Below are 142,215 nucleotides of genomic sequence, written 5' to 3'. Positions count from 1 at the left end.
TGGATTAGAACATTGTAAAAAATTATTTCATTATTTGATTTCTTCCTCTGAACTTCAAATGGGGCATAATCTTGAACTTTGTTGATGACTGTACTATAACGGTTGCTGTTTTGTTACCATATGGGGATGCTGATGGAGCTTATGTAGAAGTTTTTTTCTTCTAGATTTGCTTTTTACTCACTGTAAAGCTTTTATGTCTTATATCTGCCTGCCACCCACAAGTGGATCCTTACCCTTTGCTCTGAATGTGTGGTTTATGACCCTCTCTGAGCAAAGGAATGAGATTACTAGGCTTTTCAGAATTAATGTTTAAAGAGTAAGAGGTTTAGAGGGAGGCCCTGCAGGGTGAGTGAAGAACAGCCACTATTTGTGTGTAAGAAAGTAAGACATCCAGCTTGACTATTTAGAGGCCTTCTAGGTGGATCCTTGTCTGTTCAGTTAGCCAAGATCATTGACTGAAGAAAAGGCTTGGGATAAATGTGGTGCTGCTGTATCAGCCCATATCATGTACTGTTGCATAAGTGAAATTATACAAGTGGACAATGGCTATGCTCAAGTTTTCAAACTTTTCATCTCATTCTGAGTTTAATGCTCTGATAGTATTCAGGTAGAAAGTCAACTCCAATTCCTTGTGGACATTCACCTTTACACTTTAACATCCTGAACCCTGGCTTTCTGCCAAAATATTTTCTTTCCCAGTGCCTGGAAACTGATTAGCTAGATGGGAGAACAAAGGTGGCTTTGTACTGGGGCATATTGCTTTTGAGAATTTAGCAGAGAGCATTCAAATGGAGTCTGGATGTGATGCCAAATTATGCAGATTCGGGGTTTTTTTGGTTAGGTTTCCCATGAGTAGGTATGTAGGCAACTTAATATTGTTCTCAGTTTGTACAGTCTGGAATTTCCCTTATAAATGTTATGTAGACTTTCCTTATTGGTTGTTTTAAAACAGAAATGTGTATGATTTTGAGAAAACACATTACCAGAAGACTATTCTTGATAGGTTTTTTTGCCAAAAAGATTGTTGTACCAATGAATTTATATCCAAAGCCATATTATAAATACATTTCTGTCTCTGTAAGAGCCCAGTGCAAATACTTTATAAATGATGACAAGTGTCCACAAGGGGGAAAAAATGCCAAAAAAATAGGGTACCCCTAACCTTATATATTTATCTGAAACTAGGTTTTGAAAAGTGTCCACGCAGCATCAGAAAAGAATACTAAAGCTCCCTGTGCTCTGACATAATTGATACTTGGCATTCATTATTGTGACTTGGAAGATACTAATCTAGTAAGAAAACCTGGACTCTAGTTCTTTCTCTATAACTTAACATTGTATCCTTAATTTCTTGGTTATAAAGTGAAGATGATAATAGTTTAGCAATGAGGGGGTTCAGGATTAAGCAAGAGAATATGAATTGAAGCACTATACAAATGCAAGATGGTGAGATTGGTGTTTTCTGTGGCAGCTGTTGAGACTAGGATTTTCAACTATTTCTTTTGTGGAGGAGGGAAGCCATTTATTTTTTGTTTGTTTGTTTGTTTTCTTTTCTTTCTTTTTTTCTTTTCTTTTTTTTTGTCTAGCCCCTAGAAAACCAGGGAGAGGCATTATTGAAGTTTTTTTTTTTTTTAAATTCATGTAAATTTCACTTTTTAGTTTATCCTCGTTGTAGTTATTTTTGAAAATACTATTTTAACTTTTGTTTCTGCTGTTAGTTTCATTTTCCCTTTTACCTCTCATTCTCTGATGAAATGTTTTATTTATAGACTATCTTCCTTCAGCCATATAAATTTAACCATATCTGGTGTTAGGTGTTCTGTTTTCCCTTTTAGTTTATTGTTTAATTCGGTGGCAGTATTTAAAGATGGGAAGATTTTGCCTAAAACCAAGACTTTCTGGCATGAAGAAAATCTGCCAGGAACTGAGAAGCAGCTATGCCATCTAAATGAGGCAGGAGCTCTCCAGTTTGCCAGAGTCCTACTACTTCCTATTGTCTGTGTCACCACCACTGAGGACAAAATATCATTGCACTTTATGAATAGTTTTTCACACAGTAAAGAAAAAAGTTAAAACTCTACCTTTGCTTCTTTCAAAATGAACATGAGAGATCAAGAATTCCTGCTGGGCAAGTGCTCACGCCTGTAATTCCAGCACTTTGGGAAGCTGAGGCAGGTGGATCACCTGAGGTCAGGAGTTCAATCAAGACCAACCTGGCCAACATAGTGAAACCCCATGTCTACTGAAAATACAAAAATTAGCTGGGCATGGTGGCACATGCCTGTAATCCCAGCCACTTGGGAGGCTAAGGCAGGAGAATCGCTTGAACCTGGGAGGCGGAGGTTGCAGTGAGCTGAGATCATGCCTCTGTACTCCAGCCAGGATGACAGAGCGAGACTCTGTCTCAAACAATAGCAACAAAAAAGAACTCTCTCAGAAAACTGAGGGAGAGTGTTTATCAGCAGAAGACCAAAATTCCTAAGTGTGTGTTTGATATGCACCAGCATCAATTACATTATCTGCCCACTCAGCCTCTGATATTGGTTTATGATTTTACTCTCTTGATTTACTTTGAGAATCAGATATCCCATTTCAAGTCTTTGAGTTGCATATGATAAACATGTAAATTGCAGGCGTGTTTTTGTTTTGTCACCCAGGCTGGAGTGCGGTGATCATAGTGCACTGCAGACCTGAATCCTGGAGTGAAGCCATCCTCCCATCTCAGTCTCCCAAGTAGCTGGGACTACAGGCAGACGCTACCACACCTGGCTAATTTTTTTTACTTTTTGTAAAGACAGGGTCTCACGCTGTTGCCCAGGCTGGGCTCAAGTGATCCACCCACCATGGCCTCCCAGAGAAGTACTGGGATTGTAGGCGTGAGGCACCGCGCCCAACCACATTACAAGTTTTTTAAACAAATGACGGAAAAATGTATTTTAAGAAGCTGGTTTGGCCAGGTGTGGTGGCTCAAGCCTGTAATCCCAGCACTTTGGGAGGCCAAGATGGGCGGATCATGAGGTCAGGAGATCGAGACCATCCTGGCTAACACCCGTCTCTACTAAAAAATACAAAAAACTAGCTGGGCGAGGTGGCGGGCACCTGTAGTCCCAGCTACACGGGAGGCTGAGGCAGGAGAATGGCGTGAACCTGGGAGGTGGAGCTTGCAGTGAGCTGAGGAGCTGAGATCCGGCCACTGCACTCCAGCCCGGGCGACAGAGCAAGACTCCGTCTCAAAAAAAAAAAAAAAAAAACTGGTTTAAAATCATGTTTTAAGGCCGGACACAGTAGCTCTCACCTGTACTCCTAGCACATTGCGAGGCTGAGGCAAGAGGATCTCCTGAGGCCAGGAGTTCAAAACCAGCCTGGGCAACATAACAAGACCCTATTCAAAAAAAAGGAAAAATACATATATATTTAATGATGTTTAAGAATATGTAAGATCTGGCTAGGTGCTGTGGCTCACGCCTGTAATTCCAGCACTTCGGGAGGCCGAGGTGGGCGGATCACGAGGTCAGGAGATCGAGACCATCCTGGCTAACACAGTGGAACCCCGTCTGTACTAAAAATACAAAAAAAATTAGCCAGGCCTGGTGGCACACACCTGTAGTTCCAGCTACTCGGTAGGGTGAGGCAGGAGAATTGCTTGTGAACCCAGGAGGCAGAGGTTGCTGTGAGCCAAGGTCACGCCACTGCACTCAGCCTGGGCGACAGAGTGAGACCATCTCAAAGAAAAAAAAAAAGAATATGTAAGATCTATCATAATTTCATTTGCCATATTTAATGTTTAATAGTGATTGAGCTCTATCAAATTTAACTTCAACATTGGTTTATTTTGTGATGTGTATTTGAGATGGCCACCTAGTGGTTTTTTCTGGTATGGCATTTTACTACTGTACTAGATTATGATCTGATTAGCAAATAAGCTTATTACCTAGTTTGTTTATATACCAAATATATTTTGAGTTATCCTTTCTGTACAGATTCTGCCGCAAGTGAATAGATATTTTTACAGCATTTCTATAATTATTTTGTTTTATTTTTAAACAGAAGAAGCAGACTACAGTGCCTTTGGTACAGACACGCTAATAAAGAAGAAGAATGTTTTAACCAACGTATTGCGTCCTGACAACCATAGAAAAAAGCCACATATAGTCATTAGTATGCCCCAAGACTTTAGACCTGTGTCTTCTATTATAGACGTGGATATTCTTCCAGAAACACATCGTAGGGTACGTCTTTACAAATATGGCACTGAGAAACCCCTAGGATTCTACATCCGGGATGGCTCCAGTGTCAGGGTAACACCACATGGCTTAGAAAAGGTTCCAGGGATCTTTATATCCAGGCTTGTCCCAGGAGGTCTGGCTCAAAGTACAGGACTATTAGCTGTTAATGATGAAGTTTTAGAAGTTAATGGCATAGAAGTTTCAGGGAAGAGCCTTGATCAAGTAACAGACATGATGATTGCAAATAGCCGTAACCTCATCATAACAGTGAGACCGGCAAACCAGAGGAATAATGTTGTGAGGAACAGTCGGACTTCTGGCAGTTCTGGCCAGTCTACCGATAACAGCCTTCTTGGCTCCCCACAGCACATTGAACCAAGCTGTGAGCCAGAGGATGAAGACAGCGATGAAGATGACATTATCATTGAAGACAATGGAGTGCCACAGCAGATTCCAAAAGCTGTTCCTAATACCGAGAGCCTGGAGTCATTAACACAGATAGAGCTAAGCTTTGAGTCTGGACAGAATGGCTTTATTCCCTCTAATGAAGTGAGCTTAGCACCCATAGCAAGTGGCTCAAACACGGAATTTGAAACACATGCTCCAGATCAAAAACTCTTAGAAGAAGATGGAACAATCATAACATTATGAAACCATTGTTTGAATGTTTTCAGAGTGAGGATGCCATGAGAACTTGTACATTTGGCTAGTTTAAAAGCATATATACCTCTGACCAGTGACGTGGAATAGGCATGAGACGAGTAACGTTGCAAGCTTACAATATTATTAAAGTAGTAGTCTGATAATTGTTAATACAAACTTTGGTGGATCAGAGGTGAATTTAAGTCCAAAACAAAGGGGCCTTTGCTGATGAAGTTACGTGCTTTTACTTTTTTGTCTGGAGAATCAGATGTTAAAGCACATTCTTGGAACTATGCGAGAAGACTAGATCATTTCTGTTGGAAGTGGTTGCATATTTAACCTGCTATGCAGAGCCCAGTTAATTTTTCCTTTAACTGTATTTTTAAAATTCTAATGTGAAGTCTGATTCTCTCTTTTGGTACACTGGGGACCTCAGCTCTTAAAGGTCTTATGTTCCCAACATTTTATTTTATTTTTTATTTTTTATTTTTTTAGTGACTGGGTCTCACTCTGTTGCCCAAGCTGGAGTGCAGTGACATGATCACAGCTCACTGCAGCCTCAACCTCCTGGGCTCAAGCAGTCCTCCCACCTCAGCCTCCTGAGTAGCTGGGACCACAGGCACATACCACGACACCTGGCTACTTTTTGTATTTTTTGTAGAGACAGAGTTTTGCCATGTTGCCCAAGCTGGTCTTGAACTCCTGGGCTCAAGCAGTCCTGCCTCGGCTTCCCAAAGTGCTAGGATTACAGCCACCATGCCCAGCCTATTTTGATTTTTTTGATTTTTGTTTTTTTAATATTCCTCTCTAATAAATTGTAACAAATGATGTTCTCAAGTGCATTTCCAGTTTCTAAGAATCAAACCACTTGGCTGTTTTTAGGGGTTGCTTCCCATATTATAAAGCTCAGGAAGCTCGCTCTCTCTTTTTTTTTTTTTTTTTTTTTTTTTTTTTTTGTCTCTGTCGCCCAGGCTGGAGTGCAGTGGTGCAATCTCAGCTCCCAGATTCAAGCAGTTCTTCTGCCTCAGCCTCCTGAGTAACTGAGGTTACAGGTGTGTGCCAACACGTCCGGCTTATTTTTTTGTATTTTTAGTAGAGACGGGGTTTCACCATGTTAGTCAGGCGGATCTCGAATTCCTGACCTCAAATGATCTGCCCATCTCGGCCGCCCAAAGTGCTGGATTGCAGGCATGAGCCACCGTACTCGGCCAGGAAGCTGTCTTTTCTTGAGTTATGAAACTCTGCAACAGTTGTTCAAGTTGGTGTTTGTCCTTCCTGTAGCTTTCATATTTGCAAATTAATTCTGTATGGCTATAATTTATGTTTTAAAAGGCAGTTCTCTTGACTTTGGAAACATGGAAGTCTCTCCTTTAACCTGTTCTTGTTCCCATTCCCAGTCTCGTTTGAAATCATTCGTTTTGTTGTTAGTGTATTTTTGTTGGTGTGCTTTTAATGCATTCAAGTATGCATCATTTTGGATAAAAAATGCATCCAAATTAAGAGGTTTTAACACATAGGACAAACTTGTGCACTTTTTATACCAAAAAAAAAAAAAAAAAAAAAATTGGGTTTTCCTTCATGGGATTTCTAGAAACACTGCCTACACTTTATGAAAACTACATAGTATTCACCTGTGACAGGTAGAGTTTATCACTGTTAATTTTATGAGGCTATTTATTACTTTCCAGTGCATCCACTTAGAACAAGCTAAGAGTAAGGCTGCTAACTTTAATTCCTTGCCTGATTTTATTGTACAATGTGCACAAGCACAATGGTATGCTTGTATATAGAAACTAAAAATATTATGAAGTACATAAGTTCCCTATGGCTTATGGAGAGTTATTTATTAATTAACTTTATAGTAGGGCTAGTATGAATATCTTTTTAACAATTGTGTGCTATTAAAACAATGAAGATTCAAATGACTCCGTTTTGAAGGATGTTTTCTCTATATGGTAAAATATATGAAGAAGTCTTGATTACATGAATATCACTTGACTCAGAATACTTCAATGTATTTTGTTCACATTACCACTAAGCATATTATCAGTAAACTATTAACTGACTACACAACACTATGTAATATGATGTACTTTTTGTTGAATTCACCGAAGTTCTTCCATTTATATACTATTTTTAATGGCATTCCGGCTTTAACATTCTGTGAGTCTTATAAATTTGACTCTTGAATGGCAAAATAATGTTAGTATGTAGAAGGTTAACTTTCATTTATAATATAAGTGGTGCAGGGGTTCAACATTTTAAGTAAAAATATTTTTACACACTACCTCTCTCTTTTTTTTTTTTAAGTTTTAACATCAGAACTTTTGGGGGAAAAACTACTTCAGGGCTTGACTTTTTGTACAAATTTTAACTAAAATACAGATTTATCTTGTACACGTTCATGGAAATGGAAATCAAAGCTGCTAGTGCTTTTTATTTTAATTATCGTGTTAAGGGTATCTGTCAATGGCATTTTCAACTAGATCTCTGTCTCTTAAATTATTGGTGAAATAATTGATTACTAGACATACTGTAAAACCAATAGATCCTGGTTATACGATAAAATATCAGCTCATTGGTTGTCTCAATTATTTCAAGTGCACCTTATTAACAAAAGTATCAGTGGATCCAGCATAAAATTTTATAGTACTAAATGTCAAGCCTCACTGTGAATTTTGTTCTGTATCTTAAGTAAATTTATGATAATGTTCTCGAGCTATCAACAAAATATATGTACTTTTGTGAGCTATGAATTTTCTAATTAAATTTTACATGCTATAACATGATTTTTACATGAATGATACTTTGTTTATAACTATCAAATGTCAGTATTTTACTACAGTTTTATAAAGTGTACATTATCACTAAATGAACTTTGATTTTAAAAATCAAATTAGCTTTAGTTGTATGTTATTTTTTACAAATAAAGATAGACTTGTATAAAGGCTACTTTCTTGTTTGAAGTTATATGAAAAGCTGCCCACACATACCAGGTGCCCATTATATCATTATATAAAATAGGTAGGGAGAAACACCCCTGAATTTTTTTTTTTTTTTTTTTTTTTTTTTGAGACGGAGTCTCGCTCTGTTGCCCAGGCTGGAGTGCAGTGGCCCCATCTCAGCTCACTGCAAACTCCGCCTCCCGGGTTCACGCCATTCTTCTGCCTCAGCTTCCCAAGTAGCTGGGACTACAGGTGCCCGCCACCTCGCCCAGCTAGTTTTTTGTATTTTTTAGTACAGACGGGGTTTCACCGTGTTAGCCAGGATGGTCTCGATCTCCTGACCTCGTGATCCGCCTGTCTCAGCCTCCCAAAAACCCCTGAATTTTAACAAGATCCTTGCTTCCTTAACTTTTAATTGGTAAAAGATGAACCCCAAATTGTATGTGCACTTATTGCAACTGTGTATGACCATATGGCTATGGGTTGGAAGGTAACTTGTAAAATGTAGTTAATTCTGATAGTGTGAAAGGTTATGCAAGCTATTGACCCAAAATTTAAGACTATTTGAAACTAGTTTGTAATGTGACAGCTTATCTTCTGAAATTCAAATTCACTTAGTTATTAATACCATCTATATAGTATGGCCTATGTGGATTGAATTCAATTTATACTGAAAAACTTAAAAGGTCTGAGAACAAGGCCAGGCACGGTGGCTCGTGCTTGTAATCCCAGCACTTCGGGAATCTGAGGCAGGCAGATCACAAGGTCAGGAGTTCGAGACCAGCCTGGCCAACATAGTGAAACACTGTCTCTACTAAAAATTAAAAAAAAAATTAGCTGGGCGTGGTGGTGCACACCTGTAATCCCAGCTACCTGGGAGGCTGAGGCAGGAGAATCGCTTGAACCTGGGAGGCAAGGGTTTCTGTGAGCTGAGATCCCGTCACTGCACTCCAGCCGGGGCAACAGGGTGAGACTCCGTCTCAAAAAAAAAAAAAAAAAAGAAGGTCTGAGGAAAACAACAACCCTTCCTGAGCCATTTCTAATCCCAAATTAGCCACCCTTTCACTGGCTTAGTTGATCATTGCACTAACTCTTCTGCCAACAAGTTTAGAGGACAATAGGACAATCCTAATTCCTTCCCTCCAAGTTAAAAACTGGAAATCCCCTGAGTATAAAGGGAACATCATGCACATAGAACTCTTCACACCTTTGGTTGGGTTGCGTTTGGTACCCGATATTCATCTCTGGGTTTTAGGTCCGTGAAACGATGCAGAATTAAAACATCCCTTTCATTCCCAAAAAATGACCCCAATGCAATTTGCATCTTAAATCACTGTGGCTTCCTAGTTCCCAGTGCTGAATAAGAGCTTGACAAATTTGATTTTGAGGGAAAACTAAAGTTACAAAAATTTATCAAAAACCAAACCTCTCTGTCCTGCCTTTAGGTGCTCAAGTGTTTAACAGCAACTGATAGAACCACTTCTGATTGTGTTTCCCTTCTTTTAGTTTGATGCAGGATTTAACTTGGAAGTATGTACACCAGCGACTTGGCAGCTGAGTTCTTCTAAGCACAATTTTGGGAGTGTTTTGCTTTTAAACTTGGAAAGCCTTTGTTTTTATCTTGTGATGATGTATCGTGGTGATGGTGGCTGTTATCTTGTAGGGTAAAGCAAAACCCAGTGCCTCCTAGCTATGATCACATAACATGCTACTTAAGTACTGTCAGAAAAGATATTTTGGAAACCAAAATAAGTCTTCATTGCCCAAAGGAAGTATATATGCAGTCAAATGATTGTCATTGGGTAGATGTCTGGGCATTAGAAGGTAAATATAAAGGAAATTAATCGGTTAAAAGATCCTTAATATGTAGTAATCTACCAAATTCTCTCCTAAAAACAAGACTTAGATAATATTTTAAAAGCTAATGTGTGTATCCAGTTACTTTACAGCACAATTGTATTTTATAAGTTAATATTAAAATTCAATGGAGTTTGTATTTTATTTACAAGCTATATTTAGGTGTTTTTCCATTTATAAAAGCTCTCTTTTGGGAATGAAGTTCACTCTAAAAGTAGTATTCTCTGTGTTATAGAAAATAAAGAAAATTTAATACCCTTATTATCTAGTTCATTATAATCCCAAGGGATGGATAACAAGATAATACAGTATGAGTATGTAAAGATAACTTTTTAAAAATAATTTTCAATCATATAAAGTGCAAATTCATTCTCCATATTAAAAAAAAGTACAGAAAAAGCTGAAGTCTTTTGGCAGTACCATGCACATTTATCCATACCGTATTCTGTTACAAAAAGGAATTGTGGCTTAAAATAAGAGTGACTATAATTTATAATCCAAATTGGGACACTTCTGAGAATGAATGGGTTTGCCATGAACTATGCCAGTAGAACAGGCTCGGACTGGATCTGTCTTGGTAGATTGCAATATGTGTCACCCTATTATAGGGGCTCTCAAAATTGTTCTTAAAAAACTGCAATACACAGTGAAAAATGCATTGAACACTATAATCCAGGACGCGTACATCTATGTTTTCATATAATAATGAAAAATGCTCTGATTTTCTATTTCACTTGTGTAGGATGTGTATTGGAACATTCCAAAAACAATGTCAGGATGCACTGTTTGAAAAACACTGTGAAGCACTTTACTTTTCACTTGCGATATCTGCCATGGGAAAGACTAGCATATTTTTCCCTAAAGGAGAATAAAGGTACTGTATTATCTGCTTGCTAGCTTTTTTGTTTGTTTGTTTTGAAATAATTTCCAATGTAGAAAAGAGCTCCATGAAAAGCATAACCTTTGTCCAGGTTATATCCACATTTGCTATCTGTGTATTTTTTCCTGAACTGCTTCAGAATTAGTTAAAAGATTCTCCCCTTTTATCCCCTTTAGACTTAGGCATATATTTTCTAAAAACAAGGACATTCTCTTACATTTTTTATATTTTTTCTTATACAACCCCAATTATCAAATTCAAAAAATTTAACATTGCTACAATATTATCTAATATATAAGCAATACTAGAATCTCATCAATTGACCCAATGATATCCTTTACAGAAATGTTTTCCTTTTATCCAGGATCCAACCCAGAATAAGGCATCACATTGAGTTGTCTCATCTCTTTTGGTCCCTTTAATCTGGAGCAGTTCTTCAGCTTTTCTTTGCCTTTCATACTATTGACATTTCTGAACAGTAAAGACAAACTGTTTCATAGACTGTCCCTCAGTTGGGGTTTATCTGTTTCCTCATAATTAGATTCAAGTGGCCGGGCACGGTGGCTCACACCTGTAATCCCAGCACTTTGGGAGGCCAAGGCGGGTGGATCACTTGAGGTCGGGAGTTCAAAACCCTGCCCAACATGGTGAAACCCCGTCTCTACTAAAAATACAAAAAATGTAGTTGGATGTGGTGGCAGACATCTGTAATCCCAGCTACTTGGGAGGCTGGGGCAGGAGAATCACTTGAACCCAAGAGGCAGAGGTTGCAGTGAGCCAGGATGGCACCACTGCACTCCATCCTGGATGACAGAGTGAGACTGTCTCAAAAAAAAAAAAAAAAGATTCAAGTTTGCATTTTTATCAGGAATATTACATAGGTGATGTTATATCTTCATTTCATCATGTCAACAGGTACATCATATCAGTTTGATTCAATATTGGTTTATCAGGTGAGAAGTGATTTGGCAAAAATAAAATAAAATATATTGCCAGAGGTGGTGGTTTATGCCAGTAACCCCAGCACTTGGAAGGCTGAGGTGGAGGGATCACCTGAGCCTAGGAGTTTGAGAGCAGCCTGGGCAACATAGGGAGACCCTGTCTCTACAGAAAATATAAAAACTAGCTGGGCATGGTGGCATGCACCTGTGGTCCCAGCTACTGAGGAGACTGAGGTGGGAGGATCGCTTGGGCCTAGGAAGTCAAGGCGACAGTGAGCTGTGAACTATGAGTGCCACTGCACTCTAGCCTGGGTGACAGAGCAAGACTTATCTCAAAACATAAATAAGATGTTATAATTATTCTTGTCCTGATTAAAAACATGAATGGGGCCAGGTGCGGTGACTCATACCTATAATCCTAGCACTTTGAGAGGCTGAGGGGGGCGGATCACTTGAGGTCAGGAGTTCCAGACCAGCCTGGCCAACATGGTAAAACCCTGTCTCTACTTAAAATACAAAAATTAGCTGGGTGTGGTGGCAGCCATCTGTAATCCCAGCTACTCAGGAGGCTGAGGCAAGAGAATTGCTTGAATTCAGGATGTGGAGGTTGCAGTGAGCCGAGATTGTGCCACTGCACTCCAGCCTGGATGACAGAGCTAGACTCTGTCTCAAAAAAAAAAAAAAAAAGAGAGAGAGAAAGAAAAAGAAAACCTGAATGGATCCAGATGAAAGACATGTGTTTTCTATATCCACATGTTCCACATCTTTGATTGCATTCCTATTGAAGAAACAATAGAAAATGGTGACCTGGCACCAGTATTCTCAAATGTTGTTTGCTTAGCTACATTTCTGAACTCAGTAATGACTTTCTCTGGCATTGGTCTGAATAAAAGGAAGGCACCCAAATGATACCTAAATCTGTGACTAATGGGGCTGGTCAGTAGTCAGAGTGTTCAGAGTGGGAGGCTGTTGCCTTGGGATTCTTTGGGTTGTGAATACACCTAACTCCAATTGACTTCCAACTTAGATACAAAGGAATGGATTAGCTCGTGTAACTGAAAAATCAGGGCTAAGATTTCAGCACAGATCAGACACAGTGCTATCTGATAGAACTTTCTGCTCGTGGCCAGGCGCGGTGGCTCAAGCCTGTAATCCCAGCACTTTGGGAGGCCGAGATGGGTGGATCACGAGGTCAGGAGATCGAGACCATCCTGGCTAACACGGTGAAACCCCGTCTCTACTAAAAGATACAAAAAACTAGCCGGGCGTGGTGGCGGGCACCTGTAGTCCCAGCTACTTGGGAGGCTGAGGCAGGAGAATGGCGTGAACCCGGGAGGCGGAGCTTGCAGTGAGCTGAGATGGGGCCACTGCACTCCAGCCTGGGGGACAGAGCGAGACTCCTTCTCAAAAAAAAAAAAAAAAAAGAACTTTCTGCTCTGTCCAGAGGGGAGTTACTAGCCCCCATGTGGCTACTGCATACTTGAGGTGTAGCTAGTGCAACTGAAAAACTGGATTTCAAATTACATGTCATTTTAATTAATTTAAATGTTAACAGCCACATGTAGACAGTGACTACTGTATTATTTTACAGCACAAACTGGAATCCCTCTCCATTTCTTGCTTTTGTTTTCCCCCGTTACCTTTTTTCCCTTAGGCCAAGTGCCTTCTTATGGTGGCAAAGATGGCCTCCAGCAACCCTGGCAACTTTCTGTCACATTACCAACCACCTGACAGGGAGCCTGTCTTCCCCAGGATGGCAGCCAAAGCCCAGAGACCACCCTCACTGGCCCTGTCTCAGTCATGTGCCCATCCCTAACCCAATCCCTGTAACTCCTAATTGTCCTAGCCTGAGTCATGGGCCCAATTCTGGACCTATTGAGGGAGGGATGGTCCCCTAAAGAAAAATCAGGGATCAGCCAGGCACGGTGGCTCACGCTTGTAATCCCAGCACTTTGGGAGGCCGAGGCAGGTAGATCACCTGGGATCAGGAGTTTGAGACCATCCTGGCCAACATGGTGAAATCCTGTCTCTACTAAAAATACAAAAATTAGTCGGGTGTGGTGGCAGACACCTGTAATCCCAACTACTTGGGAGGCTGAGGGAGGAGAATCGTTTGAACCTGGGAGGCAGAAGTTGCAGTGAGCCAAGACTGCACCATTGCACTGCAGCCTGGGCAACAAGAGCAAAACTCCGTCTCAAAAAAAAAAAAAAAAAAATAGGGATCAGGGTTCTGTTACCACAAGAAAGAGGAAGAACTACAGGGGAGGGAACACAGTGGGTATCACTTGCAGCTTTTTTTCTTTTTTTCTTTTGCTCTGTCACTGGGCTGAAGTACAGTGGCGCGATCATAACTCACTGCAGCCTCAAACTCCTGGGCTCAAGCAATCCTCCCACCTCAGCCTTCCGAGTAGCTGGGACTATGGGTGCATGCCACCACACTCAGCTAATATTTTTTGGAGAGACAGGGTCTCACTATGTTGCCTGGGCTAGTCTCGAACTCCTGGCCTCAAGCAATGCTCCCACTGCATTGTAGATTTAAAGAGTATTTGGGAATACATTTTTTATAAAGTGTCCTGCACAAGGTAAACTGGGGACAGAGAGCAGTGCTCTATCAAAGTAAAGTGGTAAGGGTGGAAATTAAATATAGAGACCAGTGGCAGTGTTCCACATTTAAAGGAAAAACTTAAAACTCCTAATAGTGACTATACTAGGACTTCTGTTTTCAAGTGTTATTGCTTATTTTGATTCTATTTTAAATACATCTGCTGAGGTAGGCAGATCACTTGAGCTCAGGAGTTTGAGCAACATAGCAAGACCTCACCTCTCCAAAAAAAAATTAAAATTAGCCAGTCATGGTGGTGCACACCTGTAGTCCCAGCTACTCAGGAGGCTGACTGAGGCAGGAGGATTGCTTGAGCCTAGGAGTTTGAGGCTGCAGTGAGCTATGATCATGCCACTGCACTCCAGCCTGGGCCAGAGCAAGACTTATCTCTAAAAAACAGAAAAGAAAAGAAAAAATATATATAAATATATATATATATGAAATAAATCTGACACAAATTGAATATATAAAGAATATATAAATGCAATATAAACTTCGACCTGAAATGGCAGTTTCAAATTTTCAAATTCTATTACTTTCAAAGTATAGAAATCATAGGACCATGGGTCTCAGATAGGAGGTTGAAAATTCAAATGCCCAAAGGGCCAGAGTGGGCAGGGTAGGTGGGGCTGGTAAGTAGGAGATGCCTGTCCCCAACGAGGCAGGGGCCACCACATTCGATGGTTGTCAGGTTGTCATTTTCGTATGTGTGGTCCCAGTGTTGTCAGCTCTTATAACTTCTTTTCTTTTTTCTTTTTTTTTTTTTTGAGACTGAGTTTCGCTCTCGTTGCCCAGGCTGGAGTGCAATGGCACAATCTCGGCTCACTGCAACCTCTGCCTCCCAGCTTCAAGCGATTCTCCTGCCTCAGCCTCCTGAGTAGCTGGGATTACAGGCATCTGCAACCATGCCCGGCTAATTTTTTGTATTTTTAGTAGAGATGGGGTTTCACCATGTTGGCCAGGCTGGTCTTGAAATCCTGACCTCAGGTGATCCACCTGCCTTGGCCTACCAAAGTGCTGGGATTACAGGCGTGAGCCACCATGCCCGGCCCTGCTCGTCTAACTTTTCAGAAGATGGCAGAAATCCATATTTTCATATGAAATGTCCTTTTTGTTTTTTGGAGACGGAGTCTCGTTCTGCTGCCTTGGCTGGAGGGCAGTGGCACAATCTTGGCTCACCGCAACCTCTGCCTCCTGGGTTCAAGCACTTCTCCTGCCTCAGCCTCCCGAGTAGCTGGGACTACAGGCACGTGCCACCACACCCAGCTAATTTTTATATTTTTAGTAGAGACAGGGTTTCACCATGTTGGCCAGGATGGTCTCAATCTCTTGACCTCGTGATCGGTCCGCCTCAGCCTCCCAAAGTGCTGGGATTACAGGCACAAGCCACCGCGCCTGATCGAGAATCCCACTTCCTAAATTGGTAAACTCTGATTCATCAGAATTGCAGTTTTGATCGAAGTCAGTAACTCCTCACACAAATCCTTTTATGTGTGCAGAAAATGAGCCTCTGAAAATTTCAGGCAGAGTTTTTGTGCTATAGGTTATCTACCAGAAGAAAGGACAAGAAAGGCTAGAATTTGACGAATGGTTCCACCCCACAGATTGTATCAGCACAGCACTCCTCTTTCACTCAGTCTCTTAGCAATGCTTGCAACTACAAGGAAACAGCATTCATACCATTGTTTCTAAGACCTGGAGCAGGTTACACTCAAACCCAGCACTGTTCTTATAGAACATAAGAATTTTGTTCCCAGGCTGCTTCTCTGCCAGCATGTGATACCCTTCAATAAATGGTAGGTAAGTTGCATATCAGGTTTTCTCCTGCATTCCCAGAGGCCTTCAGCTGCTGTCTCAGGTATGAACCCAAATTGACTCAGGCAAAAATGTGTATGCTTAGTGACTCAGAAACTAAATCATTAACTTGGTAAATATGTGCACGGGTAAGGAGGAATTCAAGGAGAGACTTAGAACATAGGCCTTCCAGTAATGCCAGTGATGACGACTGCCTGAGTACAGCAACGCTGAACGGTGTTGCTTCTCCGGTGGACCAGTGACGGACCCTAGAATCACCAAGAATCTCAAATCAGTCATTCTCAGGAGCAACAATCCACGTAGGGTAGCTTACAAAGAATGTTGATTTCGATTGTTTGACTCCTTATCTGGTAAAACAAGAAAATGTGGAAAAAGCTCCTTGACTTTCAAAATACACACCCACACACTTTTTTTTTTTTTTTAAGGGACAAGGTCTTGCTCTCTCGCACACACGCTGGAGTGCGGTGGTGCGATCATGGCTCACTGCAACCTCGAACTCAAGGATTCTGGCAATCCTCCCACCTCAGCTTCCCAAGGAGCTGGGACTACAGGCACAAACCATCACACCCAGCTAATTTTCTTTTTTACTTTTCTTCCCCTCACTCCACTTTTTTTTTTTTTTTTTTTTTTTTTTTTTTTTTTTTTTTTGAGATAGGGTCTTGCTCTGTCGCCCAGGCTGGAGTGCAGTGGTGTGATTATGGCTCACTGCAACCTCAAACTCCTGAGTCCAAGTGGCCTCACACCTTAGCCTCCTGAGTAGCTGGGACTACAGGTGTGTGTCACCATGCCTGGCTAATTTTTGTATTTTGTGTAAAGATGAAGTTTCACTATGTTGCCCAGGCTGGTCTCAAACTCCTGGGCTCAAACAATCTGCCTGGCTCGGCCTCCCAAAAGTGCTGGGTTTACAGGCATGAATCACTGTGCCTGGCCTCCACATGACTTTTGACTAGTTCATTTTAAAGTGGATATATGCAATTACACACACACACACAAATCTGATCTAGCTAGATGTGAAATTAAACTTCTAGAGCACACACATATACACAATGCCAGACAATATGGGAAAAGTGATTACACACAAATCCCACTAGAAACTGACAAACTGTAATAATTTTTCAGTCCCCTTTGGAGGGTGAGAGGTTTATAAACCTCTGCAATTAAATTGGAACACATCAGGGTTCTTCTGGTGAGCTGGCCTCAGTGTCCTTCCTCCACCCCCAGGGTGCCTTGGCTCATGTTCACAGGGCCCATGCCCAGTGGGGCTGGCATGTGTTTCCAACAGCTGAGCAGACAGGGCCAGCAGAGAGGGAGAAAATAAACGGTAAAGGGAGACGCGCCAGGAGAGCAGGCAGAGTGGCTGGGAAGCTGGCCAAATGGGAGAGGCTGAATGGGCGACATCAGCCCTTGCCCAGGCCTCAGCTATCCCAGCTGTCCTTCACCACTCGCTGTGTGGATACCGGGGGGGATACAAGCTCCCTCTGCCTGGGCATCACCAAGAATCCATACACCACACAGTTTATTTTTATTTTTATTTAATTTGATTTTTTTTAGATAGTCTCACTCTGTCACCCAGGCTGGAGTGCACTGGCGCGACCTTGGCTCACTGCAGTGTCCACCTCCTGGGCTCAAGCCATTCTTGCGCCTCAGTCTCCTGAGTAACTGGGATTACAGTCACCTGCCACCATACCCAGCTAATTTTTGTATTTTTAGTAGACATGGGGTTTCACCATGTTGGCCAGGCTGGTCTCAAACTCTTGTGCTCAAGTAATCCACCCACCTCAGCCTCCCAAAGTGCTGGGATTAGAGGCATGAGCCACCATGTCTGGCCTATTTTTATTTTTTGAAACAGTCTTGCTTTGTCACCCAAGCTGGGTGCAGCACAAATAACACGGCTCATTGCAGCCTCGACCGCCTGGGCTCAAGCAATCTTTCCTCCTCAGCCTACTGAGTAGCTGTGTGCCACAGGCATGTGCCACCACGCCTGGCTAAGTTTTTTTTTTTTTTTTTTTTTGAGATGGAGTCTTACTCTGTTGCCTAGGCTGGAATGCAGTGGCATGATCTCGAATCACTGCAACCTCCACCTCTTGAGTTCAAGCGATTCTCTGTCTCAACCTCCCGAGTAACTGGAATTACAGGCGCACGCCATCATGCCCGACTCATTTTTGTATTTTTAGTAGAGACGGGATTTCGCCATGTTGGTCAGGCTGGTTTTGAACTCCTGACCTCAGGTGATCCACCAGCCTTGGCCTCTGAAAGTGCCGGGATTACAGGTATGAGTCACTGTGCCCGGCCGCCTGGCTAATTTTTAAATTTTTTGTAGAGACAAGGTCTCACCTTGTTGCCTATGCTGGTCTTGAACTCCTGGGCTCAAGACTCCCAAAATGCTAGGATTACAGGCTTGAGCCACCGGGCCTGGCCATGTGGTTTTTAGACCAGCATGTTCTGTAGAGCAAAACGTTCATGATTTTGAAGGATGACAAACCTGACGGACGAGGCAATGCCACCTTGACATTCCTCAGTAGTAATGCCACATTGGTCTTGTATTTCAAACCTGGTTAAAGTTTGTCCTCTTCAGGAGAGTTTGTGTGGCTATTTTGCAGTGGAGGAGAGATGACAAAGCTGATAATGCTTATGATGTGGGTATTTTCTTTTTCTTTCCTCTTTTTGCTTTGTGAAGACAAATAATGGTTAAGGATAGATAAAATTAGTCGTGTGTGGTGGTCCATGCCTCTAATTCCAGCGACTCGAGAGGCTGAGGCAGGAGAATCGCTAGAACCTGGGAGGCAGAGGTTGCAGTGAGCTGAGATCGCTCCACTGCACTCCAGCCTGGGCAACAGAAAGAGACTCAGTCGCAAAAAAAAAAAAAAAGAAAAAAAAAAAAAAGGATGGATAAAATATTTAACAGCGGCCATACATAATTTATTCCTCAGTCGATGCTCATTTCCAGGCCAGCAGTTGTCTCTCAATTAGGGGTTCTCAGAACGTGGAACCACTGTGTCTCCTTGGCAGACTGACATTGTGCTTATTTTTACTCTTTTCTTCCTAAGGCTAATTGTTTTTACCTTTTCCTTGTTGAGTACTCATTCCTAGATGTTTTTATCAATAGGCAACAAAAATAAAAATTGTACGCTGGGCACGGTGGCCCACGCCTGTAATCCCAGCACTTTGGGAGGCCGAGGTGGGCGGATCATGAGGTCAGGAGATCGAGACCATCCTGGCTAACATGATGAAACCCTGTCTCTACTAAAACTACAAAAAAAATTAGCCAGGCATGGTGGCGGGCGCCTGTAGTCCCAGCTACTTGGGACGCTGAGGCAGAGAATTGCTTGAATCTGGGAGGTGGAGGTTGCAGTGAGCCAAGATGGCGCCACTGTACTCCAGCCTGGGCAACAGAGCGAGACTCCGTCTCAAAAAAAAAAAAAGTTGTAGGCAGGGCTTTTTTGTCTGTGTGTTTTTTGAGACAGAGTCTCTGTCTGTTGCCCAGGCTGGAGTGCAGTGGCGCCATCTTGGCTCACTGCAACCTCCACCTCCCGGATTCAAGCAATTGTCTGCCTCAGCCTCCCAAATAGCTGGGACTACAGGTGCCCACCACCATGCCCGGCTAAGTTTTTGTTTTTGTTTTTGTTTTTGTTTTTTGAGACAGAGCTTCACTCTTATTGCCCAGGCTGGAGTGCAATGGCACAATCTCGGCTCATTGCAACCTCCGCCTCCCGGGTTCAAGTGATTCTCCTGCCTCAGCCTCCCGAGTAGCTGGGACTACAGGCGCCCGCCACCTTGCCCGGCTAGTTTTTTGTATTTTTTAGTAGAGACGAGGTTTCACCGTGTTAGCCAGGATGGTCTCGATCTCCTGACCTCGTGATCCGCCCGTCTCGGCCTTCCAAAGTGCTGGGATTACAGGTTTGAGCCACCGCGCCCGGCCCATTTTTGTATTTTTTAATAGAGACGGGATTTCACAATGTTGGTCAGGCTGGTCTCGAACTCCTGACCTCGTTATCCGCCCGCCGTGGCCTCCCAAAGTGCTAGGATTACAGGCGTGAGCCACCGCACCCAGCCAATTTTTTGTATTTTTAGTAGAGACCATGTTTCACCATCTTGATCAGGCTGGTCTTGAACTCCTGACCTCGTGATCCACCTGTCTTGGCCCTCCAAAGTGCTAAGATTACAGCCGTGAGCCACCACACCTGGCCAGGGCTTTTTGTATTCATGTCTGGGCCTGAAGGTTTAACTCGGAGCTTCGGAGACATACCTGGAAAGGAAAAATGTATATTTGTATATATAAATATTGTATATGAAAAGTAAACAAGTTAAGGAAGCTGTGTGCCCACAGAAGTAATATGTGATTTTAGGAGAAATTTTAGAAAAAAAAATTCCTATTCAGAGATAACCACTCAAGTTTTTCAGCACATGTGCACATCAAATGTATATTCATATTAGACCTATAAAATTATTCTGTAGTTTGCTTTCTTTAGAGGACAATATATTGCACATATCCTTCTCTGTCAATATGGCTCTGCATCATTTATAATGGCGTCATCATATTTCACTGTATAGATGCACCATCATTTTGTAAAACCAATTCCTTATTCTGAACTGCTTTCATTCATTCACTATCATGAACAGTGCTGTGGTGAACAACTTTGTAAATACATCCTTGTGTTCCTCGTCCAATTATTTCCTTAGAATAAAAGGAATCTTTAGGTCAAGGCGTACACATTTTTTTGGAAAGCGAGGGAGTGGCTTATGAATAGATCCAATTTCCTTCCAGAAAGGTTGCTCTAATGTACACACTTGCAGGGATATGTGTGTCTTTTTCTCCTTCAAAACGCCAGATTTTATTATTATTATTATTATTATTATTATTTTGAGACAGGGTATCGTGCCATCACCCAGGCTGGAGTGCAGTGGTACAATCACAGTTCACTGTAGCCTTGACCTCTCTGGCTCAAGTGATCCTCCCACCTCAGCCTCCCAAGTAGCTGAGACTACAGGCCTGCACCACCACACCCAGCTAATTTTTTTTTTGTAGAGACAGGGTTTCGCCATTTTGCCCAGAGTAGTCTCTAATTCCGGGGCTCAGGTGGTCCTCCCCTTCTGCCTCCCAAAATGCTGGGATCACAGGCGTGAGCCACTGTGCCCAGCTCACTATTGATTACATTTTAGACTTTATTTAGATAGCACCAGTTTTCCACTAATGTCTTTCTTTTGGCCCAAGACCTAATCCAGAATACCGCATCCCATTTCATCCCCATTCTTTGCTGTAGCTTCATAATATGTAACCAGTTTAATTTATTTAACAATCCCCTATTGTTGGACCTTTGGGTTACATCAGGTTTTTTCTGTTTTGTTTTTTGTTTTGAAATAGAGGTTCACTCTTGTCGCCCAGGCTGGAGTGCAATGGCACCATCTCGGCTCACCGCAACCTCCACCTCCAGGGTTCAAGCGATTCTGCCGCCTCAGCCTCCCGAGTAGCTGGGATTACAGGCATGTGCCACCACACCAGGCTAATTTTTTATTTTTAGTAGAGATGGGGTTTGTCTATGTTGGTCAGTCTAGTCTCCAACTCCTGACTTCAGGTGATCCACCCACCTTGGCCTCCCAAAGTGCTGGGATTACAGGCCTGAGCTACAGGGCCTGGCCTCTGATGGATATACTTTTTTAAAAAGTCACTGTAGTATTCATGTGGGGCACAGGGTAAGGGGGAGGCAGGGATTGGTCCTGGTGAGTAGGGGTGGAGGTGGGAAGGAGGGGACAAATTCAGGGTATTTCTGAGGAGCAGTGGAATATCTTGACTAAGGCCTTCCTCAGCGGGGGAGATGGAACCATGCCCTGGGGGACTTTGCAGCCTGGCTGGGAAGACAAGCTTCTCCCCCAGGGAATTAGATACCAGTGGTTAACAGATTAGCAACTTAATCTTAGAGACTGAGAAAGCAGTTTCCAAACTCTAAAACACAGAAGGAAAACCCGTGACAGATTTGGCCACATAAGCATTTAAAGCTTGTATCTCTCTCTCTCACTCACTCTCTCTCACTCTCTCTCTTTCTCCTCTCTCTCTCCCCCCCTCTTTCTCTCTCTCTCTCACTCACACACACACAGAACAATATAAGATTAAAAGGTGAGGGGCTGGGAGAAAACTGAGAAAGGATGGTCATCTAGGATTTATCAGCCGCTCCCAGGAATCAAGAAGAAGAAGGCAGATAACTGGACAAAGGAATAGGAACTGGTAATTCCCAGAAGAGGAGATTGGGAAGCCGGTAAACCTAAGGAAATATACTTAGTCTCATTAGGAATCAGGAAAATGCAAAGTAAACAAAGGCCCACCCCTAAGAATAGTAACTGAATGTAAAGGAGGGATGTGGGAGCAGGAGGAGCTTCTCCCTGGAATGGGGAGGAGCCGGCCAGGCTCTGTGGAAGCAGAAGGAGGTGGGTGTACTACTGCGATGGCACAAACACACGTCCACGGGCTCTCCAGGGGGCCCCACCCTCACCCCTCAGACCGTTTCTAGGAGTAGTGGCTGAACAGGACCCAGTGGAGGCCACTGCCCTGCATTGCGAGGGTTAAGTAAGATGCTGAAGGTCAAGCATGAGGTCCAGCCGGGCACTTCCAGCGGCTCTGTCTCAGCCAGGCCAGTGGCCATGCTGAACTGCGAGCAAGGAGAGTGGGAGATAAAACCCTCAGTTTCAGTTGTCTAGCGTGGGAAACGCTAAGCTGATCTGTGTAACACAGCTCCTGGGTGGGGAAGAGATGGGGAGGGAGCCTGTGGCCTGGAGGTGGCTGGAGACAGATTCCCAGGAGGGCTGGGAGGGGTCAAGAGCAGGGTCATGCTATCATACTTCCCTGGGCACCGAGCATCTTGGCCTGCAGGGGCCCTTCCAATAAGAAATAGGGCCGGGTGTGGTGGCTCACACCTGTAGTCCCTGCTACTCATGAGGCTGAGGTGGGAGGACTGCTTCAGCCCAGAGCTGGAGGCTGCAGTGAGCTATGATCACACCACTGCACCCTGGCCTGGGCCACACAGAGAGACCCTGTCTCTAAACAAATTAAAACAAAATTAGCCGGGTGTAGTGGCACGAACCTGTAGTCCCAGCTACTCAGGAGGCTGAGATGGGAGGATCGCTTGAACCCAGGATGTCAAAGCTGCAGTGAGCTGTGATCCCACCACTGCACTCCTGGATGATAGAGCAAGACCCTCTCTCTCTCTCTCAAAAAAAAAAAAAAAAGGAGAAGGGGATATTACAACTTGGTATAACAATGAATACATTACTATTATATAATAACACATTTTCTTTGACCTAAAGAATCATTTTTTGTCTTCTGATCCTAGAAGTAATTCATATGTTCGTGGGCCCATGCATGACCTGTGCGTCTTATGGAGAGGTCACTCGAAAAAGGAACCTCGGGGGTTCTCCCAGGCAGTGGCAGGCCTGGAAGTCTTTCTTTGTTTTTTTGACTGTTTTGTAGAGGGAAGCTGCTCTGCTGTCCAGGCCCTGTGGAGCGGGGCAGGGTTTTGTCCCTGAGATGACAGAGGGTTGGGGGCAGTTCACTCCAGTGACCAGTGGTTGGCCGAGGTGCGCTTCGGAGTTCAGCCCACCTGGGTTTGAATCACTGGTAACAGTGCCCTCCCCGCGGGGTGCTGTGGGGGTGAGTGACAGGCTGTGTGTCCAGCCCAGTGTCCGGGATTTAGAAAGAGGGGGTCTGCTTAGTGGGGGCAGAGCACAGGCTCAAGGCCAGACTTCCTGGGTACCAGGAATTCAATGAGTGAATTCTTTGAGCAATGCCTGGCACTGCACAAGTCCTGTAGCCATGTTTTTTTTGTTTGTTTGTTGTTTTTTTTTTTTTTGAGTCGGAGCCTTGCTCTGTCACCCAGGCTGGAATGCAGTGGTGCGATCTTGGCTCACTGCAACCTCCACCTCCTGGGATCAAGCAATTCTCCTCCCTCAGCTTCCCAAGTAGCTGGGATTACAGGCATGTGCTACCACACCTGGCTAATTTCTGTGTTTTTAGTAGAGATGGGGTTTCAACATATTGACCAGGCTGATCTCAAACTCCTGACCTCAAGTTATCCACCCACCTCAGCCTCCCAAAGTGCTGGGATTACAGGCATGAGCCACCGTGCCCGGCCTATTTCCAGTTTTTGACAGTTGAACAAAGGTGCTTGGCTTGGAACAGCAACCACCAGGTTCCTCACTCCCTCAGTGTCAGGGGTCTGTCTGCAGTCCCCAACTGCTCTCACCTCATCTCAGCCCTTCCTGCCTGTCCCCATCCTTATCACTGCTCCTAAAGCTGGAGACCAGGATGGGGCACGTTTGAGATGGGATTCCCAAGTCAGCCTATGCTTCTTGGAGGCCCAGCTTCCCCAGCTCTCTCCCGCTACCCCATCACCCCCCACTTCCCCACGCTCTCTTCCCCAGCTTGGGCAGGCCCCAGCTGCCTTCCCACCTGGCACCCTGATACACAGCCACCCCCATAGTGGCCTCAAGAGGCTTTTTTCCCGGCCAGGCGTGGTGGCTCACACCTGTAATCCCAGCACTTTAGGAGGCCGAAGCGGGCGGATCACCTAGATCACCTGAGGTCAGGAGTTCGAGACCAGCCTGACCAACATGGAGAAACCCCATCTCTCCTAAAAATACAAAATTAGCTGGGCGTGGTGGTGCATGCCTGTAATCCCAGCTACTTGGGAGGCTGAGGCAGGAAAATCGCTTGAACCTGGAAGGTGGAGGTTTTGGTGCGCCAAGGTTGTGGTGAGCCGAGATTGTGCCATTGCACCCCAGCCTGGGCAACAAGAGCAAAACTCTGTCTCAAAAAAAAAAAAAAACGCTTCTTTCCCAAAGAGAGACTTTGTCTTCAAGGTGACCCCTGCCTGACCCCTAACATGGCTGGTGGGAGTGGTGACGGGGTAGTGATGGGGCCATTTGAATTAAAACGCCCTCTAGATAATTCACAGAAATTCATGAGTCATCTTTATCTGGGAAAACGCCAGTGGAGTGGGCTGGGACCCAGGGCTGCAGACTGATAGACAGAGGGAAGCGGCCTCCCTGGACCCCGGTCCTCACTCCCGTGCCTGCTGTTGACTGGTCTGCGGGCAGGAGGAGTCCCTTTGCCTGCAGTCCTGGGACAGTGGACCGCAGCAGACACTGGAGCTTCCCGAGGAGTTACTTGTTCTCTTAAATCAGAAATCAGGGCACTCATCGTCTGTCTGTCCATCAGGCCGCTGTCCTCTGCACAGAGACACCTTGGGTGTCCCCTCCTGGCTCCAGGTGGTTTTGGAGGATGGCAGAGCCAGGACCATGGGCTGCCGTGAGGGTGGTTCCAACCTGCTCTATTTAAACGAAGGGTCCTTTAAATTTGTCTCTTTTCATTTAAATACATTCTTTAAAAACAAGCAGGCTGGGCATGGTGGCTCACACCATGTGGATCGCTTGAGGCCAGGAGTTTGAGACCAGCCTGGGTGACATTTTTTTGAGATGAAGTCTTGCTTTGTCCCCCAGGCTGGAGTGCAATGGTGTGATCTCAGCTCACTGCAACTTCCGCCTGCTGGGTTCAAGCAATTCTGCTTCAGACTCCTGAGTAGCTGGGATTACAGGAGCCCGCCACCGCACCCAGCTAATTTTTATATTTTTAGTAGAGACGAGGTTTCACCATGTTGGCCAGGCTAATCTCGAACTCCTGACCTCAGGTGTTCCACCCGCCTCAGCCTCCCAAAGTGCTGAGATTACAGGTGTAACCCCTAATTATAGGCATGTGCCCAGCCCCCCAAATGTTTTTGTTTTAAAGACAGAAAAACTCCCTGCCCTCTGGAGCTAATATTCTTGAGAAGGATACTTGATTAACTGATGAATGAGACAGTTAGAACCGTGATGAGTTCTTTGAAGGATACGGGTGAGGGGCAAATCCACGTTAGCCAAGGGGATCAGGGAGGACCTCTCTGAGGAGGTAGCCTTGGTTGTAAGGCCTGCAGGCTGGGAGAGAGTGATACGGAAAACCTGGGGGAAGGGAGGGGCTATATGGCAATCAGTGGTTGTATTGAGAAGTCATTTTGCACATGTGGAAATACATTTCTGAAGTAAATTCCTAGAAGAGGGATTACTCAGTCCAAAAGCATATGACTTTCTAATTCTGATAGATACTGCCAACTTGTCCTCTTTGGGGTGCACCAGTTTCTACTCCCATCCACCAAAGACAAGAGTGCCTGTTTCCCCACAGCTTTGCCAATCCTGTGGATTTTCACTAATCTGATGGTTGAAGAATGTATCTTATGACCGTCTGTGGTGGCTCACGCCTGTAGTCCCAGCACTTTGGGAGGGCAAGGCAGGCAGATTGCTTGAGGTCACAAGTTCGAGACCAGCCTCACCAACATGGTGAAACTTCGTCTCTACTAAAAATACAAAAATTAGCCAGGCATGATGGTACACACCTATAGTCTCAGCTGCTCGGGAGGCTGAGGCAGAAGGATCGCTTGAACCTAGGAGGCAGAGGTTGCACTGAGCTGAGATCGTGCCACTGCACTCCAGCCTGGGCAACAGAACAAGACTTCATCTAAAAATAAAATGTATCTTATTAGGAATGAGATTGAACATCTCTTTATATGATTATGAGCTACTTGAATTATCTTTTCTTTCCTTCTCTTTTTGAGACAGAGTTTTGCTCTGTTGTCCCCACTGGACTGCAATGGCGCGATCTTGGCTCACTGCAACCTCCGCCTCCCGGGTTCAAGTGACTCTCCTTCCTCAGCCTCCCAAGTACATGGGATTACAGGCGCCCGCCACCACTCCCAGCTAATTTTTATATTTTTAGTAGAGATGGTGTTTCACCATGTTGACCAGGCTGGTCTCAAACTCCTGACCTCATGATTCGCCCACGTCGCCCTCCCAAAGTGCTGGGATTACAAGCATGAGCCACCGTGCCCGGCCTTTAGAAGCCTTTTAAATATGAAAGAGATAAAGGTGTTTTTTTGTTTTGTTTTTTTTTTTGAGTTAGAGTCTCGCTCTGTCACCCAGGCTGGAGTGCAGTGGCACAATCTCGGCTCATTGCAACCTCTGCCTCCTGGGTTCAAGCGATTCTCCTGCCTCAGCCTCTGAGTACCTGGGACTACAGGTGCATACCACCACACCCAGCTAATTTTTGTGTTTTTAGTAGAGATGAGGTTTCACCATGTTGGCCAGGATGATCTTGATCTCTTGACCTAGTGATCCACTCGCCTTGCCTCCCAAAGTGCTGGGATTACAGGCGTGAGCCACTGCACCCGGCCCAAAAGAGATTAACTTTTAACTATGATATGTGTTGGGAAATATTTTTTTCCCAGCTTGTCATGTTACTTTGACTATGATACGTGTTTGCAAATATTTTTCCCATCTTATCATATTACTTTTCTTTTGTCTTTTTCCCCATCTTATCATATTACTTTCCTAACAATCAGCTTTATTGAGGTATGATTTATGTTAATAATAAAATATGCTTTGAAAGTACAGTTTGATGGGCCGGACGCGGTGGCTCAAGCCTGTAATCCCAGCACTTTGGGAGGCCGAGACGGGCGGATCACGAAGTCAGGAGATCGAGACCATCCTGGTTAACACGGTGAAACCCCGTCTCTACTAAAAAATACAAAAAACTAGCCGGGCGAGGTGGCGGGCGCCTGTAGTCTCAGCTACTCGGGAGGCTGAGGCAGGAGAATGGCGTGAACCCGGGAGGCGGAGCTTGCAGTGAGCCGAGATCGTGCCACTGCACTCCAGCCTGGGCAACAGAGCGAGACTCCGTCTCAAAAAAAAAAAAGAAAGTACAGTTTGATGAATGTTGACAAATGTAATACACCCATGTAACCACCAACACAAGACACAGAACATTTCTGTGACTCTAATATTATTTTAGAATATGAGTATAGTTGTTTTGACCATGGAAAATCTTCTTTTCTTTTTTCTTTTCTTTTCGTTTCGTTTCTTTTCTTTCTTGATGGAATCTTGCCCTGTCGCCAGGCTGGAGTGCAATGGTGCGATCTCAACTCACTGCAACCTCCACCTCCTGGGTTCAAGTGATTCTCCTGCCTCACCCTCCCGAGTAGCTGGGACTACAGGTGCATGCCACCATGCCCAGCTAATTTTTGTATTTTTTTTTTTTAGCAGAGATGGGGTTTCACCAAGTTGGCCAGGATGGTCTCCATCTTTTGACCTCGTGATCCACTCGCCTCAGCCTCCCAAAGTACTGGGATTACAGGTGTGTACCACTACCACCCAGCTAATTTTTGTATTTTTTTTTAGTAGAGAGGGGGTTTCACCATGTTGGCTAGGATGGTCTCCATCTCTTGACCCCGTGATCCACTTGCCCCGGCCTCCCAAAGTGCTGGGATTACAGGCGTTGAGTCACTGTGCATGGCCACTATTTTCTATTTTAATACTGTCTGGCTTTATCTTTGTTAATTCCTCCATTCTCCTTTGATTCATTTTATTCTTTTCTTATTTCTTTATATTTTATACTTTCTGTTCTTCTTTATTTACTCATGTAGGTTTTTAAGGATATAAATTTTCATCTGAGGACATTTTTATTTGAACCCCACAGGTTCTATATATTGTGTTTTTATTATTTTTATTTAATGTGCTGCAACTTTGCTTTGTGCTTCCTCTTTAAGAAAGTCTTGGTCAGGAGGGGTGGCTCACACCTGTAATCCCAGCACTTTGGGAGGCCGAGGCGGGAGGATTGCTTGAGGCCAGGAGTTCGAAACCAGCCTGGTCAACATAGCAAAACCCTGTCTCTGCAAAAGAAAAACTTTAAAATTAGCTGGGCATGGTGACGCATGCCTGTAGTCCCAGCTACCTGGGAGGCTGAGGTGGGAGGATCACTTAAGTCCGGGAGGATGAAGCTGCACTGAGCCGTGATCGCAACACTGCACTCAGCCTAGGGGACAGAAGGAGACCCTGTCTTAAAAAGCAAGAAAAGAAGAAAGTCCCATTATTATGGTATTTTAAGAACTGCCCTGTATCATTGCTTTGTGATCACAGAGTGCTATCTGTGCTATTTTCATTCTGTGGAATTTTCCTCCAAATAGCTCACTGTGGGGTCAGTATTTGGGACTGTTCCATTGGTACTTGAGAGGCAGAGTATGTTGTATATTTTCCGGGTTCTCAGCTTAAAATATTTGTAGGATTCTGATCTTTTACATTCTTACTTATTTCTGTCCACTTCATCTGTCATGATGTAAGAGGGGTAATTATTATAATTTTGTGATTTCAATTACTCTTATTCAAAATTTTGCTGGCTAATCTTGACAGCTAAGTTCACTAAACCTAAGATGCAAGTTGAGCTCAAAAATGTTAAAATGTAGGGGAAGGAAAGGGTCTTAGAACCAATAGGATAATGCATGCTTGTTTCAGCAGATCAACTATGGGATGTCTTTACATTATACAAGAAAAATCCCACTGCAGGTCTAGTTTGTGATCTTGTTAAATTTGTAGATTTTTTTTTTCCTTTTTTTTTTTTGAGACATAGTCTCACTCTATCGCCCATGGTGGCTCACACCTGTAATCCCAGCATTTTGGGAGGCCAAGGCAGGAGAAGGCTGGAGTGCAGTGGTAGGATCTCAGCTCACTGCAACCTTCATCTCCTAAGTTCAAGCAATTCTCGTGCCTCAACCTCCCGAGTAACTGGAATTACAGGCGCCCACCACCACGCCTGACTAATTTTTGTATTTTTAGTAGAGATGGGGTTTTACTATGTTGACCAGGCTGGTCTCGAACTCTCGACCTCAAGTAATCCTTCCACCTCAGCCTCCCAAAGTGCTGGGATTACAGGCGTGAACCACTGCCCCGGGCTAAATTTGTAGATTCTTTTCAGGAAGAGCTGGTAGCTTTATGAAGTGGAGCCTTCTCTTCAGCAAATATGATGTTTCCCCATTTCTTTCCTTCTTCTTTTATGTTTCTTCATAGTTTTCTTCTTCAGGCTCCTATACATTTCCTGTTAGGAATATTTCTAGGGATTGGTCTTTGTTCTCATATGAAGGAGGTATTTTTACCACTGTGTCCCCTAACTGGTTATTGTTGGTTTATAACTTCCCCTCCTGCTTCTTTTTTGTGTAAAGTTATTTGTAAACAGCTTCCTCACTATTTCCAATTGGTTAATACTTCCAGAAGGATAAGACAATAGAGGATGCTTCCTTTTTACAAAAATACCACCTGTATTTCATAATGAAGAATAACTTTTTAAATAACAGATTAATGTTTGTCCTTGCAAAAGTAATATATATTCACTGCACAGATTTATAAAATATAGAAGGATGCCAAGTGCAGTGGCTCATGTCTGTAATGCGCTTTGGGAGGCCAAGGCAGGTGGATCACTTGAGGTCAGGAGTTTGAGACCAGCCTGGCCAACATGGCGAAACCCTGTCTCTACTAAAAATACAAAAGTTAGCCGGGCATGGTGGCCTGTGCCTGTAGTCCCAGCTACTCAGGAGGCTAAGGCTGGAGAATCGCTTGAACCCAGGAGGCGGAGGTTACAGTGAGCTGAGATCGTGCCATTGCACTCCAGCCTGGGGGACAAGAGTGAAACTCTGTCTGAAAACAAAACAAAACAAAATTAGCCAGGCGTGGTGGCACGCACCTGCAATCACAGCTACTCAGGAGGCTGAGGCAGGAAAATCGCTTGAACCCAGGAGGCAGAGGTTGCAGTGAACCAAGATGGTGACACTGCACTCCAGCCTGGGTGACAGAGTGAGACTGTCTCAAAAAAAAAAAAAAAAAGGAATGAAGTACTGATACGGGCCACAACATGGATAAATCTTGAGAACATTATAGTAAGTGAAAGCAAACACAAAGGGCATATAGTATATGATTTCATTTACATGAAAGTATCCAGAAGAGCCAAATCCTTAGAGACATAAAGTAGATTAGTGGTTGCCTTGGAGGTGTAGGGGAATGGGAGGGTGGCAGAGTGATGATAAGGTGTGTGGGGTTTCTTTTTGGGGGCGTGAAAATGATGGCTGCACAGCTCCACAAGTGTACTAAATATACCATTGAAATGTACACTCTAAATAGGTGAATTGTATAGTATGTGAATTATATCTCAATGAAGCTGTTAAGAATGATTCACAAACTCTACTCATTCAAAATATGTCAACTCTACTCTGCCAGATGGTGAGAACACGGCCCTGAACAAGACCAATGCCGTTCTTGTCTTCACGGGATTGCTATTCTGGCGAACTTCCTCTGGAACTCTATTCTACATCCTTGCAAAGAAAATACTTGTCTTGAACTTCTGAGCTCAAGTAATCTGCCTGCCTCGGTCTCCCTAAGTGCTGGGATTACAGGCATGAGCCAACATGCCCAGCCATTACTTATTCGTTTATTTACTTAGAGACAGAGTTTCACTCTGTTGCCCAGGCTGGAGTGCAGTGGCACAATCTCGGCTCACTGCAACCTCTGCCTCCTGGGTTCGAGTGATTCTTATGCCCCAGCCTGCCGATGTAGCTAGAATTACAGGCACAGGCTACCATGCCCAGCTAATTTTTGTAATTTTTAGTAGAGATAGGTTTTCGCCATGTTGGCCAGGCTGGTCTAGAATGACTGAACTCAAGTAATCCGTCCGCCTCAGCCTCTCAAAGTGTCGGGATTACAGGTGTGAGCCACCGCACCAAGACTATTTTATTTTTATGTTTGAAACAGGGCCTCGCTGTGTCTCCCAGGCTGAAGTGCAGTGCCATGAACATAGCCCACTGCAACCTCCATCTCCCTGACTGAAACGATTCTCTCATTTCAGCCTCCCAAGTAGCTGGAACTACAGGTGCACACCACCATGCCTGGCTTTTTTTTTTTTTTTTTTTTTTAATTTTTAGTAGAGATAGGGGCTTTCTATGTTGCCCAGGCTGGTCTCGATCTCTTGGGCTCAAGGAATTCTCCCGCCTCAGCGTGATTGCAAGCGTGAGCCACTGTGCCTGGCCATTTCACCTTTAGACACCCTTTTCCTTATTTCCAGGTAAAGTTGGCTTCCTTTTGGCAGTGCCTCTGTATTTGTTTTCTGCTGCTGCCTGACAAATCACCACAAACTTAGCAGCTTAAAATGACACACATCAGCCAGGTGCGGTGGCTCATGCCTGTAATCCCAGTGCTTTAGGAGGCCGAGGCAGGTGGATCACCTGAGGTCAGGAGTTCGAGACCAGCCTGGCCAACATGGTGAAGCCCCCGTCTCTACTAAAAATACAAAAAAAAAATTAGCCAGGCGTGGTGGTGGGCACCTGTAATCCCAGCTACTTGGGAGGCTGAGGTAGGAGAATCTCTTGAACCCAGGAGGCAGAGGTTACAGTGAGCCAAGATCACGTCGTTGCACTCCAACCTGGGCAACACGAGCGAAACTCCATCTCAAAAGAAACAAACAAAGAAACGACACACACGTTATCTCAGTTTCCCTGGGTCAGGGGTGTTGAAACGGGTTACCTGGGTCCTTGGCTCAGGGTCTCACAAGGCTGCCATCAGGGTGTTGGCTGGGGCTGTCTGAGGTTCCAGGCCTCTTCCAAGTGCATTCAGGTAGTTGACAGAACTTAGTTCCTGCAGTTGCAGGTCTCAGGACCTCAGCTCCTGGAGGCACCTGCAACTCCCTGCCATGTGGCCCCCAAGGGCAGGCCATAGCATGGATGCTCCCTTTCTTCCAGGCCAGCAAAGGCCTGTTTCTCTGCCTTCCTCCACCTCTAAACCCTCTTTTAAGGGCTTGCCTGATTAGGTCAGACCCACCCCGGATAATCTTTGGTTTGTTTGTTTGTTTGTTTGTTTGAGACGGAGTCTCGCTCTGTCGCCCAGGCTGGAGTGCAGTGGCGCGATCTCGGCTCACTGCAAGCTCCGCCTCCCGGGTTCACGTCATTCTCCTGCCTCAGCCTCCTGAGTAGCTGGGACTACAGGCACCCGCCACCACGCCCAGCTAATTTGGTTTTGTATTTTTTAGTAGAGACGCGGTTTCACAGTGTTAGCCAGGAAGGCCTCGATCTCCTGACCTTGTGATCCACCCGCCTCGGCCAACCAAAGTGCTGGGATTACAGGCGTGAGCCACCACGCCCGGCCTGTTTTGTTTTGTTTTGAGACAGAGTCTCACCATGTCACCCAGGCTGGAGTGCAGTGGTGCAATTATGGTTCACTGCAGCCTCAACTTCCTGGGCTCAAGCAGTCCTCCCACCTCAGCCTCCCAAGTAGCTGGGACTACAGGCATGCACCACCACACCCAGCTAATTTTTGTATTTTTTGTAGAGACACGGTTTCACCATGTTTCCCAGGCTGGTCTTGAACTCCTGAACTCAAGCGATCCTCCTGTCTGCCTCTCAAAGTGCTGGGATTACAGGCATGAGCCACCGCACCCAGTCATAATCTCCCTTTTGAGTAACTCAAAATAAGCTTGTCAGGAATCTAAACTCAGGAGTGATATCCCATGTATCCACTGATCCAGCCCACCCCAGGGGGAGGGTGTTATACAGGGCATGTCCACCAAGGGGCAGGAATCTCGGGGGCCATTTTGGAATCCCACTTCCCTCAGCCCCCGTGTAGCACAGCACCAAGGGATGCCACTCAGATGGTCATCTATGCGAGTGGTGCGGCGACCAGCCTGCACACCCACGACAATGGTGCTTCTACGGCTTTTGTCTCTCTGGATCAGTTGGACTTCTTTCCTTAGAAGCCTCATAGAATTCACTGAATTGCTTTTCCTCATGATCTTCCTTCAGATCATTCAAGCTTTCTCCAGGCAAAACAGCTCCAGCTTCTTCAAACTGGCACCACGTGACATGACTTTAGTTTTAATTTTTCTCTTTTTAAAGTTTTTAAAAATAATAGAGACAAGGTCTCACTATATTGAGCAGGCTGGTCTTGAACTCCTGAGCTCAAGTGATCCTCCTGCCTTAGCTACCTAAACGCTAGGAGTACAGGTGTGAGCCACCGTGCCCAGCCAACATGAGATGACTTCATATTCAGTTTCTCAACAGACCCAGATGCACAGTTGGTGATGATAAAATAAAAACTTCAACTGAATTAAATTTAAGCTAGTTCAGTTGAGCAATGAACAATTTGTGAATCAGGAGCCTCTCAAGCCTGAGTAGGCTCAGAGACTCCAGCACAACCACATGGTGGAAGATTTATGGACGGAAGAAGGAAAGTGACTTATAGAAAACGGAAGTGGCGGCCAGGAGTGGTGGTTCACTCTTGTAATCCCAGCACTTTGGGAGGCGGATGGATAACTTGAGGCCAGAAGTTTGGGACCAGCCTGGCCAACACGGTGAAACCCCTGTCTTTACTAAAAATTAGCCGGGTGTGGTGCTGCACGGAGGCTGAGGCATGACAATCACTTGAATCCAGGAGGCGGAGGTTGCAGTGGGCCGAGATTGCGCCACTGCACTCCAGCTTCTGTGACAGAGCAAGACCCTGTCTCAAAAAAAAAAAAAAAAAAAAGAAAAGAAAAAAGAAAATGGAAGTGAGGTACAGAAACAACCAGATTGGTTACAGCTCAGCGTTTGCTTTATTTGAACACGGTTCAAACAGTTGGTGACATTTGATTGGCCAGAGACGGAGTCTCTCTGTGTCACCCAGGCTGGAGTGCAGTGGCACGATCGTGGCTCACTACAAGCTCCGCCTTGTGGGTTCAAGCAATTCTCCTGCCTCAGCCTTCCAGGTAGCTGGGACTACAGGCGCGTGCTACCACACCCGGCTTTTTTTTTTTTTTTTTTTTTTGTATTTTTAGTAGAGACGGGGTTTCACTGTGTTAGGCAGGACGGTCTCGATCTCCTGACCTTGTGATCCACCCGCCTTGGCCTCCCAAAGTGCTGGGATTACAGGCGTGAGCCACCGCGCCCGGTCTTGTTTTGCTTTGTTTTGTTTTGTTTCTTTTTTTTTTTTTTTTTTTTTTTTTTTTTGAGACGGAGTCTCGCTCTGTCCCCCAGGCTGGAGTGCAGTGGCCGGATCTCAGCTCACTGCAAGTTCCGCCTCCCGGGTTCACGCCATTCTCCTGCCTCAGCCTCCCGAGTAGCTGGGACTACAGGCGCCCACCACCTCGCCCGGCTAGTTTTTTGTATTTTTTAGTAGAGACGGGGTTTCGCCGTGTTAGCCAGGATAGTCTCGATCTCCTGACCCAGTGATCCGCCCGTCTCGGCCTCCCAAAGTGCTGGGATTACAGGCTTGAGCCACCGCGCCCGGCCTTGTTTGAGATGAAGTCTCACTCTATCACCAGGCCTTGATCTTGGCTCACGGCAACCTCCTCCTCCTCCTGGATTCAAGTGATTCTCGTGCCTTGGCCTCCCGAGTAGCTGGGACTACAGGCGGCCGCCACCACGCCCAGCTGATTTTTGTATTTTTAGTAGAGATGGGGTTTCACCATGTTGGCCAGGCTGGTCTCAAACTTCTGACCTCAAGTGATCCTCCCGCCTCGGCCTCCTAAAGTGCTGGGATTACAGGCGTGAGCCACCATGCCCAGGCAACACCTCCATTTATTCACCATGTATAGAGAAACCTTTAAGCGGAACTTAAAATATGTCAGGAGGCAGCTTTAGGCTAATCTTGATTTAACAATGGCAAATACTTTGCCTGGCAGTGTCACCTGCTCTCTTGTTTATCTGGCCATCCTCTTTGCCCTTCCTTGAAAACATCCTAGTTTGTCAAAATTTCACTTAAAATATAGTATTTATTGAGTGTTCACTCTTTGCCAGACACTGTTTGAAGCAGCGTACATAATGAGATTGTTCTTATTGAATTTTTTTTTTTTTTTTTTTTTTTTTTTTTTTTTTTTTTTTGAGACAGGGTCTTGCTCTGTCACCTGGGCTGGAGTGCAGTGGCATGATCTCCGCTCACTTCAACCTCTGCCTCCCAGGTTCAAGCAGTTCTCAGGCCTCAGTCTCCTGAGTAGCTGAGATTACAGGTGCCTGCCACCATGCTAGGCTAATTTTTGTATTTTTAGTAGAGACAGGGTTTCTCCATGTTGGCCAGGCTGGTCTCAAACTCCTGGCCTCAAGTGATCCACCTGCCTCAGTCTCCCAAAGTGCTAGGATTACAGGTGTGAGCCACCATGCCTAGCCTCGTTGAATCTTTTTAGCAATCTTTTGAGTTGTATCATACCATTTTACTGGAGAGGAAAGTCAGGCACAAAGAAGTTAAGTAACTCCACTAAGATCACACAGTCATTCTGTGTGGGGAGCCAGAATTCGAACCCAGGCAGTTTGAGTCTAGGACCTGTATAGTTAGTCCTATGCAATGCTCCCTCCCAAAGCCACTCTCTGTACCCAGAAGGGGCTGTCCCAGAGCCGGGGTCATTCTTTCTTGGCCCTCTGTTTTGTATTCGGTGTTCTTCTAAGTAAACATCCTCATTCCCATTTGCTTTATATCAGCTATATTATTTCATTGCCTTAAATTGAACTCAGAGTCCCTTTAAAAGATCTGTGTTTGTCACATGAACTGCTGAAAACAAGATTTCCCACATCCTCATGCAGGTAAATGCATTAACAAATTTTTTTTTTGCTAAATTTTTTAATGTGGTTGCTTTTGGCCACTGTTACAACCAGAGGCCTGGCTCAGCTTTTTATGTTATTGATATGACTGCAGATTTCATATAGAGCAGCATCTCATTTACAAAGAACACAGCCATGCCATGGACTCCAAAGATGGAAAAGTCCTTTGAGGCTGGGCATGGTGGGTCATGCCTGTAATCCCAACATTTTGGGAGGCTGCAGTGGGAGAATGGCTTGAGCTCAGGAGTTCAAGACCAGCCTGGGCAACATGGTGAAACCCCGTTTCTACAAAATTTAGCTGGGCATGGTGGTGTGTGCCTGTAGTCCCAGCTACCTGGGAGGCTGAGGTGGAAGGATTGGTTGAGTCCGGGAGGTCAAGGCTGCAGTGAGCCGAAATCAGTGCCACTGCACTCCAGTCTGGGCCAAAGAGACTGAGACCCTGTCAAGGCATGAAGAGAAAAGTCCGGGTGTGGTGGCTCACACCTGTAATCCCAGCAGTTTGGGAGGCCGAGGTGGGTGGACTGCCTGAGCTCAGGAGTTCTAGACCAGCCTGGGCAACACGGTGAAACCCTGTCTCTACTAAAATACAAAAAAAGTTAGCCGGACTTGGTGGTGTGCGCCTGTAGTCCTAGCTATTTGGGAGGCTGAGGCAGGAGAATCACTTGAATGTAGGAGGCAGAGGTTGTGGTGAGCCAAGATTGTGCCATTGCACTCCAGCCTGGGTGAAAGAGTGACTCCATCTTACAAAAAAAAAATAAAGGAGAGGGAGAGAGGAAAGAGGGGCAGAGAGAGAGAGAAGAGGAAAAAGAGGAGAAAGAAAGAGAAAGAAGGAAAGAGAGAGAAGGAAAGACAGAGAAAGGAAGAAAAGAGAGAAAGAAAGAAGTCTTTAGAATTTTAATGAAAGGCCGGGTGTCGTGGCTCATGCCTGTAATCCCAGCACTTTGGGTGGCTGTGGTGGGAGGATGGCTTGAGCTTAGGAGTTCAAGACCAGCCTGGGCAACATGGCGAAACCCTGTTTCTACAAAAATTACCTGGGCATGGTGGTACGTGCCTGTAGTCCCAGCTACCTGGGATGCTGAGATGGGAAGATGGGTTGAGCCCAGGAGGTCCAGGCGGCAGTGAGCCGAGATCAGTGCCACTGTACTCCAGCCTGGGCCACACAGTGAGACCCTGTCAAGGCAAGAAAGGCAAGGCAGAGAGGAAGGAAAGAAGGGAGGGAGGGAGGGAGGGAGAGAGGGAGAAAAGGAAGGGGAGAGAAAGGGAGAAAGAAAAGAGAGAAAGAAATAAGTCCTTAGAATCTTAATGAAAGGCTGGTTGCGGTGGCTCATGCCTGTAATCCCAGCACTTTGGGAGGCCTAGGCGGGTGGATCACATGAAGTCAGGAGTTTGAAACCAGCCTGGCCAACATGGTGAAACCTCGTCTTATTTAAAAAAAAAAAAAAAAGAATCTTAATGAAAGAAGAGAGAAAGAAGTTCTTAGAATCTTAATGAATAAAAACACAAGTTTCTGAAACAAGAAAACAAATGTCTCATATAGTCTAAAGAATACGGTTTTTACTAGGGTATTTAGCAATTTTCTGGCAGATTCTGATCTATCTCTATGTGATATAATAGGTGCAAAGCTCAACCGCTCCACTTCACAGTTATGTGTGAGGGCCTCATTTTCTCCAGCTGTGGGACTGGAAAACAAGTCAATTCTTTTTTTATAATTTTGAAATCCAGGAAACGCCAAAACCATTAGCTCTCTTTCCCATCAGTTTGGCAGAAATTCACTGAGGTGAAGAGACGGGGGGTTATTTAAGGCTTCTATTTAGCTCAATTAAGGTGAATATCCACACATTTTTCTGAGAAATATGATTAGATAAGAGGATGCTGCCCCAGCTCCCCTGGGACTTGTATGTACTTTGTATTGGCCTTCTACACTCCAAAGAGTTCGGATTCTGAAACACATCTGGCCCCAGCGGTCTTGGATGAGGAGTAACACCTGTAACACCCAGAGGTGGCCGAGAGCAGTGAATGAGAATCCATGGACAGCACTGAAACTCACACCTCGGGGGACCTCTAATGTCCCTGCATCGGGCCAGTAGTTTTCGCTACTTACTGTTTAGATAGAGGCAGAGAAAACAAGTAGGGACACAATTTCAGTAACTGGAAGGGAGAACATTCCTTCGCCCTCCAAGTAAGTCACTCTCCTCTCGCTTCTCAAGGCCGGGGAAGCTCTGCCGTAAGGCTAAACACGACACTCGGGGAGCATTTGGAAACTTGCCCTGTGGCCTTTTGCCTCTAAAGCTGCAAGACCCTTTATGTGGCTCTGTTGTGAAAGGGAAAGGAGTAGAGAGAAACTGCTCAAATGACTGCAGAGACGTAGAAGCTTTCCTTATCAGGGAGAGAATAGGAAGCTGTGATTGCTGTGTCCTGTCACTGTAGTGAACATTTCAAAATTATGACATAAAAATGGTCTTTGTTTGTTCTTTTGAGATGGCGGTCTCGCTCTTTCACCCAGGATGGAGTGCAGTGGTATGATCACAGCTCTCTGCAGCCTCAATGTCCCAGGCTCAAGTGATCCTCCTGCCTCAGCCTCCTGAGTAGCTGGAACTACAGGTGCATAACACCATACCTGGCTAATTTTTGTAATTTTTGCAGAGATGGGGTTTCACCATGTTGCCCAGGCTGGTCTCGAACTCTTGAGCTCAAGCGACCCACCCGCTTTGGGTGTCCAAAAATGTTTATTTATTCATGTATTTATTTTTGAGACGAAGTCTCGCTCTTGTCCCCCAGGCTGGAGTGCAATGGCGCGATCTCAGCTCACTGCAACCTCCACCTCCCTGGTTCAAGCGATTCTCCTGCCTCAGCCTCCTGAGTAGCTGGGATTACAGGCGCCTGCCACCACGTCCGGCTAATTTTTGCATTTTGATTTTTAGTAGAGACAGGGTTTCACCCTGTTGGCCAGGCTGGTCTCGAACTCCTGACCTCAGGCGATCCGCCCACCTCAGCCTCCCAAAGTGTTAGGATTACAGGTGTGAGCCACCGCGCCTGGCCCCAAAATGTTTTTTAATATCTGGGTTTTTATTGTTGGTGGTGGTGTTGGGTGTTTGTTTGTTTGAGACAGCATCTTACTCTCTTGACCAGACTAGAGAGCAGTGGCACGAGCTCACCTCACCACAACCTCTGCCTCTGGGTTCAAGCAATTCTCCTGCCTCAGCCTCCCGAGTAGCTGGGATTACAGGAGCAAGTACCACCAAGCCCAGCTAATTTTTGTATTTTCACTGGAGATGGGGTTTCACCATGTTGGCCAGGCTGGTCTCGAATTCTTGACCTCAGGCAATCCACCCACCTCAGCCTCCCAAAGTGCTGGGATTACAGGCATGAGCCACCATGCCCAGCCAATACCTGGTTTTTCACTATGCTTCTATGAAGATGGGTTGTGCTTGAAATTATTTCACTAGTGGGGAAACACACTAAGTAGGAGAGCGACTTCACATTTTATTTATTTTTTCCAGAGAGAGGTGCCCAGGCTGGTCTCGAAACCTGGTCCCAAGCAATTCTCCCCACCTCAGCCTCCCACAGTGTTGGGATTACAGGCGTGAGCCACCGCCTGTCATGTGTTCTTTTGACTGAGGGGATCGTCGCAGGACCTACTTGCCTCACAGGGTGTGGTGAGGATCCAGTGACCGCATCTATGTAAAGAGCTTAGAACAGTGCCAGGCACATAGTAAGGGCTCAGGACACATTAGCAACGAATATGGTTTTAGAGATCAGGGTCCCAGACAAAGCTATGCCAGCGCTGAAACAGTGTAGATCGGAATCACCTAGGGGCATCTTTTAAAACCATCAAAGCCGAGGCTACATCCCAGACCAATACAGTCACAGCCTCTGGGGGTGGGGTCTGGGCATCAGTATTTTCTGGAAGTTTCCCAGGAGTTTTCAATGTGAAGCCACGTTTGGGAACTGTCTGGTCTAGAACTTTGTGTGCCTGAGGCCTGTGCTGGGAGAACTGACTTTGAAAAGACACTGACAGGCAGTCATTTTGCAGCTAGAGGTGAAGCAGATGGGGTTGGGGCAGAAGGGTGTGAGACGTGGGACCCAGCGGGGGACTACAGCTCCCAGGGGCCTTCGGGCCTGGCAACCACTGGCACCCCCACCCCCCAGGCTGGGTTGGAGCCACTGTCTGCACCCGAGGAGGCCTCCCGAGCAGGAGGCGGGAGCAGCACTCTGAGCCCGGCTTGGGCACCAGAGGGAGCTCGTGGGGACGCGCCACGGCTCCATCCCTGCAGCTGGTTCAAACTGGTTTGGGCAGGGTGCGGCCTGGGCGGGCTGCATTCCAGGCCTCAGGCTCACGGCTGTCCGGGGCCTCCCCAAGGGCTGCGGACCTAGGGCAGGGAGCAGCAAGGGCAGGACCCCCGGGCAGGAGCCCAGCACCCTGAGAGGCTGGGGAGATGTTTAAAAACCCAATCCTCTTTGTGTAAAATCATTTACTTGACCTCCCACGGGGGTCCCTGACTAAGGCTGACAGCGCGGCTGAGCCCCTGGATAGGGCTATTCCCAGACACTAGTGTGCATTAGAATCAATGCAGAGCTTCTTAAGTGCAGAGGCCCAGTGCCCCCTCTCACCAAAGATCCTGATTCAGAACGTCTGGGGTGGGCTTGTGGGCATCCATATTTTTAGCAAAGTATTTCTTTTTTTTTTTTTTTTATACTTTAAGTTCTAGGGTACATGTGTACAACATGCAGGTTTGTTACATATGTATACATGTGCCATGTTGGTGTGCTGTACCCATTAACTCGTCATTTACATTAGGTATATCTCCTAATGCGATCCCTCCCCGGTCCCGTAGCAAAATATTTCTAAGCTACAATCACACATTCAGAAAAAAAGGTTAGAAACAAAATGACTCTCAATCAGTCAACCTGGCCCAGGGTATGAATCACTGGGACACTTGCGAAGGACGCAGAGACCCCTTCCCCAGACCTCCTCTCTCCCCAGGGAAGAGGATTTGGGCAATTAGCACTTTTAGTTAATATCCCAGACTTTTTTTTTTTTTTGATAAAGGTAATTTTCTTTTCCTTTTTTTATTTTTTGAGACAGGGCCTGGCTCTGTCACCCAGGCTACAGTGCAGTGGAGTGATCTCGGCTCACTGCAGCCTTGACCTCTGGGCTCAGGTGGTCCTCTCACCTCAGCCTCCCAAGTAGCTGGGACCACAGGCGTGTGCCACCACTCCTAGCTAAGTTTTGTACTTTTTGTAGATACAGGAGTTTTGCCATGTTGGCCAGGCTGGTCTCAAACTCCTGGCCTCAAGATCTGCCCGCCTCGGCCTCCTACTCCCAAAGTGCTGGGATTATAGGTGTGAGCCACCATGCCAGGCTGGCTTTTTTTTTTTTTTAATGAGTCATTTTAGACATTCACACAGTTTTGATATTTTTACAAACAGCAGCCGAAGAAATAAAACGTTCCAAATATTGAAAATCCCTCTCAGCTGAACACCTGAGGTCAGGAGTTCAAGACCAGCCTTGCCAACATGGCAAAAATCCATCTCTCCTAAAAATACAAAAAATTAGTCAGGTGTAGCCGGGTGCGGTGGCTCATGCCTGTAATCCCAGCACTTTGGGAGGCCAAGGCGGGCAGATCACCTGAGGTTGAGACTTCGAGACCAGCCTGGCCAAGGTGGTGAAACCCCGTTTCTACTAAAAATACAAAAATTAGCCGGGCGTGGTGGTGGGTGCCTGTAATTCCACCTACTCGGGAGGTTGAGGCAGGAGAATCACTTGAACCTAGGAGGAGGAGGTTGCAGTGAGCCAACATCATGCTACTGCCCTCCAGCCTGGGCTATAGAGACTCCGTCTCAAAAAAAAAAAAAAAAGTCAGGTGTAGTGACATGCACTTGTAATCCCAGCTACTTAGGAGGCTGAGGCAGGAGGATCACTTGAGCCCGGAAGGCAGCTGTTCCTGTGAGCTGAGATCGTGCCACTGCACATCAGCCTGGGCAACAGAGTGAGACTCTGTCTCAAAAAAAAAAAAAAAAAAAAAAAAAATTAAATCCCTCTTGGACTGGGTGCGGTGCCTCACTCCTGTAATCCCAGCTCTTTGGGAGGCCGAGACTGGTGGGTCACTTGAAACCAGGAGTTTGAGACTGGCCGGGCCAACATGTTGAAACCCCATCTCTATCAAAAATACAAAAATTGGCCGGGCTTGGTGTTGCTTGTCCTGTAATCCCAGTCACTCGGGAGGCTGAGGCAGGAGAATTGCTTGAACCCGGGAGATGGAGGTTGCAGTGAGCCAAGATTGTGCCACCGCACTCCAGCCTGGATGGCAGAGTGAGTCTCTGTCTCAAAAAAAAAAAAAAAAAAAAAAGAAAAAAAGAAGAAGAAGAAGAAGAAAAGAAAAAGAAATCCCTCCCATACTCCTCCCCAGTGTCTTCTCCCCTGCCCTAAAGTAACCACTTTTGGAACATGGGGTGCATCGTTCCCATGCACAGCTTTGTACTTTTGCTCCATCTGTTGGTGTCCATAAACAATCTATAGTGTGGTTCTGCATGTTTTAAAAACTGTGCTAATGGCACAGTGCCCTACAGAGCCTTCTGCAACACGGCTTTCCTTCCTTAGCTTTATGTTTCTGAGATTTATCCACCAGGAGAAGTTTGCTGTGCTCAGGTCAATTTGGTGATCTGAGGCCAGTCCTGGACTCTTTGTGGGAGATGCCCAGCCAGCAGGCAAGAGCGAAGAGGGTCTAAGACCAGCTCCCAGGGGATGGCAAGGAGGGCTCAGAGCATCAGGGAAATCATGACAATGACAAATGGCCAACTGTGGGCTCAGTGAGTTCCTATAAAACCCTTAAGCACTTGGGGCCCAAGTCTTTGCCAAGAATTTTCCAGAAAATGACTGGCCTGAAGGCCTGGATATTTGGATAGGGAGAAATTAGCAGTGGGCAGATTTGGAAGTGGGAATTGTGATGTACTACACAAAAGGCAGATCAAATATGTGTTGTTTAGGCCCCTACCTAGGGTGGCCAACTACAATATAAATTCAGACTTAATGGAGAGGAAGGTGTGGGACATCCTATGAATTTATTTGTACCCTTGATACCAGCCCCCTCTTTTTTAAAAAAAAAAAAACACAAAAGACAAGGTTTCACTGTGTCACGCAGGCTGGAGTGCAGTGGTGCGATCATAGCTCGCTGTAGCCAAGAACTCCCGGCCTCAAACAATCCTCCATCTGCCTCCCCACTAGCTAGGACTACAGTTGGGCACCACCACACCCTGCAATTTGAATTTTTTTTCTTTTTTTTCTTTTTTTTTTTTTAAGGCGATTTAACATTTAAAGAAAAGTCAGCAGGCCGGGGGTGGTGGCTCACGCCTGTAATCCCAGCATTTTGGGAGGCCGAGGCGGGTGGCTCACCTGAGGTCACGAGTTCGAGACCAGCCTGGCCAACATGGCGACACCCCGTCTCTACTAAAAAATACAAAAATTAGCCAGACATGGTGACTGGGGCCTGTAATCCCAGCTACTCGGGAGGCTGAGAGAGGGGGAGAATTACTTGAACCCAGGAGGTGGAGGTTGCAGTGAGCCGAAATCGCACACTCCAGCCTGGGCGACAGAGTGAGTGCGTCTCCAAAAAAAAAAAAAATTAATTAAAAATAAAAATCAAAGTCATCAAACGAAAAATTTAAACTTCAGACCTTTCTTGTACCTATTTGCCTTTTAGTACTTTCCTCATTAGCACTGCTGGGGTGGGGGATGGGGCGCACCTCGCTCTCTTCAGCCCCAGGGCTGTAAAGGGTCTATCTAGGCCAGCCTCCGAGAGCGTGGAGGGAGTGGGGGGCGGCTGTCAAATTTAGTGCGCTCAATAGTTTCCTGGTGAAGCTTATTTAAAAGCTGCACCGAAGAGGAAGACGAGGACCGTCACACTCGGCCTTCCCTCAACTCCAGGACCCTCCGCCGATGCAAACTAGATGCTTTAGCAGGATGGGAACGGGAGGGGAGCGGGCGGCTTTGGGCTTCCTCTAAGATAGCGCCTCTCTAACCCGGACGCCCGTTAGAATCACCTGGGGAGCTTTAGAAACTACCGATGCCTAAGCCCCACTCCGAAGGATTCCGATTTAATCGGCCTGGTGCGAGGCCTGGCTTCCGGGCTTTAAAAAGCTCCCCGGGGATTCTATTGTACCGCGCGGGCCGGGAGCCCGTACTCTACCGGGATTCCGATGAGGAGGGGTGGCTTGCCCCAATAGCTCTCAAATTTAGCTTTCGGTCAACAATCTCATTGGAACCACCTACCAAACATCAAAAGATCCTGATACCCAGGTCCCAACCCAGATACGGTGTGGTCCGGGCTTGCGAAATTCTAAAAGAGCTCCAGGTGACTGCCATCTGCAAGCGAGTTTGCAAAGCACTGGTGCCCAGGTGCTGCGGGGGCGGGCGCAGCGCGCGCCGCTCGCCACTGGGTGGCGCTGCCCGCTCGGCCCGGCGCTCCTGGAGCTGAGAGCCGCGACCGCCGGGAGCGCACCTGCCCCGCCTCCGCCAGGCGGGCCGCGGAGCATGCAGCGGACCGGGGGCGGGGCTCCGAGGCCCGGGCGCAACCACGGGCTCCCAGGCAGCCTCCGCCAACCCGACCCCGCCGCCCTCCTGATGCTGCTCGTGAACGCCGATCGGCCGGAGCCCGTGCGCAGCGGAGCGCGGGAGCTCGCGCTCTTCCTGACCCCCGAGCCTGGGGCCGAGGTAGGGGATGGGGCTGTGGAGTTGGAGGAGAGGGTTCTCGCGGTTGGGGGTCCGGGCTCCGGATCCTCGGCTTCCCCGGAGCATCCTCTAGCTCCCGGAATGGGGGGCCCGGGGATTCCCCCCTTCCTGAACGGTGGCTGCGGGGCGCCACCCAGAGATGCGCAGCGGGTCGCCCCTGCTCCCTGCTCCGGGCGACACCGGGCCCCGGAGGCCCAGGCTCGCTTTCCCTCCCCACCCAGGTACCCCAGCATCCGCCGGGTCCCGAGGCGCCGCCCTTTGCCAGGCCGGCCCTGGGAGAGGCGGACCCGGGGACCGCCCCTGCCCCGGCTACCTCCGAGCGCGGTGCCCCAGCCGAGCGGCGCCGCAGGCTGCGGCTGTGCGGGGAGTCCTGAGGCCGCTCTGCGCTGCTGCAGCTCGGAGCGAAAACACCACGCCTCTGTCTGCGCTTTCTATTTTAAAAGCACTAAGTGAAAAGCAGATCTAAAACGAGACCCTCTACCTTCCGGCTGGAGGCATCTGTCGACGGCGCTGTGAAAAAGTTATTTACCCGAGTCCACTAGGAGTTATTTACGGCCAGAAATTCAACCCATTCTCTTTTTAAACCACAAAGCAGTACAGGAGTATTTAAAATAAAGGCTATGCACCCCTTTCTCTTTTCTCTCCCATCCCAATTCTAGTTTTCTTAGAAAACCAGCATTAACAGTTTGGTATAAATCATTCCGGACATTTAAAATGCATTTACAAATGTAGGTATCTATATATCTGTATCTGTCTAGGCAGAGCATTGGCTTGCGCCAGTGGTCCCAGCATTCTGGGAGGCTGAGGAAGGAGGATTGCTTGGGATGGGGATGGGGGACGGGAAAGACTGAGGCTGCAGTGAGGCTTGATCATGCCACTGCACTCCAGCCTGGGCGACAGAGTGAGACATGTTAAAAAAAAAAAAAAAAAATCTATTTCGCCAGGCGTGGTGGCTCACACCTGTAATCCCAGCACTATTGGGAGGCCGAGGCGGGTGGATCACCTGAGGTCTGGAGTTCGAGATCAGCCTGACCAACATGGCGAAACCCTGTCTCTCCTAAAAATACAAAAATTAGCCGGGCGTGTAATCCCAGCTACTTGGGAGGCTGAGGCAGGAGAATCGCTTGAGCCTGGTAGGTGGAGGTTGCAGTGAGCTGAGATCAGCCATTGCACTCCAGCCTGGGCAACAAAAGCAAAACTCCCTCTCAAAAAAAAAAAAAAGAAAAAAAACATAAAAATATCTTTCCATATATATAATATATATTTTTTCTATATATATTCTTTCCATATATATTAAAGATATTTTTAACTCCTAGTGAACTCGGTATTTTTATATATATATGTTTTTTCTTTTCTCTTTTTATTTTTCTCCATATGTAGGCTGGAGTGCAGTGACACGATCTCAGCTCACTGCAACCTCCGCCTCCTGAGTTCAAGCAATTCTCCTGCCTCAGCCTCCGGAGTAGCTGGGACTACAGGCGCATGCCACCACACCCATCTACTTTTTGTATTTTTAGTAGAGACAGGGTTTCACCACGTTGGCCAGGATGGTCTCTATCTCTTGACCTTGTGATCCACCTGCCTCAGCCTCCCAAAGTGCTGGAATGACAGGTGTGAGCCACTGCGCCCGGCCATCTCCATATATTTTTAAAATATTTTTTGAACAGAAGTTTTTCGTTTTTTAGGTTTTTGTTTTTTTGTTTTGTTTTGTTTTTTGAGACAGGGTTTCATTTGTCACTCAGGCTGGAGTGCAGTGACAAAATCGTAGCTCAATGCAGCCTCAACCTCCTGGGCTCAAGTGATCCTCCCACCTCAGCCTCCTGCATAGCCAGGACCACAGGTGTGTACCACCATGTCAGGTTAACTTTTAAAACAAAGTTCTTTTATGGAGACAAGATCTCACTATGTTGCCCAGGTCTTGAACTCCTGGGTCCAAGAGATCCTCTGGCCTCAGCCTCCCAAAGTGCTGGGATTACAAGAGTGTGCCACCATGCCTGGCCCATCTATATTCGTTTTAAATGAAACCTCACGTGCTGCTGTAATACTGTCCTGCAACTTGCTTTTCTTTACTCAAAATAGCATGGGCAAATGGGTGGGGACTACTAATGGGAAGGTATGGAGCTTCGTTTTGGTGTGATGAACATGTTCTGGATGTTACATAGTTGTGATGGTTGCACAAATTTGTGAATATACTGAAAACTGCTGAATTGTACACGTTTAAAAGGGTGAATTTTGTGGTTTGTGAATTATATCTCAATTTTAAAAATAGCATGGAGGCAGGGCACAGTGGCTTATGCCTGTAATTCCAGCGACTTGGGAAGCTGAAGTGGGAGGATCACTTGAGACCAGGAATTCAAGACCAGTCTGGGCAACGCAGGAAAACCCGTCTCTACAAAAATGTTAAAAGATAAACAACAAAAAACAAAGAAAAACAAAAAAACGAACAAAAATTTTAAAATTAAAAATAACATGAGCATGTATCCATAAACACTGTTCAACAGAAATATAATTGGAGCTACAAATGTGAGCCACCTAGGCAATTATTTTTTTTTTTTGAGACAGAGTTTTGCTCTTGTTGCCCAGGCTGGAGTACAATGGTACAATCTAGGCTCACTGCAACCTCTGCCTCCCGGGTTCAAGTGATTCTCTTGCCTCAGCCTCATGAGAAGCTGGGATTAGAGGCGTGCACTACCATGCCCAGCTAATTTTTGTATTTTTAGTAGAGACAGGGTTTCTCTATGTTGGTCAGGCTGGTCTCGAACTCCTGACCTCAGGTGATTTGCCCGCCTCAGCCTCCCAAAGTGCTGGGATTACAGGTGTGAGCAACTGTGCCTGGCCACCTATGCAAGTTTTAGTGTTCCAGGAGCTACATGAAAAAGAAACAGGTAGCCAGGCACCATGGCTCACATCTGTAATTCCAGCATTTTCGGAGGCCAGCGCAGGCAGATCACTTGAGGCCAGGAGTTTGACACCAGCCTGGCCAACACGGTGGAACCCAGTCTCTACTAAAAATACAAAAATTAGCCAGATGTGGTGGCATATACCTGTAATCCCAGCTACTTGGGAGGCTGAGGCACGAGAACTGCTTGAACCTGGGAGGCAGAGGTTGCAGTGAGCTGAAATCATGCCACTGCACTCCAGCCTGGGCGACAGAGTGAGACTGTCTCAAAAAAAAAAAAAAAAAAAGGCCAGGCATGGTGGCTCACACCTGTAATCCCAGCACCTTGGGAGGCCAAGGCGGGTGGATCACCTGAGGTCGGGAATTTGAGACCAGCCTGACCAACATGGAGAAACCCCGTCTCTACTAAAAATATAAAATTAGCTGGGTGTGGTGGCACATGCCTGTAATCCCAGCTACTTGGGAGGCTGAGTCATGAGAATCGCTTGAACCTGGGAGGTGGAGGTTGCAGTGGGCCGAGATTGTGCCATTACACTCGAGCCTGGGCGACAAGAGGGTAACTCCATCTCAAAAAAAACAAAACAAAACAACAAAAACCAAAAGAGTAAAAAGAAAAGAAACAGGTGAAAGTAATTTTAATATATTTAAAATAACAGTATATCTGGGCCAGGTGCAGTGGCTCATGCTTGTAGTCCCAGCACTTCGGGAGGCCAAGACTGGAAGATCCCTTGAGCCCAAGGAGTTTGAGACCAGCCTGGGCAACATAGTGAGGCCCCGTCTCTAGTTAATAAAAAAAAATAAAAATAAAAATATATCCAGGCTGGGCGCGGTGGCTCACGCCTGAAATCCCAGCACTTTGGGAGGCCGAGGCGGGCAGATCATGAGGTCGGGAGATCGAGACCATCCTGGCTAACATGGTGAAACCCCGTCTCTACTAAGAAAACAAAAAATTAGCCGGGTGTGGTGGCGGGCACCTGTAGTCCCAGCTACTTGGGAGGCTGAGGCAGGAGAATGGCATGAACCCGGGAGGTGGAGCTTGCAGTGAGCCAAGATCGCGCCACTGCACTCCAGCCTGGGTGACACAGCGAGACTCCGTCTCAAAAAAAAAAAAAATATATATATATATATATATATATGTATATATATCTCTCTCCAAAATATTTCAACATGTGATCAACAGTAAAAAGTTAATGAAATTTTACATTCTGTTCTTTGTCCTGAGTTTTCAAAATCAGGCTTTTGATACTGAACTTTCAGTCCATCTCAGCTTGGACTGACCACATTTGAAGTGTTCAGTAGTCCCATGAGACATGTGGCTGCCATGTTGGAGAGCCTAGGTCTCCGTCACCCTCTGGCTTCCTAGTGTCCCACGATGAAACGGTAATTGCTCCCATTCCTGAGCACATCCTGTGTGGCACCAGTTTGCCAAGCTCTGTTCATGGCTTATGTCATTGTGTCATGGCAATGACCCAGTGACTGGGATGGTGCTATGTTGATTTTATAGCTCAGCAAACAGAGGCGCTCACAGCATAAATGACGTTGTGTGGATGGACTATAATTTATGAATCATTCATAAATGGTTCAGGGCTACGGTGTTTTGCCAGGCAGCGTCCTGGGGGAGGCTGCACGCTCCCCAGGCATACTTTGGTCTAGTGTCCCAGGGACTCCGGCACAGACATTAGGTTGTCTGCGACTTTTCACTGCCTTTAGCATCCTGAGTGTATTTCTTGTTCCTTCTCTCCCTTACTCTCAGCAGCTTCACGTCATTTTGCCCAGTGGCTAAGCCCCAGCTTCATTTTGTCTCTATTAGGAATAATCTTTAAGAGAAACTGCATGTATTAATTTCATTTTCTCACTCAGGGCTCTTTAACTCAGTCACGGGTTTGATTATGCTCATGTGTAAGGGACGTGTAGTAAAGAGCCTCAACTCCCTGTAGCTCCATGCGGCAATAACCCACTTAAAGCGCTTGTTGAAGTTTATTTACCAAAAGAAACAGAAACTGCGCCAGAGCACAGTCACGTGCAGCCTCCACTTTTAAAGCTTAATTCATTAGCAGATCCTCAGGCTGGAACAGTTTCCAGGTGGGCAGATGAGCAGGAAAAGGGAAATCTGGTTTGCGAACAGGCCTGGACAGCAGCCTCCTCCCACCAGCCTGTCTCCCAGGGGCACTTTCGCCTCTTCCGTGGAGCAGTAGAAATCTCAGTCCAGCCAACCCCAGCCTTAGGGGGCCTGGGCCTCCCAGTGAAGTGGGGCCTGCTTCATTGAGCACCTTCAGCCTCCGTATGTGCCAAGTCTTTCCTGGAGCTGGGGACGCCACAGGCAGACACACAGAGCCCTTCCCCCGTGGCCCTGCCAGACAGTAAACACATAACAAGGCCAGACACAGTGGCTCACGCCTGTAATCCTAGCACTTTGGGAGGCTGAGGTGGGCGGATCCTTTGTGCCAGGAGTTCGAGACCAGCCTGGGCAACATGGCAGAATCCCATCTCTACAAAAATTAGCTGGGCGTGGTGGTATGTGCCCGTGGTCCCAGCTACTAGAGAGGCCGAGGTGGGAAGATCACCTGGGTCCTGGGAGATGGAGGTTGCAGTGAGCTGAGATCGCATCGCTGCACTCCAGCCTGGGCGACAGAGGGAGACCCATCTCAAAAAAGAAAACAAAATGAAACCGTAGCAAGACCTCTAAATTGTAACGAATGCTACAAAGCACACGACATGGGTGGATGTGTGATAGGGCACCTGTGTGTGCAGAGACTCAGGAGGGTGAACAGAAAGTTATTGTCTGGGTGCAGTCATGGAGGTCTTCCCTGAGGCAGCATTGTCTTAGGATGAGCCCTGAGCCTAAATAGGAGTTGGCTGGCTGAGGAGAAAAATATCCCAGGCAGAAAGAACAGTTCTTGCAAAAGCCCCGGGATGGGACGAAGCAGGGGGTTTTTGGGGGTGGAGAAAAGAGCAACTGTGGGAGGCAGAGCAGCAGGAGATGGGGCAAGTGAGGGCACACAAGCTCTCCCTGGACTTCACACTGCTTTCCCCAGATGGAGGAGCTGCTGAGGGGGGGTGCCTTGAGCTGGGTTGGCAGGTGAGTTACTATTTCCTGGGCCTCGGGTTTTCTGTTCAACCAGTTCCCTGCCACCCCTCTTTCTGGTTTGAACTTCCCCTTTTTTTTGAAACAGAGTCTTGCTCTTGTCACCCAGGCTGGAGTGCAGTGGCGCAATCTCAGCTCACTGCAACCTCTGCCTCCTGGGTTCAAACGATTCTCCTGCCTCAGCCTCCCGAGTAGCTGGGATTACAGGTATGCACCACCACGCCCAGCTAATTTTTGTATTTTTAGCAGAGACAGAGTTACACCATGTTGGCCAGGCTGGTCTGTAACCTCTGACCTCAGGTGATCCACCTGCCTCAGCCTCCCAAAGTGTTAGGATTACAGGCGTGAGCCTCCGCACCTGGCGAACTTTTGATTTTTCTATAGTCAGAATGAGAGAAAAGAGAAATATTTCTCCAAACTCTGTACCTGGACAAAAGTAGAAAAATGTAAATTAGCCAAAGATGGCCTTCAGTTTCAATAAAAATGTAGGAGAAGAGTTTTCTTTGCATAAGCTAAGAATATTACTTCCAACCTGCAAACATGATGCACCCATGGGAAACTTGCCAACATGTCTCATCCTTGTGTGACCTGCTGGTCCCCTTTGGGCATTCAAGTTTGGGATGCTGGATTAGAAGTCCATGGTTGGGGGCTGGGCGTGGTGGCTCACGCCTATAATTCTAGCACTTTGGGAGGCCAAGATGGGTGGATCACTTGAGGTCAGGAGTTTGAGACCAGGCTGGCCAACATGGTGAAACTCCGTCTCTACTAAAAATACAAAACTAGTTGTGCATGGTGGCAGGTGCCTGTAATCTCAGCTACTTGGATGACTGAGGCAGAATTGCTTGAATCTGAGAAGTGGAGGTTGGAGGTTGCAGTGAGCTGAGATTGTGCCCCTGCACTCCAGCCTGGGCAACAAGAGCGAGACTCTGTCAAAAAAAAAAAAAAAAATCTGTTAGGGGGATTCCAGGGTATGGTCCACTGTCTCAAAGATGTAATTCCACTATTTATTCCTTAAATTTTGTTTTGAGATGGGGTCTTGCTATGTTGCTCAGGCTGGTCTTGAATTCCTGGGCTCAAGCAATCTGCCCACCTCAGCCTCCCAAAGTGCTGGATTACAGGCATGAGCCACCGCACCTGGCCAGTTCCTTAAATTGTATGGCAAACCTGCATTGTGCCATTCTGCTGTAGGCACTGGGCGAGACCAGCAAGATAGGCATGGTACCTGGTGTTGCAGGTGGGGAGGAAGATAAGCAGACTAGTGACAAACAGAGTGACTAAATGATGATAAATGCCATGCAGGAGACACCTGAGGGGTTATAGGGACTGAGGGGAAAGAGGATGGGAAGGACCGGAGGGCAAAGATGTGACAGCAGATGCCCGGTCACAGGGGAAAGATGAGGGACTGGGAGGTACCTGAGTGGAGGGACCTCAGTGACCACAGGGGCGTTGAGGGAGGTAGGGCCACACCAGGGCCTAGGTCCCCAGGGGAGGAATCTGAATTCTGTTCCAGGGTAACGCATAAACGACAGGTTCTGATTTGTCAACTTGTGCTAGGCGTGATAGCTCATGTCTGTAGTCCCAGCACTTTGGGAGGCTGAGGTAAGAGGATCACTTGAGTGCAGAAGTTTGAGGCTACACTCTAGCCTGGGTGACAGAGCAAGACCCTGTCTCAAACATAATAAATGAAAAGATTCATGGCCATGTGGCTGTGGTGCTAGAATGTACTGGGGGACCGCAGCGGCAGCAGGGAGACCAGAGATGGGTGCTGCGCCATCCAGGTAGACAAGGACCGGCTGGCCGCCTCCCTTCATCAGAACCTTCTGGGGCATGAGGAGCCAGGGACAAGGCATGTGCTGGGAGAGGCAGCTTTTCTCAGATGTGCCTGACTTTCTACCCACAAAACCTGCCCAGGAGTGGAAGGAGCCTTCCTCAGGACTCTGGCAGCCTCATCAAAGGACGTGGTCTTGCTTTGGGTGAGGGTCTGCCTAGAGCCTTGGATGAAGGTTTCCCATCTGGCCGACCCTCAGCGTCACACAGAAGCCTTAAACATGTTAGGCCAGGCATGTTGGCACACGCCTGTAATCCCAGCACTTTGGGAAGCCGAGGCGGGTGGATCAGTTGAGGTTAGGAGTTTGAGATCAGCCTGGCGAACATGGTGAATCCTTATCTCTACTAAAAAAAAAAAAAAAAAAAAAAAAAAAAAGCCAGGCGTGGTGGTGAGCACTGGTAATCCTAGCTATTTGGGAGGTTGAGGCAGGAGAATCATTTGATCTCGGGAAGCAGAGTTTGCAGTGAGCCGAGATTGTGCCACTGCACTCCAGCCTGGGCGACAGAGCGACTCTCCATCTCAACAAGCAAAACAAAACACATTGACTGGCCGTGGTGGCTCACACCGCCTGTAATCCCAGCACTTTGGGAGGCTGAGGCGGACAATCACTTGAGGCCAGGAGTTTGAAACCAGCCTGGCCAACATGGCAAAACCCAGTCTCTACAAAAAATACAAAAATTAGCCAGGTGTGGGGGTGTGCACCTATAGTCCCAGCTACTCGGGAGGCGGGGGCATGAGAATCGCTCGAACCCAGAATGTGGAGGTTGCAGTGAGCCAAGATCGTGCCACTGCACTCCAGCCTGGGTGACAGAGCAAGACTCTGTCTCAAAAACAAAACAAAACACGTTCCCAAAGATTGGAAACAGCCCAGTGCCCATCAGTGCGGGCCAGTGCCATAGCATTGCTTCTGATGAGTGGCGCAGTAGCGGCTGTGGCAGGAGTCAGCGCTACTTGTGCCCGTGCACAGCAGCATTCACCACAGAGTGCTGAGTGAGAGGTGCAAGGGGCGTGTGTGTGCGCTGCCGTCTTCTGTAAATAAAAACAGAAGGCAAAAAATATGTATTTTCATGCATCTGTAAACAGGAGATTCAATTAAATCAGTTTCTCGGGTGGGGTAGGGTATGGGCGTGGTTCAGCAGTAATACAGATTATAGTTCTCAAACTTTACAAACTTTGGCATCCTTTGAGGATGCAAAAATACTCGCTGGGGTCAGATGCAGTATCTCATGCCTCCAATCCCAGCACTTTGGGAGGCTGAAGCGAGAGGATTGGTTAAGCTCAGGAGATCGAGACCAGCCTGGGCAGTATAGCAAGACCACATCTCTACAAAATAAAATAATAAATTAGCCAGGCGTGGTGGCACACGCCTGTAGTCCCAGCTTGTGAGCTGTGATCGCGCCACTGTACTTCAGCCCTGGGGACAGAGTGAGCTAGACTCCAAAAAAAAAAAAAAGAAAGAAAAATACTGATTGCCTGCCCCATCCTTGAGTATTCTGATTTAATTGATGTGGGTGCAGGCTGGTCACTGGAATTATAAAATCTCTCCCGGAGGATTTTAAGCCTGGAAGTTTCCTGGTCTGATTGGTCTGTTGGAAAATCACTCTGGGGGCTGGTGGAAAATGGATTATAGAGAGAGGTGGATTATAATAACGGATTATTTAGCAGGCATGCAGGCATAGGGATGTGGACCCCCCTTTTTTTTTTTTTTTTTTTTGAGACAAGAGTTTCGCTCTTGTTGCCCAGGCTGGAGTACAATGGCGCAATCTCAGCTCACTGCAACCTCTGCCTCCCAGGTTCAAGCGATTATCTTGCTTCAGCCTCCCAAATAGCTGGGATTACAGGCACCTGCCACCACATCCGGCTAATTTTGTATTTTTGGTAGAGATGGGGTTTTACCACATTGGTCAGGCTGGTCTTAAACTCCTGCCCTCAGCTGATCTGCCTACCTTGGCCTCCCAAAGTGCTGGGATTACAGGCATGAGCCACTGCGCCCAGCCAGGGGATCTGGACTTCTAAACACCACCTCCACCCCAGATGATTCTGACGGCCAGCTTGGTTGGGACTGCCCACCTGTCCTGGCCTGGACCCTGCTGGGGTCGCAGGCTCATGTCCATGGATGTGGAATCCACTCCAGTGTCTGCGAGTGCCCCACCTCCAGCGTCAGACTCCTGAGGGCAGGGACCTCAGCTGTCCTGCTTGCTGCTGTGTCCTCAGTGCTTGGTGCCTCTTGGTTAAGGACACATCCCTTACAGGTGTGTGAACCCCCAACACCCTGCCCTGGTCAGACAGGGCAGAGAGGTGGGAGGACGTGGGCTCTGGAGCCCCCTGGGCTGGTGCAGATCTGGGGGCTGTGTCCAGTGCCTCGCTCCCTGCCTTGTCCAGCCTGCCTTCTCATCCCATACTGTGGTCTTCTAGCAGGGTTCTGCCCATTTTAGGTGGTCTGGGAGCATTAGCTACGATCATTTGTTCATTGTACAGACCTTTATTGAGCAGGTACTGCGTGCAGATACTGTGAAAGGTGGCATGAGAGGTGTCTTGGTCCTTGGGGTCTTGCATTTGGGGTGACCCACTTGCATGGGTTACACTTGCATGAGTAACAGTTGTATGCCATGCTTGGAAGTGGGCAATTTCAGCCCTCCAACTGGGCTGAAGAGCAGGGATTTTCACTCACCAGCTCTGCCTTACATAGGCGTGGAAGCCCGGTGTTCACTCGCTGCACCTGTGCATGCTGGGGGCAACCATGACATGGTCTCAACGAGCCACCAGTTCTCTTAAGCTGTTTTAGGATCTGAATTTATTCCTTTGCTGCAGCTGTGGTGGGGAATATGGCTTGTGGTTGTTTTTTTTTTTTAAAGTAAATTGGAGCCGGGTGCGGTGGCTCGCGCCTGTCATCCCAGCACTTTTTGAGGCCGAGGCGGGTGGATCACCTCAGGTCAAGAGTTGAAGACCAGCCTGGCCGACATGGCGAAACCCTGTCTCTACTAAAAAAACAAAACTTAGCCAAGCGTGGTGGCACGTGCCTGTAATCCCAGCTACTCAGGACGCTGAGGCAGGAGAATCATTTGAGCCTGGGAGGCGGAGGGTGCAGTGAGCTGAGATCACACCACTGCACTCCAGCCTGGGCAACAGAGTGAGACTCTGTCTCAAAAAAAAAAAAAAAAAAAAAAAAAAAGTAAAAAATAAAGTAAATTGGAGTTTTTTTTTTTTTTTCTATTTTTTAAATCTTTTTAAATAATTTTTTTTTTTAGAGACAGGATCTCCCTGTATCAGGAGGCTTAAGCAGTCCTCCCACCTCAGCCTCCCAAAGTGCTGGAATTACAGGTGTCAGCTACCACACTTAGCTGGTTTTGTTTTTTTAAAAACTTTTGTCTTAAAGATTTAAAAATGTATGTACATGTTACAAATCCGAAAGACCCTGTGGCCACGGAGGGATGAGAAAGCCCTGCCTGCCTCCTCCCGTCCTCAGCCCCGTGCTCCTCCTGCAGAGCCCGGTCATTTCCTGTGTCCCCCTTCTGGGCAGGTAGGACAGGGAAGTCCCTACCTCCTGCCACCTCCCCTCTCTGCATTAAGCTTTTTTTTTTTTTTTTTTGAAATGGAGTCTCACTCCGTCACCCAGGCTGGAGTGCAGTGGCGTGATCTCGGCTCCCAGGTTCAAGTGATTCTTGTGCCTCAGTCTCCCGAGTAGCTGGGATAACAGGCGTGTGCCACCACACCTGGCTAATTTTTGTATTTTTAGTGGAGACGGGTTTCACCATGTTGGCCAGGCTGATCTCGAACTCCTGACCTCAAGTGATCTGCCCACCTGGGCCTCCCAAAGTGCTGGGATTATAGGTGTGAGCCACTGTGCCACTGCACCCGGCCTCATGCTTTTTTCACGCATTTTTCGAGATCTTTTTATATTAATGCACAGGATTTACCTGATTATTTTCAGCAGTTAGACAGAATTTCATTGTCTGTCTGAATGACACTTTAGGTAACCATTCCTCTGTTGACAGACATTTAAGTTATGTGGAATTTTTTGCTGTCACAAAGCATCCTGCAATAAATATCTCTGCACATACGTCATTTTGCATTTATGCAAATATGTAGGATAAATACCTAGGAGGTGTATTACTGTGTCTAAGGGCACATGCATTTTAGACAAGATTGAGTGGTTAGGGCAGTATGGCCATAGACTGCACCTGCATTTTAAATGTTGGTTACTGTTGCCAAATTAACCTTCCTGGAAGTCAGGGTCTGCACGACTTTAGAGCGGAGTAGTCAGCCCTTTCTGGACACTCAAACCTCAAACCTCAAGATCAAGGGTCCTTTCGGGACCAGGATGGGAACTCTGTCTTGCTTTGGGGACCTGAGAGGAAAGAGTTCCTGAGTTTCTTCTCTGGGCGGTGGGTCATTGTTTAACCCACCAGCTCCTTCCTGGTTTGCAGTTCAAATCTAATGCTACTCAGCGAATCACTTCCTTTGCTCCCTGGCTTCCAGGATCTTTCAACGTTCATTTCATCCCTTTCATCTTGTGCATAGAGATGAGGATGCTTTTTCTGCCTGGGCTGAATGGACCTTGCTATGCTAAGATTCTTCTGGGTGTGTGTGTAAGCAGCATTATTGAGATGTGATTTGCATACATACAATTCACCTTTTTAAAGTGTATAATGTAATGGCTTTTAGGATATTCACAGAGTTGTACAACCATCAACCACAACCAATTTTAGAACATTTTTATGACCCCAAAAAGAAACACTGCACCGTTATCTGTCATTCCTCAACCCCCCACCACGAATATCCTTTCCATCTCTGTAGATTTGCCTGTTCTGGTATTTCACGTGTGTTTGTGTTTTAAAAACACAGATTGGCCAGAGGCTTGAAGGCCACATTCAGCCCACAGACAGTTTTATTTGGCCGTCATAGTGTTTTTTAACTTATCAGGCTAGTTTTGAGCATTTTCAAACGGAGAGAATTTGCATAAACATCTGGATTGCCATTTGTCTTGAACAAAGCAGGGTTGGCACATCCCTACCTGGCACAAGCTGGGGCCCAGTAGCAGCCACCCCATTTAAATAGAGCCTGTGGTCTTCTGTTTGCTACAGCCTCCACCCCTCCCTGTTGTCTCCCTGACCTGGAGGCTGAACATCAGCTGCTCTTTATAATCCCACCTGCACTGCTATTTTTCTTAGAAGTGAAATCTCTCTGTCAAAAGTGGGAAACCGGTCATAGTGGTGGCTCATGCCTGTAATCCCAGCACTTTGGGAGGCCGAGGCGGGTGGACCACCTGAGGTTAGTAGTTCAAGACCAGCCTGGCCAACATGGTGAAACTCCATCTCTTCTAAAAATACAAAACTTAGGCGTGGTGGTGTGCTCTTGTAGTCCCAGCTACTTAGGAGGCTCTGAGGTAGGAAAATCGCTTGAACCCAGGAGGCAGTGGTTGCAGTGAGTTGAGATTGCGCCACTGCACTCCAGCCTGGGTGACAGAGCGAGACTCCGTCTCAAAAAAAAAAAAAAAAAAAAAAAAAAGTGGGAAACTGAAAATAAACAGTTTGCAGAAAACAGTCTTCAGCACAGCCCACTTCTCTGGTATTTATTACCTGCATGGCTTCGGTGTCGTTTGAGTTTGGAGACCCTAGCAGGGTCCTTTTAAAGGGAGGTGGCGTCTCACTGGGAGTGACCCAGAGAAGTGACTTAGTAGACTTCCTTAGCTTCTGTCATGAGACAGAGTCTGTGGATTGTTTTTCTCATCATTTTCAAATGGGGAGTCAGAAGCACAGGGACGGTCAGAGGTGCAGCTGAGACCACACAGCATGAAATGCAAGGCTGGGTCTAACACGCCGCCCAGGCTGCTGTTCTCAGGCCACACCTCTTCCAGGCAGTACACATCCTCCCTTCCCTCCTCTCTCTTTCTCCCTTTCATCTTTCTCTCTTTTCTACAATGAATATTCATGAGCACTGTACTGATTACCGATCACTGGGTAGCAAACTACCCCAAACCTTAGCAGTTTCAAGCAACTGCCATTTCATAGGGTTCATGCATGGACTGCGTTCAGCTGGAGGATTGGCCACCCTGGCAGTCCAGCATGGCCTTACCCGTGTGTCTAGCAGTTGGTGCTGGCTGTTGGCTAGGGCATCTCAGTTCTCCTCCATGTGACCTCTCAACCTCTAGGGCCTCGCTCACTGGCTTTTACGGAAGAGTTGCCTGGACTTCTTTTTTTCTTACATTTTATTATTTTTATTTTTAATTTTTGGGGGTACATAGTAGGTATATATATTCAGGGGGTACATGAGAGGTTTGGATACAGGCGTGCAATGTGAAATAAGCACATCATGGAGAATGGGCTATCCATCCCCTCAAGCATTTATCCTTTGAGTTACAAACAGTCCAATTATACTCTTTTTTTTTTGAGACTGAGTCTCACTCTGTTGCCCAGGCTGGAGCGCAGTGGCATGATCTTGGCTCACTGCAACCTCCACCTCTTGGGTTCAAATGATTCTTGTGCCTCAGCCTCCCAAATAGCTGGGATTACAGGCGCACACCACCACACGTGGCTAATTTTTGTATTTTTAGTAGAGACGGGGTTTCACCATGTTGGCCAGATTGGTCTTGAACTCCTGACCTCAGGTGATCTGCCTGCCTCGGCCTCAAAAAGTACTGAGATTACAGGCATGAGCCACCACACCCAGCCCAATTATACTCTTTATGTTACATTATTTTCTTTTTTTGAGACAGGACCTCACTCTGTCACCTAGGCTGGAGTGCAGTGACAGAATCTTTGCTCACTGCGCCCTCCACTTCCTGGCCTCAAGCGATCCTTCCACCCCAGCCTCCCAGGTAGCTGGGACTGCAGGCATGTGTCACCACACCCAGCTAATTTTTGTATTTTTTTTTTCTTTTTTTGTAGAGATGGGGTTTCACCATGTTGCCCAGGCTGGTCTTGAACTCCTGATCTCAAGTGATCTGCCTGCCTCAGCCTTCTAAAGTGCTGGGATTACAGGCATGGGCCACTATGCCTGGACTTTAAGTAATTTTATTTTTTAATTTCAGTAGGTTTTTGGGGAACAGGTGGTGTTTGGTTACGTGAATAAGTTCTTTAGTGGTTTCTGAGATTTTGGTGCAGCAACCATCACCTAAGTAGAGTACACGGTAACCAATGTGCAGTCTTTTATCCCTCACCTACCTCCCACACTTTCTCCTAAGTCCCCAAAGTCTGTTGTATCATTTGTATGCCTTTGCATCCTCACAGCTTAGCTCCCACTTAACAAGTGAGAACATATGATGCTTGCTTTTCCATTTCTGAGTTACTTCACTTGAATAATGGTCTCCATTTCCATCCAGGCTGCTGCCAATGCCATCGTTTCGTTTCTTTTTATGATTGAGTTGTGTTCCATGATATCTATATGTATATATGCCACATATTCTTTATCCATTTGTTGACTAATAGGCATTTGGGCTGGTTCCATTGTTTTGCAATTGCTAATTGTGGTGCAATAAACATGCATGTGCAAGTGTCTTTTCATATAATGACTTCAAGATACCCAGGGGTGGGATTGCTGGATCAAATGGTAGATCTACTTTTAGTTCTTTAAGGAATCTCCACACTGTTTTCCATAGTGATTGTACTAGTTTACATCCCCGCTAACAGCGTAGAAGTGTTTACATTCCCACTAACAGTGTAAAAGTGTTTCTTTTCACCGCATCCATGCCAACATCTATGATTTTTTGATTATGGCCATTCTTGCAGGAGTAAGGTAGTATCGCATTGTGGTTTTGATTTGCATTTCCTTGATCATTAGTGATGTTGAGCATTTTTTCATATGTTTGCTGGCCACTTGTATATCTTGTTTTGAGAATTGTCCTCAGCCCACTTTTTGATGGGACTGTTTTTTCTTGCTTAGTATTCTGGATGTTAATCCCTTGTCAGATGCATAGATTGTGGAGATTTTCTCCCACTCTGTGGTTTGTCTGTTTACTCTGCTGATTATTTCTTTTGCTGTGCAGAAGCTTTTTAGTTTAATTAAGTCCCATCTATTTATCTTTGTTTTTATTGCATTTGCTTTTGGGGTCTTGGTCATGAAGTCTTTGCCTAAGCCAATGTCTAGAAGGGTTTTTCCAATGTTATCTTCTAGAATTTTTATGGTTTCAGGTCTTAGATTTAAGTGTTTGATCCATCTTGAGTTGATTTTTTGTTTAAGGTGAGAGATGAGGATCCAGTTTCATTCTCCTACATGTGGCTGGCCGGTTGTCCCAGCACCATTTGTTGAAAAGGGTGTCCTTTCTCCACTTTGTGTTTTTGTTTGCTTTGTCAAAGATCAGTTGGCTGTAAGTATTTGGGTTTATTTCTGGGTCTCTGTTCTGTTCCATTGGCCTATATGCCTATTTTTAAAATTTTTTTTCAATTTTTTTTTTTTATTGTTTGAAACGGAGTTTCACTCTTGTTGCCCAGGCTGGAGTGCAATGGCGCGATCTCGGCTCACTGCAACATCCACCTCCTGGGTTCAAGCGATTCTCCTGCTTCAGCCTCCCCAGTAGCTGGGATTACAGGCGTGCGCTACCACGGCTGGCTGATTTTTGTATTTTAGTAGAGACGTGGTTTCACCATGTTGGCCAGGCTAGTCTTGAACTCCTGACCTCAAGCAATCCACCTGCCTCAGCCTCCCAAAGTGCTGGGATTACAGGCGTGAGCCACCGCGCCCAGCCTTTATAGTATATTTTGAAATCAGGTAACGTGATGCCTCCAGATTTGTTCTTTTTGTTTAGTTTTGCTTTGGCTGTGCAGGCTCTTCTTTGGTTCCATATGAATTTTAGGATTGTTTTTTTCTAGTTCGTGAAGAACAATGGTGGTATTTTGATGGGAATTGCATTTAATTTGTAGATTGCTTTTGGCGGTATGGTCATTTTCACAATATTGATTCTACCCATCCATGAGCATGGGATGTGTTTCCATTTGTTTGTGTTGTCAATGATTTCCTTCATCAGTGTTTCGTAGTTTTCTTTGTAGAAGTCTTTTACCTCCTTGGTTAAATTCCTAAAAATTTAATTTTTGCAGCTGTTGCAAAAGAAGTTGAGTTCTTGATTTGATTCTCAGTTTGGTTGCAGTTGGTGTACAGCAGTCTACTGATTTGTGTACATTGGTTTTTATATCCTGAAACTTTGCTGAATTCATTCACCAGTTGTAGGAGCTTTTTGGAGGAGTCTTTAGGGTTTTCTAGGTATACGATCATGTCATCAGCAAATGGTAACAGTTTGACTTCCTCTTTACCAGTTTGGATGCCCTTTATTTCTTTCTCTTGTCTGATTGCTCTGGCTAGGATCTCTAACTTATTTTAAAATGTACAGTTAAGTTATTATTGAATCTAGTTGCCCTGTGGTACTGCTTGAACTTCTTATGTGGCTTCTGGCTTCGCGGAGGGTGAATCAGAAGCTTTGAGGTCTCTTGAGGCCTAGACCTGGGAGTCACAGAGTCTTGCTCCCATCACATCCTATTGATCTAAGCAGTCACAGGCAAGCCCAGATTCAGGGGTGGGAAGGATTGGATCCCACCTCTTCAATGGAGGAGCTGCAAGGTCCTTTTGCAAAAGCACATGTGGGATGGGAGGGAGTTGGCGGGCCACCTTTGAAACACAAGTACTTATTATTTGCCAGACTTTGTTCTAGGCTCTGGGAATTGAAAGACAAATAAAACAGACAAAAACCTGTGTCCCCCAGAGGTTTCATTCTGGTGGGGAAGATGACAGGAAACAAGTTGAGAAAAATAGATAGTATATTAGATGGTGATAAATGCTAAAGAGAAAAGTAAATTGGGGCAGGAGGACTGGGAGTAGGGGAGCTACAGGGTCAGGGAAAGCCTCACCTGGAAGAAATATTTGAGCAAAAGCTAGAAGGAAGTGAGAGACAACTTTCACCAGTAAAGGGAACAGCAGGTGCAAAGGCCCTGCGGTGAGGCTGTGGCTAGTGTTGTGGGTGGGGATAAGCAACAGGCAGTGAGATCAGGGGGAGGCAGAGGCTCCAGATGGGGTAGGGCTGGGGAGGCCCCCATTAGGTGTTTTCTGAGTGGGTGGAAGATGAGGGGGGACTCTTAAAAAAATTGAAGCCAGGCATGGTGGTGCCCATCTGTAGTCCCAGCTACTCATGAAGCTGAGGCGGGAGGATCCCTGGGGCCCAGGAGTTGGAGGCTGCAGTGAGCTATGGTCCTACCACTGCACTCTAGCCTGGATGACAGAATGAGACCCTGTCTCTAAGAAAAAAAACAATTGGTATATAATTCATGTATAAATGTATGATTTTAAAGTTTATAGTTTGTTGGCTTTTAGTATATTTACTGTGTTGTGCAGACATCACCATGACCTAATTCCAGAACATTTCTATGACCCAAAAAAGAAACCCCATCACCATTAGCAGTTATTCCCTCTTCTCCTCTCCCTGCCACTCCATGCAGAGGGGCAACCACGAATCTATTTCTTTCTGTCTCTGTGGATTTGCCTATCTCTGGACATTTCCTCCCCTCCCTCCCTTCCTTCTTTTCTTTCTAGATGGAGTCTTGCTCTTTTGCCCAGGCTGGAGTGCAGTGGCACGATCTTGGCTCACTGCAACCTCCACCTCCAGGGTTCAAGCGATTCTTGTGTCTTAGCCTCCCAAGTAGTTGGGACTACAGGCTCATGCCACCACGCCTGGCTAATTTTTGTAGTTTTAGTAGAGACAGGGTTTTGCCATATTGGCCAGGCTGGTCTCAAACTCCTGATCTCAAGTGATTTGCCTGCCTTGGCCTTCCAAAGTGCTGGGATTACAGGCGTGAGCCACTGTGCCAAGCCTGGACATTTCTTATAAGTGGAATCATGTCATGCGTGACCTTTTGTGCCTGGCTTCTCTCACTTAGCATCATGTTTGCAAGGATCATCCATGTTGTAGTGCGTGCCGGTGCTCCATTACTTTTTGTGGACAAATGATACTCTATTTTATGGATACACCACATTTTGTTTGTTCATTCGTCACTTTAAGGACATTGGATTGTTTACACTTTTTTTTTTTTTTTTTTAATTGAGATGGAGTCTTACCCTGTCTCCCAGGCTAGAGCGGGGTGGCACAATCTTAGCTCACTGCAAATTCCGCCTCCCGGGTTCCCCAAGCAATTCTGTGCCTCAGCCTCCCAAGTAGCTGGGACTACAGGCTTGTGCCACTACACCCGGCTCATTTTTGTAGTTTTAGTAGAGACGGGGTTTCGCCATGTTGGCCAGGCTGATCTCGAACTCCTAACCTCAAGTGACCTGCCTGCCTTGGCCTCCCAAAGTGTTGAGATTACAGGCGTGAGCCACCACACCTAGCCTTTTCTACTTTTTGACTGTCATGAATATGTTACAAGTTTTTGTGAGAGCATATGTTTTCATTTCTTTTTTATTTATTTTTATTTATTTATTTTTATTTATTCATTTTTTTGAGATAGGGTCTTGCTTTGTCATCCAGGCTGGAGTGCAGTGGTGCCATCATGGCTCACAGCAGCCTTGATCTTCTGGGCTCAAGTGCTTCTCCCACCCCAGCCTCCTAAGTAGCTGGGAATACAGGCACGTGCCACCATGTCCGGCTAATTTTTTTTTTTTTTTTTTTTTTGTAGAGACGGTGTCTCACTGTGTTGCCCAGGATGGTCTTGAACTCCTGCGCTTAAGTGATCTGCCTGCCTCGGCCTCCCAAAGTTTTGGGACAAAGTGGTGGGCATATTGCTTGATCATAAGGTGACTCTGTGTTCCTTCTGAGGAGATGCTGGACTGGTTTTCAGAGCAGCTGCACAATTGTACCCTTCCCACCAGCAGTGCGTGAGGCTTCCAATTCCTCCACATCCTTGCCAGCCCTCATCATTTTCCATTTTTGTGATTGCAGCCATCCCTGTGAGTGCAAAGTGGTACAGTGGAGGATCTGGGGCAGGGAGGGCTTTTGGTTTTTTTGTTTTTTGTTTTTTTTTGAGACGGAGTCTCACTCTGTCGCCCAGGCTGGAGTACAGTGGCGCGATCTTGGCTCACTGCAAGCTCTGCCTCCCAGGTTCACGCCATTCTCCTGCCTCAGCCTCCCGAGTAGCTGGGACTACAGGCGCCCGCCACCACGCCCGGCTAATTTTTTTGTATTTTTTAGTAGAGACGCGGTTTCACCGTGTTAGCCAGGATGGTCTCGATCTCCTGACCTCGTGATCTGCCTGCCTCGGCCTCCCAAAGTGCTGGGATTACAGGCATGAGTCACTGTGCCCAGCCAGGGCTTTTGTTTTAACAGGACTGCACAGAGTAGATTGAAGGGCAGTGAGAACAGGAAGCTGGGACCAGTGAGCAGGCTACTGCACCAGTCCTAGCAAGAGACAGTGGTGCTGTGCGCCATGGTGCTTGGTTGTATGGCAGAGAGAGTGAAGTAGCTGGATTTGGGTAGTGACATTTTGAAGGTAGAACTGAGAGGATTTGCTGGCAGATTGGTTGGGGTGGGAGGTGGGAGAGAAGAGTTGAGAGTGCTCCGAAGTATTTGGCCTGAGCAAGGGGACGATGGAGTTTCCATTTGTTGAGTTAGAGAAGATAATGGGTGGGGACCTTTTTGGGTGTTTTTTTTTTTTTTTTTTTGTGCCAGACCCTTGGTGAGCAGGGCCAGCCCCTCTTCAATGTCTGGGCATTCCCAGCTGGGAAGTTTGCACTGCCACTTTGTGAGAAGGGGGGATGTGGGAAAAGACAGTGAAAACCATGATTTGCAGGTGTTTGTTTAAAAAAAAAAAAAAACAACACTCACCATCTCCACTGGTCCTTCCTTGAATGTCACTTAAAGTGAGCCTCTCGCCTCCTTCCCCTCTGAGTGGAGCAGTTTAGGCCCAGGGGGTTGCAGAGAACAGCGAGGGCATTCATCAGCTCACAGGCTGGTTAAAAAGGCACATGGGCTGCAGCCTGTGGGACTCTCATTTCTGAGGCCACTTAGGGGATAATCTTGAGAGAAAATTGCCCCATGGATGATTTGTGGGCATGGTGGGCTGGCTTATCCTGAGCACCTTCCTGTTGGTTGGGAATGTTTCTTCCTGTTGGTTGGTCGGGCTTGTTTCTCCCTTTGCTGACCAGACAGTCGGCAAATGCTCACTTTGCTCCCTCCTGCTTTTGGGAACCTCCCTAGGTACTAGGGAGTGAGGTGGAGGACTGATTATAGCTGACAAGCAGCAATGAAGGGGACACATTTCTAACCTCCCCCAAGAGCATCTTGTTTTTGTTTTGAGATGATCTCGCTCTGTCACCCAGGAGTGCAGTGACGCATCACAGCTCAACCTCCTAGGTCCAAGTGACCCTCCCACCTCTGCCTCTCAAGTAGCCGAGACCACACAGGTGTGCACCACCATGCCCAGCTAGTTTTCTTTTTATTTTTAGAGAGACAAACTTTCCCCCTGTTGCCCAAGCTGGACTGGAACTCCTGGGCTCAAGCGATCCTCTGGCCTCAGCCTCCCAGTGTTGAGATTACAGCCGTGAGCCACTGTACCCAGCCCCAGAGAACATCTTATTACACATTCTAGCTCTGGAGTTAGAGTGCTCAGGGTCAAATTCTGGCTTCAATATTTATTAACTGTGTGAGCTTGAGCAAGGGACTTAACCTCTCTGATCCTCTGTTTCTCAATCCATAAAAAGAGGGAAATAGTAGCACCTACTGCATAGGGTTCTTGTGAGAAGTAAATGAAGTAATTCAAATACAGTGTCTAGTCCTTGGTTTTCTTCTATGGTAAAAGAGATGGGGTGGGTGCAGTGGCTCATGCCTATAATCTCAGCACTTTGGGAGGCTGAGGCAGGAGGATTGCATGAGGCCAGGAGCTTGAGACCAGCCTGGGCAACATAGCGAGACCCCTGTCTCTACAAAAATTAAAATACAAAAAAGAAATTGAGCTGCGGAAAGCAACCCCTTATCATGCACCTATTGTGTGTCAGCACTCTGTTAACCACATCTATGATGTCGGGTTAACCTCCTGAGCATTCTGCCAAACGGGCATGATGGTTCCTGTCACAGGGGATCCAGCAGCAGTGAAATGCAGAGGTTAAGCCATTGGGTTCCAGCTGCATGACTGGCAGAGGGTAAGGTGAACCCAGCAGTGCCGTGACCACGCCACGCCCTTCCTGAGCGGGCCAGGATGGGTTTCGATGCGCTTCCTACAAGCACAGCGCTGCAGACACATCTTGGGAAGGAGGCATCACCCAGCTGGGGCGTGGGCTTCCGTGGCCTCCCATGCAGGTTGTGTGTTCTTAAGCGCGTCTGGACCCAGGTCTGCATTATGAGCACCTGCAGCCCCAGGATCTCTCCATCACCCGCTGTGCCCCACTCCTCTCTTTCCCCTGGATCAGAAAGAATAACCAACCTTCTCCTCCCACCACAGTGACCTCTTGGCTCCATCCTTTCTCCCTTAGTGCGATAATGACATTTTCTCATTGTAATTGAATTTGGGGGTTGGGTGAGGGGATGATCTTTCTTTTTCTGAGTCTTCTCTCCCCTCTCCCGCACTGAGGCACAGAAATAGTCCCAGCTGTGAGATGAAGGTTGCAGAGTTTAAAATTGCAACTGGGTACTATTTATACTCCAGCCTGAAAGATGTTTTTTTGCGCAGTCGTTTATTTTGTTGTGGTGGAGATGGCTCATGCTGGAAGCAGCAGGAACTGGTGCTATATAAACAGTTCTCTGGGGACAAGTGGGTGGTGAGGGAGCCTTCAGGTGCAGGAGGCAGGGACGAGGCCTGCCCAGAAACCCTGAACACGCCTCCCTGGAGCAGGACGGTGTGGCCTGGTAGGGAAAGCAGATCATGTGCTGGGTGAACTTTCTTCCTGCATGCTGGCCATTACAAAAATAACAACAGAAACTGGTATTTTAGAAGTCGTAAAAGTAGTAGATACTTGGGAGGAAAAAAAACCCTAATTTATTATTTTTTTTTTTTTTAAGACAGATCTTGCTCTGTCACCCAGGCTGGAGTACAGTGGCACAATCTCGGCTCACTGCAACCTCCTCCTTCCGGGTTCAAGTAGTCCTCTTGCCTCAGCCTCCTGAGTAGCTGGGACTACAGACGCATGCCATCGCATCCGGTTACGTTTTGTATTTTTAGTAGAGACGGGGTTTCGCCATGTTGGTCAGGCTGGTCTCAAACTCCTAGCCTCGGATGATTGGCCTGCCTTGGCCTCCCAAAGTGTTGGGATTACAGGCGTGAGCCACCACACCTGGCCAAACCCCTAATTATTTCCCTAATTTTTACACAAGCGCATGAAGCAGTTGTACACTGGCAGACCCTTTGCACATTTGTGATTGGCTTCATTTGTGGAGCATTAAAGGATTTTTTTAAATGTGTTCCCATGTTTTAACATTGGGGCATTTCCTATCAAATTAGGATTTCTGGCTTCTCTTAGAAAATGGAAGATCTGGTAGCTCTGGGCCTGCATTTCCTGATGGCGGCTAGTGGCCAGCAGCTGGAGGACTGGATGAGCACCTCTGAGATCACCACAAGCCCGATGGCCTGCTTCACTCATGTATTTTAATGTCCGGCCTGATGACTGGGTGTTTTTTCTTCTTCTCTTTTTTTTAAAGACAAGTTCTCACTCTGTCGCCCAGCCTGGAGTGCAGTGGTACGATCACTGCTCACTGCAGCCTCAGCCTCCTGGGTAGCTGGGACTACAGACATGCACCACCATGCCTGGCTAATTTTTTTTTTTTTTTTTTTTGAGATGGAATCTCGTTGTGTTGCCCAGGCTGGAGTGCAGTGGCTCACTGCAGCCTCCACCTCCCAGGTTCAAGAGATTGTCCTGCCTTAGTCTCCTGAGTAGCTGGGACTACAGGGGTGCACCACACTTGGCTAATTTTCATATTTTTAGTAGAGACGGGGTTTTACCATGTTGGCTAGGATGGTCTTGATCTCCTGACCTCGTGATCCACCCGCCTCAGCCTCCCAAAGTGCTGGGATTACAGGTGTGAGCCACTGCACCCAGCCAAATTTTTTTTTTTTTTTTTTAAAGGGACAGAGCCTCACCATGTTGCCCAGACTGGTCTCGAATTCCTGGACTTCAGTGATCTTCCTGCCTCGGCCTCCCAAAATGTTGGGACTACAGGCATGAGCCACTGCTCCTGGCCACGGACCCTTTACATAACATAAAAAATTCAAGTTTCCCTTGTCAGAGTCCCTTTCCCAACTCCTCCTGCCCAGGGCTAAGTAAACCCTATTAATAGGGTTTCCAAAGAAACTATGGGATGCCCAGTTGAATGTGAATTTCAGATAAACAACAAATAATTGTTTTAGTATAAGCACATCTCTTAACTATTAGCAGTTTGGCACATATCATTCCAGGCCTTTCTCTGTGGAGACAGGTACTTTTTTTTTTTTTTTTGAGATGGAGTCTCGCTCTGTTGCCCAGGCTGGAGTGCAGTGGTGGGATCTCGGCTCACTGCAGCCTCCGCCTCCCGGGTTCAAGCGATTCTCCAGCCTCAGCCTGTGACTATGGGCACATACCACCATGCCTGGCTAATTTTTGTATTTTTAGTAGAGATGGGGTTTCACCATGTTGGTCAGGCTGGTCTCAAACTCCTGACCTCAGGTGATCCGCCCGCCTGAGACATTTTTTTGGTATGGGGTATGGTTTGTATCTGGCACTGTCTGCAGCTTGCTTTTCCTCTCCGGGGTATCACCGGGGCCACTGTGTTTATTAGAGCAGGCTGTGAGGCTGCAGACTCCATCTGGATTAGGATTCTTGCCCCGCGCTGTTTGTTAACCTTGTGATCTTGAGTAGGCCGCCCCACCTCTCTGAGCCTCATCTGTACAATGTGGAGGGTAAGAGTAGCTTATTTCCTGTATTTGTTGATCTTGTCTCTTTTGAAAGCTGTGTAGAATGGAGAGGCCGTGGTGGCTTTAACCAGTCCTCTGTGATGGGTGCCAGGACTGCTGCCCGTTTATTGCTCTTTCAAAGGAGGCAGTGGAAGGGGGTCGAGCAGGAACTGGGCACATAATCCTAAGACTTAGTTTGCTTAAAAAAAAAAATTAAAAAAAAAAGGAAGAGTGTTTGTCTCCCTGGAAACCACTTGCTAATCTCCCGGATGTCGTCTCTTTTTCAGGCGAAGGAGGTGGAGGAGACCATCGAGGGCATGCTCCTCAGGCTGGAAGAGTTTTGCAGCCTGGCTGACCTGGTGAGTGGCTGCCTGGGAGGCGTGGATTTAGGCCCAGGCCAGACTTCGGGCCCTTGCTGGAGTTTTCTGGGGAAGCCATTTTGGTGGTGAGTTAGCAACCAGAAGGAATGGGGCAGCAGCCAGCGCTGAGAGGAAAACCACGTGCAAACACTTCTCTCTCTCTCTCTCTCAATCTCTCTCTCTCTCTCTCTCTCTCTCTCTACCCCAAGTGCTTCCTGAGGCGGCCATCTTGATCTCGTCCTTCCCCCGAGATGGTTTTTATTCCGCAGAGGAGCCAGGAGTGGACCACAAGGTGGCACTCTCGGGCACCGATGCAGGGAGCCGTTCAGCGGGGACACTAGACTATATTTAACTTTCCTCAGCTCTGCACCGTCCCCTGTGCAAACATGGAGACAGCCAGGAAATGGCTTCAGGCCTGTGAGGCCTAGGAGGAGCCTCTTGCCTGGGCCACAGCCCGCAGTGGAGTTGGGCATTGAGTTCCCTCCTGAATCTTTCTGTTCTCTCTGCTTTTACCTCCTCCTCTGCCTGGTTGGCCCAAATCTCCTAGCCTGATTGAGGCGGAAGATGGAAGACAATGGCCCAGAAGACAAGGCCTTCCAAGCCAGAGTCTCTAGAAAAATTGCCTCTAGAGGCTGGGTGCAGTGGCTCACACCTGTAATCCCAGCACTTTGGGAGGCCAAGGCAGGCAGATCACCTGAGCTCAGGAGTTCAAGATCAGCCTGACCAACATGGTGAAGCCCTGGCTCTACCAAAAATACAAAAATTAGCTGGTGTGGTTGCAGGCACCTGTAATCTCAGCTACTCAGGAGGCTGAGGCAGGATAATCGTTTGAACCCAAAAGACGGAGGTTGCAGTGAGCTGAGATTGCACCACTGCACTCCAGCCTGGGTGATAGATCAAGATTGTGTCTCAAAAAAAAAAAAAAAAAGAAAAAGAGAAAAGAAAAGAAAAATTGTTTCTAGATCCCAGTGTTCCCAGGATTGCTGCCAGCCAGGTGAGGAGCCCCCAGGAGCACTGATAGAATTTTCTAGAAGCTCCCAAGCTTGTTAGAGGCAAACCAGTAACCTGGACTTGAGGTGTCTGCCTGGAGGCCCAAAGTGCTCCATGTTGTGACCAAGCCCTGTGTCTCCCCAGAATGGAGGAAGCCTGCCCACCTGGGCCCAGTGGTATGCGTTTATGTCCCTGAGAAGCACCATGTCCGGACCCTGAGAATGTTTGTGAGAACCCAAGGGAGTAACAGTAACAGCAGCCCCAGGTGTTCATTGAACACCTTCCTTTGTGCCTGGCACAAAGCCACCCTAGACAGCAGGCACTGAGTCATCCCTATATATTCAGCAGACCTCAGCCCAACTTCTAGGGTCACAGCGGAAATCCCAAGAGGAACTATGTGGTTTCTTCTCTTGAGTCAAGTTTTATGTTCAGATGTGGGTCCAGGTGGGAGCCAAGTAACAAGACAGGCTTTTAATAGCCTGGATTGTCCTTTCTTTGCCACCATGCATTGGGCTCTTTCTCTCTCTCTCTCTCTCTCTCTCTCTCTCTCTGTCTGTCTGTCTGTCTTTCCCTCCCTCCCTCCCTCCCTCATTTCCTTTCTTCCTTCCTTTCGAGACAGAGTCTCCCTCTGTCCCCCAGGCTGGAGTGCAATGATGCGATCTCAGCTCACTGCAACCTCTGCCTCCCGGGTTCAAGTGATTCTCCTGCCTCAGCCTCCCGAGTAGCTGGGATTACAAACATGTGCCACCATGCCCGGCTAATTTTTGTATTTTTTAGTAGAGAGATGGGGTTTTACCATGTGAACCAGGCTGGTCTCGAACTCCTGGCCTCAAGCAGTCCTCCCGCCTCAGCCTCCCAAAGTGCTGGGATTGATTATAGGCGTGAGCCACCACGCCTGGCTGTATTGGGCACTTTCCCAGGAATGGGCTCCGTGATAAGCTTGAGTAGGCAGAGACAGTTCAGTCCATCTCCATCCCCACCAAGCCCCAGTGTATGTGGGAAGGCTGATTTGGGTACCAGTTGGTGCCATCCCATGCTACAGTGCTGTCGTGAAGGTAAGGTCAAGGTGTGAAGGGATTCCAGAGCCAGGGTGTTAAGTCCTGCCTAGGAAATTGGGAAGGCTTTGTAGAACAGGTGGTAATGAATCTGGGACTGGAAGGAGAAACAAAGAATTCAACAGATTGGGAAGGAGGGCATTCAGGCGGAGGGACCAGCCTGTGCAAAGATGGGGAGGCCAGGGATGTGGTGTGGCTCGGCACTGGGTGGAGGATCGTGGCTGCGGGCAGGGAAGGCAGGTTGGGAGGATGGTGTGGATGGATGCTCCAGGGATACCTTTGTTCTCAAATCCCATCCCGTCATCCATGTGGGCATTCTGTGCAAGGAGACCCAGCATCAGCCTAAAGAGGGCTGGGGGCAGGAGTCCGTGTGGACAGGTGGAGAGAGACCCATGTGGCCCAGCCCTGAAAAACCATCGCAGCTTCCTGTGGTGGGAAGTGTGTGTCTGTGTTGCCAGGAGACTCAAGATTGCAGGCAGCATCGGGCAGGTCCTCCTCACTCGAAGCCTGGAGATGCTTCATGGAAAGATTTAATCCTGCGGCCACATGCAGATGACCCACAGGTCCAATCCTGCCTGCAGATAATTTGATGTTTCTGGCGGGGGAAAAAAAGGCATTAGCTTGTGACATTTTTAGAATTTCATGTGAAAAATCTGGAGTTCTGGCTTCTTTCAGAAAAGCAAAGATCTGGCCCTCCTGGGGTACTCATTCCTACCTAGCAAGCGTTGGCCACCATGTCACGTGGCAAGCAAACGACCGCCTGCTGTGGGCAGCGAATGTGCTTTCCAGCTTGCTGCAGTGCTGGCTGCTCCTGGGGAGCCTTCCTGACTCCACAGCCGCCACGTGCTTGTGTATTTTTGATAGATGATGTTTCTGTGTTCTTTTGACCCTACTGAAAGTGGGAAAATAAAGCCACACCAAGAAGATCCCGTGTTCCAAGAAATGGAAGAGAATATGCATCCTTTTGGAAGCAGTCTCTTCCCATGTGTCTGTGTTGACAGGATGTGCCCAGCCAGTTCTGCAAATATGTGATGCTTTTGGGACCCCTGGGGGTGTTTGAGCTTACAGCCCCTGCATGGGCACTCTGTGCCAATGCCATTTATATTCTAGAAATCCTCTTGGCCCCTAGAGGTTCACGCTTGGCTTACCTGGTATGTTTGCTGTGTGCTGTGGGACCACCTGACTGCAGAGAGAGGTGTCCAGTGATCAGCCCTAGCTTGGGGCCTCTTTTTCTCTTTAAGAGCTGCTTTGAAATCCAAGCTAGGGATGAGTAGGGTCCTCTAGGGGCGAGTAGGGTCCTCTAGGGGCAGGTGATGTCACACCATGGACCACTGTCCCCCAGGTCCCTGCCTCGGTCTTCAGAAACACTGTTTGATCAATTTACACGTCCGAGAGAAGGCAGGCCTTGGGCTGCACGGTTTAGAGAGAAGCCACTTCCTTTCTGATAAAATTGGGCTGTTAGAAATCAAAGTCCAGCTTCCTGTCTGCTCTATTAGTTCTTCCACTAGCCTGTCCTGATCACTCCCTGTCACTGAAATTCACCCCTTTGTTCTGGGACCTCTTTTGACATTTGATATAATGCCAATTGTTGGCACTTCACGTTCTGATTCCTCCCACTGTGGGGCCATGGACACGTCACATTACCTCTCTGAACCTTTATTTTTTCCTTCATAAAATGAAGATAATGGTTCTGATTGTCTATTGCTGTGTCAAACTACCCAAAAATTTCGTGATGTAGAACAACCACCCATTTATTCTGTGGGTTGGAGCAGGGCACAGAGGACTCAGCTCGTTTGAGTCGAAGCTGGCTCCTTCATCGCTTGTCTGATACCTGGGCTGGGCTGACTGGGGCTGGTTGGTGTAACTTGCCTCGTGCACGCTCTCCATGTGGCTGGCGTGGGCTTCCTCGTAGCATGGCTGTTTGACCTCCTCAGAGCAAGCAGTCCAGTGGGCAGGAGGGAAGCTGCCACATGTCTTGAGGCCTGAGTGTGAAAATTGACACAGTGTCACTTCTGTTGTAGTTTATTGGTCAAAGCAGTTATACAGCCCAGCCAGAATCAAGGGAGAGAACCTGGGTTCTACCCCTTCATGGAAGGAATTAAGGAGTTTGTGGCCATCCTTAATCCACTACAAATAGTTTCCATCTCCAAAGAGTTACTGTAAGGGATAGATGAGGCAGAGATGTGTGCTTTACACCCACTAGAATGGCTAGATCTTAAAAACCACCAAAATACCAAGTGTTGGCAAGGATGTAGAGCAACGAAGCTCTGATACATTGCTGGTAGAAATGCAAAAAAAACCACAGACACTTTGGAAAACAGCCTGGCAGTTTCTTACAGGTTTTTTTGTTTTGTTTTGTTTTGTTTTTTTTGGAGACACAGTCTCACTCTGTTACCCAGGCTGTAGTGCAGTGGCGCTATCTCAGCTCATTGCAACCTCCACCTCCTGGGTTCAAGTGATTCTTGTGCCTGAGTAGCTGGGATTACAGGTGCCCACCACCACGCCTGGCTAATTTTTGTATTTTTAGTAGAGATGGGGTTTCACCATGTTGGCCAGGGTGATCTCGAACTCCTGACCTCAAATGATCCGCCTGCCTCAGCCTCCCAAAGTGCTGGGATTACAGGCGTGAGCCACTGCACCCAGCCTCTTACAAAGATGAACATGTGCTTAACCTACATCCCAGCAATTCTAGCCCTTGTCATTACCAATAAGGAATGAAAACAAGTGCCCAAACCACACAAAGATTCACACACAAATGTTCATAGAAGCCTTATTCACCGGGCGTGGTAGCTCATGCCTGTAATCCCAGCACTTTGGGAGGCTGAGGCAGGTGGATCTCCTGAGGTCAGGAGTTCAAGACTAGCCTGGCCAACATGGCGAAACCCTGTCTCTACTAAAAATATAAAAATTAATCGGGTGCAGTGGCATGCACCTGTAGTCCCAGCTACTCGGGAAGCTGAGGCAGGAGAATCACTTGAACCCAGGAGGCGGAAGTTGCAATGAGCTGAGATCATGCCACTGCACTCCAGCCTAGGTGACAGAGTGAGACTCCATCCCCAAAAAAAAAAAAGAAGCCTTATTCATGATACTCCAAACTATAAACAACCCAAATGTCCATCTACAGTAGAATGAGTAAAGCAACTGTTGTTTATGCATATATTGGAATACTACACAGCAATGAAAAAGAATTGACTGCTATACACAGCAACAGAGATGATCTCACACGTGATATGGAGCAAAAGAAGTCATGGCCAGGCATGATGGCTCACACCTGTAATTATAGCTCTCTGGGAGGACAAACTGGAAGGGCTGCTTGAGCTCAGGAGTTTGAGACCAGCCTGGGCAACACAGGGAAACCCCATCTTTATTTTTAAATAATAATAATAAATTTAAAAAGAAAAGCTTAACACAAGAATACATTCTGTGTGATTCCACTAGTCTGAAGTTCAGCAATAGGCAGAACTAATCTATGGGTGGTCTAAGTCCGGTAGTGGTTGGTCTGGGGAGGGTAGTCATGGCCTGCAGGAGGCCTTACGGGGTGATGAAATATTCTATATTTTAGTCTGGGTGGTGGTTACACAGATGTAAACATATGTGTGGATTCCTCAAGCTGTTCCACTTATAAGCTGTGCCCTTTCCTTTGTGTCGCTTACACCCAGTTAAAGATAATTGCTGAGCACAGTACCTGCTATTTATTAAATGACTAATAAATGGTAGCTACTAATGCCATCATCGTTATTACGAAAGCACCAGAGGGGCATGACGCTGATAAAGTTATCCACAGTAAGGCTGGATTTGTAAAGCCTTTCAACTCAGTGCCCTGTGGGGTTTGGGTAGCTTGTCCGGTCCCTCTGAAACTCCAGTGGCCTTGAGCCCACCTTCTGCCAAGGAGCAGACTCTTACTTCGCTCACATAAATGGAGAACATTTCCTGTTGGCCTTGGCCCAGCAGTTGCATTTGGCGTGGGTGCGCGTTCTTGGGTCGAGTGTGTTTGGCTCTCCTTCCTAGGGGCCCTGAACCATTCTGGACAGATGACTTTGCTCTGTGATGACCTCAGCACCTGCTGCCCAGACTTCTGGGCTCTGGAGACCAGCTCTGGAGAGGTGGGAGGAGAGTTGGGGGAAGGGTCTGGGACCCCCAGGCTAGCACACCTGGTTGGGTGTTTGTCCTGGCAGAGGCTCTAGAGCATGGAGGCTTCTTCACTGAAATCTCTTTGCTCTTCTCAGAGCGTACCCCAAGGCGTGCAAATGTAAACACCTGTAATGTGATGAGAAGTGAGTTGGAGGTAAAAAATGTGCCACTTTTCTTTTGACTCTTCCATAAGAAGAAAGTGCTCCTCTGGGTAGCCATGGATTCCATGTTGGGGAGACTGTAGGGAGTGAAGGAGACTGGGGTTAACAAAAGTGGCAGCTGTCACGCAGCTGCAGCTGATTGTTGCCATGTGGAACATGGGCTCGGTGTGGCCAGGTCTTGGCTCAGTGTGGCCAGGTCTTCTGATTTTTCACAAGAAGCCAGAGATCTGGGTTTCTAAGGGAAATATCCTGACTTTGATATCTTGGCATCTGGTTTGGTTTTACTTTTTTTAGGCATGGTTGGGCTGACACTGCCTTGGCCCGATGGAACGACATCTGTAGACCTCTGGTATTAGGAAGGGTGGCCTCAGGCCCATGTGGATTGGAATCCTCCCTCTCCCACTTTCTGGCTTTGTGACCTTGGGCCAGCTCATTTAGTTTCTCTGAGTCTCAGTTTTATCTCCCATAAAATAAGGTTGAAGAGGAAATATTTCTTGCCTCCTGGGGCCTGTTCCCAGCACACAGTCAGAGGTCGTGGAGTGTGCTGTGTTGGTATCATGCCCCTCTAGACTGGACCTACGTTAACCCTACAGTTCTGTTTTTTCCTTTAATAAATGTTTGATTTTTTAAATAGAGATGGTGCCTCACTGTGTTGCCCAGACTGGTCTTGAACTCCTGGCCTCAAGGGATCCTCTCACCTCAGCCTCCTAAAGAATTGGGATTACAGGTGTGAGCCCCTGCACTTGGCCCTAAAGTTTCTTTTATGGTTCCCAGCCCAGGGTGGAACCAAGAGTAAGGTTTGGGGTCTTTCAGCCCCTGGGATTGCCCTCCCTGGCCCCTCATTCTGAGTAACTACCTCTGGGTAAACCTCTGGGCAGGTATAAACAGTTCCCTGTTGCCTTCGGTTTCAGCCATTGGAGAAGCTACAGCAGAGAAGGGATTTCTCTAAAAATAAAATAAGAGGCCGGGCACCGTGACTCACGCCTGTAATTCCAGCACTTTGGGAAGCCAAGGTGGGTGGATCACTTGAGGTCAGGAGTTCAAGACCAGTCTGGCCAACATGGTGAAACCCCGTCTCGACTAAAAATACAAAAATTAGCCAGGCGTGGTGGCGGGTGCCTGTAATCCCAGCTACTCGGGAGGCTGAGGCAGGAGAATCATTTGAATCTGGGTGCAGAGGTTGCAGTGAGCAGAGATGGCACCACTGCACTCCAGCCTGGGAGAGTGAGACTCGTCTCAAAAAAAAAAAAAAAGAAAGAAAAAAAAAGAAACAAAAAAATAAGGAAAAAAAACCTGTTCCCAGTTCTTTGGGATTTAGGGGGCGAGGGTGGTCCCTGAATCTCCTGTCTGCCACTTTGTCTCCTGTAGGTTGCCAATCCCAGCCCATACCCCCAAGCTCATTCTCACCCCTCCCCCAGTTTGTTTCTTTAGAAATTAACAGAAAGATAGATTCAGGTTTGCTCCCCCGTGTTCTGACCTTGCCCTGGAATTAATTATCTGCTCTTTGCTACATCAGGGTGATTTTCTCCAAGTTTAGCCTTGTTGAGGAATGAGCTTCTCTCTAGAAATCCGGCCTTGGGGAAGAAAGGGAGGAGACTGAGGACTTTTCCCTGTCACTGGTAACAAATGCTGGAGCCAGGCAGAGCGTGGAGCTGGGGTGAGACAATGGGGAGGGGTGATGACTGTGGAAACCCCAGCACTCAGGCCCATCTGGAGGGAGCAGCCTCGGCCTTTGCTGCCTGGAGAGACTCAGGCCCATCATTGCCAACGCTGCTGACTTAAGAGAAGCTGTAGATTCAGAGCTAATTACTTGATTTTTTAAAACTACATTTATGTATTTTTTATTTTTGAATAGTTTATATTTACAGAAAAGTTGCAAAGATTGTTCAGTGAGTTGCCATATTAACCCTAAATTTTTAAAAATACATTTTAAATTTTTTAATGGAGATGGTGCCTCGCTATGTTGTCCAGGCTGGTCTTGCGTTCCTGGCCCCCACTGTTAACATCTCACGTCACCATGGTACATTTGTCAGTACTAAGGGGCCAGGCACAATGGCTGACGCCTGCAAACCCAGCACTTTGGATTGAGGCAGGAGGATAGCTTGGGGCCAGGTGTTCAAGACCAGCCTGGACAACACAGTGAAACCCTGTCTCTACAAAAGATAAAAAATTAGCTGGGCATGGTGGTGGACAGCTGTAGTCCCAGCTATTCAAGAGACTGAGGCTGGAGAATTGTTTGAGCCCAGGAGGTCGAGGCTGCAACAAGCCATGATTGCGCCACTGCACTCCAGCCTGAGTGACAAAGCAAGACCCTATAAAACAAACAAACAAACAAAAAGAAACACCCTCCCCCCCCAAAAAAAAAACAAAGAAACCAGCATTGGTATATTGCTATGCACTGAACTCCACAGTTTGTTTTGATGTCACCAGTTTCCCATGAGTGTCCTCTTTCTATTCCAGGATCCAGTCTAAGGTGCCACATGGCACGAGATTGTCACATCTCCTTAGTCTTTTCTGGCCTGTGACAGTTTCAGTCTTACCTCGCTTTTCATCACTTGTACAGTTTCGAGGCATGCTGGTCAGGTGTTTCACAGGTCTCTCGATTTTTGTGACGTTTTTCATGTGGTTAGATTGGAGATAGGAATTTGTGGAACGATCACCACAGAGGAGGAGGAGTCTTATCACATCCCATCAGAGGGTACCGGATGCCCACGTGGCATCATGGATGTGCACCTGCGTAAGGTGGTGCCCGCGGCTTTCTCCAGTGGAATTTACCATTTCCCACAATAGGCTTGTGCACATTTACTTTGTACTTTGAGCTATGATCTAATGCGATGTTAATTTTTTGTTGCTCAGTTTGTCCCAGCTTTGGCCATTTCATTCTGCAGGTTGGCTTCTGTGTCTCTTGGGTAAGCCCCATCTCATCTTTTATTTTGTGGAATACTTTCTTGCTTTCTGGGCTACAAGATGCTCCAGGCTCAGCTCAGCCCTAGAATCAGCTATTTCTCATGGGAGTCCCACTTGAATTTTTGTTTGTTTTAGAGATAGGGTCTTGCATTGTCGCCCAGGCTGGAGTGCAGTGGTGCCACCTTGGCTCACTGCAACCTCCATTTCCCGGGTTCAAGCGATTCTCCTGCCTCAGCCTCCCAAGTAGCTGGGACTACAGGCACGCACCATCACACCCAGCTAACTTTTGTATTTTTAGTAGAGACAGGGTTTCTCCATTTTGGCTATGGCTAGTCTTGAACTCCTCACCTCAGGTGATCTGCCCGTCTTGGCCTCCCAGACTGCTGGGATTACAGGTGTAAGCCACTGGGTCCAGCCTGCAAAATCTTTTTTTTTTTTTTTCTAAAATATGAGATGAGGAAACTGAGGCCCAGGGGAGGATAGGGGACCAGCCTCATGTCATAGTGGAGAACAGTGGGCCAGGGGCTTAGGCCGGGCAACCTGATACCACATGCCACCCTCTCAGGGCTGATCTTTGACCTTGTGGGATCAGGGCATGAAAAACAAGTATCCCTGAGGATACTAGACACCTAGAGCTAGGTGCCCAGAGAGATGGCGGTGCTGTGACCAGAGGAGGGCTAGGCGTGGGGAGAGGCGTGGAGGAGTTTGGTTTTAGACATACAGAGCAATGGGGCGAAGGTCGCAGGAAACCCAGGGCAAGGGGGAAATGTCGTCTGAACAGTGGTGGGAGCAGATTCTCATGATAACCACGAGAAGTCTGATGTACTTAGGCAGAAAGAGGAGGAAAAACAGTTACAGTTTTCAAAAAAATATTTTTTAAATAAAAATTTGGGGCCAGGAGTGGTGACTTACCCCTATAATCCCTGCTCTTTGGGAGACCGAGGCAAGTGGATCACTTGAGGTCAGAAGTTCAAGACCAACCTGGCCAACGTGGTGAAACCCCATCTCTACTAAAATACAAAAACTACCCGGGCATGGTGGTGCGCACCTGTGGTCCCAGCTACTCAGGAGGCTGAGGCAGGAGAATCTCTTGAACCTGGGAGGCAGAGGTTACAGTGAGCTGGCACCACTTCACTCCAGCCTGGGCAACAGAGCCAGACTCAGTCTCATAAAACAAACAAACAAACTAAAGCCACTAGGCCTAGCCCAAAATCTAGGGAAGGAGATTACCTGAGCGTGAGGATACCAGGAGGGTGAGACCCCGGGGAGCACGTCAGAAGCCACCTCCACACTCCATGCCAGCACTGTGCTAAACAGCTCATCCTCAGCATCCCAGCGAAAGGACCATCATCATCGCACCACTGTCCCAGTGAGCAAAGGAGGGCTCAGAGAGGTGCAGTGAGTTGCCCAAGGTCACAGAGCTCATGGTGGGTAGAGCTAAATTTAAACACTAGCCTGAATCCTTAGTCCAGCTCCTGCTGTGCTCACTGGTGTTTCTGTAACAGTGGTCCCCAGATTCCTATTCCAATGTTGCCTCAGAGTGTTGGCTGAAAATGCAGATTCTCAAACTAGGAGAGGCTGGGAATCAGAATCAGTGTTTGAAAGGCTTCCCCAAGGAGATTCAGTTGCTCCCCAGAATTTTTTTTTTTTTCTTTTTTGAGATGGAGTTTCGCTCCGTCACCCAGGCTGGAGTGCAATGGCTCGATCTTGGCTCACTGCAACCTCTGCCTCCAGGGTTCAAGCAATTCTCCTGCCTCAACCTCCCAAGTAGCTGAGATTAGAGGTGTGTGCTCTATGCCTGGCTAATTTTTGTATTTTTAGTAGAGACAGGGTTTTACCATGTTGGCCAGGCTGGTCTTGAACTCCTGACCTCAGGTGATCCACCTACCTCAGCCTCCCAAAGTTTTGGGATTACAGGCGTGAGCCACCACGGCCAGCCGCTCCCCAGAATTTGAGAGCCATGAATATATGGCCTTTTTTTGCACAGCGAGGATGTGATAACATGAAAATGGAATCTCTCATTCTCTCACACACACACAGAAGAGTTAGGCTTGGTCCTTGGGTTCTGAAGGAAAAAGGAACCATCGGCGTCTGATTTTAGTGATCAAGGGAAAGATATGTGGCTTCATACAGTTCACTTTTGGAACCCTTGCAAGCAGAAGAAAATGATAACTCAAGGAGATGGTGCAAGGAAGTGCTTAGGACAAACCTGCGTGTCGGAAGCGTCTGATACATTGTGGTGTTCATTAACATTATTAATGAATGTTAATCGTAATGATCAACTTGTTAATATTCCAGTGCAATGAAAACTGGACTGACTTTGACTTTGGTTTAGAGAAGAGATTCTGATTCTTTCCATTTGCTCCAGTTCAGTGGTTTAGAAAACGAAGATATTTAGTTTGGGACTGGTGTTGCTGGGTGGTTGGCGGGGAAGTGATTAATTTGTGGTTCAGTAAATAATACCTGGGTAGGTCTGGGTCCGCAGAGGCGATGAGGTTGGTCCTCCCCTGGGGCTCTGGGTTGTTCTTGGGCCTGTCTGGCGCAGGATGCCACCTGGCACCTCAGCCATCGGTGGGATCTGCGTAGACCCTGGCCAACCTCTGAGGCAGGCAGGAGGACACAGTGCTGGGGCAGAAGGCCCGATGAGCTGTTTTGTTCCTTGCAGATCAGGAGTGATACATCACAGATCCTGGAGGAAAACATCCCAGTCCTTAAGGCCAAACTGACAGAAATGCGTGGCATCTACGCCAAAGTGGACCGGCTAGAGGTACGTCTAGGCAAACAAAGGTTCTGAGGCTGTGAACCTGATCTGGCTTTTCCCTTTTCCTGGAAGACGCCGATCTGGCCTTGAACATGCAGGCATTATGCCCAATGCAGGGGGTTGGTGGTGGCAGTTGGGGGGTCTGCACTCAAGTGATATTTTGAAAAAAACCACAAGTAAGAATTTGTTTCCAGGCCAGGTGCAGTGGCTCATGCCTGTAATCCCAACATTTTGGGAAGCCAATGTGGAAGGATCGCTTGAGCCCACGAGTTTGAGACCAGCAACATGGTGAAACCCCATCTCTACCAAAAATACAGAACTAGTCAGGTGTGGTGGGTGCATGCCTCTAGTCCCAGCTACTTGGGAGGCTGAGGTAGGAGGATGGCTTGAGCCCAGGAGGTCGTGGCTACCGTGAGCCTTGATTGTGCCACTGTACTCCAGGCTGGGCGATAGAGCAAGATCCTGTCTCAAAAAGAAAAAAAAGAATTTGTTTCCAACATTTAAAATCAGGGTACTTTATATAAAAATCTGCATTTTAAGCTTTTGAAAATTCAAAAACTTTGATAACCCTGGGCCCACATTTCCTTAAATACTTTAATCTGTTTATGTTTCAAGGCATAAATATATAATGTATACACGTCTAAGTATGTAATTTAGTGAATTTTTACATATATCGACATCATGTGATGATGACCCAAATTGAGAGCGAGAACATTTCTAGGCCCTGGGTTGCATTCTTGCAGTGTTCTTGCAAGAATGGATGGAGGCTGGGCGTTGTGGCTCACGCCTGTAATCCTAGCACTTTGGGAGGCTGAGGCGGGTGAATCAATGGAGGCCAAGAGTTCGAAACCACCCTGGCCAACCTGGTGAAACCCTGTCTCTACTAAAAGTATGAAAATCAACCGCGTGTGGTGGCACACACTGAGGAGGCTGAGGCACAAGAATCACTTGAACCTGGGAGGCAGAGGTTGCAGTGAGCCAAGATCGCACCACTGCACTCCAGCCTGGGCAACAGAGCAAGACTGTCTGGAAAAAAAAAAAAAAAAATGGATGGAGCTGGTGGCTGCTGCTCCTCAGAAGGGCATGGGCTCTCCAGTTTTCCACAGTCCTCACCATGCCCTCTTGCCTTACCACTGACGTAGCTCACCCATCTTTTACTCGCCTGGCTAAGATGCATGGCATCTCATTTCCTCCTTGCTGCACTGCAGAGTCAGTCCTCTCACTGCCCCCATCTCCTGGAAGAGGAGCATAAGCTTTGCAAGGTCAGCCACTTCTCTGGGGTCACACTACTAGTTACATCAAGCCAGGACTCCAGCTCATATGTGCCGGTGCAGACGCTCTTCATCCACCTGGGGCCCTAGGCTTGGGACCCTGGCTCCGTGCACAGCAGAGAACTGGGAGGCTGAGAGGACCTTGCGGCTGTGTCATAGTCACCTGGCCAGAGGGAATGTGAGCCCCTCCCAAGCTGCAGAGGGAGGGAGCAGGCGTGGCTGTCAGCACCGAGTTAGCAGAGAATTAACATTCTTGTCAGCAGAGAATGAAGCAGGAATATAATTAAAACTTTGCCCTTGGAATAGCTGATTCATTTGAATTTTATTCCACACGTTTGAAAGAGGAAAGAAAATGTGAAGACTTGCAGCTTGGTTCTCGCCTGGCCTGGGCCAGCCCAGCTATCAGGACCGTTCCTTTCTGAGCATTCAGTCCATTGACGTTGACTGAGGGCCGGCCAGGAGAGACCCTCAGCAGGGTATTACCACATCAGCCTCCTATCGCTACTGGGAGAAATGACCATGAACTTAGTGGCTTAAAACAACACACAGGAGCCTCTCTGAGCCCACCCTGGCTCAGGAGGCTGCCCAATTTTAAAAAAAGAAGAAGAAAAGAAAACAACACCTTTTTTTTTTTTTTTTTTTTTTTTTTTTTTGAGACAGAGTCTCGCTCTGTAGCCCCAGCTGGAGTGCAGTGGCATGGTCTTGGCTCTCTGCAACCTCTGCCTCCTGGGTTCGAGTGATTCTCCTGCCTCAGCCTCCCAAGTAACTGGGATTACAGGCGCCTGCCACCACGTCCAGCTAATTTTTGTTGTTTTAGTAGAGACAAGGTTTTGCCATGTTGGCCAGGCTGCTCTTAAACTCCCAACCTCAAAGGATCTGCCCGCCTCAGCCTCCGCCTCCCAAAGTGCTGGGATGACAGGCATGAGCCACTGCACTTGTCCACAACACACATTTATTATCTTATAGTTCTGGAAGTCAGAAGCCCAAAATATGCCTTATGGGGCTAAAGTCAAGGTGGTGGCAGGTTGGCCCCTTCAGGAGGCTCTGGGGAGAATCTTTGCCTTTCCTTGCCTTTTTTCCTGCCCTTTCCAGATTCTAGCACTGCCTGCGTTCCTTAGCTCGTGGCCCCTGCCTCCCGCTTCAAAGCCCATGGAGTGACATCTTCCTGTCTCTCTGTTGCTGGCCCTCCTGCCTCCCTCTTGTAAGGACCCTTGAGATTACGTTGGGCCTACCTGGATGATCCACAGTGATCCTTATTCCTATTCCAAGATCCTTAACTTAATCACACCTGCAGGATCCCTTTTGCCAAGGAAGGTGACATATTCACAGGTTCTGGGACTAGGACATGGACATCTTTGGGAGCCATTGTTCTGCTGCTCACACTTGGCCAGGATTTGCTTTCATTAGGCAAGTGCTGTGAAGGGAAGCAGCGACTGAGGCATGGGATCTACAGGACCCTGGAGAAGGAGTGGAAGGAACTGTGTTAGGTGGGTGGAGGAACTGTGGGAACTGTGTTAGGTGGGTGCAGCTCAGGCAGGGGCTCCAGGCGGGATCTTGGCTCTGAGCAGGGAGGAGATTTGGATGTTGGAAGGATCTTGGGAGGCCAGGTATTGGGGGCAAAGGGGAATCAGACCCCAGTGGGGCCAAAGAAACTGGCGGCAGCAGCCAGGTTGTCCAACCCTTGCCGTCCGAGGTCAGGACTTTGGCCTTTATCCTGAGGAGGAGGAAGCCACCGAAGAGTCCGGACAGCCTAGTGGTTAGGAACGCACACCCCAGAGCAGGGCTTCTCAGCCCCAGTGCTGCTGACCTGGAAAATTCTCTGTTGTGGGGCCGTTCTGGGTATTGTAAGTTGCTTAGCAGCCTCTCTGGCCTCCACTCACAAGATACTATTAGCATTCCTCCAACCCCACTCCCCAGCGTGACAACCAAACATGTGGCCAAACGTCCCCGGGGAGCAAGGTCGCTGCTGTTTCGAAGTGCTGATCTAGAGCCGCACAGCCTGGATTCACGTCCTAGTGCTGCTGTCTCCTAGCGTGTGACCCCCAGAAAATTCCCAGCCTCATTTCCCCATAAAATGGGAGTGACGGTGAGGTTCTTGCACCCAAATCCTTGTCGTATTCAACAAACATTTGCTGCACGGTGGGCTTCTCAGAGATGGGTGCTGGGCATACGACCCAGGGGAGATGTCTGGTTCCCAGTGGGTGGTCCTGGAGGAGCATTAGACAGGGAAGCAGGACGGGTGGGGCGGGTCGGCCTCAAGAGCACACACCAAGGGGTCCTGGCCAGAGCTGGAACAGAGGGGGCTTCCCAAGTGTGTGACCTGGACCCTAAGGCCTGAGATTGGGTGCAGAAAACCTGGGGAGGGAGCAGCTTGTGCAAAGAAAGGTCCAGGGGCGGGAAAAGGTAGCTTCTCAGACACCCGGGGCCCGGGAGGAGCTCAACGTCAGGGATGAGACTGGAGTGAGGGATGTAGCCCACAGGGTAGGGCCAAGGCCTGGAGTTTGGACCCTGTCCTTAGAATGACAGGACCCATCAGAGGGATTGTAGCTGCTGTAACCCCCACTCCCCACCAACAGGAAAGTTGACATTGATTATTCTTTTTTTCATTCATTCATTCATTCATTCATTCATTGTAGAGACCGAGGCTCACTAAGTTGCTGCCCAAGCTGGTCTCGAACTTCTATTTTTTTTTTTTTTTTTTTTTTTGAGACGGAGTCTCACTGTGTTGCCCAGGCTGGAGTGCAGTGGTGGGATCTTGGCTCACTGTAACCTCTGCCTCCCGGATTTGAGTGATTCTTCTGCCTCAGCCTCCTGAGTAGCTGGGATTACAGGAATGCCCACCACACCTGGCTAATTTTTGTATTTTTAGTAGAGATGGGGTTTCACCATGTTGACCAGGTTAGTCTCGAACTCCTGACCTCAAGTGATCTACCCGCCTTGGTCTCCCAAAGTGCTGGGATTACAGGCATGAACCACCATGCCCAGCCGATTATTCTTAAAGTATACCATTTGGAGGTGTGGGGTATATTTACCAGGTGATACAACAATAAGCATTGTCTCATTCCAGAACATTTTCCCAAAAGGTACCTCATGCCTACTGGCAACCATTCCCCAGCCCCCGACTCTACTTTCTGTCTCTGGATTTGCCTATGCTGGACATTTCATGCTAATGGAATCATACCATATATGGCCTTTTGGGCTTGGCTTCTTTCACTTGCCATAAAGGTTTCAGGGTTCATCTATGTTGTAGCATGTGCCAGGACCTCATTCCTTCTGTGGTTGAATCATCTTTTGGTATATGGCTGGACCGTACTTCATTTGTCCATGCACTAGCTGGTGCAGAGTCGGGTGCTCTCCACTTTACGGCTGTCGTGAATAATGCTGCTATGAACGTTTGCGTACAAGTTTTTGTGTGACATATGTTTTCATTTCTTTTGGGTAGATACCTAGGAGTGGAATTATTGGCAGGTCTTTTTAGGAGAGCTATGGAAACTCATTTTAGGAAGTTTCAAACAATTTTCCGAAGTGACTACAACATTTTGAACTCCACTCGTTTTAGGAAGTTTCAAACAATTTTCCAAAGTGACTACACCATTTTGAACTTCCACCCATGCAACTACTACAATTTTTTTTTTTTTTTTTTTTTTTTTGTGAGACGGAGTCTCTCTGTGTCACCAGGCTGGAGTGCAGTGGTGCAATCTCAGCTCACTGCAACCTCTGCCTCTCGGGTTCAAGCAATTCTTCTGCCTCAGCCTCCCGAGTAGCTGGGACTACAGGCGCCCACCACCACGCCCAGCTAATTTTTTGTATTTTTAGTAGGGACGGGGTTTCACCATGTTGGATGGTCTTGATCTCCTGACCTTGTGATCCGCCCGCCTCAGCCTCCTAAAGTGCTGGTATTACAGTCATGAGCCACCGCGCCTGGCCTACTATAAGTTTTAGATGGAGATTGCAAACTCAGATGCCAACAGGAGCCAGAACTGCTGAGGGACCAGGTGTTAGAAGACCAACCCCAAGCTCTCCCCATTCCTTTCTGGGAACAGCTGAGAAGCAACTGTCACCACCGTGGGGCGTGAATCTCCCGGCTGTCACAGACCATGCTCTGCCCTAGAGTCTCACCAACATTGAGGCTGAGTGGCACTCACCTCCTGTCAACACCCCTGCACATCTGCTTTCTTTAGAGTAGAGAGAGATTTCTCTGTAACTGATGCTCCGTTAAAAGGGGGGAGTCCTAAGGGAGGTTCCAAGAGGGCCGTGGATTTTTAAGGTCAAGTGAGAGATGATGTATTTCTTTTCCTTTTTTTTTTTTGGAGACAGAGTCTCGCTCTGTCACCCAAGCTGGAGTGCAATGGCACGATCTCGGCTCACTGCAACCTCTGCCTCCCAGGTTCAAGTGATTTTCCCGCCTCAGCCTCCTAAGTAGCTGGGACTACAGGCGTATGCCACCATGCACGGCTAATTTTTGTAGTTTTAGTAGAGATGGGGTTTCACCATGTTGGTCAGGCTGGTCCTGAACTCCGACCTCATGATCCGCCCGCCTCAGCCTCCCAAAGTGCTGGGATTACAGTCATGAGCCACCGTGCCCGGCTGATGATGTATTTCCTATTAGCTCAAGTGTGTGACATCAAACAGTAAAACTGAGGGACCTGCTGAGAACCTGACATTGTATGGGGCAGGTGGACTCCAGAACCAGAGAGCTGGGGCTCTGATCTGCCCCTTTGGTAATTCACCAACCCCCTTGGAGTCAGTGTCAAGGAAGACCCCCATCTCCTGGAAGGGAATGTGCCGTCCACCCCTCAGAGTCATTGTGAGGATTAAACGAGACCAGCACCTGCCATCTTGCAGATGCTCCGCAAGGACAAACTATTATGGTGGTTGTAGTGGTCCACAAGGCTGAGAGAGGGAGAATTTGTCCAGGATGGAACAATGACTGCTCTGCCCTGCCAGGGGGAGGTCCTGGGGTGACTAGGGTGTCAGTGGCTTCCACAGACTGCAAGTCCACCCTGCCCTCAGAATCAGTGTGACCTGCCAGGTGAGAGCTTGGAAACCACGAGGTGACCTCTCAGGCCAGAACTTGACCCTTTATCAGTTGTATTAATAAAAACTCACTTTGTTTTTTTTGAGACAAGTTCTCGCTCTGTCATCCAGGCTGGAGTGCAGTAGTGCAGTCACACTTCCTGGCCTCAACCGATCCTCCCACCTCAGCCTCCTGAATAGCTTGGGACTACAGGCGTGTACCACCACGCCCAGCTAATTTTTTTTTTTTTTTTTTTTTTTGAGACGGAGTCTCGCTCAGTCGCCCAGGCTGGAGTGCAGTGGCACAGTCTCGGCTCACTGCAAGCTCTGCCTTCCGGGTTCACGACATTCTCCTGCCTCAGTCTCCCGAGTAGCTTGGACTATAGGCACCTGCCACTGTGCCCGGCTAACTTTTTGTATTTTTTAAGTAGAGACGGAGTTTCACCGTGGTCTCGATCTCCTGACCTTGTGATCCGCCTGCCTCAGCCTCCCAAAGTGCTGGGATTACAGGCGTGAGCCACCGCGCCCGGCCACAATTTTTTGTATTTTCTGTAGAGATGGAATTTTGCCATGTTGCTCAGGCTCATCTTGAACTCCCGGGTCAAGCAATCTGCCCACTTTGGCCTCTCAAAGTGCCAAGATTACAGGCATGAGCCACCATGCCCAGCCAACAAAAACTAATATTTTTGAGTACCTACTACAGGCGAGGCACTATGAGTGCTTTACACATAGGAACTCACTTCAACTCCACAGCAACCCCAGGAGCAAGGTCCTGCTATTAGTCTCATTTTACAGAAAAAGCCGCTGAGGCACAGAGATGAGAAGTGACTCTCCTGAGTTCACACAGGTGGGAAGTGGTAGAGCTGGGGTTGCAAAGTTTATGTTCCTCCCTGCTGGATGTGAACACACCTTTCTGTACAGGAATCATGCTGTGAAGCTGGGAACTCTTTGGTGGAAGTGTTCAAATTCTCCAGGCATAGTGGCTCGGCCTGTAATCCCAGCACTTTGGGAGGCCGAAGTGGGAGGATCACTTGAGCCCAGGAGTTCAAGATCAGCCTGGGCAACATGGCAAGACCCCTGTGTCCAGGGGGGATAAAAGTGTTCAAATTCCTCAATACTTGCCAATATATTTTTAAACAATGAGGCTTTCCTCCTTCCCTCCCTCTCAACTGATTATAAAAGTAGCGTATCTTTATTGAAGAGGAAAATATGCAGAAATCAATTGTGCTCCCTGCACCCAGCCCTCAGGGTGGCTAAGATTAGCGGTGAGCCCTCTCGCTCACCTGCAGCCACCACAGCCTGGCTGTGTGGGTGGACATGTGTGTCTCCTCTGCCCGGAGTCGGGGCTGCCCTGGCCCAGGTTTCCGCCTCTCTGGCTGTGGCTTGGCCGGGCTGGCCTCACTGGCAGGCATTTTGGAGACAGTTCAGACGTCGCGAGCGCACATTCCTCAGCTTCGCCTCACACTCTCCACCAGATTGGTATTAACGCAGGGAGCATAAAATTGGAATCGGCTGGAGGAAGGGGAGTCGGGACTTTCTTCTGAGTTTTACAACCATATGTGCGGGCTGAGCCAGGCCTCTGAGGCTGGAGCCCTTGTCAGATGCTTCCTGGCCCATTTCCCACCCACCCACCTCTATACACACACACACATACACGCACACATCTGCACATACACACACACACACACACACACACACACACACACGACGTGGCTGATTCAGCCTTTCAGCCCTGCTGCAGCCAGAGCCCTAGGGCGGCAGCAGCACAAGAGAAGCCTCCATCTTGGGTTCACTCAATGTCGTTTTGCTAAGGATACACTCACTCATTCACTCATTCATTCATGCACGTGTGCATTTATGCATCCACCATCCATATGGGCCCTGTCTCCTGGACCAGGCTCTGGTCTTGACCTGTGAGCAGTGCTGACTCAGCAGCTTCTCTTTTAGAACCCACATCCTAAAGGGCGTGGACTGTGAATAGATAAGAATTTCAGAGGGCAATGAGGGCTGTGAAGACCAGGAATCTGGGTGGCTCTAGAGTGCCTGCTGGGGCTGTATGACATCAGGTGCTCAGGGACAGTTAGATGGAAGCCCGAAAGACAGACTGAGCGCGGTGGCTCACGCCTGTAATCCCGGCACTTTGGGAGGCTGAGTCAGGCAGAACACCTGGGGTCAGGAGTTCGAGACCAGCCTGGCCAACATGGTGAAACACCATCTTTATTAAAAATACAACGTTAAGACGGGGCGCAGTGGCTCACGCCTGTAATCCCAGAACTTTGGGAGGCCGAGGTGGGCGAATCACCTGAGATCTGGAGTTTGAGATCAGCCTGACCAACATGGAGAAACCCTGTCTCTACTAAAAATACAAAATTAGCTGGACATGGTGGTGCTCACCTGTAATCCCAGCTACTCGGGAGGCTGAGGCAGGAGAATTGCTTGAATCTGGAGGCAGAGGTTGCAACAAGCCAAGATCATGCTATTGCACTCCAGCCTGGGTGACAGAGTGAGACTCCATCTTAAAAACAAAACAAAACAAAACACAAGCAGGGCCACACCCCATGGAGAAAGGAGAGCAGGTGCTATAGGCAGGGAGTGCAGGTGCAGAGGCCTGTGGGGTGAGGCTGGGCACTTGAAAGGAACCAAAGGGAAGCGTGTGGAGGGAGGAGGGAAGGTAGGGCTGGATGGCAGGAGGCCTGACGGGTCTTGGGCGGACTGCATTTCATTTCATGGTATTATTGAAGGAGAGGCTTTCCCAGAAGCAGCCAGCACTGAGGTGTCCTCATTCCTGTTCCTGGTATGAGAAAAATCTTTTCTGTTTGGCTAATGGAACAAAGCAGGCCACAGAGGTACTGCTTTGTCTGAGATGGCACTGTAGTCCCCGCCTCTGCTGCCTTTAGCCATGTACACACATGCACACGCACACTAACATGTGCCCACACATGTACTGAGCACAGAGACAGTGTGAAAAGACACACACCAGAGGTCACGAATGGGTGAGTTACATTTTACTGGGCCTGCACAGCATTTTTTTAAAAGTGTAGATTTATTGCTAACGTTGAATTAAACTGGATATTTTTCATGAAATCTGAATGTGCTTTTTAAAACGATAGTGTCTGAAATTTAATGGGCTCTTAATATGTGCTAAGCACTCTAATTGTTGAATAAGGTTAGTGTTTTTGTTTCTGGTTTTTGAAATGGAATCTTGCCCTGTTCCCCAGGCTGGAATGCAGTGTCCCGATCTCAGCTCACTGCAACCTCTGCCTCCTGGGTTCAAGTAATTCTCATGCCTTAGCCACCCGAGTAGCTGGGAATACAGGCATGTGCCACCACACCCAGCTAATTTTTTTTGTTTTTTTTGTTTTTTTTTTTTTGAGACGGAGTCTCGCTCTGTCGCCCAGGCTGGAGTGCAGTGGCCAGATCTCAGCTCACTGCAAACTCCACCTCCCGGGTTTACGCCATTCTCCTGCCTCAGCCTCCCGAGTAGCTGGGGCTACAGGCGCCCGCCACCTCACCCGGCTAGTTTTTTATATTTTTTAGTGGAGACGAGGTTTCACCATATTAGCCAGGATGGTCTCGATCTCCTGACCTCATGATCCACCTGTCTCGGCCTCCCAAAGTGCTGGGATTACAGGCTTGAGCCACCGCGCCCGGCCCATTTTTTTTGTATTTTTAATAGAGATGGGGTTTTGCCATGCCAGCCAGGCTGGTCTCGAACTCCTGGCCTCAAGTGATCAGCCCGCCTTGGCCTCCCAAAGTGCTGGGATTATAGGCATGAGAGCTACTCCACCTGGCCAAGGTTGATATTGTTTTTAATCCCCATTTTTCAGATAATAAAATTGAGGCTAATAGAAGTTAAGTAACGTGCCGAAAGGCACACAACTACTGAGAGGTAGAATTTGGATTCTAATCCAGATAATCTGATCATGGCTCACTGCAGCCTTGAACTCCTGGGCTCAAGTGATTCTCCTGCTTCAGTGTCCTGAGTAGCTGAAGCTACAGGCACATGCCACCATGCCTGGCAAATTTTTCAATTTTTTGTAGAGATACGGTTTTACCATGTTGCCCAGGCTGGTCTTAAATTCCTGGCTTCAAGTGACCGTCCCTGGCTTTAGCTTCCCAAAGTATTGAGATTATAGGCATAAGGTACCATGCCCAGCCAGAATTCTTTTTTTTTGTTTATTTTAATTTAATTTATTTTTTTGAGACGGAGTTTCACTCTTATCGCCCAGGCTGGAGTGCAATGGCGTGATCTCAGCTCACTGCAACCTCCACCTCCCAGGTTCAAGTGATTCTCCTGTCTCAGTCTCCCAAGTAGTTGGGATTACAGGCACCTGCCACCATGCCCAGCTACTTTTTATATTTTTAGCAGAGACGGGGTTTCACCATGTTGGCCAGGCTGGTCTTGAACTCCTGACCTCAGGTGATCTACCCACCTTAGCCTCCCAAAGTGCTGAGATTACAGGCGTGAGCCACTGTGCCCTTTATTCTTGAAACTGGCAGCTCTGCACTTGAGGCCTGGAGCTGAGTGGTTCCTGTGGGCCTGGACTCAGCTTTCTGGTTGACCCTGCTTCCCATTAGGCCCCCTTTACCTGCTTGTTTCCTGCTAGGCCTTTGGTGGCTTCTGAGTTCGAATACACAGCACATCCACTATTAAAATGAGCGCTTGTGTGTCCTTAACATAGATGAAAAGTACAAATAAATAAGCATTTGGGCTATTTCTATAAAATCAACTTTAAACAAAAAAGGCTTTGAAATCTGATGAATGTGCCCTGAGACCCTGCCGCCCCCCTGGCCCCCGGCACTTCCTGGCTTCGTGACTTTGAGCAGGTGAGCCAGCCTCTCTGAGCCTTGATTTCCCTCCCCTGTAAAATGGAGGCTAAGAACAGCGTCCCATTGGGGAGAAGGCAAGAGGCCACCAGCAGGAGCTGTGACAGTTGTCAGGGTTTCTGCAGGTGCCCCTCCAGCGAAGCAGGCCCTGCCGCCTTGTGGCTCCGGAGCCCCGTTGGAGGGAGGCTGGTCGTAGTGATGAAAGGCCTGGAGTCCCCACTGGCCTAGGAAGTGTGGCCAGGAATGGGCTCCAGCCTGCACAGATGTGGCATCATGGCCTCTCCGTGTCTCTCAGGCCTTCGTCAAGATGGTCGGACACCATGTCGCCTTCCTGGAAGCGGACGTGCTTCAGGCTGAGCGGGACCATGGGGCCTTCCCGCAGGCCCTGCGGAGGTGGCTGGGATCCGCAGGGCTCCCCTCCTTCAGGAACGTGAGTATCCTGACCCAAGAAGTGAGGGAAGGGCTGCTCCCCCTTCCCTCTGCAGACCCCAGTGTGGGGAGGAGCGTGCAGGAAGCCACGTTCAGGGGGCACATTTCACTTCTGCAGACAGGAAACGGGTACAGGCGGCCAGGCACCTCAGCCTTTCTCTGTCCCCTGTGAGCCCCGGGCTGTGATGGTTTGTGTGCTCATCCACCATTTATTGGGCACCTACTGTTTGCTGAGTGCCATCTGAGGTTACTGTGGTGAGCAGAAACAGCTCCTGTCCTCCCCTCCTGCCCATCCTTGCACACTTAGGGACAGTGACCAGGATGACATCCAGAATTCTGGCCAGGTTCCCCTTTCTGAGGCAGGAGTCAGCCTCAAGGAGCAGGGGAAGGGGGATGGGTTTGTGGCCTACAAAGGCCGTTCTCTTCCTCATCTCTCCTCTGTCGTCCTGGGATCCTCTCCATGGCCCCGCAAGGAAGGAAGGATCATGTGTCTTTTGTTTTGTTTTGAAATAGGGTCTCACTCTGTCACCCAGGCTGGAGTGCAGTGGCGTGATCTCAGCTCACTGCAACCTTCGCCTCCTGGGTTCGAGTGATTCTCCTACCTCAGCCTCCCAAATAGCTGGGATTACAGGTGCGTGCCACCATGCTCAGCTAATTTTTGTATTTTTAGTAGAGATGGGGTTTCACCATGTTGGCCAGGCTGGTCTTGAAGTCCTGAATATAAGTAATCCACCTGCCTTGGCCTCCCAAAGTGCTGGGATTACAGGCATGGGCCACCATGCCTGGCTAATCACCTTCATTTTATAGTTGAGAAGATGGAGGCTCAGGGAAGGAGAGAAGGGGACTTGTCTGAGGTCAGGGCCTGGAGTGCCTATTTCTGGTGACTTGCCCTTCACAGGAAAGGTGTCACCTAGTGGGGCCTCTTGTGGCTTCTTGGGCTCTGCCTGCAGGTATCCCCTCTACTGCCCTGTCTCCACTGTTCCTGCCTGTCCACACCTTGTCTCCACTTTATCACAACAGCCCAATTAGTGAATGCTTTTTGTTTTTGAGATAGGATCTCACTCTGTCACCCAGGCTGGAATGCAGGCGTGATCCTAACTCATCGCAGCCTGGAACTCCTGGGCTCAAGTGATCCTCCCACCTTGGCCTCCCAAGTAGTTGGGGCTGCAGGCATGCACCACCACACCTGGCTAATTTTTTATTTTATTTTTATTTTCTATTTTTTTTGAGACGGAGTCTCGCTCTGTCACCTAGGCTGGAGTGCAGTGGCGCCATCTCGGCTCATTGCAAGCTCCGCCTCCCGGGTTCACGCCATTCTCCTGTCTCAGCCTCCCGAGTACCTGGGACTACAGGCCGCCACCACGCTCAGCTAATTTTTTTTTTTTTTGTATTTTAGTAGAGACGGAGTTTCACCGTGTTAGCCAGGATGGTCTCGATCTCCTGACTTCGTGATCCACCCATCTCGGCCTCCCAAAGTGCTGGGATTACAGGCGTGAGCCACCGCGCCCGGCCGCTAATTTTTATTTTTGTAGAGACAGAGGCTCGCTTTGCTGCCCAGACTGGTCTCCATCTCTTGGACTTCAGTGATCTTCCTGCCTTGACTTCCCAAAGTGCTGAGATTACAGGCATGAGCTACCATGCCTGGCCTTGTTGAGTGCTAACAAGGTTCCAGGCTCTGCGTTAGGCATTTTATATGCAGTGATTCATTTACCTTTCCCAGCCATCTTGTGTGCTGGGTATTAATAGTATCTCCATTTAACAGGTGAGGAAATGAAAATTCAGAAAGTGTCAGGGTTCTGCCCGTGGGCAGAATTTGGCCCATGTCAACTCATTCTATTTGGCCAGGTGATATATTTAAACAGTGTGACTTGAAATGCCTGATAGGGCATGTGCTTTCCTGTCACAGGCTCCTGGCCTCCTTGTACCTGCCGGAGGCACGTGCTACTCACCTGCCTGCTTCCAGATGAGTGGTTTGCCCAAGCTTGTAACAGCTGGACAGTGGCCTCTCAGATTTCATGGTCTAGGAACTCCTCTTGATCTTTCAGAGCCCAGGTTAAAGACACCTCCTGTGAGAAGCCCTCTGGGATTGCCCCTCTTCAGACAAACTCCATTTCTTTGCTTTCCAAAGACAGTGAAGTCATGAGCTGCATCCTTTGTCCTCTCCCTCACCTTACGGTGACCATTCCTGAGTGACTTTTCCCACTGATGGCTTTAAAAGCACATTTGGGGCCGGGCACCCTGGCTTATGCCTGTAATACCAGCACTTTGGGAGGCCAAGGCAGGTGGTTCACTTGAGCCCAGGAGTTCGAGACTAGACTGGGAAAGATGGCAAAACCCCATTTCTACAAAAAATAGAAAAGTTAGCTGGGCATGGTGGCGCATGCCTGTGGTCTCAGTTACTCAGGAGGCTGAGTGGGTGGATCACTTGAGCCTAGCCTGGGAGGTGGAGGTTTCGGTGAGCCGAGATTGCATGACTGCACCCAGCCTAGGTAACAGAGTGAGACTTTGTCTCACAAAAAAAAGCACATTAGGGGCCAGATGTGGTAGCTGATAGCTATAATCCCACCACTTTGGGGGGCCAAGGTGGGAGGATTGCTTGAGTTCAAGACCAACCTGGGCAACAAAGCAAGACCTCATCTCTACAATAAATTATCCAAGTGTGATGGCATGCACCTGTGGCCCTAGCTACTCAGGAGGCTGAGGTAGGAGGATCACTTGAGCCTAGGAGTTTGAGGCTGCAATGAACCTTGATCATGCCACTACACTCTAGCCTGGACAACAGAACAAGACCCGCTCTCTGAAAATTAAAAAAAAAAATTTTTTTTTTTTTTTTTGTAAAGACACATCAGGGCAGAAAGGACCTTGGCTGTCCGTGTCCTGTTAGGACCCGAGTATCGTAACAGTGGGTCCTGCCTGTCATTTAATACACTTCTTGCAGTCGGCACAGTCATCCCCATGAGGTTGGTGCTAGTGTTCCCATTTACAGAGGCAGAGACTGAGGCTTGGAGACGGAGAATCACCTATCCAGGGTCACTGCTGGGTTTGGAATCCAGGCCTGTCGAGCTCTGAAACTGAGGTCCCCCCACCACCCCTGCTGCAGGGTTGTGGCATCCCCCCCGGGGTGTGGCTGGGGCATGCTGGGACCTGCATCCTCTCCTCTCTGCCACACTGGGCCTTGCTAAGCCTTGGAGAGCCCCCTAGACCTACCTGTGGTGACTTGTTCCAGGAAGCGCGTCCTGGCCAGGGGTGGGTGAGTCATTCAGCAACCCCGGTGTGTTGTTCTTGGCCCCACGAGGGCTTTGTCTGGGGGAGGCGGTGCAGCCAAGTGTGCGCATGCGTGTGCAGACCTGAAGGCTCCGGGGCTGTGGCTGCTCCAGGGTGTGAGCTGGAGGGGCCCTTCCAGAATGATGACCATCACCGTTGCTGTTGGGGCTGACTCTGCAGTCGCCACACACCCCACCCTGTGAAGAGGGTGTGGTCATTGTTCCTGTTTTACAGATGAGGAAACTGAGTCACTGAGGGTTGCCCCACGCAGAAAGTGGTGGAGCTGAGATTTGAACTTGTGATGTCTGGGCCCAGAGCTGGTGCCCTGCACCCCGTTGGCCCATTCTGTGCCCTCCCTGACCCCCAGACCTGCTCTCTGGGAGGTGGGAGTCCTTGAAGGGCGCCCAGGACTTCTCAGTGTCCTCCATCTTGATTCTTTCAAAACTGGGATTCTGTGCCGTCTCTAGTCAGTTCCCCTCAGCACCTCCTCCCCCAGGGTGGACACCTCCTTTCTGTGACCCTGAACGGCCATCACCCTCAGAGGCTGACATTCCAGCCTCCACCAAGGGCTTGGATCTCCACCAAGCCCTTCTCCCGGGGCCTGTTCCAATGCCCAGTGTAGGCCCGAGGGGCCCAGGCAGCCAGGGGCTGGGAGAGCTTTGGTTTCTCTCGTGGTACCTCCCCCAGGACCCCACCGCTCCCCCGAGGCAGGTGTTTGAGGCTTCCCCCAACCCCGGGTGGCCCGAACAGTGACCATCCAGACATAGCAGCCACTCAGGGTGACCTGGCCATGTGGCGCCCCTGGGCTGTCTGTTCCTCACCCACCCGTGCTGTCTCCAAAGGGTCCATGGAGTGGAGAGGGCTGAGGTGAGACAGGGATATTGGGTGGCCCCACGGGAATGCTGGCATGGGGTTCTGCCCCTGTGGGGAGCCACATCACTCGCCAGAGGCCCAGGCCCCAGAGAGGGCAGGCCGCCCGCTGCCCAGGTGACTTGGTGCCGGCGTGGACATGGCCTGTGGCCTGGGCTGGCCCGAGGAGTCTGGTGCAGGAAGTGACCTGAGGATACTAGTGTTCCCCTCAGCCAGCTTTCCGACCGGAGCCTGGCCTCTCAGCCCCGCCTTTGAGCTGCCTGAGAAAGAGGCATTTGCTCCACAGACGGAGCCAGCCTGTGCCCCAGGCCCTTGGCGCCCAGCCACCAAAATGTACGCATGACCGTGCTACGACATATGTATTTCGTGGTACAAAAGTCCACATTTTCATGCTGTTCTGTACAAATGAAAAGTTTTCAGTTATGCTTTTATATTGGTCGTTATAACATTGTGAGGTTTTAATAAAAATTGCACCTCTCTTTCATTGTAGCTAAGCCCCTTCTGTGATATGTCTTAGCTGTGTGACCATGGGTAAGTCTCTTAGCCAGGCACAGTGGCTTCCACCCATAATCCCAGCACTCTGGGAGGCCAGGGCGGGAGGATCACTTGAGCTGGGAACAACATGGGGAGACCGCATCTCTAATTTACCAGATGTTATTAAGATAATATCTTTTGAGATCCTAAAGTTATTTTGAATTGTTCCGAGATGGCTTCTCAGTGACTTCAGAATAAAATCCAAACTCCTTGTCATGGCCTGAAGAGGCTGCATGATCTGGCCACATTTAGTCTGTCTTTTTTTTGTTTTGGGTTCTTTTTTTTTTTTTTTAATTGAGACAGTCTCACTCTGTCGCCCGGGCTGAAGTGCAGTGGTGCGATCTCGGCCCACTGCAACCTCTGCCTCCTGGGTTCAAGCGATTCTCCTCCCTCAGCCTCCCGAGTAGCTGGGATTACATGCGCCCAACACCACGCCCGGCTAATTTTTGTATTTTTAGTGAGAGACAGGGTTTTGCCATGTTGGCCAGGCTGGTCTCGAACTCCTGACTTCAGGTGATCCGCCCACCTCAGCCTCCCAAAGTGCTGGAATTACAGGCGTGACCTACCACGCCCAGCTTAAAATAATATCTTTAAATTTCAAAAAAAAACCCTCAGAGAGTCTGACCGAGTCAGTGAGCTGGCATGGGCAGGTTCGTGAGAGGCTTTGCTTGCTAGAAAACTAGTTTGGATTTGATGGAAAATGATGAGGGCCCATGCTAAAGCAGAGGAGCTCCAGAACTCTCAGGCGGGATTCCGAGCGTGGAGCGGAAGAGCATCGGCCACCTGAAAAGCCAGCCAGTGGTGTGATCTCAGCTCACTGCAACCTCCGCTTCCTGGGGTCAAGCGATTCTCCTGCCTCAGCCTCCCAAGTAGCTGGGATTACAGGCATGCACCACCATGCCAGGCTAATTTTTGTATTTTTAGTAGATACAGAGTTTTGCCACATTGGCCAGGTTAGTCTCGAACTCCTGACCTCAAGTGATCCACCCACCTTGGCCTCCCATAGTGTTGGGATTATAGGCGTGAGCCACCACACCCGGCTGAAAAGCCGGCTTTGCTTGTGAGTAATGGAGTGGTCCAGGGCAGACTCAACACTTAGTGCTCAGCGGTGAGCGGGAATCACAGGGCAGCTGACAGAGCCAGCCCTGCTGTGCCAGGCACTGTTTTCAGCCTGTCAATCCTCATAACATCCCACGAGGGAGGTGCTATTTCTATCTCCATCTTACAGGTGAGGAAACTGAGGCACAGAGAAGGTAAGTAACTTACCCAGAATCACACAGTTGGACACCAGGATATGAATCCACGTTCTTCTTTCCATCACATATTGCCTTGGTAGAGAGCTGTGATCTCTTCAGGGAGCTTGTGTCTGGTGCAAGAATACAAACAATGACCAAATTCAAAGAAAGTTCAGTTACAGGTGGGACATGGTGACTCATGCCTGTAATCCCAGCACTTTGGGAGGCCTAGATGGGTGGGTCACTTGAGCCCAGGAGTTACAGCCTGGGCAATATGGCGAAACCCCGTCTCTACCAAAAAAAATACAAACTTTGCCAGGGATGGTGGTGCATGCCTGTATTCCCAGCTACTCAGGAGGTGGAAGGATCACTTGAGCAGAGGAAGTCAAGGCTGCAGTGAGCCATAATTGTACCACTGCACTCCATCCTGGGCAACAGAGCAAGACTCTGTCTCAAAAAACAACAAGAAAAAACAGAAAATCCAGTTAGATGGCTGTTTCTAAAGGGGGCCCTTTAGCCAGGCATGGTGGTGCATTCGTGTGGTCCCAGCTACTTGGAAGCCTGGGGTGGAAGAATTGCTTGAGCCCAGGAGTTCAAAGCTGCCGTGAGTCGAGACTGCACCACTGCACTCCAGCCTGGGTGACAGACCCTGTCTCTACAAAATAAAATGTACAAAAATTAAAAAGGATCCCTGGTCTGAGGGGTCAGGAGTGGCCTCTGAGGAGGGGCCGTGGAAGCTGAGAGCTGGATGATGAGTAAGTGGAGGTGTGGAGTCAGAAGAAAGAGCGCTCTGGGCTGAGGGAACTGCAATTGCAAAATCTCTGCAACACACCTGAGCTTGGTGCTTGAGGAATCGCCGCTGGGCTGCCTGCACGAGCCAGGGCGGAGTGGAGAGAGATAAGGTCTGGGAGGCAGCAGGGACCAGATTGTACGGGGTCTCAAGGCCACACAGAGGAATTTTAACACTATTCTAGGGGCGACGGGAGCAGTGGAAGTGTTTGTAGCAGGGGAGTGACTTGGTCGAATTTGCTTCACTTGGTGAGAAACCAGGGCTCCTTCTCTGCTCTGAGCTCAGGCTGGTGTTCAGGGTCTGTGACGTCTTAGGACCTGAACACCAGAGCTGAGCAGGGCACGTGGGTGCCCTCCAGGCTGCAGGTTCGGCTGTTTGGAATGTTTCCTCCCCTGGAAATACTTCACGCTGTGCCCTGAGCTCTCTGGAATCCTCCCCTCGCCAGGTCTCAGGGCCCTTGTCCAATCAGAGGAAAGAAAAGAGCCTCCGGAAAGGGGCCCGGGTCTTCCAGACGAATGTCCCTGAGACCCCGCTGGAGGGGGTGGCCATCAGCCCAGCGCCTGCCTGTGGAGGACCCCTCACATCTGGAGATGGTTTCAGGCATGTGCGGAAGTGAAAGTGTGAAATGGGGCTGGAGCCCTGCGGGCTGCGGACCTCGGAAGTACACAGAGGCCACAGCAGGTGTCCCCTTGGCCCGGGCCAGCTTCCTGCTGACCGTGCCAGGCTGGCCCTCCTCCTGGCTCACGTGCCCAGAGGCACAGAACAGCCTCACTAATTTGTTGTAAACCACTGTTTGTTTTCTGCCGCCAAAACATCTTGTTCATGAGGTGTCATTTTGATTAATTTTTCTGATGGAGAAGAATGCGGTGCTTCCCAGGGAAGCTCTTTGGCTGACAGCAAAGCTGACTGGGCCAACTCCTGACTCCTTTTCAGAACGGTGCTGCCCTGGCAGAGGGAAGCTTGGCTGGGTCTTGGGGCTGCCTGGCCCACCTGTTCACCCCTACCCCCACCAGGGCAGCAGAGGCCTGGGGAGACCGTGGTTGCTGAGACCTTTCCAGAAAGAAAGATGGGCAGAGGGGCTGGAGGGGAGCCAGGGTGGCTTTGGAGCAAAGCAGAGCCAGGACAGGCAGAGTATGAGATGTCACCCGGTCCCACAATTGCAGTGCTCCCAGGGTGATCTGGTAATAGCAGTGAGTGCGTCTTCTGGGCATGAGACAGGAGGGAGTGGTGGGGACTGTGGCGAATTGCAGACCCCATGCCTCATGTACAGGAGTGAAGCTTGCCTGGCGCCAGCCTCACAGAAATGGTGACCAGCGGTCACCAGGTTTTCCTGTATGAGGGAGAAAGCTGGACATCTGGAGGGTTTTTTGTTTTTTGTGTTTTTTTTTTTTTTTAAATGAATCTTCTCATGTCAAAAAGTCAGTATTTTTCTAACTGTTGAATACTGTGTGGAAAAAAGTGTTGTGGCTGGAGCAGTGGCTCACACCTGTAATCCCAGCACTTGGGAAGGCCAAGGCAGGAGATCACTTGAGCCCAGGAGTTTGAGACCAGCCTGGGCAACATAGTGAGACCCTGTCTCTATTCTAAAAACTAAAAAAAAAAAAAACTGTGTTGTATCGTGGGCTGCACCCAGTATACCCCCAGCTTTGGACTTTAGGCTGATGACCTGTACCACTTCGTCCCCTCTACTGTGGAGGATTTGGGACCGGGGAGGAGTAGAGAGGCATCTTCTCCACTTTTTTGCACCAGCCCTGGCTGAACTCTTCAACTCTAAACAGCAACATGACTAACAGCCAATAGTTGTATTGAGCCCCTACTGTATACGAAGGGCTTTCTGTGCCTCATCTCAATTTCCTATAACAATGCCGGAGGCAGATGCTATTATTCCAGTTTACAAAGAAAGGACCTGAGGCTCAGAGAGGGCTGTTCACTGGCTCAGGGTCACACAGCGTAACTGGCAGAGCTGGGATTTGATCCAGCTTTGACCTTGGTCAGCTGGTCAGCGTGTGTCTCTGCCTCCCTCTGTGAGCTTCCCAAGGGCAGGGACCGAAACTTCGACTGCCAAGGCTGCAAACTCGAGATCTTTGGGCTAGTTCTGCCTCAACCACACTTGCTCTTTGGCCAGCGTAGTATATGGATACATTTAACTTGAGTTAGTTGCCAAAAAGCAAATTGCATGTGAGATTTTGAGGAGGGGAGGGGAGGAAGTTCCTTCTGACAACAAGTAGTTTTTCTTTGGGTGGGGGGGTGCTGTTTGTTGAGCCCTATCTGGAAGCACCCCAACTTTGCCCTTGTGGCTTCTCATGAAGAAGCAGAGGTCCAAGTGGGCCCCTGAGCAGCATCCCTGCCCAGCCACCATCTGGCCTGCTGTGCCCACTCTTAGTGCCACCTGGTGCATTTGAGTTTCTTCCCCTGGTAGAGCACATAGTAGGTGGTCAATAAATAGTCATCAGTGGATGTTCTGAAGGCTTTGCCTCCCAGATTTCTTAGAGGGCGTGTCCAGGCACTGGAAGGCTGGAGAGGATTTTCAAGGCTCAAAGGGAGGTAATGAGGCCGTGGGCGGAGCTGCCCTGCCCGGGCTGCCTGCAGGAGTCCTCAGTGCCAGGCTCAGCGTGCTCCCCTCCCCCAGGGACCCCTAGCTCCTTCCCCTCGCCTCCTCTCCCTTCCTGCCCAGCCCTGCAAAGGAAGGGGCGGGGTCTCTCAGGACACCCCCTCTCCCCTGCAGAATCCCCCTGCAGGGGGCGACTCGGGGAGGAGGCCGACGGCTCGGCTTTATCTGGTGGTGGAGGCTGGGTAAGACACAAACGAGAAGGGAGAGGAAATTGTGAGGCGCCTTCTCCCGGCCCTGAACCAGCCGCTGCTTCTCCTGCTGCCCCCATCAGCCCTTGCGGTAAAAATGCAGCAGGAGCAGATGGCAAATATGAGGACCACGACTGTGGAGAGCTGAGGGGCGCCGGGTCCCAGCCCCCTCCCCACGGCTCCCAGAGACCTCCCAGGCTTGTTTCCTTCAGGGTCTTTGGTGGAGTGCTGTAGGGGGATGGAGGGTTCCTGGCAGGCTGGTTTGGGAATCAAATTGTGTTTTTCAGGCATTTCATTCTTGTTGAGATTTTGAGGATGAGAGGGGAGGAAGTTCCTTCCGACAACAAGAGGTTTTCATTTTGGGGGGAGCTGTTTGTTGGGTCCTGTGTGGAAGCACCCCAACTTTGCCCTAGTTGGTGGGACCCTCATCATGCCCTTCTCTCAACGCAGCACCACCATCAGGGGCACCCCCTGGGGCAGTAGTGCCCTGGGCCCAGCTCTGCCATCCTGGGGTTGTTGGACATCGTTTGCTGCCTTTGCACATGCCAGCCTCCTCCCTGGAAAACGCTTCCCGCTGCCCGCCTGGCAATGTTCATTATTGTTCAAAGCCCCAGTCACACGGCCCCACCCCAGGTAGCCTTCCTCTGGCGTCCCCAAACCCAAACCCTCGTTCATTCCCTGGCTGGCTCATGGCTTCGTCTGCATTTTCTCCTGTTGCTCCCCTAGACTGAGAGCTGCTCAAGGGCGGGGCCTGTGTCTTGTCTTCACCATGGTGATGAGAGTTCTGATGCTGCTGGAGTGTTCTGGGCTCGTCTTTGGGCCACCACAAGCAGCACTTAAACTGTCCTACTTGGTTCATCCCCAGGCCACCTGGTACAGAGTAACTGTCTCCATCCCCACTCTTCAGGTGAGGACACCGAGGATCAGAAGTTAGAACATTTTAACAAAGCCAGGGCCTGGCCCATTTGGTTCCAGAGTCCCACATTCTTCACATCCCAGGAATCAAAATTCAAACACTCACTGAGACCAGGCAAGGCCCTGAGTGATGCAGAGAGGCCAGGCTGGGGCTGTGACCAGCAAGGGAGGCAGGGCCCTCAGCTGCAGCCTGAAGCCTGGAACAGAGACCAGGGTGGCCAGAGTGGCCAGGCCTTGCGCTTTTTGTGGGGTTTTTTTTTTTTTTTTTAATGGTTTCATTCTGCTGCCCAGGCTGGAGTGCAATGGTACGATCGTAGCTCACTACAGCCTCCTCCTCCCAGGCTCAAGCGGTTCTTCTGCCTCAGCCTCCCAAGTAGCTGAGACTACAGGTGCCTGCCACCACGACTGGCTAATTTTTGTAATTTTAGTGGAGATGAGGTTTTGCCATGTTGGCCAGGCCGGTCTTGAACTCCTGACCCCAAGTGATCTGTCCACCTTGGTTTCCCAAAGTGCTGGGATTACAGGTGTGAGCCACCGCACCCGGCCGAGGCCTTGCACATTTAAAAGAGCAGATGCAGATTTTCTCTGAAATCAACTGATTTTGAAAACAGATCTGAGAGGCTCAAATAAATCTCCTCAGGGCCCTTGGTTCAGGGGCCTGCATCTGGGCCTTGGCAATGATCTGCAGTGACCGGGCAGCGCCCAGAGGACCCAGAACATGAACCTGTGGGTGGGTACCCACCTCTCCCCGCCCAGCCTGGCATTTGAGTCTCCTCAGTGGGGGACGTCATCAAGGATGTGAGAGGTGCCAGGGCCCACGGCTGGCCTGGGTTCACTTCTTAAAAGGGGTTCTGGATGCAGTGCCAAGGGAGGCAGTTGGTGGGGATCCCTCTATACCCCCCAAATTCTTTCTACCTGACACTCCTACTTCTTGAGCCAAACAGATGATGTTTTCTTAGTCTTACATGAAGTGTTAATGGATGCAGTCAACAACGTCTCCTTTCCTTTTGTTTTTTTGAGATGGACTTTCACTCTGTCACCCAGGCTGGAGTGTAGTGGTGCGATCTCAGCTCACTGCAACCTCTGCCTCCCGGGTTCATGCAATTCTCCTGCCTCAGCCTCCCGAGTATCTGGGATTACAGGCGCCCGCCACCACGCCCGGCTGATTTTTGTATTTTTAGTAGAGACAGGGTTTCGCCATGTTGGCCAGGCTGGTCTCGAACTCCTGACCTTAAGTTATCTGCCTGTCTCGGTCTCCCAAAGGAATTACAGGTGTAAACCACCTCACCCAGCCAACACCCCCCTTTCTTTATTTTTTCTTTATTTTTTTTGAGACAGAGACTCACTCTGTTGCCCAGGCTGGAGTGCAGTGGTGCGATCTTGGCTCACGGCAACCTCTGCCTCCCGGCTTCAAGCGATTCTCCTGGCTCAGCCTCCTGAGTAGCTGGGACTACAGGCACGTGCCACCACACCTGGCTAATTTTTTTGTATTTTTAGTAGCGGTGGGGTTTAACCGTGTAGATCAGACTGGTCTCGAACTCCTGACCTTGTGATCCGCCTGCCTTGGCCTCCCAAAGTGTTGGGATTACAGGCGTGAGCCACCACGCCCAGCCCAACACCCTCCTTTCTAATCAGAATGTCACCTTTGGGGTCACTCAGAGAAACTCTGCCCCTCACAGCTCCTCATATCATAATGCAAACCCCATTCGCCCCTAAGATTGGAGATCCAGTTCCTAAAGCGTTTGGAGGGAAATAATCAAGAGCAAGGATGCAGACCAGGGCTCTCAACCTCAGCACTGTGGACATTTGGGGCCAGGTCATTCTTTACTGTGGGGACCATTTTGTGCACTGGGGGGTGTTTTGTGCAGTGGGGGGTGTTTTGTGCAGTGGGGGGTGTTTTGTGTACTGGGGGGTGTTTTGTGTAGTGGGGGGTGTTTTGTGTAGTGAGGGGTGTTTTGTGAATTGGGGGGTGTTTTGTGCAGTTGGGGGTGTTTTGTGTACTGGGGGGTGTTTTGTGCAGTGGGGGGTGTTTTGTGCAGTGGGGGGTGTTTTGTGTAGTGGGGGGTGTTTTGTGTACTGGGGGGTGTTTTGTGTAGTGGGGGGTGTTTTGTGCAGTGGGGGGTGTTTTGTGTAGTGGGGGGTGTTTTGTGCACTGGTAGGTGTTTTGCCACATCTCTGGCCTCTCTCGCTAGATGCACCCTCCCCGCAGTGTAACAACCAAAAAGGAGTCCATAAATTGCCAGCTGTCCCCTGGAGGCAAAATTGCCCCGAGTTAAGGACTACTGGCCTAGAAGAGTGACAGCTGTCAAGACTGGGCGATGGTACCTGGAGACATCATAGTCCCCTCATTGCTTTTATGTTTGCTATAAATATGAAAAAGTTTCCTTATGAGTATGGAAAAGAATAAAAAGTTAAAAAATATAGGAAAGTATGAATTCCGGAGCCAAACAGTCCTGGGTATTGTATCTTGGTGGTGTTGCTGGCTAGCTCCATGGCCTTGGGAGAGTCTCACCCTCCCCTCTGTGAAATGGGTGGCAGTTCTCCAGCCTCATGGCCTCAGGTCGAGCATTTGAACGTGCGTGATTTGCTCTTCATTTGGAAACTTCTATGTAGCAGTACTCTGATGTAGGCACTGTTCTAGCAGCTGAGATGCATAAGTTATGGAGAGTGGCGTGCTTTGCTGAGTACTCACACGAGGCAGGCACCTGGACGCTCTGTGCTGACCTCATTGCTTACCTGCTTAGCTGCCACGTAGTGAGGCAAGTTGCTATCACTGGCCCCATTTTATAAAGAGCAACTGAGGCAGCAGGAGGTGGAGCTTCTCACCACAGTCAGCGGGAGGAGGTAGAAGAGGTGCCCCCAGGCTGCCTGGCTCCAGAGCCTGCAATCCTGAGCTCCACACTGCCTGAAGGGATTCACTTACGCATTCGGCACAGCGTTAGCACATAGTAGGTGCTCAGTTAGGGTGGGCTGTGAGGATTGCTTTTGTAGACATCTCTCTCTGAAGGGGCTGATTGTTCCTACCCACCCCCTCCACCATGTGGCACCCTATGTGTGTCTCTGACATCTTCAAGGCTGCCAAAGCCAAGTCCTGAAGCTGCTGTTTACAGAATAACCTATCACCCGCTTCCTGCCATGTGCGGATGTCGGCCACCACAGATCTCGCCTGCAGAAATTGAATGGAGTGGCTCACTCGCCTCTGAGCTGCTGCCTATCTGGGCCAACCCCTCCGCACTGCTCATGCCAGGAACATGTGGGTGGTCAGGGATGGCCAGGTTCGTGATGTCTCAAGCGATGTTTGGTCATGAGGGGTTGGACTAGCCACGTCCACCTGGGCACACCCACCGGGGGTGTCTTGGGACCCCCTCTAGGTCCCACCTCTCCCACTTCCTCCCATCTTTAGCCCCCTATTCCATCTTGACCACTGGAGGAGGGGCCCAGGCTAGGCCCCACCCTCACCCCGACTCCTGCTTGGTGGAGATTTCGGCCTCTGGCTCCGCATCCCCAGCAGTTCTGTTTCCTGCTGTCTCTCTTCCCATCTCCATCTCTGTTGGTATTCTGGTCTGTCTCTATCTTTGTGTCACTGCCTGAATCCATGTCTCTTGCATTCATCTTGCTTGTCTCTGCCTCTGCATCCCTGTCTGTGCCACTCTGTGTCCTTGTCTCTCCTGCCATGTCGCTGTCCCATGTCTCTCCGTGTGTCACCCACACAATCACAAACCTTCACTGTGCTTCCTGCCCCCCAGGCCACAATCCTTTCATCCCCCTTCACTCCCCACCGCCACCTGCATCTCTGGCTCCTCCAAGAGACCTTCCTGGGACCCCCTCCTCCTCAGACTGGAAGGGGACGGGTGTGGGCCAGAGGGGATAGGGCAGGTCTGAGCCGGCCAGCCAGGCTGGGCCGTGGATACCCACTGCCCTTCTCTGAGCCCTGATGTCCACATCAGGCCGTAAGTGCATCCACAGGAGGGCCCCCCAGGGACACTTTTTACTGCGTCACTAGAGAGCAGCACGTGGTACGTGGGAACTGTTAGTAACAACAGCCATGAACCTGAGGATGAATAAATGACGGACCTGGGTCCCTGCCTGGGCTTAGGTCTGTCTGGAGAATAAAACTCACAGGCAGAAACTATCAGCAGATCATAACAAGATGCGCTGCATGCATCTGACTTCCATGCCTCACAGAGAAAAAGAGGAAAGAGCTCAGGGGAAGCTGCAGAGGATAGGCCGGGAAAGGCCTGTGGGAGGGAAGAGCCTGGCCCATGTGTGGCACTGGGGTGGCATTCGCAGCACAGCCCACGACAGGCTGCTGGGTCGCAGGCATTCCTGAGCGAGGTTGGGCCCGGCAGGGGATGGCAGGTATGGTCGGTGTCGGAATGCAGGTTCTGGAATCAAGCAGTGTGCAGAGGTGAGTCGATTGTCAGTGCAGACTCCTGCCTGCTGCCTGCAGCTGTGGATTAGGTCTGGAAAAGGTGCAATCCCTTTGATGCCCACGGAGCCTGGGAAGTACTTGGCTCTGTTCCTGGTCAACTTTCTGCTGGGAAGATAAACCGTGTCTCATTAGGCAGTGAGTTCATCCCAGTGACTGTTCTGGCTGATAACGTCACACCTTGTCATGCTGCCAGGCCCAAAGTCAAGGTCAAAGTTCCTGTTACTTAGGGAATCCTAATAATTAACCTGGGAACCTCAGCTGGAAAGGGAGATGCTGGTTTTTAAATGGAGTGAGAAGCTGGAGCAGGGAGGTGGCTGTTTCAGGGCTGGGCATCCCCAAGCACCAGTTTCGAGGTGCCACCCTGACCAGGATTGGTGATCACAGTCTTCCAGCCACCTTGTCCCTTCTGTGTCTGGCAGCTCTTTGCTGGCCTGGACCTGGCTCCAGAGACCTTGGGCAGTGCCCCCGGAAGTGTGTGCATTGGTACGGGGCAGGAGGGGCTCAGATGACAGCGGTCAGTGCTTGGAGAGACATGCGGGGTGCTGCTTGCAGGGCTGCCTGCCAGCATCTTTGTGCCTGACATGTGGCATCCTATAACCTCTCACCCTCTGACCAGCAGGCATTTAGTGAGCACCTACTATGTGCCAGGCCCTCTGATTGACTGATCAGTCACATCACTTAGTGGCTCAGAGATGTTCTGGCATTTGTTATTTTCAAGCCTCCTTGTAAGTTAAACATCGAAGCAGTATCAGAACTGGCTCCCATAATTGTGATTTAGTTTAAATGTTCACATTTTGAAACTGAATGTATTTAATTACTAAAAATGCAACATTATAACATTGTACGTTTGGGCTGTTCACAAGCTAATGATGGCATTTTAAAAGCGTATGAATTCAGGGAGCCCTGTTAAGAATGAAATTAGCTGCCGGGTGCGGCGGCTCACGCCTGTAATCCCAGCACTTTAGGAGGCTGAGGCGGGCGGATCACGAGGTCAGGAGATCGAGACCATCCTGGTTAACATGGTGAAACCCCAGTTCTACTAAAAATACAAAAAAAAAAAAAAAAAAAAAAAAAAAAAAAAAAGCCAGGCGAGGTGGCGGGCACCTGTAGTCCCAACTATTTGGGAGGCTGAGGCAGGAGAATGGCATGAACCCGGGAGGCGGAGCTTGCAGTGAGCCGAGATAGCGCCACTGCACTCCAGCCTGCGCGACAGAGCGAGACTCCTCCTCAAAAAAAAAAAAAAGAATGAAATTAGCCTTTACTCATTGAGCACTATTTTCTTCCTTTTTTTTTTTTTTTTTTTTTTTTTTTTTGAAACAGTTTCACTTTTATTGCCCAGGCTGGAGTGCAATGGTGCAATCTGGCTCACCGCAACCTCCACCTCCTGGGTTCAAGTAATTCTCCTGCCCCAGCCTCCCGAGTAGCTGGGATTACAGGTTTGCGCCACCATGCCTGGCTAATTTTGTATTTTTAGTGGAGATGGGGTTTCCCCATGTTGGTCAGGCTGGTCTTGAACTCTGGACCTCAGGTGATCTGCCTGCCTCGGCCTCACAGTGCTGGGATTCCAGGCGTGAGCCACTGCGCCCGGCTGAACACTATTTTCTAAGCACTTTCCATTATATGGGCATAATGCCCTGTGAGGTAGGAGCAATTATTAGCCCCCATTTTCAGATGAGAAAACGGGCACAGAGAGGTTAGTAACTTGGCCAAGGTCACACAGCTAGAAAGGGGGACTGCTGCCGTCTGAGGGATTTGGAAATGGGACAGTTAATTGCACTGGATGAAGGGACTCTGCTCTCAATGCTAGCAGCTCTGGAGCTTTGCAGGGGGATGTCAAAGTGCAAATGCAAGGTCCTCTGTGACCCCCACCTCCACTCCCACCCTTATTCCCATAAGCAACGTGAGTCTCACCGAGGGAATGGGAAGGTGGTGGGAAGCCCCTAAGGCTTTGTGCCTGCACCCCCCGGAGGCCCTGAGAAGTGAGTTATTCCCCACCGGAAGTCCCCAGTTTCTGGTTCTGTTGAGAATGTCCATGGTGGGGGTGAGGGTGGCTCAGCTAGCAGGGTGTTCTCCTCTTTCCCTCTGTCTCTAGGGCTCCTGAGCCTGGAGACCACCCCCCCCAGTTGTGGTGCCTGGAGGCTCCTTCCACCCACTTCCATGCCCGTCCTGTACCTGCACAGTACCCTCTTAACCTCCTTGTCTGCTCTGGAAGCTGCTGAGAACTAGCGACTCCAGCCCCTGGGCCAGGCTTAACTCTGCTGCCAAACCTCCACCCATTCATTCATTCACTCATTCAAGTTAATACATTCAAGTTAACCCCCCCCTGGTATCCATGGGGCTTGGTTCCAGGAACTCCTGTCAGTTATCAAAAATCCATGGGTGCTTGAGTCTCTAATACAGAGAATATATAGAGATAATCTGCATATAACTTACATACATCCTTCCCTATACTCTAAATCATCTCTAGATTACTTATAATACCTAATATGAAGTAAATGCTGGCTGGGCTTGGTGGCTCACGCCTGTAATCCTAAGACTTTGGGAGGCCAAGGTGGGTGGATCACCTGAGGTCAGGAGTTTGAGACCAGCCTGGCCAACATGGTGAAACCCTGTCTGTACTAAAAGTACAAAAATTAGCCAGGCATGGTGGCAAGCGCCTGTAATCTCAGCTACTTGGGAGGGTAAGGCAGGAGAATCACTTGAAACCAGGAGCTGGAGGTTGCAGTGAGCCAAGATCGTGCCATTGCACTCCAGCCTGGGTGACTGAGCAAGACTGTCTCAAAAACAACAACAAAAAACCAAAGTAAATGCTATATAAATAGCTGTTATATTGTATTGTTTGGGGAATAATGACCAAAAATCTGAACATGTTCAGTACAGAAGCAACCACCCTTTTTTTTTTTTTTCCTGAAAATTTTTCTTTTTTTTTTGGTGAGGCAGTCGCGCTTTCACTCAGGCTGGAGTGCAGTGGCACAGATCATAGCTCACTGCAGCCTCAAACTTCTGGGCTCAAGCAATCCTACCACCTCAGCCTCCTGAATAGCTGGGACTACAGGGATGTGCCACCACGTCTGGCTAACTTTTTGTATTTTTTGTAGAGACAGTGTCTTGCTCTTATTATTATTGTTGTTATTATCGTGTGAGACAGAATCTTGTCCTGTCACCCAGGCTGGAGTGCAGTGGTGAGATCTCAGCTCACTGCAGCCTTGACCTCCTAGGCTCAAGCAATCCTCCCACCTCAGTCCCCACAAGTAGCTGAGAAACTACAGGTGTGTGCCACCATGCCTGGCTAATTTATTATTATTATTATTAATGCAGAGACAGTGTCTTGCTATGTTGCCCAGGCTCGTCTGAACTGGGCTCAAGTGATCCTTCCGCCTTGGCCTCCCAAAGGGCTGGGATTACAGACTTGAGCCACCACGCCCAGCCTCGCTTTTGAAGATTGTTGATTCATGGTTGGTGGAATGCATGGATGTGGAACCCACAGATGTAGAGGGCCAACTGCACTTATTTTTGAAGCACTGTGTGAGCCAGGCACTGTTCAGACCCTTGGTGTGGAAGGAGCAGAGGCCGCCTGCTCCCGGCCCTGGCAGTGGCCTAGTGTGTGATATACCCCAGGGAGAGCACTGTGAGGAAGGGAAAGGAGAGGTGTCTGAGGAGGAGGAGCAAGGGGGCCAGGGAGGGCCTCTGGGGAGGCGACTTGAGAGCCAGGTGGCTGGTGCCCTGGGGGAGGGAAGAATAGGACCTGGGGATAAGGAGTTCAGGCAGTGGAGGGAGCAGGCCCTGGGGCCAGTGGGAGGCTCAGCCTGGAGGCTCTGAGACCTGCTCAGCCCTTGTCTTACTGGGTCCGCCCTGCTGTATGTGGAGGGAAGATGCCAGGTGTGCGGTGTGGAGCTTAGGGGGCTCAGAGCCGCTGCAATTGTCCAGGAGAGGTGCTGGTGGCCTGGAACAGGCGGGGGGCAGGTGGAGGTGGGGAGGTGTAGCCAACTCTGGCTGTGTGTGCGTGTTAGTTGAAATTTTTCTTTTGAGAACGTTGTAGATTCACATTCGGTTAGAAGAAATAACATGGAGAGGCCGGGCGCAGTGGCTCATGTCTGTAATCCCAACACTTTGGGAGGCTGAAGCAGGAGGATCGCTTGAACCCAGGAATTCGAGACCAGCCTGGGCAATCTAGGGAGACCCCCCATCTCAAAAAAAAAAAAAAAAAAAAAAAGTTGGGCATAGTAGCATGTGTCTGGGGTTCCAGGCACTTGGGAAGCTGAGGTAGGACAATTGCTTGGGCCTGGGAGGTTGAGGCTGCAGTAAGCTCTGATTGCACTACTGCACTATAGCCTGGGCGACAGTGAGATCCTGCCTCGAAAAAGAACACAGAGAGACCCCTTTCTGTGCCCAATTGTCCCCAGTGGTAACATGTTTCAAAACCATAGCACAATATCCCAAGCAGGATAGCAGCATGAATCTGACCTGTTAATCCGATGCAGATCTCCCCAGTCCGACGTGGACTCATTTGTATGTGGCGTAAGTCCTATACGTTTGTACCCATTCCATACAATTTACTTGTATCAGCCAAGACACCGAGCAGGGTCCCGCCAGGTCCCTTGTGCTGTCCTTTATAACCACCCTCACCCTTCCTGTGCCCCCACTCCCAGCCCAACCACTGGCTACCACTCATCGGCCCTCTATTTCTAAGATTTTGCCATTTCAAAAATGTTCTATAAATGGAAGGGTGCAGTCTGTAACCCTTTGGGATTGGCTGTTTTCACTCAGCACACTTCCCTGCAGATTTGTGCAAGTTGCTACATGAATTAAGAGTCTGAACCAGGTGCAATGGCTCATGCCTGTAATCCCAGTAATTGGGAGGCCCAGGAGAGGGGGGATCACCTGAGGTCAGGAGTTCAAGACCAGCCTGGCCAACATGGCGAAACCCCGTCTCTACTAAAAATACAAAAATTAGCCAGAAGTGAAGGCATGTGCCTGTAATCCCAGCTACTTGGGAGGCTGAGGCAGGAGAATTGCTTGAACCCGTGGCGGAGGTTGCAGTGAGCCACGATCATGCCACCGCACACCAGCCAGGCGACAGAGCAAGACTCCATCTCAAAAAAAATACAATAAAGAAAAAGAAAAATAGTGTGTCACTTGAGCCCAGGAGGTCGAGGCTGCAGTGAGCCGTGATTGTGTCACTGCACTTCAACCTGGGTGACACAGCAAGGCCCGGTCTCTAAAAACAAAACAAAAGTCTGAATACTTTTGTAGGCAGAGCCAGCAGGATTTGCTGGGGTGGTCAAGCAGCAGTTGGAGATTTGAGCGTGGAGTTCAGGGCTGCAGGCATCCAGCATTGTGTCTCCATGAGGCCGAATGAAGTCACGCGGGAGCAGGAGGCCCAGAGGTCCGAGGTCTGAGTTCATATGGATTAGCCATCCTGGACCAAGGGTGCAGCAGCCAACGGGGCAGACGAGCTCCCTGCGTGGCGAGGGGCTGATCAGCTGCAGCGTCGGTGTGGGTATGGACAAGGGAGCAGGCTCAGGATCTTGTTCCCTTATCGTTTCTGTGTTTGCAGCTGTGGAGGGCTCCAGGGCCTTCTCTGTGTGGAGCCCACAGCATGGCCCTGGGGTGGAGGGGCTGGACCAGAGCCTTGCAGCAGCCATGAGTGAAATGAGAAGAGTGTAGTGTTTCTCTGAAGGCAAGATGGCCTCTGTCCAGCACAGACAGTCTGTCTTCTGAGATGTCCTTTGTACATTTAGAATATCAGCTTTGACAGAGGGATGGGGTTGGCAGGTGAGGGGGATGCAGTTGTTTTGTGTGTTCATGCCAGGGGCAGGTGACCTGCCCACTCCTTGGCTTGGGTGCAGAAAGGCCTGGAATCCTTGGAGCGACTCCTCCAGCTCCCTTTCCCATCTCCTCCCCTTCAGCCCCTTTCCCCAGCCTAGCCACTCATTCCTGCTTCCCTCCCCTTATCTGGCTGCTTCATGTTTGCATCACAGCCACTAGGCTGTTCATTCCTTTCTTCTTCTTCGTTCTTCTTCTCTCTTCTTCTCCTTCCTCCTCCTTCCTCCTTCTTCTCTCTTCTTCTCCTCCTTTCTCCTTCCTCCTTCTTCCTCCTTCCTCCTCTTTCCTCCTTCCTCCTTCTTCCTGCTCCTTCCTCTCCTTTCTTCTCCTTCATCCTTCTTCCTCCTTCCTCCTTCTTCCTCCTTCCTCCTTCTTCCTTCTTCCTTCTTCCTTCTTAGACCTCCAAGGACACCCCCCATGTCTGAGGAAAGGGGGAGATTGAGAAGAGGCTGCCAAGGCTCCCTGGAGGCCTGGAATGGGGGAGAAGGGACACAGGGGACAGTCCAGGCCTTGTCTCTGAAGCAGGTCCTTCAGCTGCACCTGGGCTGTGCTTCTCCATAGGTAGGGGGCACAGCTCTAGGGAAGGAATTTCTCCAGGCCGGCCAGGGTCCTGGAGGAGGCATCTGAGCACCTGTTGGTTGCAGGCTGCCTCTCATTTTGCCCTCAGGGATTTTTTTTTTTTTTTTTTTTTTTTTTTTTTTTTTTTTTTTTTTTTTTTTTTTGAGACAGTCTCACTCTATCACCCAGGCTGGAGTGCAGTGGTGCAATCTCAGCTCACTGCAACCACTACCTCCAGGTTCTTGGGCCTCAGCCTCCCGAGTAGCTAGAATTTTAAGTGCGTGCCACCACTCCAGGCTACTTTTTGTATTTTTAGTAGAGATGGAGTTTGCCATGTTGGCCAGGCTGGTCTTGAACTCCTGAGCTCAAGTGATCAACCTGCCTCAGCCTCCCAAAATGCTGGGATTATAGGCATGAGCCACTGCGCCTGGCCAGGGCTTGTTTCTTGAATGGATAACAACTGCCTGTATCAGGAACTGGGCTTCTCTGAGTAGTATTTGTGCAGCCTGACAACATGGTAGGTCAGGTTTGCTTCCCAAAGCTAACTGGTGCTATTTTTTTTTTTTTTTTTTTTGTGAGACGGAGTCTCACTCTGTTGCCCAGGCTGGAATGTAGTGGTGCAATCTTGGCTCACTGCAACCTCTGCCTCCAGGGTTCCAGCAATTCTCCTGCCTCAGCCTCCCCAGTAACTGAGACTACAGGTGTGTGCCACTATGCCTGGTTATTTTTCACATTTTTAGTAGAGATGGGGTTTCGCCATGTTGACCAGGCTGGTCTTGAACTCCTGACCTCAAGTGATCCACCTGCCTCGGCCTCCTAAAGTGCTGGAATTATATGCATGAGCCATCGCACCCGGCCTAGTTGGTGCTATTTTCAATACTTTTTTGTGGAGCCAACCACCTTCCAGGCCGGCCAACAAAACCTTCACGGATTCTATTGATAATTCAGCATGAAAGTGAGAAATGTATGACTCTGATGTGGCAGTGGTTGGTGGTTGGACTACAGCCAGCTGTCGGTATGGGATAAGGGGACTGATCTGGAGATTGGACACTGACTGCAGGCATCTGGGCCTAAAGCTGCCTCCCTTCGGGAGGTGGATCTCAGTGTGATAGGGGACCCCTGAACCCAGCGAGGCCACTGGGCACAGCTGTTGGTTTGTTGCCCTGGGCTACAGAGGACTCTTCCATTTGCTGCTCTGTCCTGCAAGTGGGTCAATCCTAGCTCCAGCCAAATCCATCTGCTCATGTGCCCCCCTCAAATTCTACCACCATTCCCACCTCTGCCCTTTGTCCCACGGTGTTTTCTCAGCCAGGAGCGCTGGTGCCATGCTGTCCCTTGTTCCGTGCCCAGGGCTCATCCATGGAGCTTCCCTGGAGTCATCCTTTTGACTGATAGCAGAGGACAAAGAACACCATCCTGGGGGCACACAGATCTCAGGTGACAGTTTGAAGTGCCAAGGCAGGGCCCCTTTGTCAAACTTATTAAGAACTTCAGGCCGGGCGCGGTGGCTCACGCCTGTAATTCCAGCACTTTGGGAGGCCGAGATGGGCGGATCACGAGGTCAGGAGATCGAGACCACCCTGGCTAACACGGTGAAACCCCGTCTCTACCAAAAATACAAAAATTAGCCAGGCACGGTGGCGGGCGCCTGTAGTCTCAGCTACTCTGGAGGCTGAGGCAGGAGAATGGCGTGAACCCGGGAGGTGGAGCTTGCAGTGAGTGGAGATTGGGCCACTGCACTCCAGCCTGGGTGACAGAGCAAGACTCCCTCTCAAAAAAAAAAAAAAAAAAAAAAAAAAGTACTTCAAGACAGAGATACCAGAGCGGTAGCCCACGCCTGGGCCTGACTGCCTGGGTTTGCACACTCCAGTGGCCGACCCAGTCTGTCGTACAAGCATCACGCTGGGAGGTGAGTTCCTAAGCCCCATTGAGTCATGGTTTCCATGACTATAAAATGGGATCACCATTCGTATCCCTGCCGAGGACTGTAGTGTGCAATCATCAAGACAGGGTAAGGGGGAGCTGCTATTGTACTTACTATTGATCATGATTGATTTTTTTTTTTAAGAGTCTCGCTCTGTCACCCAGGCTGGAGTGCAGTGGTGCAATCTCGGCTCACTGCAACCTCCCTTCCCAGGTCCAAGAGATTCTCCTGCCTCAGGCTCCTGCTTACCTGGGGCTACAGGTGCACGCCACCACACCTGGCTAATTTTTGTTTTTTTGTATTTTTAGTAGAGACAGGGTTTCACCACGTTGGCCAGGCTGATCTCTACCTCCTGACCTCAGGTGATCTGCCCACTTCAGCCTCTCAAAGTGCCATTATTGATACTATTTAACACAATTGTCATCTGTGTTATTCCCCCGGTGCTTTGCATCTGCCACCTTCTGTGTGCTTTATTTATTTTTAAATGACCTTTTGGCTGGGCGCAGTGGCTAATGCCTATAATCCCAGCACTTTGGGAGGCCGAGGCAAGCAGATCACTTGAGGTCAGGATTTTGAGACCAGCCTAGCCAACATGGTGAAACCCCATCTCTATTAAAAATACAGAATTAGCCAGGCATGGTGGTGCATGCCTATAATCCCAGCTACTCCAGAGGCGAAGGCAGCAGAATCTCTTGAACCCTGGAGGCGGAAGTTGCAGTGAGCCAAGGTTGCAGTGAGCCGAGATCACGCCACTGTACTCCAGCCTGGGTGACAGAGCAAGACTCTATCTCAAAATAAATAAATAAATAAAAATAAAGATATACTTGTGTGTCCTATACAGTCAGTGGCCATGTGACAGGAGCAAAGCCCAGGCGCCTTGGTGCTCAAGTAGGATGACTCTGGCACAAACCATCAATTGAAGGAGGGAGTCAGGACCCTAGGACAGAGGGATGGGAAGGGGCAGGAGGAAAGAGGGGACTTGGCCCATGGACAGCAGAGTTTGTTGGCCAAGTTTGGAGGGACCAGACCCAATCAGGAGCTGGCGCCCCACGGAGCCCTGGGTTTGGAGGGTGCTGTGACACTGACTCCCCGACCTGCTGTCCCTGTGCGCGAGCTTGGATTTAGTAGCCAGCAGCTTGGCAAGACTTCTGGGGCCACTCCTCTGCTGGTTTCCATGTTAACACTTTTCCTCCAGCTAAAAGCAGAATCCGTGGGCATCCAGGAACCTTCCAGAGCTGCCCCCTTGGGTCAGCATCACCTTAACAAGATTGCCGCAGCTTGTCCCTGCTGCTGGCTCACCCTGGGCACCGGCTGCCAGCTCTAGCAGCCCCAAGCCCTGTGCTTCTGTCACTAGGCTCCCATGTCCACCAGCTGCTGTGGTCACTGGGCCGGCAGAGGCTGGGGCCAAGGCTGGGCTGGACTGGGCAGGAGGATTCAGATGGGAAGGGGCCGGTGTCCGCACGAGCTCTGCAAGGCTGTCCAGCCCAACCCCAAGGGCAGGATTGGACATGCAGGGGCTGCCTACAGAGAAACGGGAGGGGCTCTGCTCACAGCTGTCAGTGTTCTGGAAGACTCACGGCTCTGGAGCAGACACAGACATTGCAGGCAGGACAGGCTGAGGTACAGAAAGCCCGGAGCCCGGACACAGCAGGGTGCCCAGGACCTAGGGGACGGGCCCTGGGGGCCGGTGGTAGTGGGGGCTGCCACCAAGAGCTTGGAAGAGCCCAGTTGAGTCTCCCCTCAGCCTTTGACCACCTGGGACCCTGGGCACAAGGCCTAGCCCTGTTGTCCAAGCCCGCTTTCTCATCTGTACAGTGGCATCATCACAGGTCCTCACTCATGGCTCTTGAAAGCACTGGAGGAGACAGTAGGGGAGGGACAGCAGCCACAGGCCATGGTGGTGGCCCCAGGTCAGCAGTCCCTTACCCATAGGGCTCAGGGTAAGCAGAGGCCTCTCCACTGGCATCCTCTTCAGCCTTATGGAGCCTTGGCCTGGCGTTGTGAGCCCGGAGCCACTGCCAGCTTGGATGCCCACAGGGCTCCACAGGTCCTGCAGGCCAGGCGGGGACAGTGGCAAAGCAGACAGCACGTGTCCTGGTTGATGAGGCAGCTCACTGCGCCCTGCGGGAATGCAGGCCCATGGTGGCCAGAGAGCTCAGTTTTTCTAGAGAAATAGGCACTCAGTGTTTATTTGAACATCCCAGTTCTTCACTGTTGGCAACGAACTCATTTTTAAATTCGTCTGCAAGCCGGATGCTGACCAAAGGTGACCTGTTTGTGCTCTCTGAGTGGACCAGATTGAGCAACCCCTAAGGGTCCTGAGGTTGGAGGGCAGATGCTGAAGGGACATCCTGGTTCCTGACTGAGAGCTCACCCCCAGCTCCACACAGCTCCGGGGGTGCCTGTGTGCTGGGACAGTGCAGATGCTGGAGCTGGGCAGGCCTGGGGTCGAACCCCAGCTCTGCCAATTCCCAGCTGAGTGGGTATGGCCAAGTGACTCGCTGAGCCTCAGTTTCCCCTTTTGCAAAGTGGGATGGAGGATCCCTGCCTCTCCCAGCCGCTGTGAGGATGAATGCTCTGTGACCCTGTAGGTCCCGTCGTGGGCTGGGCACTCTGTAAATGCTCCGTTCTTGGTCACTGAGGTTGAATTAAGAGAGACTGGGGCTTGGTTTATGGAGTGAGACTGATCTGTTTCTTCTGTTGGCTTTAAAAAAAAATTATAGAATTAGAGTGAAGTTGCTGTAATAGTACAGAGACTCTCTCTGTACCCCTCGGCCAGCTTCTTCTGTTGTTAACATTTTACTGTGTGCGTTGTCACAGCTAAGGAACCAACACTGACACATTATGAACACAGTTGCTTCGGTTTCCCTAAAGCCTTTTTCCGTTCCAGGATCCAATACTACATTCAGTCATCATGTCTCCCCAGCCTGCTCTCCTCTGACAGTTTCTCAGACTTTTGGTTTGGTTTGGTTTGGTGTTTTTGGTTTTGGGTTTTTGTTGTTGTTGGTTGTTATGTTGGAGAGAGGGTCTCGTTCTGTTGCCCAGGCTAGAGTGCAGGCAAGATAATGGCTCACTGTAGCCTTCACCTCCAGAGCTCAGGTGATCCTCCCACCTCAACCTCTCAAGTGCCTAGACTACAGGTGCATGCCACCATGCCCAGCTAATTTTTTGGGTTTTGTTTGTAGAGATGAGGTCTCCCTGTGTAGGCCAGGCTGGCCTTGAAATCCTGTGCTCAAGGGATCCTCCTGCCTTGGCCTCCCAAGGTGCTGGGATTGGCAAGGCATGGTGGCTCACTCCTGTAATCCCAGCACTTTGGGAGGCCAAGGTGGGCAGATCACTTGAGGTCAGGTGTTCAAGACCAGCCTGGCCAACATGGTGAAACCCTGTCTCTACTAAAAATACAAAAATTAGCCAGGTGTGGTGGTGCGCGCCTGTAATCTCAGCTACTGGGGAAACTGAGGTATGAGAATCACTTAAACCCGGGAGGCAGAGTTTGCAGTGAGCCAAGATCATGCCACTGCAGTCCAGCCTAGGTGACAGAGAGAAACTCCATCTCGAAACAAAACAAAACAAAAAAACCCACACAAAGTGCTGGGATTACAGGCATGAGCCACCACACCCAGCCTCAGACTTTCCTTGTTTTTGATGACCTTGACAGTTTTGAGAATATCGGGTAGGTATTTTGAACAATACCCTTTAATTAGGGCCTATCTGATGTTTTTCTCATGCTTAGATCAGGGCTGTGGGTTTGGGGGAGGAAGACCACAGAGGTAAGGCGCCCTTCTCATCACATCATAGCAGGGATACCTCAGCATGGCTCAGCACTGATGCTGCTGGATGTGGGTCACCTGGCCCAAGTGATGTTTGCCAGGCTTCTCCACTGTGCAGTTGCTTTCCCCACTTTCCATACCCTGCTCTTTGGAGTGCAGCCCTACTCAAGGGAGGAGGGGCAGACGCAGACAAACAATTTGGAATTGTTTTGGAACGATTTTGAGATTTGCTTCTCCTCCTCATCTGCTTGCTTTTGCATCTAGCAGTTGTCACTTCTTGGGTGATCCTTCCTTCCTTTCTTTTTTTGAGTCAGAGTCTTGCTCTATTGCCCAGCCTGGAGTGCAGTGGCACAATCACGGCTCACTGCAGCCTCGACCTCCAGGGCTCAAGTGATGCTGTCACCTCAGCCTCCTGAGTAGCTGGGACTACAGGTATGTGCCACCCCGACCAGCTAATGTTTTTGTTTTTGTAGAGGTGGGGTGTCTCGTTATGTTGCCTAGGCTGGCCTTGAACTCTTGGACTCAAGAGATCCTCCCACCTTGGCCTCCCAAAGGCCAGGATTGCAGGCTGCCATGCTCAGCCTGATCCTTTGATTTCATTATCTGAACAACCCGGGCTTGTGTCCTGGCTCAGTGCATTTACTCTCTGTGTAACCTGGGTGGCTTGCTGTGAACAGAGGGATCATGAGAACAAGAGGATGTATACATCAGGCTGCACGTGGTGCTTTGAGCAAATAGGTTGGTATTTTTTCCTACTTGTGACAAGAAGTACTGAGGTGGTCCATTGGGCTGACAGGGTGTCTCAAGGAGGTAGTCAGGGACCCAGGCTTCTCCTGGCTGCTGTTCTGCCATCCTTAGCATGTGGCTTTTGTCTTCCTGGTCTCAAGGTAGCTGCAGCACATCCAGCCTCACTGCCATGCTCCAGGCAGGATTCAGTGAAGTTGACAGCGTTATCCCTGTTTCGTAGAGGAAGAAAGTGAGGCTGAGGAGGATGAGAAACCCTGCCTTAAAGAGTGCTGTGAAGTTAGAAGTAGTGTCACCTGGCGTGTAGTAGGCATGGTTGTTTTCACAGTAGGATGGGCCTCTCTCAAGTTCCCTGGCACTGGGGGTGCCCAGTGCCCTGCGGGATGAAGGTGGGCCTCTGACAGCAGGCACCTGAGCTCCTCCACTTGGCTAGCCTGAGGCTTCAGGCTCCCAGGGGCTGGCCCAGGTTCTGGGGGAGCTGTGGGTGGCTGGGGCAGACCCTGGACAACCTTGGATCCCAGCCTGTGAGTACAGGTGCAGTGTGTCCGCCCCTCCTTCTGGGGTGGAGGATGCTGGGCCCAGCAGCCCTGACCTGTGCCTCTTGCCTGTTCTGGGCAAGTCAGCACTGGCTGGGGTTGCAGTGGTCACCCAAGAACAGCCAACCACATAAAAGTCAGGCCCGAGGACGGTCACCGAGGCAGGCCTGGCCCTGCAACTGGGTAGCCATGTCTGATGACCTACTATTCAGTGCCGGCTTGGTAGGGAGGTATAGGCAAGGGTTTGTCATTCCTGTTCTATTTGGGAGGACAGATTTAATTCAGAGGCAAACAATGGTCTGGGGATCAAATCTGGCCTGCCACTGCTTTTTTTTTTTTTGAGATGGAGCCTTGCTCTGTTGCCCAGGCTGGAGTGCAGTGGCGCGATCTCAGCTCACTGTAATTTCCACCTCCTGGTATAAGTGATTCTCCTGCCTCAGCCTCCCAAGTAGCTGGGATTACAGGCACCTGCCACCACACCCAGCTAATTTTTGTATTTTTAGTAGAGATGGGGTTTCATCATTTTGGCCAGGCTGGTCTCGAACTCCTGACCTCAGGTATCTGCCCACCTTGGCTTCCCAAAGTGCTGGGATTACAGGCATGAGCCACCACACCCAGCCTGCCATTGCTTTTGTAAATAAAGTTTTATTGGCACACAGCCATGCCTTCTGTTTACATATTGTCTCTGGCTGCATTTATACTACCTGGGCAGAGTTGAGTGGTTGTGACCGAGACTGTGGTTTGCAAAGCGTAAAATATTTACTGTCTAGCTCTTTACAGAAAACATTTGCTGACCCTGACCTGAAAACCATGCAGGGTCAGGGATGTGCGATTAGGGCTTCCCAAGAGGGAGATGCGGGTGGGCCAGGACTCGCGAGGGGCTGTGGAGGGTTTGTAGAAACAGAGCAGCACAGGGCAAACGGAGGCCCTGAGGTGGTGGGCGTGGCTTTAGAGCAGAGCTTGTTCTGACTGGGGGGCTTCAGAAGAGAGGCTGTGAAGCCAGCCGGGGCCTGAGGCTTCATCCTATCATATGCTGTGACAAACGTTTGAGGTCTTTGTGCGAAAAGGAGCTGCTGGGTGGTACGGATTGCTGGGGCCAACTCTGAGACTTCGGCCAGACGCAGCAGGTCACAGGAACTGTGGGGATCTCAGGGGCTGGGGCTCCTCAGTTCAGCCACTTTCAGCCACGAGGGACTGTGGGCCCGGAGCCGCCCGATGGTCTGATTTTCCAAGAGAAACCGGCAGTCTGCTTTTCACGGGAAATCTGATTTTTACATGTTTGAAGTTAATTCCATTTTTACAAAATCACGAAGCAGATCCAGCACACATGCATTTGGCCTGTGCACTGCAGGTTTGGGAACTCAGGTGTGCAGGGTGGATGCAGGGACCTGCGGGGGTGTGGGGAGACTCAGAAAGCAGCCAGGCCCTGCGCCCCAGCACTCTCTCTGGCAGAGGCGGGCCTTGGTCTGGGGTAGGCTGGGGAGGAGCTCACAGCCGAGTCAGGTTTCTGTGTCTTGACCTATCCTATCCCGGAGCAGAGAACATTCCTGCCTGCGGCCCGGGAGGAGGGGGTGGGGAGCCGGATTCCAAAGGGTTGGACGTACCTCGTGGACCCCAGTGGGGAGTCATTCCCAGCCGGAGGGCGAGGGGCGGGAGGTGGAGAGCTCTGAAGTCCCCTCTGAGATTTTCAAGGGTGAAAACCCTAGGGTTTGAATTTGCTGCTCCATCCTCAAGGAGCCCTGTAGCTCGATGGGCAAGGGCTGGTCTTGGAGCTGGACAGGCCCAAGTGGACCCCAGCTCCCCTCCCGGGACCTCTGAGACACAGCGACTCCTCCCTTGCAGGCTGCCATGAGAATCCAAGAGAGAATGGGTGTGGAAGTGGTTTCCGTGGCATGTGGGTGTGCCAGTGAGGGGGTCTGCCTCCGGGGCGTGGTCCTGTCCATCCGCCAGGGGCGTCTGCAGCCTGACAGCCCCGCAGGCATCGGGTTGGTTGTTTTCAGCCTCACACACCAGCCCTCACCTGCTGATTCAGGCGGCTGGTTTCAAAGCACTTGCTGCCACCCCGGGGGGGTTATTATTTATTTCAGGCAGGACTCTTAGTTACAAGCAACCCTGGTCAGCGTGGCTTAAAGGAAGAAGAGAATTTTGAGGCTCATGAACAGGAAAAGCCCCAGGGTAATTCCAGTCTTCAGCAAAACAGGGTTCACATGCTCAAAGTGATATTGGCAGGACTCTGTCTTGCCCCGTCTTCCAACTCTGCATCCCTCTGCGTGGGCTTCATTCTCAGGCGGGCCCCTGGTGGGGTGGCAGGAGTGGCCCGTCACCTGAACTCCCAGGAACCTCTGGGGAGAGCATCCCTGTCCCAGTAGCAAGAGTCGCAGTGGCCCCGTCACATGCTCACTCCTGGACTCACCTCCATGGGTGGAGGGTGAGCTGCTCACATGGGCTGGGACTGCTCTTAGCCCCAACCTGAGCTGTGGAGGGGGTGGGGATCTGCTTAGATGGGGAATTGGGCACAAGGGGATCCCTTGGAAAAATCAAGATGCAGCCAGGCGTGGTGGCTCACCCCTGTAATCCCAATACTTTGGGAGGCCGAGGCGGACAGATCACCTGAGGTCAGGAGTTCAAGACCAGCCTGGCCAACATGGTGAAACCCCATCTCTACAAAAATACAAAAAAATAAGCCGGATGTGGTGGTAGGCGCCTTTAGTAATCCCAGTTACTTGGGAGGCTGAGGCAGGAGACTCGCTTGAACCCGGGAGGCGGAGGCTTCAGTGAGCCGAGATTGCGCCATTGCATTCCCGCCTGAGTAACAGAGCGAGGCTCTGTCTCAAAAATAAAATCAAGATCCTAGCACCCCAAGGGGAAATGGACAGACAGGCTGATTCAGTGCCCACCCATGCCCACCGTTCTCCAAGACTGTGTTTTGGTCTGAAGAGGAAACACCTGAGCCTCCTGGCTCATGCCCCTCTGCCCCTGCCTGGCTCATGCCCCTCTGCCCCTTGCCTGGCTCACGCCCCTTTGCCCCTTGCCTGGCTCATGCCCCTCTGCCCCTTGCCTGGCTCACGCCCCTCTGCCCCTTGCCTGGCTCATGCCCCTCTGCCCCTTGCCTGGCTCATGCCCCTCTGCCCCTGCCTGGCTGACTTGAGCCCCGTTCTCCAAAGAGCTGTAGTTACTCACCCACGTGTCTCCAGCATGTCCTCCCAGGTGTGAGGCTTGGGCCTGAGTGGATGTGGAGCACCAGCCTCTGCAGCCTTTTGTCTGGTCTTCCAGAGCAGTGACCCTCCTGAAAAGGGAAAGCATGCTTGTTCTCCGTGGAGCCCCTGGGGGCTCCTAGTGATTGACTTCCTTTCTGAGTGCACAGGAAGCAGCTGTTCAGTAATCCATTGTGACGTTTGGCCAGACACCGACAGAGCTTGTCTCCCTGCGACCCCCTTGTCCAAATTCAGGGATGACCTTTCCCCTCTGTCACCAGGAGGGATGTGATTGTTGGGAGCTCCTTGCATTAGTTCTCTCCAGGCCTAAAGATACGATCACATCTAGAGCTGCCAGCAGCCTCTCACCACTCCTTCTCCTTGGCTTCTTCATAATGATACTGAGTTTTCCTCCATTTTTAGAATCCATCTCCTTGAGGGAGGAGACAGAAACTCCATCCTTCTTCATAGAACCATTTCAAAAAGGAACAGGGGTTTCGGATGAGGCCCAGGTGGCCTAGGAGAGGCCGTCTGGCTGGGCTGGACACTGGCTCTGGCCTGGCCTGGTCACTGACCCTTGCCTGGGTCCTCAGGACCAGGAGAAGAAGGGCCGTTTCTTTTCAGATCACAGAACACTCTTTGGCTCCTAGTCATGTGTCAGGATGAGAGGGGTGGACTTTGAACTCCCATGATTCACTTGAATGTTGCATTTTCTAGATACTATGACAGCCAGTTCTCAGGCCATCATTAAAAAGAAAGAGGGTGAAATCTCACACCTGTGGGTACCCATATCTGTGGGTACCCACCAGCCGCAGCCCTCTGGCTGGAGATGTATCTTGTGGCTCAGCTCCTGTTTGTGTTCTGATTGCAGTGCCATCAGGGGGACATGTGTCCACTGACCCACAGAGGCAGGGATAGCTCGGGAACGTGCTAGGAGAAGAGGGGCAGGTGGGAATAGGCCTCATCTCCTGAGTCATCCCCGAGCAGGCTGAGCCAAGAGTGGCTGACTGAGCATTGGCTGGGCAGAACGTTCCATTTGCCGTGTGTGAGGTTCACCTTTGGCCAAGGTGCATCACTTGTCCTGGTTTTCCAGATGTGGAGGTGGTGACACAGGCTGGGATGAGGTCCCTAGACGTCAGAGCATGTTGCACCTTATGTAAGATCCTTTGATGGTTCCCTTCTGCCACAGGCTCGGCGTGGTATGGTGGGAAGTCAAGGCCCTGGAGCCCAGACGTGATTACCTGGTCACTCTCACTTTTGGGGGACACATGCAACAGCCTCCTCATAGCTCCACTCTCGCCCCTAGAGTGTATTCTCTCCCTGCTGTTCCTGAAGCGCAGACCTCATCACACACACAGCCTCCCGCTTAGGAGCTTTAAAGACCCCCAGTGCTCCTGGGATCAAGGTGATAGCTTGGCTTGCAAGAGTGAGCGCAGGTGGCCCCGGCCCGTTGTCTGGCTTCCTCCCTGTCTACACGCTGATCCCCGCAGTCCTACACCCCAGCCACTCAGCACAGGCTGTTCCCTCGGCCTGGAACACCGGCCCTTGGCACCGCTATACCCCACTGCTCCTGACTCCTGGCCAGTTGCTGCTGAGGCTGTGAAGGTTCTAGACAGCTCAGCCCCCAAAATTCCCCCAACCCTCTAGGATGAGCTGAGGCCCCATCTGAGTTCCCCAGGCCTTTGTGCCCATCCTGCCATTAGCCCACATCATAGGGTGGCATTGTTTCTCCTGGTTCATTTGTGTCCCCACCAAGTGAGTGCCATGCCCCATGAAGGCTGGGACAGTTGTCTTGTTCATGGCTGTCTCCTCAGCGCACAGGACAGGGCTGGCCTGGTGCCCTGTAAGTCAGTTGCTGGTGGACAGATGCTTGGAGGATGTGTGACTTGGGGCAGGGCACCTCCTGAGCCTTGATCTCCCCCTCTGCACTGGGGTCGTGGTGTCAAGTGCAGAGGGAGGGGAGGGAAGAGAAGCAGGGAGCACGGGAAGGGGCCTGCAAAGGTGTCTGGCAGTTGGGGAGCTGTCATTGGCCACAGTCTGGAGCCCATATCCCTGCACTGACACCCAGCTTTCAGCTGTAGCCAGAACTGGGTCTCAGCCAGAGTGGGCAGAGGTAGCCAGGAGATGAGACAGTGCAGAGAGCTGGGGGACAGGGTCAGGGGGTGGTGAGAAGGTCCCCTCCCTCTGTCCCCCTTGGCCCTGCATCCTTGCTCATCTCCACCAGCTCCAACCAGGAACAGCAGCCCAGGAGCCCTCTCCTTCCTCTGGTGCAGGCCACGGTCCTTGCAGCCTGGACTCTGCACAAGAATCACCTGGGGGCTGTGAAATGTCCCACACCCAGGCCATGCCCCAGACTAGTGACATCCGACTCCCTGGTGTGGGCCCCGGGCATCAGTATTTCATAAAACTCCCAGGAGATTCCAGCGCATGGCCAAGTTTGAGAGCCATCATTCTGGGTGGTTGTTGGTAACCTGGTTTTTCCTGGAGACGCTCGGCAGCCTGCAGGAGCCCGCCAGCCAGCGCACAGTGAGCGGCTCAATGGGAAATCTCCCCTTCCCCGCCTCCCTCCACAAAAATCCTCACCAGAAATGAGGAAGCACTTCTTAAAATGGTTTTGTTTTTTGAAAGAGTAGCACATGCATATGGCAGGAACTCCAGGCAGCACAGATGGGTACACAGTGGAAGAAAAATCAGTCCTGGCCAGGCGCGGTGGCTCACACCTGTCATCCTAGCACTTTGGGAGGCTGAGGCGGGCGAGTCACTGGAGGCCAGGCATTTGAGACTAGTCTGGCCAACATGGCGAAACCTCATCTCTACTAAAAAAAAAAAAAAAAAAAAAAAAAAAAAAAAAAGCCGGGGGTGGTGGCGCACGCCTATAATCCCAGCTAACTTGGGAGACTGAGGCAAGAGAATTGCTTGAACCCAGGAGGCGAAGGTTGCAGTGAGCCAAGATGGCACCAGTGTACTCCAGGCTGGGTGACACAGCAAGACTCTGTCTCAAAAAAAAAAAAAAAAAAAAAAAAAAAAAAAAATCATGTCACCAACCACAGCCACTGTACCCAGGCTCTGGGATGGCCCTGCAGAGCTGTCACGTGTCGGTACAGGTCCCTCTGTCACATGTCTGCCCTTCTCACCTTGCTTTCTTAGTCCTTCTCTGCCAGAACGTATTGATCTGCCTGGCTCTTTTTTTTTTCCCCTGAGACATTGTCTCACTCTGTTGCCCAGGTGGAGGGCAGTGGCACAATCTCGGCTCACTGAAACCTCCGTCTCCCGGGTTCAAGTGATTCTCCTGCCTCTGCCTCCCAAGTAGCTGGGATTACAAGTGTGCGCTACCATGCCTGGCTAATTTCTGTATTTTTAGTAGAGACAGGCTTTGACTATGTTGGCCAGGCTGGCCTCAGACTCCTGACCTCAAGTGATCCGCCCACCTTGGCCCCCGCAAAGTGCTGGGATTACAGTCATAAACCACTGCGCCTGGGCTGCCTGGCTCTTCTTGATGCCTACAGGGTATTCCGTTATGGAGAGGGCATGACATGGATGTCTTGGTCCCTTTGGGTGGCCAGCTTTGGCTGTCACAGGCAGTGCTGGTAGAGGAGCTCAGAGTCTTTGGTCATATGTGTGAGTCCTGCGGGATGAACTTGTAGACGGGGAATTCCTGGGTCATGGAACAAGTGGGTCCAAATTGCCGATAGAGCACCATTTCTTGTCATTCCAGAAGTCGCCTGCACCAGTACCCGTGACGTATGAGCTGCCCACACTGTACAGGACGGAGGACTATTTTCCTGCGGACGCCAGGGAGGCACAGCACCACCCCCGCACCTGCCCTCGGCCTTTGTGAGCTTTGTGGTCTTCCCATCAGGAATGCTGGAAAAGTGACATTGTGTACATGCTGCAGCTTGGGGGGTTTTTTCTTTGTATTGCTGTTTATTTTATATTTTAAAAAGATTTTTTTAAATGTCGAGATGGGCTCTCACTATGTTGTCCAGGCTGATCTCAAACTCCTGGGCTCAAGTGATCCACCCGCCTTGGCCTTCCAACGTGGTGGGATCACGGGCAGCAGCCTCCGTGCCCAGGCTGCTGCCACTTTCAGATTTCCTCCCTGCCTCATGTGAGACTACAGGGTTTGGAGAAGCAGTTGGAACCCACATGTGGTGCCTCCCACGTTGGCCTGCCTGGGGTTCCACAGGGGTTGAGGGGCCAGGCCTGGCCGGGGCTGATGGACAGTGGGGACTTTCCTTCTCTCCATGATGGCTTTGCAGGGGCTCCATGGTCCTCTCCGTGATGGGGTTTTGCACGGGGTGCGCTCTGCCACTGTGGTGGGTGGATGGGTGGATGGGTGCTGGTTGTGTTGCCTCTAGACCTCGGTGCCCACAGCCTTGAGGATCCTTCCAATAAAGGCGTCAAGAGCTCAGTCCTGGTCTGGTGTGAGAATGATGGGGAGTGATAGTTTCCTTTTCACCTGGGCAATGTTTTCTAGAAGGTTCCTCCTGTGCCTCACCTGTGAGGCCCTGATCCTGGGCATCTGTTTATGAGGCTCTAGCTGAGGGGAGGGGATAGTCCCAGCCTTTGGATTCCCAGCAAGAATGCAGAGGTCATTAGGACCCCCAGGGTCTTCAAAGGCTTGTTTACCCACATTTCTTCCCATGCAGATGAGTTTCCTGCTATTGTCCTAACACTCCAGATTTCTCACTGGTGACTTCAACCTGCAATGGGTATTTCTGGAATTCCTCGAAGAGCCAAGAACACACACATACATACAGCCAAGTCCACTATGCACATGCAGGACTGAACTGTAGACCTGCATTAGAATTTCAAGATAATCTGCGTGACCAAGGTGACTCATGCCTGTAATCCCAGCACCTTGGGAGGCTGAGGCATGAGGGTCGCTTATGCACAGGGGTTCAAGACTGCAGTGAGTCATGATTGTTGTACTGCACCCTAGCATGTGCAACAGAGCAAGACCTTGTCCCCCACCCCCCAAAAAAGTTTTTCAAGGAAGCCTAAAATGTTGAATCTGGCAAGAGAGAGTAGAGGCCAGGTGCAGCGGCTCATACCTGTGATCCCAGCACTTTGGGAGGCTGAGGTGGGCGGATCGCTTAAGCTCAGGAGTTTGAGACCAGCCCTGGCAACATAGACCATGTCTCTACCAAAAATACAAAAATTAGTTGGGTGTGTTGGTGCACATCTGTGGTCCCAGCTACTTGGGAGGCTGAGGCGGGAGGATTGCTTGAGCCTGGGAGGTTGAGGCTGCAGTGAGCCATGATTGTGCCACTACACTCTAGCCTGGATAACCAAGTGAGACCTTGGCTAAATTTTTTTTTTTTAATTAAAAACAAAAAAGCAGGGAAATAGTTTAGGACAATTTTTGGAATTAAAAGATATAGGTAGACCCCTTGTTTCTGGAAAAGTCGGCATTTTTCTTTCTTTCTTTTTTTTTTTTTTTTTGAGATGGAGTCTCACTCTGTCACTTAGGCTGTAGTGCAGTGGCACGATCTCAGCTCACTGCAACCTCCGCCTCCCTAGTTCAAGCTATTTCCCTGCCTCAGCCTCCCAGGGAGCTGGGATTACAGGAGCCCACCACCACGCCTAGCTAATTTTTGTATTTTTAGTAGAGACGGGGTTTTGCCATGTTGGCCAGGCTAGTCTTGAACTCCTGACCTCAGGTGATCCTCCTACTTTGACCTCCCAAGGTGCTGGGATTACAGGTGTGAGCCATCGTGCCCAGCCAGCATTTTTTTATTGAGGTAACTTTTGCAATTTTTTTTTTTTTTTTTTTTTTTTTAGTGAGATGCCTGTTACCCAGGCTGGAGTGCAGTGGTGTGATCACGGCTCCCTGAAACCTCAAACTCCTGGGCTCAAGTGATCCTCCTGCCTCAGCCTCCCAAGTAGCTGGGACCACAGACGTGCACCACCATGCCTGGCAACTTTTCACATTTGTTTTATTTTTTGTAGAGACAGGGTCTCCCTATATTGTTCAGGCTGGTCTTGAACTTCTGGGCTCAGGGGACCCTCCCGTTTTGGCCTCCCAAAATGTTGTGTTGGCAGAAACTTTTATTGAAGTATAATTTACTTTACAGAAAGGGGTGCCTAAGTGGTTCACTAAATTTTTCACAAACTGAATGCATCTATTTAAGCCTCACCAAACTGAGAAACCAACCAACCAACATTATCAGCACTGAGTAGCCCCCTCATGCCCCCTTCTGGTCCATGCCCATGGCCACCCCCACCCCAGGCTGACAGCATACTGACATCTAACCGTATGGGCTGGAGTTTCTAGTTTCTGTGCGCTGTATAGAGAGGACACACGGGATGTGTACCTATGTTGTGTCATCTCTTGTCTCTGGCGTCATTGGCTTGATGTTACCTTGGGAGGTGTCCCTGTTGCTGTGTCACTGTAGATCATTCATTCTCATGCCTGTGTTGTATTGGCTGGGACTGTTTTTATCGAAGGGAGCTTGGACACTCTGCATGCCCCAGCAGACTCAGGGAGAGCATGCATTGGATGGAAAGTTGGCCGGGTGTGGTGGCTCACGCCTGTAATCCCAGCACTTTGGGAGGCCGAGGTGGGCAGATCATTTGAGGTCAGGAATTCGAGACCAGCCTGGCCAACATAGTGAAACCTCATCTCTACTAAAAACACAAAAATTAGCCAGGTGCTGTGGTGTACCCCTGTAATCCCAGCTACTCGGGAGGCTGAGGCATGAGAATCGCTTGAACCTGGGAGGTGGAGGTTGCAGCAAACCTAGGTTGTGCCACTTCACTCCAGCCTGGGCAATGGAGCGAGACCCTGTCTCAAAAAAAAAAAAAAAAAAAAAAAGAAAGAAAAGAAAAAAAGAAAAAGGAGAAAGCTAATGCTAAGTTTTTAGACAAGCGGTTGAGGACACTCATTTCCAGAAGGGTGAGTATCTGCTGAGTGTTGGGCACTCCCAGGCTTCTTTCTCCTCCCAGCGCCTGAAACAGGGGCCGGGGAGAGTTGGAAGGAAATCCCATGTGATTAAGCCATAGCAACGTTGAGTGTCCTAAAGCAGAGACCCACAGGCCCTGCATTAGGAGCATGGCCCTGAGGTTAGCCTGCCTGGCGGCACTGTCTACTCCCACGCCTCTTAGCTGTGTGGGCCGGGCTTTTCGCTTGCTCTGAGTCCAGCCGCCCCTGCGGTAAGACGTGAGGATGGCTCTGGCCTGATAGCTTGCGGTGAGGGTGACACGAGGTGAGCTGTGTGCGTGCTGGGCACGCTGGTGAGGGGCTCTCGGTAATGGGAGGCTGCTGTTGCAGGGCCCTGGCTGCGATGGGGAAAGGGTTGATTGTGCTGCATTTCTCAGTTGACCAGTGACATCCGAGGGCCTGAACAGTGAGTGACTCAGGAACTGCCCTTACATGTCAGAGTTAGAAGTCATGGGAGTGCCGGGCGCGGTGGCTCAAGCCTGTAATCCCAGCACTTTGGGAGGCCGAGACGGGCGGATCATGAGGTCAGGAGATCGAGACCATCCTGGCTAACACAGTGAAACCCCGTCTCTACTAAAAAATACAAAAAACTAGCCGGGCGAGGTGGCGGGCGCCTGTAGTCCCAGCTACTCGGGAGGCTGAGGCAGGAGAACGGCGCAAACCCGGGAGGCGGAGCTTGCAGTGAACCGAGATCCAGCCACTGCACTCCAGCCTGGACGACACAGCGAGACTCCGTCTCAAAAAAAAAAAAAAAAAAAAAAAAAAAAAAAAAGAAGCCATGGGAGAGTAGAGGCTGCTCTCTCTGTCCTGTTAGGGGGGGTGAGGTTGCACAGGGAAATCTATGGGGAAAAGGTGACAAATGAACTGGAAGTAGCCATTCCAAAGTTCCTAGGATTTGCATTGCCAAACAATGAGCTTTAAGGGACACTTGGAGACACCTGGGAAGGAAGGCTGGGACACTGTGCCTTGCCACGAACCCCCAACCTCAGTCCTCTGAGCGGCTGCACTCTCCTTGTGCCAGGTGACTTCGTGTGCATCCTCATTAAAGCAAAGTGCCTGACGTTTCCATTGTCCAGTCAATGATGTCCTCAGTTGCTGACTATTGATGGCCTCTAACCCCTTGGTAAGGGTAACTGCAGCCTAGGAAAGGGTGATCTGATCTTTTTTTTCTTTTTGAAACAGAGATGGGGTCTTGTTATATTGTCCAGGCTGGTCTCAACCTCCTGGGCTCAAGTGATCCTCCTACCTTGGCCACCCAGAGTATTGGGATTACAGTCGCGAACCACCAAGGCCTGCCAGTCTTTTTCTTTTGTGGTCGATGTTGGACAGGGACACCAGTAGAAAGGTCATTACAGATTTTTTCCCAAGAGCAAGGCTCTTCGGTCAACCCCCTTTCCCACTTTGCCAGCGGATGTGAACTTCGTGCTCACCAAAGCAAGAGGTTTTAAGACAGCAGCCCATGGGGTTGTATCTGATTGGCAAAAATGTGTGGTTTGCCCTGAATTGTTTTAAGATGTTTTCATGTTGTGACAATTGGGTGACCTGAAAAAATAGAGCTCCATACCTCACTCAGCACACCTGGAACAATTCCAAAATTGCAAATCAATTAGGAGTTTGATGTATAAAATGAATCTATTGGCTGGGTGCAGTGGCTCACACATGAATCCTACCACCCAGGCCAAGGTGGGTGGATCGCTTGAGCTCAGGAGTTCAAGACCAGCATAGGCAACATAACAAAACCCCTTCTCTGTAAAAAATACAAAAATTAGCCAGGCATGGTGGAGCTTGCCTGTAGACCCAGCTACTTGGTGGGAGGCGGGAAGATTGCTCAAGCCAGGGAAGTTGAGGCTGCAGTGAGCTGAGATTGTGCAGCCACTGCACTCCAGCCTGGGTGACAAAGTGTTACCCTGTCTTAAAAAGTAAAATAAAACGAATCTATTGAAGAAATAGGTAAACACATTGGAGAAGTGTACAAAATCGAGAAGCCATAAAAGAGGGCAATTTGATTTTGTGTGTGTGTGTATATATATATATATATAAATTTTAAACCTCTGCATGGCAAAACCAACAGAAAACTCAACCAAAAAATCCCAAAACAACAAAATCCTAGGCAAATTCAAAAGATAGATGACAAATTGGGAAAATATATTTGCATCTCATGCTACAAAGGGATAATCTCCATAATAAATGTCACCTACAAAAAAGGGAAACAGTGGCAAAACAGGCAAAGGCTATAAACAGGAGTTTCACGGAAAATGCAAAACATGGAAAGATACTCAACCTTAATGTATGCCAGTAAGTATGGAAAAATACCCTGAGATTTTTCACATTTCAGGCTGGCAAGGATTAAAATTTTTGATGACACTATTGATTCTGTTTTGTTTTGTTTTTGTTTTTTTGAGACAGTGTCTGCTCTGTTGCCCAGGTTGGAGTGCAGTGGTGTGATCTCGGCTCACTGCAACCTCTGCCTCCTGGGCTCAAGCGATCCTCCCAACTCAGGCACCCAAGTAGCTGGGATTAAAGGTGTGTACCACCATGCCCAGCTAATTTTTGTGTTTTTAGTAAGATGGGGTTTTGCCATGTTGGCCAGGCTGGTCTCAAACTCCTGGCCTCAAGTGATCCGCCTGCCTCAGCCTCCTTAAGTGCTGGGATTACAGGCATGAGCCACTGTGCCTGGTCTTGTTGGTGACATTTTGAAGAAAACATATTCTTGTACATTGATGATGGGACACCATTCTCATGGGGGGCAATTGGCATGCCTATCAAAATTAGAAATGGTTCTAGTTACTCAGGAGGCTGAGGCAGGAGGATCGCTTGAGCCCAGGAGGTTGAGGCTGCAGTGAGCCGTGATCATACCACTGCACTCCAGCCTGGATGACAAAGCAAAACCCCATCTCTTTAAAAGACAAAGGGGGTGGGGAGGGGGAATGTCCTCAGACCCAGTAATTCCACCCCTAGGAATCCAGTTTACACATACAAGAAATAAAAGATAAATGTACAAGGTTAGTCACTGCACAGTGAGATAGCAAAAGATTAGAAAGAACCAAAGTGTTTATTGATCTGGGGTTTATTCCTTTATAGCCCAACTATATGATGGAACACTATAATGTTGTAAAAATGGATTAAGAGTTCTTTATGAATTGATATGGAAACATTGCCAAGATATGAAAGCCAAATGCAGAAAAATGTACGTGGTATGCTATTATCTATGTGAAAAAGGCATTACCATTTTCTGGAAGGATAAATACAGATTTGAGAATGGTGGATATCTGGGGTGAGAGGTATCCTTTTCACTGTACTTTAAAAATTTTGATATTTTGGTGTTTGCCTATTCAAAAAATGGTTAAAATCAGTTGCCACCAATTAAAAATTAGGAGAATGCATATAAATAACTGAATTTCCTGTTTGCTTGTTGCCTTAAGAATGTGAGCGCACTGTTTTTAGTGCCAGATATTCTAATTTAAAACAATGAGCTAAATAAAGTCAAGTTGCTTTGGGGGGTCCTGCTCTCCAGGCTTTTCTTATACCCAAATTATTTCACTAATTTATTTCACCTGCCTAGCCCCTGTGGGCATTTGCATTTAAGATCCATAAAAGCAGAGACTCAGACAACGGGAAATTTATTCCAAGGATATGGAGTGTGTGAAGAAATGCATCTTGGTCTCAGCTTCATGTGGTAGAGGATGGCAGCTGGATGGTCACTGCAGTTCAAGCAATCGGCAGTCTAGCTAGCACCTCTGTACCCCAATTCCAAACTCCCTGAGGATGAGGCATGGGGTTCCACTAGAGAAGTGTGTGCTGTCCAGGGCTCTCCTTTGGGAGGTGACTGATACCAGGTCAGACATTGTAAGAAAGCTACACCAATATTCCTCATGAATACAAATGCAAAATAGAGAAAATATCAGGAAACAGATTCCAGCAACATATAAAAAAGGATTATATGCCATAACCAAGCAGGATTTCTTCTGGGAATGCAAGGTTGGTTTAACATCTGAAAGTCAGTGTATCACACCATATTAATAAAGGACAAAAACCAGACGATCATCTCAATAGATGCAGAAAATAAGCATTTGACAAAATCCAACACCTACTCATGATAAAAACTCTCCTTTTTGGGGTAAAAAGGGGAGTTCTTGAGAAGGTTAGAAGCTACCCCACAATGTCTGCTTACAGGGTTTACTAACTCCCTGGAGATGTTTAGTTGACCCAGGCAGCTACAGGTGTCCAGGAATCTTCCTCTCCATCTTAAAGCAAAATCCCACTAAATCCCACTTTGCATTATGGTCAAGAGTGCAAACATCTTTGGAAGGGGTTCAGAGTAGTTCTAATTTCAAGCAGCTGTCACAGAATTGCCTCTCTGAGTTCCCTGAGCTCGCTGTGGATTCAAAAGCCTGGAAATTCTTACAGGTGATCATCAGCTTGATGCATTTCAGGCTTGCAGCAGTAGGAGGGAGTGGAGGACAGCAGGTCTGAGGCTGGCCTCTGCAGTCTTTGCCGGACCTTCTGGCAGAGTGCTTTAAGGACTGCTCATGATGCTGGACTTGGAGAAGTAGTTAAAGGGAGGACTGCAGGGGACATATGCGTTACATTTGGTCAGAATGAACATATGGTTCCCCTGAAAAACCAAACCAGTGAAGCCTGAGTGCCCGAGGCCAGCCTCTTCAATGAGGAGGGATTTCTCACTGGGCATTCCATGGAGATGCTCCGTTGTAGACCTAACGGGCAGAGTTTCATCCGGAGGAGCCAGGCCAAGGTGAATGAAAGGGAGGAGACCTGGAGGAGTGGGTCTTCTGTTGGCATCCTCAAGCCTAGTGCTGCTGCAGTGGGGACTCCACCCAGAAGGTAAGGATTCCAGCTTAGGCCATGGTCTCCTTGTTGCTGTGATGAATCGAGGAGATATTGGGGCGAGTCAGGTTGCATCTCTGAGTGTACAGTTTCTTCTTAGGCTGCTGGCAGGTGTTTGTTGAATGACGGGGAAAGAGAATAAATGGTCTCAAAGGAAACTGCCTGGAGCAGATATGCCATTCAGGGAAAGGCTCCAGCTTGTAGCCCACGTTCACTGCGCATCTCTTTAAACCATCAGTTCTGTCTGGGAATCAGCTGGGCCACACCTCAAACCAATTACATCATAATCTCCAAGCAGCGGAGGGGGAGCCTTAGCATCGCCTGTCTTTAAGGCTCCCCAGGTGATTTCAGAATGTAGCCAGGGCTGGGAATCACTGCTTCCAAATAATACCAGTTAAGAGACTTTTCAGGATTTGCTTCATCTTCTGAGTTGGAGCAACTGCACCTTTTATCTGGTTTTCATACGGCACAAGGCTTCCTTTGAAGTGCTGGGTCCTCAGCATCCCTCTGCACCTTCTGAGTGTAGCATGGAATTGGGTTTGAATTGGTTTCACCTGAACTCCAGAGATGGGTCCTGACTGGTCTAAGCCAACCAGGGTGATGCTAGCTCAGTGACTGACCAGGTAGCTTTGGACTAAGCCCATCACCTTAGTCAGATGTTCTGGAATGGTCCGGTTGGCTCAGAATTCAGGATTCTTGCTCAATACTGAATGAAGGGCAACCTCTCAGGTTAGGTAAGTGGGAGGCACCCTATGAATACCGGGGTGCCTGACTAGGAGGAAGTGTCCCTGTGGGTGGCAGGATGGAGACAGAAAACCTGAACCCTTGCTGATGTCCCTGAGCAGCTTGCCCTCCCCAGACACAGCCAGTTGCCCCCTTGTCACCTTTATTAAGCCCAGTCGAGTTGGATTTCCTGTTACCTGCCAGTGAGAATCCTAATTAATATAAAAGGGCCTGAGGTTGGGTAAAGCAAAGTGAGTCATCACTGCTAAAGGAAGCAGAGTTCCCTGAGAAGCTCTCAGAGCCAGGGGCCAGGGTGGGCTTGAAGCCCGTCTCTCAGCCCCTAGCTCAGCGCTATCCGGCATGCTAGAGGTAGCAGAGTCATCCTGGGATAAGGCAGGTCTGGGCCGAGGCTCACTTTGGTGCTCATGGATCTGCAACCCTGTTCTGATTTTTCCTTTTTTTTTTTTTTTGAGACGAAATTTTGCTCTTGTTGTCCAGGCTGGAGTGCAATGACGTGATCTTGGCTCACCACAACCTCTGCCTCCCGGGTTCAAGCAATTCTCCTGCCTCAGCCTCCTGAGTAGCTGGGATTACAGGCATGTGCCACCATGCTCGGCTAAGTTTTAGTAGATACGGGGTTTCTCTATGTTGGTCAGGCTGGTTGCGAACTCCTGACCTCAGGTGATCCACCTGCCTCGGCCTCCCAAAGTGCTGGCATTACAGGCATGAGCTAGGCTCCCGGCCTGATTTTCCTTTTTAATAGCGCAAGTCTCAGGCTTGCAGCCTCAGCATGCAATAACAGGTAGCAAAAATCTAATGTTTGTCTTGTATTTACTTTCATAGTCACTTTTATGGTCATCTGAATTTGTGGCAAATTATGCTGATTTTGCTTTTTGGTGACATCGTTTTCCTTTAAAAGGGGGAGTGAGGGCGAGGCACGGTGGCTCACACCTGTGATCCTAGTAGTCGGGAGGCTGAAGCGGGAGGATTACTTGAGCCCAGCAGGTTGAGGCTGCAGAGCTGTAATCGTGCCACTGCACTCGAGCCTGTGTGACAAAGGAAACCTTGTCCCCCCAAAAAAGTGGTGGCAGGAGTTGAGACATACTAGGAACATAAAGCAGTTGTGAGGCAGATGTGGCAAAACTGACAATGGTGGTGGAGTGTGAGTTTGGGGAACGCTAAGCCAGGGACTGAACACCGTGAGGGTGGGGCTCACACATCTTTTCATTCACAGCAGCAGCCACCTTGCTTCCCAGGCCAATCTCTATCCTAGGCCCAAGGGCATGGTGTGGCCGGAAATACCAGTGGCTGGGGACTCAGATATCCCATGTCCTAGTCAGCAGCTTCCCCTTTGCCAGCTGAGATGTCAGGACAAGTTAGCTTCTCTGCACCTTCATGTCAGCACCTGAAACCCGGGGTTCCTACACCCTTTACAGGGTTTGGGGGTTTTTGGAGGAGTGCAGAAGGATTGGGGTTGGACTGTTTTGAGAATACCTTGGATTCCAGCGCTCTACAATTAGTCCCAGGAACTACATATCCGTTCTGAAAATACCCATTGGGTAGCTGCATATTCATGATGCCTGAGCTTCAGGTGTTTTTAGGAACATTGTCCTTGTAGGGTGTAGAGAAGCCCCTTATCCAGAGGCCTCTCCTTGGGGGAGAGGGTTCTAGCTGAGCTTCCCCAGGGGATGCTGATCCAGCTTTGCTGGCAGACGGAGTGGCATCGGGTAAGTCATGCCACTGTCTCTTCCTCTGTGTCTCCAAGGCGGGAGCTCTACTTTTGATTCCTAGACTTGCAGATGGCTACTTCATGTACACAGCTGTCACGTCCCACTGCAGTCTAGGATGGCAGCCAGTACAGCACTCACATCAAGTATATTGGAAAAGCCCTTTTACTTCTACTGCTTTACGGTTCCTAAAAGGTGCCTGGTCTGCTTATTAAGAGTATCCATTTTGCTTCACTTGTAGTAATAAGACAGTATTAAAGGTACACACATAAAATAAGGATTCTTTCTTTTCTAAGACGGAGTTTCACTCTTGTCATTCAGGCTGGAGTGCAATGGTGCGATCTTGGCTCACTGCAACCTCCGCCTCCTGGATTCAAGTGATTCTCCTGCCTCAGCCTCCCGAGTAGCTGGGATTACAGGCGCCTGCCACCACACCCGGCTAATTTTTGTATTTTTAGTAGAGACAAGGTTTCACCATGTTAGCCAGGCTGGTCTCAAACTCCTGACCTCAGGTGATCCACCCGCCTCAGCCTCCCAAAGTGCTGGGATTACAGGCATGAGCCACCGTGCCCGGCTAAAATAAGGATTTTTAATTGCAAAAACCAGTTCAGGTTGAAATGGTCTTATACCTTAAGGCTAGGTGGTGTCCTAGATGGGGAAGGGGTTTGCATCACAGATGCATTGATGCCATATGCTGAACACACACACACGCATTAAATAGCGTGGAAGATTTGTCCTGGAAATGACTAGGGACCTTCCTTCCCACGTCCCCTCCTCTTGGTTGGAACACTTTGAAATCATGACTTAAGAATTTTCAGGGGGTGATTTTGACTATATGCAACTCTTACGTGCTGACTTTAAAACACAACCCCACCTATATTGTAGCTCCACTGCATTCAAGTTACAGTGAAGTCTGTTACTAAAGTGATACAAGTTGGTGGGAAGCAGGATGCAAAGAATTAGCAAATGGGGACCTTCCTTTGGTCAAGTTTTCAAGCCAACTTTCCAGCAGCTGGGAGAAATGCCTTTTAGTTTCAAACCTGCCTGTCAAGTTTCTATCAGCTAAGATGTTATTTTTCTAGATTACCTCATGGTGACCCACTGATAATTGGTATGTTGGAATGCCATTTCCTAATGGTGGGAGCGGCTTCTTCATTTCTAGTCTTCCGGAAGCTTTTGAGATGTTCTTCCATGACATTTTGGTGAAACATGCCTCAACTGGCACCTCATTATTGCTCAGCAGGGGGGTTAGGTCACAACAGGCAGGAAAAAAAGAAAAACTGCCTGATACTCTGCAAAATCCATGTATTCAACGTGTTCTACTTAATTTCATTAGGGAAATAAAATTTCCATCACTCAAGCTAAATGGTTCTCAAATGCTAGTGGCATAGAACCACCTAGAGATGGACGGGAGTGGTGGTTCATGCCTGTAATTCCAGCACTTTGGAAGGCTGAGGCGGGCGGATCACGAGGTCAGGAGATGGAGACCATTCTGGCTAACATGGTGAAACCCCGTCTTTACTAAAAGTACACACGCAAAAAATTAGCCAGGCAGGGTGGCAAGTGCCTGTAGTCCCAGCTACTTGGGAGGCTGAGGCAGGAGAATCACTTGAACCCAGGAGGCGGAGGTTGCAGTGAGCTGAGATGGTGCCACTGCACTCCAGCCTGGGCAACAGAGCAAGACTCCAACTCAAAACAAAAAACAAAACAAAACCCCAAGCCACCTACAGATAATTCTTGAGCCTCATCTCAAGGGCTCAGTGCTAGTCTGAGGTCTAAGTAGTAAAGAAACTATGTGTCTATATGGCAGTACTTATTTAGCAATAAGCAGGTTTAATCATTTCTAGCATGAAGCATCTCAGATGGGAAACTCCCATGTTTAATACATCCAGTTTTCAAATCTGGCACATTTTGTTCATGCCAGAAATGGATGTTGTTACAAAGGGGCAGGCATTGGGATCAAACTGACATACAACTCTAAAGCAGTATGAGAGGCAGATACCCTTTCTGCTTGAATTTCAAGAGGGAACCAAGCTGTTCTTCTCTCCCTATAATCTACAATGACGAGGAACCAAAGATAGGATGAGAAAATGCTCTGTGTGATGAACAGGGAGAGAAACCACAGTCCTAGCTTGTCTGACTATGGAACTCATTCCCACAAGAAAACTTGCAGGGCCAGAAACGCGCCCCACCCCCTCCTGCAAAAAAAAAAACAAAACACCAGAACTCTCTAGGATACTTAGGTTTTCTCATGTTAGAATTGTTCAGCCTACATTTATAGGCATTCTGTAATTAGGAGGTGCCATGTTGCCATAGCCAACAATCTTCACATTATTTGGAAAGCAGACAGCAGCAACAATATTCTTTTAAAATGGCTTTTATTGAGACACTTTTAGGGATTCTGCAACATTTCCAGTTGGGAATCTTTATTTCCAACTCTTAGGGTGGCTAAACCCTTTTCTGAATGCCAAAAGGCACACTCCCACCACCTTAATGAGGAAACACACTTATCTGTCTCTACTCCGATATCCAACTGGGACCTGGACCCCAAGCCCCGTGGTGTCTTGTACGAGTCTCATTAGTCCTCCATGTACAACTCAGAAGCCTGTTAATCAGGGAGGGTAATTTCCAAATAAATGTGAGCTGGCCTAAATCCAGCTGGTATTTCTGATTCGGTAATCTACAGCATCTTAATTTGGGGACATCCTGTCCTAAGTTTTGGCTGGCGTATGTAGAATTTATAATCTACCTGTATAACAACAGATGTAACATAGCTCCGTTCCAGCCCCAAATTCCTTAAAGGTTCTAATCTATTCTTGCACTTTTTCCTGTACTGTTGTTGAGAAGCTTAACATTTTAGGGAGAGGCTGGTCAAATCTCTACTCTCTGGTAACAGCATTAACAAGAGTCTTTTGGAAAGGGACTCAGAAGTTATGGACATCAGCCACTTCAGACTTCTTTACACCAGTATCCTTGACAGGTGACTGACCAGCCTCCTCATGGACTGGAGCATCC

General features: G+C 48.9%; 2 protein-coding genes across 5 annotated transcripts in view; both read left to right on the top strand.

Moving 5' to 3' along the window:
• Positions 1–7,818, top strand: part of PARD6B (par-6 family cell polarity regulator beta) — a 21,523-nt gene extending 13,705 nt beyond the window's left edge. For both annotated transcript variants that reach the window (XM_008014161.3, XM_073005853.1), the window contains exon 3: positions 4,048–7,818. In XM_008014161.3, the coding sequence (XP_008012352.3) occupies positions 4,048–4,877 (830 nt within the window). In that variant the 3' untranslated portion in view covers positions 4,878–7,818. The remainder of the gene's footprint in view (positions 1–4,047) is intronic.
• A 36,966-nt stretch (positions 7,819–44,784) lies between these two features.
• BCAS4 (breast carcinoma amplified sequence 4) lies at positions 44,785–129,373 on the top strand. Of its 3 annotated transcripts, XM_008014130.3 has the most exons (5): positions 44,851–45,065; positions 69,952–70,023; positions 81,933–82,034; positions 93,438–93,572; positions 128,678–129,373. In XM_008014130.3, the coding sequence occupies exons 1-5, from the start codon at positions 44,886–44,888 to the stop codon at positions 128,798–128,800; spliced, it is 612 nt and encodes a 203-aa protein (XP_008012321.1). In that variant the 5' UTR covers positions 44,851–44,885; the 3' UTR covers positions 128,801–129,373. The 3 variants fall into 3 exon arrangements, with proteins under 3 accessions (XP_008012329.1, XP_072861933.1, XP_008012321.1); XM_008014138.3 differs by lacking the exon at positions 93,438–93,572 and having other exon boundaries at positions 44,785–45,065; XM_073005832.1 differs by lacking the exon at positions 81,933–82,034 and having other exon boundaries at positions 44,844–45,065.
• The last annotated feature ends 12,842 nt before the right edge of the window (positions 129,374–142,215 follow it).

This window comes from Chlorocebus sabaeus, chromosome 2, assembly GCF_047675955.1.
Source record: "Chlorocebus sabaeus isolate Y175 chromosome 2, mChlSab1.0.hap1, whole genome shotgun sequence".
Classification (NCBI taxonomy): domain Eukaryota; kingdom Metazoa; phylum Chordata; class Mammalia; order Primates; family Cercopithecidae; genus Chlorocebus; species Chlorocebus sabaeus.
Note: the sequence above shows the minus strand (reverse complement) of the source record. Positions and strands in the feature narration are given on the sequence as shown.

What these genes read in the sequence shown, in the direction of transcription:
- BCAS4 (XM_008014130.3), top strand. Translation starts at nt 44,886, where the DNA reads ATGCAGCGGACCGGGGGCGGGGCTCCGAGGCCCGGGCGCAACCACGGG. An exon ending in CCAAAGTGGACCGGCTAGAG is followed by an intron (nt 82,035 to 93,437) that starts GTACGTCTAGGC and finishes CGTGTCTCTCAG; the next exon opens with GCCTTCGTCAAGATGGTCGG. An exon ending in GGCTCCCCTCCTTCAGGAAC is followed by an intron (nt 93,573 to 128,677) that starts GTGAGTATCCTG and finishes TTGTCATTCCAG; the next exon opens with AAGTCGCCTGCACCAGTACC.